The sequence below is a fragment of the Ambystoma mexicanum genome, chromosome 2q, assembly GCF_040938575.1.
Source record: "Ambystoma mexicanum isolate Mex_15411 chromosome 2q, UKY_AmexF1_1, whole genome shotgun sequence".
Classification (NCBI taxonomy): domain Eukaryota; kingdom Metazoa; phylum Chordata; class Amphibia; order Caudata; family Ambystomatidae; genus Ambystoma; species Ambystoma mexicanum.
The window spans coordinates 558472523-558616701 of NC_090924.1; positions in this window are offsets into that span (position 1 = coordinate 558472523).

A 144179-nucleotide genomic window follows, 5' to 3' on the forward strand; every position below is an offset into this window, starting at 1 on the left:
CAGACTGCCGGAAGGGGGCAGTCTGAGCCAAATACTCCAGAACTGCCCGAAGTACATCAATGGCATGCCAAGCCACCTCGTCCAGCGTCTGTTCATCATGGAAAAATGCAGGGAGAACCAGATCCTGAGAGTTGTGAAACCAAGACCACACCTTAGGCAGGAACTTCGTATCACACTGCAAAACCACAGTCCGGTAGAACCCTCAAGAAAGAGGGGTGACACAACAGAGCCACAATCTCCTCCAGTCTACGGGCAGACGTGATAGCGATCAGGAAAGCAGTCTTTAGTGTAAGGTGCTTGGAGTCAATTTCTGACAGGGGCTGAAAGAGAGGCCTCTGAAGGAACCTCAAGACAAGAGGGAGATCCCAAGGGAGAAGGCCCTTATAAGTACAAGGAAGGGAAAAAGAGAGACCCCGCAGCAACTTCCCCACCAAGACCTCCCCATCCAGGTGCCCATCAGAGTCCCATTGGAATTGAATGGAGGCCCATTGGGAGCGAAGCGTGGAGATCGCTAGGCCCTTGTCAAAACCCTCCTGAAGGATCTGGAGAACTCAGGGGGGTACTCAGATCACCCACACCAATCCTGAAAGTGACCCCAGTGTCTGTCATACGCCTTCAGAGTAGAAGGTCTTCAAGCATTAATGATAGACTCGTTCACAGGACCCGGAAAACCCTGGAAGATCAACCGAGACCATGCAATAGCCAAACCGCCCATTGAATCTGTCTGACCCATGACCCGCCTGCAGGGGACAAGGCCACCTCAGAATCAACCAAGGTTCCTGGGACCAAAGCTCCAACAGGGAGAGGAACCAGCTCCGGCTGGGCCAGAACGGAGCAACCAACAGCACAGTCAACCCACCCTCTCTGATGCTCTGAACCACCCATGGAAAAAGGGGGATAGGAGGGAACGCATAAAGGAGACCTCAAGGCCGCTCCACAGCGAGGGCATCCACCCCCCAAACTCCCTTGCCCGGGAACCAGGAGAAGAAGAGAGAAACCTTTGCAGGGGCCAGAGAGGCAAAGAGATCCAGAACCGGGAGCCGGAACTTGACACAGAACTCTGCAAACACCCTGTCCGACAGAACCGGTTCCAAAGAGGAGGGGATCCGGCAGCCGATCCATCCGAACCTTGACCAGCCCCCTGACATGAGAGTCCACCAGGGAAAACAAGTCCCACTCCCCCATGGAACCTATCTGAGCTGACAGAGCATTCAAGGAGCGGTCGGACCCCCCTGGCGCTTGACATATGCCAATGCTGTGGTATTGTCCGTCCAGACCAACACTGCCCAGTCTTCCAGAAACACCCTGAAGTACAACTGGGCCCAGAGAATGGCACACAACTCCCTCCAATTGGACGAATGACTGTCCTCCTACGGTGCCTACAACCCCTGGGCCAATAGGATGCCCAACGTGGCCCCAAACCCCTTCCGCTGGCATCTGTAGCAAGAGTGGTCAAAGGGGGATGGACCAGGGACACCTCTGCCCGGAGATTCGGACCCCGCAACCACCACAGTAAAGCAGCCCTCAGAGCAGGAGACGCTGGGATCAACGTCTTGTAAGCCTGAGAAGCTGGGACCCAGTGGGAGAGTAGATAAGACACCAGAGGATGCAGATGAAGATGAGCCCAAGGAACCAGGGAGACACAAGATGCCATGTGCCCCTGAAGCATGAGCAACAGGCAAGCCATGACACATCGCCACTGAGAACCCACTCCCGGGACAGAAAAACCCTCATCATCCTGGTGCAAATCTGAGCCCATATGAAAACCAGATCCTGAGAGGGCTCCATATGAGACTTCTTCCAGTTCATCAGAAACCCTCAGTCCTGTAATGCCTGGCAAACCAGAAGGAGATGAGCCAGGACCGTCCACCGTCGGGCCGCCTTGACCAACCTGTCATCCAGGTAGGGAAAAATCTGAATGCCCCTCAGGTGAAGATGCGCCACCAGGGGAGCCACCAGCTTGGTGAGCACCCTGGGGGCTGAGTGCAACCCCAAAAAGGAGCAAGCTGAACTGAAAATGCCAAGATCCCACTGCAAAACGGAAGATCATCATCTGGCAGGGGCAGATAGACACGTGGTAATATGCATCCTGGAGATTCAGGGACTCCATCCAGTCACTCATGCGCATCATCGGGAGAATGTTCTGCAAAGTCTCCATCTTTAAGCGTTCCTTCTAGGTGAAGCAGTTCAGTGCCTTGAGGTTCAAGATGAGGCGAGACTTCCCTGAAGGTTTGGGGACCAGAAGCACCCCTGAGTAAAAACCCAGACCCTGCTGCGGAAGGGGAACGGGCATGATAGCCGCCTTCAGTAAGAACCCAAACAGAGCTGTTGACATAGCCAACCTCTTGGGCAGTGAGCGGGGAACAACAGTTTGAGCCATGCAACCCTGGACAGGGTGAGACAGGAATTTCACTTGATAACCCCTCCGGACAGTGTCCAGAGCCCAAGAATCCGAGCACCACCAGTCTCATACCAGAAAAAACAGCCAGAGACATCTGCCCATCGGCCTGCCCAAGCCATCAGGACTTCTGGGCTGGGCCCGTACAAGAAGAGCCCGGAGGACCCCGGCCCCCCCTGGGCCTCCGAAAGGAGTGGGAGGAGGAACCAGGGAATGACCGTCCGGTCCCCGCACCAGACCAAGATTTCTTCACCGTTGAGGTAGACTTCTGCCGTAACTTGTCAGCGTGTTTGTCAGCACGAAACACCTTATGCACTTTATATTCAAGCCAATCACCAAAGAGTTTGGAACCATCAAAAGGAAGATTAAGGGCAGCCGTCTTCTGCCAACCCTCCGTTTTCCAATCCTGCAGATGGACATGCCTCGAGGCTGACACACCAGCTCGCATGGCCATGGCCGAGCCACGAACTCCATCAAATGCCAGATCAGAGAGTTCAACCTGCCACTGCATGTCAGCCAGCAGCGGGGCACAGTCAGAGCCCCCTTCCACGGCCTTCCTCATCTTCCTGAAACCACTCAGCACAGTCTCCGCAGTGTACGAGCTGTGGATATTTGCCCTGAGGGTCAGATGTGCACCAGCATGAATCTTCTTTAGGCTGGAATTCACCCTATAGTCCACCGAGTCCTAGACAGCCGCCTCCTCAGCCGACATAAAGGAGCAACCCACCAGATTAGCGAGGATATCATCAACTTCAACAGAGTCTGAGAGCAACTTCTCACCCCTCTTCAACGGGTAGAGCATGGCCAAAAGTGGGGCATGGCAATCTTCTCTGGATCATGCCACTCACGAAGGATCTTAGCCCGGATGTCAGAGACCAAAGGCAACCCCATCCTTGGGGTATGCTTATACTGTCGAATAGTGGGGTCAGCCCCATCCACCTCCACCAAGGGCTCCAAAAACCCCATGCAGTCCCAAACTTGTGCAAGAACTTCTTCCACCTCTTCCCTGTCCAGATATTTCTCTTCTGCATCAGCTGATGAGGAACAGGAAGCGGCAGAGGAGGACTCCACACCTGAATAATCATGGAATGTTCATGCTATAAGAGATCCACTGCGGGCAGGAGAAACAAACAGTAACTCAACATTAATCCTGGATGAACTGGTTGAAAGAAAGTGAACAACCAGAATGCGAAACTTTAAACATTCTGGATGGTGTGCAATTCAAGTTTTAGCCAGCTCCAGCATGAACTATTGAACCCCAAAAGCAGCTATATCTTTGGAATCTGAAGGACAAAAAATTAAAGCACAAGTTGAGCTTCGCTGTTATTGGGTCAGGATCCTGGGTTGTTCGTATTAATGTGGAATGAAAGCCTATGCAGTAGAAAAAGAATGATAACATTTTAAGTTGAAGGTTGTTTGTATTTCTTTCAAGAAGGGGAAATCATATTTAGAAATCTACTGTAGATGTTGTCTTGTAGTAATACCCGGTGGGGGCGTGGCTTAGGCCTCCCAGCCAACTAGGAGGCTTGAGTGGGGGGCATTAACATTTGGTAATCTACTCAGATCTCCTCAGTGTTGCAGGCCGACCATCGTCCCCACTGGGTAGCCCCCTTTCTCTGCACCCCATCCCCCTTTTTCCACAGCTTGCGCTCCCTCCCACCCCATCCCATGGAAAGTGAGAAGTGACTACCATCGATGCATGGTGGCCATCTTTTTTTGTTTCAATTTGCGCAACTTTAAAAAAAACGATTAATAACCCAGTCCAATAGGCCGGGTACTAATAGCAATAAGCACCTCGCTGGGGGGCATTATTGCTTTGCTTGGGCCTGTAAAAATGGGCCCTGGGGCATTACCTGAAGTGGTAATGCCCCCAAGCCCGGGGCTTCTTGCTTAATTATTATTTACATGATTCATATGTTGAGTGTTACATCTATTTTAAAATCCAAATCGAGACCCCAAGCAAATCTGTTGATTTCATAGGGCAATTATGTTTTTCCTCTGTTCAACAATTGGTTGATTGTGCTTATGAATGACACCCAAGGTTAAATTTCACATAATCAGCCAGTGACTTGTCAGTTTTGCATTAGTGAAGGGCAATTTCACTAGTACGAGGAAGATTTTCAATGCATTTTCACTGAGTGACCTGGGCAACAATGGTATTAACATTGAGTGGTATGTACAAAGATGTCATTTTTCTCCTGTCCTCGCGCCCTGATGCTTGCGAGCTTCGGCGCGTTACAAATAAAAAAAAAATAAATAAATGTACAAAGATGTCATTTTTCTCCTTTCAGTCAATGCAAATGTCAGTGACAAGCTGGCCAACACCGGAGCAAAACTGTTCACCAATGTATGTGATGTTTCCTATGAAATGTCTTCTATTGGTGCTGGCATTTATAGATAAAAGGGCTCCTGCGGGCAGACTTCCCTGGTTTCCCAGACCAGGACGCTCTTTATCATTTTACCATGAGTTGGCTGCGGGGCTTTATTTGGGTGAGGGGCCAGCCTGGGCTGAGCCCTGCCAGTCTCCAAAAAATGGGGCTGAGCCGGGTCCCACCACACCACGGCGGAACATTATCGCACCAGGCCATGGCAGATATTTTTCCCACCATGGCCGCAGCCATGATCAGGACATCAGTGACTGACAGAAGCGCCAGCCACAACATCACACAAACTGCAACTTCCTCTTGCGACCCACGAGAGGAAGTTGCAGTTTGTGTGTCGTTGTGGCTGTCACTTCTGTCAGTCACAGCTTCAGGAAATGTGTCAGCCACACAGTGTCCTCAAACTGTAACTTCCTCTTGCAACCCCTTGCAAGGCTTACAAATCTTGCGAGGGGTCAGGAGAGGAAGTGGTGCAACACCATTGGGCAGATCGGCTGAATCATGCCTGCACCCACTTCCCAGGTCACAGAGGTGTCTTTGACCCTTGGCAAACCTGTGGGCTTGATGATCTAATCTGCTCTGCAGCGCACAGAGCAGATTAGATCACCAAGCTCCCCCCTTCGCTGACGGACAAAGATCCTTGGGCTTGGTGATCTAATCTGCTCTGTGCGAGTGCACATAGAGCAGATTACATTAAAGAGACCACAGCTTCACGTGTAGCCCCCAGCTTTGCCTAGGCACCAAGATAAACCATGCGCAGCTGGGGGCTTGGGGATCAGTGCCTTTTCCTTGAATTGTTCTGGTATTTGTATTCTCTCAAGATGGGGAGTGGGGGATGGCACAGTTTAACATGTCTAGAACGGTAATACACACTTATCATGCTTACTTTATTAGAGATGCCCTGTAAAAATGTCATGCTACAGTACGAAATTGCTATACTGGCTGAACCCAAATGCCCATGTATACAGGTAATAACACTTATCATGCTCACGTTATCATAGATATCATAGATATCCTGTAAAAATGTCATGCCACATTAAGAAATGACTGGACCCTATGTACCAAAATGTGAGTCTAGATACTAATAATACATATCATGCCTGCTTTATCATGGACGCCCATTACGTGATAAGGTGCCCCCCCCCCACCTGCTCCACCCTCCTGACATGACTCCTATCCCTCGAAACCTCCTCCTCCAACTGCTTGGCCCAGCTTTACCTCCACCTCCCTTGTCCCATTACTTACATATGAGGCAAAGTGCTTCATAGGCACTGAAATGAAGAGGAGTAGGACTAGGAGTTATGAAGATTGCAGGTAAGAAATCTAGGTATTGAACACAAGCACACCACTCACATACTCATTTATACTGAACCCATCTACAATTGCTTCACACTCCCAGCACCCATACATCATGCACTAACTCAAACACATTACACAATATGCATATACATGCACATTCACACACCTGTTCATGCACACACGCACACACATTTAAAAAGAACACTTTCTTACCTTTTCCACATCCATTGCTGCTCCGATGAGGAACTCCTCTGTAGGCAGGTCTATCTCCCATGCTCCACGCACGTAAGGAACCAGCTCTGGTTCCTGTCAGGCACAGAGCAGCGGAGACAATGCCTTCCATGTCCGGTGGGGGGTAGTTGGTGAGGGTTCTTTCTTGAAGTCAGCATTACTTCAAAAAGAAACTAAAATCATAACAGAAATACTTTCTTTTTGAAGTCAAACTGACTTTTAAAAAAAAAATCAATGTAAAGAAGGCTCTTGTCTGAGATCCGGCTTTACTTTAGGCTTCTCTCTTGTATTTGTATTTATTTTATTTATATAGCGCACCAGGCCCAGGGGCAACCGGGCGCATCTCTTAGGTACAAGATTATGAAAGCAGACATGGCGGTACTTACGAAGGTTTGCAAGTATAATACACAGTTTACAATCAGTATAACAATCTGACTCTGCAGACTTCATGGATCGCAGAGGCAGATCCAGGGATCACGCAGGAGTTGCCACGGGGTTGCAATTGCGACCCCTGGTTACCCCCAATTACTGTCCTTCTCCTCATATTCCATTTCTCGCTAGAGGTACTCTAATGCAATAGTTTCGGCTTATAAGTGGCACAAGCTCCACTTAAGAACCCAAATTAAAAAGCTGGGGAACCAGAGGAAAGTCGAACAGAGTAGGAGATGGCAAGCCTCAGGAAAAGTGACATTCTGAGCACTTTTATAGACTTGTGCCCACAACTCCTCCATTGTGATTTGCTGAGACATCATCACCTATGTTATAATTAGGCTTTCATGTTCACGTTAGTATGTAACAGAACTTATCTTAGTTCTGTGTCGTCAGCTTCTAGAACTGGAATCCGGCCGAGGGTGTAAGTTGCTGGAACCTGCGGCGACATGGGGTTGTTGTAATAAAGCTTGCTAATGTTCATGGTGTACAGCCCATCATTGCAAACTGTCTCAAAAGTGTGCTTATACGCTCTGCAGTATACTGTGAGTTACACAGAGTCACTGCCCTCTGTTGTGCTTGCTTACTTCTCCTCAATATCGTTCTTTATTTTCCGTTTTACTATGAATGCTTACAATGCTTTTTGGGTCCCGGATGTTTCTATGCACGTTTAGCCATGCACCACTTTGCTCTGACCAATTTGACATTTGCTTGCCTTTATGGTCAGATGGGTCTGCTCAAGAGCCTGTAAAGCATATCCTAAGTGATCAATATGTTCTTTCTAAGTAGGGCTGAACACTGCAATGTCATCCAAGTAAGCCATGCAGAAGTCTTCCATCTCATTCAGAACTTGATTGACCATCCTTTGGAATCCAGCAGGTGCATTCTTTAGTCCAAAAGGCATAACCTTAAATTGGTAGTGGCCTGCTGGGGTTGATAATGCAGTTTTCTCCTTGGCATGGTCTGTCAGGGCTATTTGCCAATAACCTGACATCAGATCAAATGTACTGAGGTACTTGGCTGAACCAAGTCTATCCACCAGTTCATATGTCCTTGGCAAAGGATGGGCATCAGTTTTAGTGACTGCATTTAGCACTCTATAGTCCACACAGAATCTTAACTCCTTGGATCCTGCCTTTGGTACTAGAACAACTGGTCTAGACCATGGACTTGTAGAGGGCTCTATAACCCCGAGACCAAGCATCTTGTTGACCTCTCCTTTGATGTGGGATCTCACATGTTCTGACATTCTGTAACCTCTGCTTTTCACAGGTAGGCAGTCACCAGTGGGAATATCATGCTGGACCCAACGTGTCAGGCCTGGTGAAAGTGAAAACAGGGAGGCAAACTGATTTAAAAGAACTTTGCACTCCTCCTGTTGTTCATATGTCAGTTGAGAAGAGAGATTAAATCCTTCTATTTCCTCATACAAAGGTTGGCATCTGAGGAGGTCAGGTAGAGGTTCACTCTCCTCCTCCTCTTGAGCTGAAGCTAGAAGGAAAGCTTCCACTTCTGGTCTTGAGATATATGCCTTTAAACAGTTGGTGTGAAAGGCTCTGGGAGCCTCCTCAGGTCTGCCCAAGTCCACCAGATAGTTCACCTCTCCAAGTTTGCACACAACCATGATGGGTCCTATCCATTAGTCCTGCAAGGCCCTCTGCCTTGTTGGCACCATAACCAATACAAGCTGATCTTGAGTAAACTAAACCATGCTGGCCTTCTGGTCATACCAATGTTTGACCAGAGCCTGACCTGCTTTTAAGTTTTCACTAGCTTCTGCCATCATGTGTGACATTCTCCTCCGGAGACCTATCGCATAGTCAGTCACTCTGACTGGCTTGGGGGAAGGAACACTCTCCAACCCCTCCTTAATCAGGGCCAATGGGCCTCTGACTGGATGGCCATAAAGAAGTTCAAAGGGACTGTAACCAACTCCCTCCTGAGGGACTTCTCTATAAGCAAAGAGAAGGCATGGCAGTATAAGGTTGCACTTTCTTTTAAGGGGTTCCTCTAAAGCACCTATCATGCTCTTCATAGTACGATTAAACTTCTCTACCAGTCCATTTGTCTGTGTATGGTAGGCTGTAGAGAACTTGTAAGTGACACCACAGTTTTTCCACATGGCTTGCATGTAGTGAGACATAAAGTTGGATCCCCTGTAGGATATCACTTCCTTAGGAAGCCCTACTCTGGTAAAAATACCAAGTAGAGACTTATCCACAGCCTGAGCCGTAACACCCTCATAGGTATTGCTTCTGGGTATCTTGTAGCATGGTCTACTACAATGAGGATAAACCTGTTCCCTGGAAATGTGGGAGGGTCAAGGGGACCAACAATGTCGATGTCCACCCTTTCAAAAGGAACTCCCACCACTGGGAGAGGCACCATGGGTGCCACATTCTTGACTCCACTCTTGTCAGAAGTTTGGCAAGTGTGACAGCTCCTACAGAATTTGTCAACTTCTGAACACATCTTAGGCCAGTAGAAGTATAAGGAGAGCCTTTCCTAGGTCTTTTTGAAACTCAAATGACCAGTCAAAGTATCTCATGGGCTAACTGTTGGAACTGGAGTCTGTTGGCAAGGGGCACTACAATTCGTTTGGAGTCCCCAGGGATAGACTCAGTTGGTTCACTGTAGAAGAGGCCAACTTCCCAGCTTAACCTATGATTTCCATCTTCTTGTCCATCAAGTTGAGAAGCAGCCTGTTGTCGAAGACCTTCGAGAGTAGGACACTCCCTTTGTCCTCTGCTGAAGTCTGCCCTGTTGGGTCCACCTTCTGCCAGTAAAGGCTGCAGCTCAGGATGGTCAACAGGGTCAAGATCTCCAACCAAAACAGTGTCTTCCTCCAGATCTGATTCCTCAGAAACTGGATCAACCACACATGGTGGCACCTCACACTCTGCCTCAGCAGGTGGTGAAGTCACAGGAGTGACCTTGGACAACCTTTGTAAAGTCCTTGTTGGTAGCACAGGGGTGCTGTCTGACTTTTTCCTCGAGGTTTTGGGTTTCCCCTTTGCCTCCTTCTTTCCAAAAATAGCAGTGAACAACTCCTGTGGAGTGGGAGTGATAGTTTCCTCTATCAACTCCTCTGGAGCCATCTTGTTTCCAGGGGCAGGGCCTGGGTATCACAAAATGGATGATACTTAGAGCACCTGTCAAATTCAGCATGGAGCTGCCACGAGCCCATACCCTGCTCTGTGGGCCACACACAGGTCCCCAAAAACATGCACTAGGGGCACAGGGTTGTACCCCCACCCATGGGTGCCATAAGGGTATCCCATGGGTATGTACACCAAACCAAAAATAGGAAGAGCTGCACTGCCAGGAGTCCCACATGGACTCCTGGGCAGAAAACAATACAGAACACAAATGAACAAGGACTGCAGGACAAGGATAGGGAGGCCCTGTCCCTCCAATGCATTTCCAGCATCACACTGGTATTACTGTTGCCGGTAATACCAGCTATTTCTTGCCAGTAGGGTGGCAGAATTAGCTAGAGGTAAGTCTGCCACCCCACCGGCAAATTTGTACTTGGCTGGTATGGAAACATGCTGGTACACGGGGACATCATTTCACCAAAATCCAAGGTTAGCAGAAGTGCCATCAAACAACCCTTGACCTCTGATGACGTTATAGGAAGTGATGTAATTTCACACCGCCCCATGTGACCTCACGGGAAGTGGCATCACATAGCATTGTTGGAGTTCTCTAAGACAAATATGGTAACAATATCACAGTAATATGATATACAATTCATACAAGAATGGATCACAATATCTAGCATTAATATCAATGTGTATAGCGCCAACAACTGTAAGCTAATAAAGTACTATCAACTGGCCGGTGGCAAACTGTTGCTGCTGGAATGGAAAAAAGTGAATGAACAATCAATATAGTGAAAACCATTGAGATCAATATATGCCCTGAACAGAAAAGTTGTAACAAACTTTTTACAGCCTTAAACTCAGCTTCTGCCCAAAGAGAATACAGAAGTTGATTCCAGATTAGGATGCCCAGTTTCACCAGGGTTTACCACCTGCTGACAGCAGACCTGCCTACCAAGTCTCCCGCAGCTTGGGGGAGTCTCCAACAAAAAGAGGCTGTCTCACCCACTGCAGCAATTTTACATAATTCTACAGCAAAAATAGCAGGGATGGAATTTTTGTGTTGTCCCAGCAAAATGCAGTCTTTCTTGGTATAAGTTAAAAGGCTTCCCCAAATAAACACTCATATGTGCTAGAAAAAATCTTCTTGATGACGTTGCCATACACAATGGTGGAGGTGACGGCTACTTTAATCTCCGAAAGGGGCAAGGAGGAAATACGACACAGTCAGAAGGCATAGTCGTCTGTAGAAGGCTTGTCTTGTGTTAGGAATTAACTCAATATATCACAGTGGTGGAAAATTAATGCAACTAATAGTACAATGATAATTGTATTTGTTAATGGGGTTAACTTGGAGTTTGTTAGAAATGTGAAAGAATTTGAATCTAACTCAGTTAATTATGAATGATAACAGATTTCTATTCTCTCAAAAAAGGACATTAGTGAAACATTTAGTAATTGTTTATATTGTTTCCTCTCCTTCTAATCCTGATCATGACCAACCCTAATTTTCTGTCTTCAATATTATCTGTGTGGCGTTAATATTATTATGAATATTTGTACTTTTACTTTTAATTATGCTGTTTAAACTCTGGTTTTTGATGATTTTTTCATTGATTATTATTCTAATTTTAATATGGAATTCATAATAATTATCCTATTAGATATAAAAATTGGAATGTGAACACTGCAACATTAGGATACAACCAAACACAATATCATCTTTTTAGCCATTAAACTGTACCTGTACCTGTTTTCTAGGTTTGTATTGTAGGTTTAAGAAAATTGGCATTATCTCTTTGGGAGTGAAGGTGGTCAGAAAAAGGGCGCACACCAGATTATGGAAGAAGTTATGAAATGGCAATGTAGATATCATTTATATAATTTAGAATGCATTTTGTTACAGAAAAAAGATATTCCACTCTGCATAAAAGTATCAGTGCTCACATAAGCTTATATAATAATTTCTAGTTTTAAACTTGTTTCAATATGATGTGTGCAAAATGAAATGTCATTATGAACTTCTTATGTGTGTAGGTGACCAAACAAAGGACGCAAACAGATTTTATAAGAAGTATGGAAATTATATTTATTAGGTTATTAGTGTAGTTTTACTGACAGCAGTTTTTATTGTCTACCTATGACTATATTTTAAACAGATTAATACTCAAAATAATCTTACACTATTGCATGTCTTCATTTTTTTATTTGGAAAATTGAAGACATTCTTAGGTAGCTTATATGTCTTGGTTTCCTGATGAAGGTTGCATACAGTTATCTGTAAGTTTCTTATCTTATAAAATGAAATGATGTTTGTACAGCATTGTAACATATGCACATTGTACTGAAATGTCTTTATATGTGAACAAACTTTTTAGAATTTGCTGATGCAAAACTAAGTTGGTAGTTACCTAAATGGTTAGTATAGTTGAGGTGATAATACTGGATGTTTCCCCTATACTACACTGTAGCAGCTATTACTTTTTAAAAGTGTTTTTATAAAGGGTGTTATATTGATACTATTTCTATTTGATACTATTTTTGATATTTTTATTTTACATGTTATGTTGGATAGAGTATAATTTGTATTTGTATATAGAATGATTGGTAAATATTTAAAATAACTAAATAGAGTTTTTTTTTCTCTCCAACGAGAAGTTTCTTTCCTCTATAGTACACAACCTGTTAGTGGTTGTGTACGAGTAATATAATCAATATTCACTGATTTATTTTGCTTAAGAGTTCATATAATAGAAGAAAGAAGAGAGCCTGTATACAAGTATTTGGTAAGTTGTTTAATACATTCAATATATGTGTGTGTATTGCACATATACAGAGTTCTATTTTGTTAATGTTATTTTGTATAGCCGAGGCTACAGCATTCATTCAATGAACTGCTGTTTTTTGCTTGCGAGGCTAAGGCTAGCAATTACTGGGTTGCTTTTATTTGCGGCTAAATTGCTTCCCCTGTTAACATTGTAACCACGGCTACAAGCAAACAATTGAGGGGTTTGATTATATGTATTGTAATATATTTTTGTTGTTTGTGTTAATTTCTATCTATTTTTATAACTTAAAAGGGACGTTTTGGGGGATGGAAAGAGGGGTGTGGAATAGGGGAGGAAAACACATAAGGATGAACATATAACAAAAGGGAATTAAAATAAAAAGAAACATATGTTTTGATGTATTTTATTATGGGGGGGATTACCACTTAACAAAAATGAATGATGGCAGGTATTCTGGTGTTTGCCAATTAACTTCTGCCATTTGTTAAATGTGGCACCTTTCTTGACTACCCATTTGCAGCATTTTTTACTCATGGCTTGCATTGTGGTAAGATCAGGTGTCAGTAACAGAGGAGTCTGTGTAGTGGACCACTGCTGATGTAGAGGCTTCCTATCCAGCTGGAATTGTTGATGCACCGGTGGATGGAGGTTCTGAAGGTGCACTGATTGCCTTCTATGCAAGGTATGGCCCATGCATTTTCCTTTCATGATGTTTGTGTGCTTTTCTATACTCATCATACACCTCATACCAATGGACTTGCACTAGATGGTTTATCAATATTGATGTTCCTAGGATTTGATAAGGAATATCAGAAGAACCACAGCGTAGAGTCCTGTTATATAAGATGCAGAGAACCTCCTTTACCTCTTTTCTTGCACAGTGTTCATTCACTTTCAAGAAGCGCTGACTGTATGCTGTTTTTTTCATTCCTGGTTGCTTTTTCCTAGGTGGTCATGGATTGTGGAACCAAATAATGATGCTGAGAGAAGGCAAAAGTAAAACTTTAACAAAGACAACACAAAAAAGACTGTTGAAAATGTTTTTTAAAAAATGAAAAAAGTAAAACAACAAATACACAAATTGAACAAATCATAGGACAAAGGGAAATATGGTTAGGGGAAAAGTGGGTAAAAAGGTTAAGTAATTTAAAAGAGAAAGTGCCAACAGTTGTTGCAGTTACTCAGATCACGTTTCACTAGCTAGTACAGCAAGCAATGATGAATGTAAACTTCTGTTTTATGGGTGTGTTATTATTCATAACTACATTCTTCCGCGCCTGCTGATTGGACAGTGTAGTACACACGGTTATCATTGCCGCGTCAATCCATATGCACAGGTATTTGGCCATTCCGTAGTTGCAGATGAAAATGACGCATAGACCTGAGGGAATAGTGGGTCATATGATTGGTTGGAAAGAGAGGGCGTGGAGATGCGTAGCTGCATGATTGCATTTCATTGTGCTATTGGGTGATTTTGCATGTGCAGGTGATGGCAACAGCATGTTTGTAGTCGCGTTCATGAATCCCGGTGTGCAATTTGTTCATTTGTTGACAAGGCTACTTAAGTGAGCAATGGACGATGCAATTGGTTGGTAAAATGATGTGTGATGGCGCTTAGCTGCATGAACACAATTTTCAAACCAATTGGACCTTTCTTTGACGCGACTACACCACCTTCGCTTTCACTTTTGCTGTAGTTAGTCACAAATGTACATTTGGTAGACGCTGCTATAAATTCCTGTACAAAACAAAATGTATATTCAAGGAAAAAACAGATATTGCAGATATGTTAAATTGAGCAATACATTGTAACAAAACATTTAAAATTCAATGAAAAACATTTTGTTGGAGGGATGTTAAGGTGAGAATTAAACGCAACACAACCCCTACAATTCAGTTAATGCTACCTTAACTTTGCATTCGCTGTTGCGCAGCTTGTGACCGCAATGATGACATCACAGATGACATCACTGATGACATCATTAATTACAGGTTATATGAGAACACTAATGACATTACAAATCATATAACTGATGCCATCACGGATGACAACACTAATTGCATTAAATATAACTAATTACATCAATACGGGAATACATAATACCATCATTTAAAGGTTAACTCATGAAAGGTTTGATTACCTTGATAAGAGTTTAGGACATGTACTTGGCCATACCAAAGGCTAGGGTCACTGGCCAGCACCAATGGCCATAGGCAGTGGTCAGTTAGTATTTAAAAATGCCAATGTGTATGATTGGCCACCTGGGGGCGCACGGATGAGTAACCCTCCTGTGTGAGCTCCGTCCCTGCGGTCCCGATAAGCGGTATGAGCCCCCGCTAATGCACCCCCCCCACGAAAGTTCAAGATTCTGTGACCTGAACGGACCCCCCCCCCGCAGCTGAGAAAAAACCCGACAAAAATCGGGCCGATTTGACCGAGAACTCGGCAGTTCCAGAAGTGCCTATCCGCTGCGCCACGGAAAGCGCAAATCCTGGCATAATGTGGCCCGTGCGATAGGCGTTACCCGCGGTTGACATCTGTGCCCCAGGCTTGTGGTGGTGATCCCTCGCTCGCGTGAGACAGCGAGCCCAAAGACTCCCAAGGATACCGTGCGGCTGCACGGGGTGAGTGAGAGACTTCTACGCGAAACACCCCAGTGCCAGAGCCCGCGCCCGGCGGTGCCGCGTAATACACGTGACCCCCATCCCTGCCGCAGAGCTCATAAGGTGAACCGTACCCCGGGGACTGTGCGATACCCGAACCGGACGGCACATTGACCTCAAGAGGTGTTGCATCCCGCCCCGGGGGTCCGCTGCAGGACTTGCTATCTCCTGCTGCACCGGAGGGGAAGAGGCACCCTCCTACACCGATCCACGTTGGGCCGGCGTGAGACCCCACAGCGTCCTGGGGACCACCACTCTGGCGCTGGCCGTCCCTCCCTGCAGGGGCACTGCACACGACCCCCCTGAATGCTGTGAGGGGAGAAGCACATTTGATACCACGTGGATTAGAGGACACATTGCATAATGTGGTGTTGAGGAAACGCCGACCCCCACACTGGCGTTCCGCTCCCTGCCTACCTAGGCCATACGCTCCCTGCACAACACACTACGTCAGAGGAATAAGATGGTCAGTGCAGCCCCTCTGCCCACGCACACTCCTGAACCACACATAGCCCGCATTGGGGGCCCGTGTTGAGGACAACTATGATCCTCCCGTGGAACTGAACCGAGGAGTTTACCCACATCACACGAAGTGCTGGAGACCAAAGACAATACTGATCACGTAACCCGAGCATCCTCATAGAGGGTAGGGCCCCCTACTCAGGGGCATGTGCCTCCTCTTACCCGGATTTCGTCGCATGGACCTATGCCACAAATTAGCCAGATTTGCCTACGAACCGTACCTCCCGCCTTGCGGATCTACAGGTGCAATGACCACAGACCCATCGGAAGCAGGTGCCGCTGCCACCAAAGGAGACATTGCCACACTATTGAATGAAATAAAAAACATGGGAGCCAACCTCGGCTGCAAAATCGACACAATCACCCAGAGGATGGACAGATTTGAAGAACGATTGGAAAGTGTGGAAATTAACCAGGCTTTGATTGATACCCTTGAAGCTCAGATGGATGTACGGATCCGAAACATCAAAAAAAGAGAAGTCGAGACGAGGCTCAAGATGGATGACTTAGAAAACAGAGAGAGGAGGAATAACCTCCGCTTTTCTGGCATTCCGGAACGCGAAGGTGAAACTGAAAAAGATCTCAAAGACACCATCCACGACATCATCAGAATATTGACCGCCGATGAAGACATCGATGAGCTTAAGACCGAACGCATACATAGAGCTGGTGGGCCACCCGGCGGCCCACGGTCTGTCCTGGCCAAAATCATCGATATCAAGACAAAACCAGAATTCTTGAAAAGGCCAGAGATGGAGGCCCGCTCACAATGGGAGGCACTCAAATCACCATCTTTCAAGACTTATCCTCGCTAACATTAGCCCTGAGACGCCTTTGCAGCCCCCTGATGAAATGGCTTAAGGACCAGGGCATAAGGTACAGATGGGGATACCCTTTCTCGCTTACCTTTGAGCATGGCAGCAGGAAAATAGTCCTACGCTCTGAAGACGAAATCAAAGATTGCATCGTCAATCTCCTCGGTGCGGACCCGCGGGGCAAAGAAGGTGGCGACGACGGACGGCCGGGATCGCAGTGGGAGCTCCAGGGCCCCAGGCGCAAGAGGTTAAAGGGATCGAGAAAATTTAGACGCGCCAAAAACACCCCCGACCATGATTAAGCAAGAGAAGCCGCGTCAGATTCGTGCTGGCTACAGTCATATCTAAAACACGAGGCGCTGTCTCCCGCGGAGGATGCAACATGGCGAAATCAGGCACTTTGGTGCTGCTGCGGGCAGGGCACCCCCCAGAAATGGGAGACGACGTGAACTCCTGCGGAATGACCTGAGAGCCACACGTAACGTTGAAACTTTCACATGTTTGTTGTTATTAGTGTTGAAATTGCATAATGTTTGGGGGAGGGGAGAAAGAGATGGGGGCTCACCCTTAAGTTACAATGGTAAATTTGATCGGGACCGTAGGCCAACGGTCCCTACTGATGGTCCGCCGACGGACTGCATACTCTCATCCAGTCTGTCCCGGACGCCGTCAACAGCTGCCGATGCAGCATCCCCTGTTCGTAATCTCAAGCGAGCACCATCAATTATGGTGGAACATGGGAAAAGGGGAGAGAGGTAACAGACACTTGGGATACGTACAGATAACAATACGTTTGCTCCAAAGTATCACAGTCAAGATGGCACAAGGTATCCACTTGTCTTTCTGGCCGCTGATGGTGAGAGATCCTAGACTGCAAACCACTGATGGCATCACATGAGAAGCCTAAGGGCAAGGGTCTCCTCAGAATTGGGACTATCAATGTGAAGGGATTGAATTCCCCTACTAAGAGATCGCTGGTGCACAGAGAATTCCAAAGATCTGACACTGACATTCTCCTCCTCCAAGAGACGAAATTTGCGAGAAGGGAAGAGCGGACAGTCCTGGGGAATCGGGGAGGTATGGAATTCTGGGGCTCTGGCCCGCTCAGGAAAGGAGGGGTCAGGATCCTCATCAAGAAGGGAGTTGGCTTCGAGCTAGAGAAGACCTGGTCGGATGTGAGTGGACGAGCCCTCCTGCTAGTGGGAAAATCGCAAGAGTTCAGGTCACAATTGCTACAATATACTCACCTAATAGCGGACAAGCTGCATTCCTTCGGAAAACGATTCCCAAAATAGTACTAGAGACTGCAGGCCACCTCATTATAGGAGGCGACTTTAATCAGTGGGTGGACCCTTCTGTAGACTGGAGGCCAGGCAACTCTGACACGCGGGCCCAGCCTTGAGGGGACCGTACTGAATTCGCCGTCATGATGGAGCTTTACGATCTACGAGATGTGTGGAGAATGCAACATCCTGACGAAGGGGGCTTCACCTTTTACTCGAACCCCCATCGCACATTCTCACACATAGACTATATATTCCTCGCACCTGACCTTGCAAGGTCAACAAGTCATACCAATATTGTCCCAACAACATGGACAGACCATGATATGGTGGTAGCAGACGTCAACTGGGCCGACCTACCTGTCGCAGGGGGATCCTGGCGATGCAATGAGTCCCTACTGGACCGACGCAGTGTTCAGAAATGAAATGGAGACCGAGATCGAAGAATACTTCAAGACAAATGACAACGGGGAGGTCTCCAAACAAGTGATTTGGGAAGCGGGGAAGGCCACTTGGAGAGGTATATTAATACGTGAGGGCTCCTCTAAAAAGAGGGAGCGTAAAATTGTAGAAAACAAGCTCTGTAAAGAAATACACCAGCTGGAGGCGGAAATAAGAGACAAAACAATGGTGGACTCCACCAAACTAGACATGGCCCATCGTAAAAGAGAGGAACTACGGCTGTTAGAACACGGCCAGGTAGTGCGGAAATTGCAATTCCTGAAACAGACATATTATGAGAAGGGGGACAAGGCTGATGCACTCTTAGCCGCCAGGCTCAGGGAAAGGAGGGAAGAACGCAAGGTGAAAGAGATAATAGAGCCCACCAATCCTGCGATGCATCCACCCCACTCAATACCCGAGAGCTTCGCCAACTTTTACGAAAACCTATATACCTCCGAGCTGCTTGCGGCTCATTCTGACATATCCTCCTACCTGTCCCCAATTACTATGCCCACAATAACACACACAGAGACCGAACTCCTTGATAGCCCAATAACCGAACACGAGACATGAGAGGCGATCAAACGGCTTACACTGGTGAAGTCTCCGGGCGAAGACGGTTACACGGCCGGCTTCTATAGGACCTTCACCGATCAACTGTCACCCTTTCTCACGGAACTCTTTAATGAGATAATGAGCTCTGGGATCGCACCAGATTCCTTTAAGAAAACCCTCATAACTGTCATCCCTAAAGAGGGTATAGACCCCAAATTATGCGGGTCATACCACCCCAATTCCCTCCTCAATCTCGATGCGAAGATTTACGCTCGAGTATTGGCGGCCAGACTGGAAACTTTAATGCCCAACCTGGTCCACCCTAACCAGGTGGGATTTATCCTTGGAAGGCAGGGTGCCGACACCATGCGTAAAACTCTACATCTTGTCCACGTGGGGCACAGTCTACCAGACGATCCGGCCCTCCTATCGATTGATGAAGAAAAAGCCTTCGACTGGGTGCAGTCCTCCAGAAAGTAGGGATAGGCCCCAAATTCCGTGATGGGATACGAGCAATATACACCTCTCCCAAAGCATCAATATTTGTGAATGGGGAATATTCCAGGTGGTTTGAACTGCAACGGGGGACCAGACAGGGATGTCCACTCTCCGCAATCCTGTTTGCACTTTCCCTCGAGCCCTTAGCCCAAAAAATAAGGAACGACCCCCGAATAGAGGGAATATGGCTGGGAGGGACGGAATACAAGGCAGGGTTGTATGCTGATGATATCCTTCTACACCTAACTAAACCTATGACCTCCATCCCCCATGCTCTAACTCTAATAGAAGAATATGGCCGATTCTCCGGGTTTAAAGTAAACATGTCAAAATCCATACCCTTTCCACTCCAAGGTACCCCAGATGATAATGACACCAAGTTCCTCCCCTTAGAGCTCAAAGTAGAACACACGACATTACGATACCTGGGCATACAGATCACCAAAACCCTAGATTACCTCTACGAGGCTAACTTCCCCTTCTTGCTCCTTCGATGCTTGAGAGAGACCTCGAGAAATGGAGCAAACTGACGATCTCTTGGCTGGGGCGCATCAACGCCGTCAAGATGGTGTGCCTCCCCCGTTTCCTCTACCCCTTTCAGATGTTACCGATCGAGATACCCCAAAAATTCTTTGTGGATGCCCGAAAGATCATGTTGCGGTTCATCTGGCAGGGGAAAAGACCGAGGATCTCTTACGACACACTTATTCTCCCCAAAGACAGGGGAGGAGTAGGTCTTCCTGATCTGGGAAAATACTTTAAAGCCGCCCAGTTGTGTGTCCTAATTCCACACTTCAGGGACCACAAACACCTGCAATGGGTCCAGATGGACAACCACTACATGTCCCCCGCCACGGTGGCAGAGTGGCTGTGGTCACCATACCAACAGGTCCAGAGGAGAATTAAGCACCACCCCATACTGACTACCATATGGGCTATATGGCGCACTGGGAAAGAGATGCGAGAAGTTACCACCTGGCCATCCCCGCTCAGTCACCTGTGGTCTCCTGGCATAAATGACCAAATCCCGAACCTAGAGTGGTTCCAGTCATGGTACGAGGCAGGCCTGGAAAGGGTGGGACAACTCCAGAGAAAGGACTCGTTCATCACATTACCTGATCTGACAACGGCACTGGGGATAGGTACTCTATCGACATTCCACTTTATCCAGCTAAAAGGGGTGTTAACGAGACCTGAATGGAGAGAAAAACTGAGAAGAGACCTTACCGCCTTTGAGAAACTCCTAGACTCCAGACTAGAAATGAAAGGCCTTATATCTGTAATGTATCAAACGCTATTAGGAGCAGGCGGTGGAACTACAGAACCCCTTAGGGCCAGATGGGAAAAAGACCTCGGCGAAGAGATACTCCCCGACCAATGGGACTTAATGTGCAGAGCTGCACCTAAATCCTCCACATCCAACCAATATAAGCTTCATGCAATAAAACTTCTACACAGATGGCAATACGATCCGCTTCGACTCTCCAAAATGTCCCAGTCCATGAGCCCGAAGTGCTGGAGAAACTGCAGAGAAAATGCCAACTACTGGCACATGTGGTGGAGCTGCCCGCACATCAAAGTGTTTTGGACTGAGGTCCTGGGATGGATCAAAGAGGTAGACGACATCCACAGAGAACTTGACCCACACCTTGTTTTGTTTGGCCTTGAAAGAGTCGAGGAGGATTAGTTTCGGGTCAAAGGCCTGGCCCCCACCTATTACTGGCGGCTAGGGCCCTGATAGCGGCCAAATGGAAATCCCCTCTGGTCCCAGGTAAGTGGATTAAACTGGCCACAAGCATTTATGTGATGGAAAAAATCACTGCCTCCCTGCACAATAAATCGGCGAAATGTGAAACTCTATGAATGGACTTCAAGAATACATATATCACACCTGCTCATGACCTCCAACCAGAGGAACCCCCAAAAGCCTGACCGAATGATGCTATACCTAAGGAACACTACAAAGGATGAGAGTCTCATTTCCAGCGACCATGGTACTACCAGATGTGACACTGTGTCAATCATATGATACCAATACTTTTGTCAAACAATTGCACTTGTGATGTACACCAACCCAAGTGGGGGGGGAGGGATGGGAGTGAGTTATGGCGAACAGTCAATGAGACATACCCAGATAATCGGGACTGTCGCACTACTAAGAGATTCCAGTATACTGTTTTATTATGCACCGTTTGTTCGAATAGTACCTCTAGACGATGTATGATTTTGTTTAAATATTGTTTGCAATGGAATATGGAATATACCAAAACAAAAAAGATATGCTTCCAACATAATTACCTCACAGACACTGCTCAGCTAGGAGCAACAGCAGACCTACACAACAGTAAGAATACAACTTACCAGAAACTAGTAAGTAAACGTTATTTTTCTTATATATTTCTAAACTTTTTGAATTAGGTACACTAAAATGAATATATTTTTGTTTTTTACACAGAAATGTCCAGTACTTTGGAATGGCTTGAGGAAAATTCCCTACGTGAGGAAAGGTCTGAAGACAGTAATAGTAATGGTAGACACTTCTCTTTATATGCAAATTAATAATCATTAATTTATGTGCACTTAACATATATATTTTTACAACAAGTTGAAACTGTCGTGAGAACACGCGCGGTGTCCGGGATGTCCGTAATTAAACAAAATGGAGGTGTCCTAAAGACACTGTACCTGTCCGTACAATCTGTAGAACATCTATGCACATGCGCACCACACCCATAAGTCCTGCGAACATCGTGCCTGTCCGTAACTGTCTGTCTCACTTGTGTCGCACTTTTAATTTGTTGAGGACCCGAACACTGTCCTTAGAACACCTGCACACATACGCATGACCGTTCCCCTGCATTTGGTGTCCTGTGGACACCCGTTTCCTTCGCGGACGTGTTCCCGACGTCATCATGTGACTGCACCCACACTAAGCATGTGTCCTGATTTGCGGACAGTGTCCGGTTCCCCAACATTTTAAAAGAACTTTTTCAGACAATCCAAATTATTTTACAGTAATAATTCACCATTGCACATGTTGCAAACAATGACCCTGGCTTTCCACATACTTTTTTGAACTTTTTGGAACCTTTTTGAGTGTGTTCGATCTGTCCGCGAAGCGCACCCCTCCACCCCTATAAAAGGCCACACCCCAGAGCTGATCTTCATTGTGCTTCTGGCTATTGCAGATTGATTGTTGCTGCCTTTGCTGCTCTTGCTGAGATTATCACATCAACCCTGATGGCATCCATGGCTGCTGTTGCTACATCTGCCTCAGCACCACCCCCAAACCGTCCACCACCTCCCCAAGGACCTTCAGAGGGGAACAGGTGTGAGGAGGTAGAGGACGAGGGAGAAGAGGATAAAGAGGATGAGGAAGAGGAATGGCCTACTACCAGCACTCGACGGGAGTCTTGGGTGTGGAGGTTGTTTACAATTCATCGTAACGTACCAAAAGCACGTGCGAACAAGGTCACCTGCAACCAGTGCAAAATGGTGCTGGGTCGTGGGAGACATGGTTCGTACAGCTTTGGTACCACATCCATGAAGCGACACCTGAAGTTGTTCCACGGTGGGGGCGTTCGCAAGGTTTTACCTTGTGATGAACGTAGTAGTTTGAGTTCCTCTACCATATGCTTCGTTTCCGCTCCTCTCACCACAAGAGAAACTCCTGTGGGAGAGAGCACCCCTCCAGCTGCCTCACAGGCCATTCACAATGCTGTTGACCCTTACCTTTCAAGGGTCACAATATTGTGTATGTACTGCAATGCAGTACTCTGCAAGGGGAAAGTGTTCGAAGTGCTTTCGAGACTGCGGTCACGGAGCACCAGAAGACCTGCTACCTAACTAAGACCCACCCTACATCTTCACCTCTCCATATGCCCTTTCTTATCCCTGTGGTTGGTGTCCCTTCATTACTCTCCTTTCCCCTCCTCTCCTAGTGTGTCATGTGTAAAAAAACAAAAAAATATAAAAGAACAAAAATAAAAAAAGTCTCTTTTCAGAGCCGCCTTTCACAGTTTAAAAATAGAAGTGGCAAATAAACAGCGCAGGGCCCTGTGCATTTTTTAGAAGTCTGCGGACAGTTCTGGGACATATAAGGTTTTAGGGTGCTGCCCTAGCAAAACCAATTCACTTTTCTCTGGGAGGAAGTGGGTGGCTCTGAAAAGAGCCTTTTAGTGGTGTTTTTGTGTGTTTGAAAAACTTGAAATCATCACCATCTACTGCAAAATAGAGGACTGTAATTATAAAAAAGTTTGCAATGCATTTTGTACATTTCTCAAAAAAATCTGATTGCCAGTATAAGTAAGATGGACGCCATCTCTGCGAAAAATGTATGTGTTACGAAAAATTATATTTTCCTTGTGAAAAGAGGACATGCCAACATCTCTTAGAAAGGCACAAACAGCCTTATTTACATTACGCCTCGCTTTCTCCATTTGTGGACCAAATGAAGAGGAACACAGCCACATTTGTCTTTGCGCAATACGAGAAAAGATTACTTGGGAATTTGGAAACATGTACATGACCTTCCCAAGTCCTTCTTTCATTGCAAATTGCAAAGAAATTCCATACACATGTCCTAAACTGTTCCCACCACAATGAATTATAATTATGTCTGGATGATGCTCTGCCTCTAAAGTAGCACAGACGTACCAAGTTCAGCCACTTCATTCCACCCACTCCATGCCAGTGCACTTTCACATGAGGGAATCCAAGATCTGCAGCTACTCCACAGCGTTCTGCATGCACCTCCAACCAATGTATCCATGAGTCTGCCAAAATCCAGATAATCTGTTTTCTGAAACACACAGCGATAGCTATCTGTTCTTCTCTCAGACAAAAAAGATGTTCTGACAAACTCTCTCCTTACACAATGCACCCAGTAAACTTTACTGACCAATCCCTAGCTCTGCTCATTCTCATTTGCCTGCCTCTCCACCCCAAAACCCCTGCATGTGATACGCACTGTCCGCGGACTACCGCCATGTCTGCGGACATATCGAAAACCTGAATGTGGTGAATGTAAAATTAAATAATGTGCCCCATTTCCCCTTTGAGGTTGGCTCTGAAAATAGCTGGGTTTATTTTGCAGATGCTTGACAGACACCTGTTATTTTGTATTTTTTTTTCTTCTTGCTTTACTACTAAAATCTACACATAACCTTCTCCAAAGCAACCCTTATATTCCAAAACAGCATAGCATTTCCCAAAAAAGATAAGGAAATTAAATCTTCTTTAAAATAAACAGCATTGCTGGAATCAATATTCTCATTATTACAGAAAAAACATACCAGCTCTTAGCATGAAAGCATACATGCCTCGGTTGATTGCAGACCTTCCAATGTTTTGCTGAGGACAAAAAACAGAACTATTGTCCCATAAAGCCCTAGGTAGTAATCCAGAAAAAAATTACTTTGGAATTTGGAAGGATGTTCATTACTGCTTGAACCAAGTGTTCCAAATCTGCCAACAAAGTAGGGGCACTGACGTAGCCCAAATGGAAAGCACCATAGTGCAAAACTACCAGATGCGGACAGTTCATCATGCCCATATCTTCACAAACTTGTACAATTCCCTGTACATTGCAATCAGGCACAGTGCTCCACACCACCTCCACACCTTTAACATCAAAATTGTTTGCCACATGCCTGCATTGAGCATACTGCTGTAAAGCATGCACAGACATATCTCCAAGCACCTGACTCTTTCCACCTCTGCCATCTTCACTACACACAGACTCTTTCAACACAAATCCACAACCTCAACATCTGATTGGCTGATCCCTACAGTCCCCTTTCCATGTTGGATTTGCTGGAAAACCCCGGATGTGGCACGCCCTACCCGCATACAGCCGCGCTGTCCGCAGAGCACGTAACTCATAGCCAGCCCTCTACCCTTTCCACATCACTCTTGGTGCCATTCCCACATTGGATACAGCTAAGCAGTCACACAATCATCCACCAATCACATCTAAGACCACTACATCTAACTCCATCATCAGAGTTCCGCACTTCAAATGTACTGTTGATCACTCTGAGTACAAGTCTCATATCATTGGAAAGCACCTATTACAAAAACTACTCTACAAATGTCCAAGATTTCTACTTACAGCTGCATGCATATCCACATAAACACATGCATGAATACAAACTACAGGTATGCACATTTTATTCACAATACATGTACAACTCTTATGAATGCATATAAACACAGTATTGCCACTAAACCTGCATAACCTATAAAATTAACTTATTGCAATTTTTCCCATCTACTATAATCAACTGTCACTTACAAACCTGTCTGCTATCTACAACACAGCTTTAAAAAACCAAGTGAATTTCATACACTTAAAATGTTACTCATTTGCAAACCATGTTGAACTAACATATTGTAAATAAAATATAAAGGCTGCACATAGTCAAATGAAATGCATACAGTATGTTCAGCTATCAAACAAGAATACTACTATAAAAACATAAAAATCAACAACTAAATCTACATCAGTGCTATAAACACACACAATTACTAACTTCTTTCTTTTACAATTGCAGTGAAGACCACGCGCCTGAAAATCAGCAGCATCTGAAATACAAACAACATATCCGAAGAAACCTGCTCATTCCACACAAAAAAGTAAGTACAATACTACCTTAATGTTCTTACTGTTACTCAAACACACTGTGTAGTTCATTCATGTAATTTGCGCACCAGAAAAACTGAGATTTCTGAACCATTCTGCCCACAAATCCCCATTTATTAAACAAGGATTAACAGGCAAAGTGGCACACTAATCCCCGTTTTTTGGAACACAAATACCATAACTCAACCCCTAGAATGTTGGTATTATTTAATTGTATACCATTAGATTTACTATTAGTGCTTCTCCTCACCACTAGCTCATTTTCTACTGTCATCTGAACCGCAGTATACTAACACACAAATAGAAGAATAACCTTCCCAACTAATTGTAGCTGCCCAATGCACAATCACACACCACCACATACATCTTTACCATTATACTCAGACACTCATGCACACAGCACACATACATTGAAGAACGGCCCAACCCATACCTTCTTTTTTTTCAACAGACCCCAAAGAAAAGCAAGTCCATAGAAAGCAATGCAGAAATAGAGCAAATGAAAATAAAAGTGTCCAAAATAAGCATCCATCTCTAGCAGAGTTTGTACAAAAAGTTCAAACAAAAAACAAAACAGCGAAACAAAACAAGCTTCCAGTACAGAAACTTTGCCTCTTCTATCAAAATGTAAAACTAAACAGAAAATGATTAACAAGAATTCAGCTACCTTTACTGCTAAAAACTGCTTCTATAAATCTTGATATACTAGCAAGTAACCATACCAAAAAAAGTATTTTAGCAAAAATGTTCCATCAGAGTCCTTCAGAATCTTATAAAAACAGGAGACAAATCATGCACAACCCTTAAAACCTACCATATAAAATTAATCTTAGAAGCTGTGATAGACAGTGCAATCCTTCTCAAAAGAAAGTTATTTATTTTAGTGTTAAACAGAATGAAACCAATAACATAACTAACTACTAAATTACAAAAAAGACTTCTCAATAAACAGTAAGTAAAAAAAAAAACTTCTTAAATATCTGTGGAGGTGAATGGAGTCACACCACGAGCACAGAACCATATTTTAATGAAGAAGCATACAAACAATACCAAACAAACACAATTGCCATACATAGCAGTGGACGAGGTTATGAAAAACGTAATAATACCGTAATGCAACAAGAAATACTGCTTACAAAAATATAACATCCAGTATACAAATCGCCATGCACGTCAATGTGTAACATTCCCAAAACATCTTTCAAATCTTTACGGCACTTCCTCAATTGGTATATGAAAGGCAAGGACAAAATCAAAATGAAACTGCTACAAAATATGGATACCTGTCCAGTGCACAAATACACAGGACTACAAGGAAATTCATTAGCCTTCAGGACCTATTTGCAAAAGCACCTTCCATCGTACCAAAATGATATCAACAGATCATTTAACTATAAGAAATCTAGTCTATAAACTGTACTATGCTAAAAGTCCTGCTTTAGCACTAGCCAATTTAAATAGCAATCTTCTACATGGTACAGCCAAAGACCTACTCGAAGAAATCGACCATATCCAGAAAAAATATTTTGGAGGTGAAAGCCACTTACAAAATGCAATAGCTTTACAAAAGACTAGCAACAATTCTACACATGGCAATTTCTACTACATACATACAAAAAAGAAATACTAAAATTTAAAAGTACATCCACAGAAGTACCAAACCATATGTGTGTGTTGCCGTAGAACTTCTTATAAAAGTAACACGAAAACTATAAACGTAACATACAAAATAGAAGACAATGAAGATTCCAAATGGTTTGAATTAGCTCTCTGCCATATAGCAGAAAACAAATACTAAATAACTGACTGCTTAATAATGTACAGTTACTGCACTACAAAACTTGACAACAACCAAACTCCTTCACGTGCTCTCACAAATAACTTGGAATTATTCCCACTACCAAAACCCCTCCAACAACTCAATTTATATGAGAGCATCATAATTCAAACAGTGCACCCATTTCAAGCAATAATACGCCTTCAACCAAAAAAAGCGAAAATTACCTCCCTCTGAATTGGTGAAAGGCATTTGTGGCAAAGTAGTTTATTTACCATTACATCTAAAAGAAAATGTGCACACTCTGGAAGTGCAACGTCCAATAGAGCAATCTTTAATTGTCTAAGTAAATGGTGTACCTACAAAAGACAAAAGAAAATGGCAACAACTTGTAGACGTACATAAAGTAAGGCAAGCCTTGCAATATCTAAAAGACAATAATGAATACTACAAAGAAATAAATATTGAAGAAAACTTAAGGGAACCAACTGAAATAATTCAAGAGTCACCGGAAACTGGTGAATTTGAACTTCTAGATCCTGCTACAGTAGCCAATATTTTAGACCAATATACAATTCATCCATTAAACTCTAATGACACCATAGATGATGCCCTAGAAACGTACCAAATTCGACAAACCAAAGGATCACCAATCAGCATATGGGAAAAAAGTATAGAAGAATGTGCTTTTCCTCTACTCTTTCCTACTGGCAAAGGAGGAAGGTACAATGATAGACCTATTCAGATAACAGCATCAGAATACCGCTCGTTACGAATGTATTCTGAAGATCCCAGATTTAGACAAAATGTGGAATACATATTCCACCTACTCTTTGAAAGTGAACTAGCAACTCTATGTTACGGAGTTGCACACACATTGAAATCAGGAACCCACTTTCAAAATATGTTAGCTACGCAATTAATACAAAAAGTGCAAGAAAAAGATGAGGTTTTACAATCACGCATTACAAAAACATCCATGGTATGAAAGAGTACTGGTTCCGATGTCACGGCGATATACGTTTTATGATAAGAAATCTTGGCCCACCCACTTGGTTTGTTACATTAAGTTGTGCAGAATATGCATGGGAATATTTACATGATTTCCTACGCATATCAAACAAAAATAAAACAAACATAGATATACTAACACCTGGAGAACTTTGCTCTCCAGATCCTGTTAATGTTTCAAGATATTTCCATCATCGTTTCATTGCTATGCTACACTGTATTTGCATATTGGAAATTGCATGAGATGGTCTGACCCATACTGGGCTGCAGCCTTTTTTGGCTTATGTGTAGTGTCATATCTTTACTGCATCTGTGAGTGGTGGTTGTATAGAATCAACCTCCACCCAGTAAAGATTATGTCAGCAGTAGCTGCATTTTTCAAACACCGGCACCACCAGAACACTCTTTTTGAAGAGTTATTAGAAATGCTAGAGATGTTCAGAGAGGAGGCTTTTCATGAATTGTTTATAGATGTGGTGCTCCTATCTCCAGTAGTACCACTTGAATGAGTGAGAGGCCCTCCTTGCATCTTTTCTTTCTGATGCAATGCATATGTTGGATGTTTTCATCCACTTCATCCCGGGGTACTAAAAGTGTCTTTATTTGTTTGAAGAAACTCAAGCATTTTGCAACTGGAAGATTCAACAACAACAAAAAAAGATGTGGGGTATGAAGCTTGGAAACATCAATTATGACAAATCATTTGGTGCAAGTTTACTGGGATGATGTGGATGATGCATACTGCATGAGACCGTCTCAACCATACTGCGCTGAAGCATGTTTTGGCTTATATATGGTCTTCACTGTATCCATGAGCGGTGGTTGTGCAGAATGAACCTCCAGCCATTAAAGGTGCAGCTAGGAACAGTTAGAGTGTATAAACATCTGGAGCCTTGGAGCACTGTATTTGAAGAGTTATTAGAAATGCTAAAGAGGTTCTGAGATGCGGCTTCATTTTTTGTGACATTGTCCTTTCAGAGAGTTCATTTTTGTTATTTTATATTTGTGTAACCAGTTGAACATTTGAGTATGTCCAACATTGTGCAAAGAAATACTAAGACATGGTTCTTCTAATGTTGGGAGCATCAATTATGGTAAATCATGTGGTGCGAGTGACCTGGGATGATGTGGACGATGTGTATTGGAAATTGAATGACATGGTCTTGGCCATAATGTGCTGCAGCCTTTTGTGGCTTATATGTGGTCTTATAGTTTCACTGTAGCTGTGAACAGTGGCTGTGCAGAATCAACTTGCACCCATTATAGGTGCTGCTAGCAACAGCCAGAGTCTTCAAACACTGGCAGTACTGGAAAACTCTATTTGAAGTGTTATTAGAAATCCTAGAAACATTGAGAGAGAAGACGTATCATTAAATGTCTACAGATGTGCTGCTCATATCTCCACCAGTACCACTTGGATGAGCGAGAGTTCTCACAGGATCATTTCTTTATGATGCAATGCATCTGCCAGAATCTTCATCCATTTCATTCCAGATTATTAATCGATTGAAGACATTCCAGCATTTCACAACTGCAAGAAGAACAAAAAATATATGGGCTATGAAGCTTGGGAATGTCAATTATGATACATTATATGGTGCAAGTCTTCTGGAATGATGTGAAGAATGAGTATTGGAGATTGCATGAGGTGATCTGGTCCATACTAAGCTGCAGCCTTGTTTGGCTTATATGTGGTCTCATACCTTCACTGTAGCTGTGAGAGGTGGTTATGCATAATCAACCTCCAGCCATTAAAGGACCGCTAGCAACAGCCAGAGTATTCAAACACTGGCAGCACTGGAGCATTCTATTTGAAGAGCTATTAGAAATGGTAGAGAGGTTCAGAAAGGTGGCTTCATTTTTTGTAGCATTGTCTAGCTGTGTCTATGGATAGTGCAATGTTTGGATGTATTGACGCAGCCATATCATGACATCCCTGTGTGCAACACCGTCCAATCAGCAGGTACGGAAGTCTGTATGTGTGAATAATCACCACACCCACAAAAAAGAAGTTTACATTTATCAGTACTTTCTGTACTTGCTAATGAAAGGGTTTTTTAGTAACTGCAAACATGTTTGGCACTATACCCCTTAAATTCTTTATTCTTTTTACCCACTTTTCCCCTAATACTATTTTTCTTTGTTTTGTGATATGTTTAGTTTAGCTATTTTTTGTTTAACCTTACTCCTTCCTGGCTGAACATTCTAATATGTCCGACCACGATAGTACCAGCAGTGATGACATTAACATTTATCAGTACTTTCTGTACTTGCTAATGAAAGGGTTTTTTAGTAACTGCAAGCATGTTTGGCACTATACCCCTTAAATTCTTTATTCTTTTTACCAACTTTTCACCTAATACTATTTTTCTTTGTTTTGTGATATGTTTAGTTTGGCTATTTTTTGTTTAACCTTTTTTTACCTTTTCATTTTTTGTGTTGCCATTTTTATTGTTTAACATACTCCTTCCTGGTTGAACATTCTAACATGTCCGACCACGGGAGTACCAGTAGTGATGACACTATCATTTGGGTTCTGAATCCATCGCCACTGAGGAAGAAGGTAAGTGGGATTAAAACCACTGCTGACAGTTGACGCTTCTTTCAAATTAAAGAACGCTGTTCTAGAAAAGAGGCAGAGGAGATACTATGCACATTCTGCAACACAACTCTATGCTTTGGGCCTTTCAATGTTCCATCTCAAAGCCTGGGAACATCTATTGTGAATAATCATGTAGTGTGAGTCCACTGGGATAATGGTGATAATGACTATCCGAAAGCACACAAACATTATGAAAGAAAAATGCATGGGTTCCATTCTTTGCATAGACCGACATCAGCACCACCTGCAGCACTTCCATACACCAGTGCAACAATAATATGAACTGCAAATGAAGCCTCAACTTCAGCAGTGGTGTCAACTGCACAGACTCCTATTTTTTTACCAATCCCGATCTTTCCATGATGCAAGTTATGTTTAGATGATGTCTGAATGGGTAGTCAAGGGAGGTGCTACATTTGAGTAATGGCAGAAGTTAGTCACTGAATACCTGATTATCTGTAATTCTTATTTCTTGTTTTAAGTGGCAATTTTCCCCACTTTTTTCTAAAAATAAAACACAAACATATATATATTACATGGCCACAGTAGTATTTGGGTCACTCTAAGTATTTGGGTCACTCTAAAACTTTTTGCAAAGTTTGGTGAGGATTCGTCCAGGGGGGGCAAAGTTATAGGGGGGGTCCCAAAACTTTTTTTTCCCCATAGACTGAATGGGAAAAACATTTTGCTCGCGCCTACAGCCCAAACCGCTGGACGGATTTCCACCAAATTTGGACCAGGAGCAGCGGCATGGTCCCGAAAGCGTGCTTTTGCAAATTTGGTGAAAATCCATCCAGTAGTTTTTTTTAAAATGACCAAAAAGTAGGTCAAAAAAAATTAGTGATATCTGTGTTCGGTTCGCGGACACACTTCCCTGGTCGCTCCGCAGACAGTGTCCTGATTGGCCAATCGTCTTGCGTGATGTTCACGGACATGCAACGTGTTCGCTGAGTGGACGGCGTGGAGCGTGAAGCGCGTCAGATTTTCCGGTAGTGCCCGCCATCTTGGGTTCGCGGACGTCCGCGGACAGCGCGGTTTAACTTTGTTCAAAATGTGTATTTTGTAGAGTGTGTTGGTGTGTAGGAGTGTTTGGGGAGAGTGGGAGTGTATGAGATAGGATGAAAGTTGTGTTTTTTATGTGTTAGACGTTCTTTTTGTGTTCGATTTGTTTGCGGACATCACGGGTGTTCTGAAATGTTCTAAATAAACTGACTGGGGGGTGTTCTAAGGACTCAATATGTGTCCGTTTTGTTCGCAAGCTAAGTGAAACTGTTCTAAGAACACTCACGGTGTCCGGGGAGTGTTCATAGGGGGTGTCCTGAGGACGCTGTCCCCCCCGTAGGGGGTCAAGTTGAATGTGTTCTAAGAACACCCGCGGTGTCCTGAAATGTTCGCAAATAAACAAAATGGGGGTGTTCTGAAGACGTTTTTGAGAACACTCCCGGTGTCCTGAAATGTTCGTAGGGGGTGTCCTGAGGACGCTGTCCGTATTGTTCTCTGTCAAGTTGAATGTGTTCTAAGAACACCCGCGGTATCCTGAAATGTTCGCAAATAAACAAAATGGGGGTGTTCTGAAGACGCTTCTAAGAACACTCGTGGTGTCCGGGGAGTGTTCGTAGGGGGTGTCCTGAGGACGCTGTCCGTATTGTTCTCTGTCAAGTTGAATGTGTCCTAAGAACACTTGCGGTGTCCTGAAATGTTCACAAATAAACAAGATGGTGGTGTTCTGAAGACGCTTCTAAGAACGCTCCCGGTGTCCTGGAATGTTCGTAGGGGGTGTTCTGAGGACGCTGTCCGTATTGTTCTCTGTCAAGTTGAATGTGTTCTAAGAACACCCGCGGTGTTCTGAAATGTTCGCAAATAAACAAAATGGGGGTGTTCTGAAGACGCTTCTAAGAATACTTGCGGTGTCCAGGGAGTGTTTGTAGGGGGTGTCCTGAGGACGCTGTCCGTATTGTTTTCTGTCAAGTTGAATGTGTCCTAAGAACACTCGCGGTGTCCTGAAATGTTCGCAAATAAAGAACATGGTGGTGTTCTGAAGATGTTTCTAAGAACACTCCCGGTGTCCTGGAATGTTCGTAGGGGTTGTTCTGAGGACGCTGTCCGTATTGTTGTCTGTCAAATTGAATGTGTTCTAAGAACACCCGCGGTGTCCTGAAATGTTCGCAAATAAACAAAATGGGGGTGTTCTGAAGACGCTTCTAAGAACACTTGCGATGTCCGGGGAGTGCTCGTAGGGGGTGTCCTGAGGACGCTGTCCGTATTGCTCTCTGTCAAGTTGAATGTGTCCTAAGAAAACTTGCGGTGTCCTGAAATGTTCGCAAATAAACAAAATGGGGGTGTTCTGAAGACGCTTCTAAGAACACTCGCGGCGTCTGGGGAGTGTTCGTAGGGGGTGTCCTGAGGACGCTGTCCGTATTGTTCGTTGTTAAGTTGAAAGTGTTCTAAGAACTATTGCGTTGTTCTGAAATGTTCGTAGGGGGTGTCCTGAAAACGGTGTCCGTATTGTTCACTGGCAAGTTCAAAGTGTTCTAAGAACACTCACATTGTTCGCGGACATTAAAAGTTTCCCATAGATCATAGTTGAAATGTTTGACTCTATGGATGTGATATGCTGCGGTGGTTGTTGCCAGGGCACATATGCCCTGGCAACAACCACCGCAGCATATCACATTCATATTTGCTTATAACTTTGGGTGAAAAACAAATGTATACGGAAGAAAGATATTAGATACTATGGATGTGATATGCTGCTATGGTTGTCCTTATTATTGTATACTTACTGTTTGGTCTAGTAATGGGAGTCCATGTTTTTCTTCTTCATTTCTGTGATAAAAGAAAATAGCATGTTAGTATTAGTATTTTGTAATGACTTATTACATTGTATAAGCAATATACGTTTATTTTTTTTCGACCCTCATATTTAGTAGAGTACAAATCAGAGTACTGTGCAATTTGCTCAGTTTCTGTATTTGTTGCTAAAATCATTGGGTCTGTGGGAGAAAAAAAAAATCCATGTTGGATTAAAAAAAAAACTTTTTCTGTTATGCTACAGTTTATTTGTTTGTTTGTTTTCAATGTTCACTTTTTGTTTCTGGCTAATGCTTTATACTTTGCTTTGTTGTATTTGTTTTGGAGCAGTAACAGATTCTTCATTTGTTTTGATATTATAAAATTTTGGAGCAGTTAGATACCAATTGGCGTATTCTAACCGTCTATTTTTTAATATATTTTAGTGGTTTTGATTTATCTATTTGGATATTGTTAAATTTTGGGACAGTTAGATACCAATTGGCGTATTCTAAATGTGTATTTTTTGGCCTAATTTAGAGGTATTCATTTATCTGATTAGTTGTTGTAGAATCTTTGAGCTGTTAGATAGCTTTTGGAGTATTCTAACAGTTTATATTATTTTAACACAAATTTATAATTTTGGGACAGTTAGATACCAATTGGCGTATTCTAACTGTGTATTTTTTGGTCTAATTTAGTGGTATTCATTTATCTGATTAGTTGTTGTAGAATCTTTGAGCAGTTAGATAGCTTTTGGAGTATTCTAACAGTTTATATTATTTTAACACAAATTTACTTACAGGTTTAAATACAGTTCATTTATCAAATTTTGGTTTTAAGAACATCAAATAAGCGTTTGTAAGATTTGCTGGTAATCTCTGCTTTAGATTAATGGTACTATCATTACATTCAAACCATCCACATTTCTTTTTTATATATGCAGTGTAGTGCCCTGAATTGGTTGTGGCTCCTCTGTCCTCGGCTACCTTGCCTCTACCCTCCCTCCCTGCCCCCTCTCGTGCTCCTTCTTCACCTCCTTCTTCTACACCTCCGCAGGGCATGCCTCTGATCTGTACCCCCTCCCGGAAGTCCTTCAAGGCTGGCAACCTTCTCCACATTGCCACTCTTAACTCTCGCTCTGCCATCAAGCATTCCTCTGATATCTGTCGCCTTCTTCAGGAACTGGACCTTGACGTCCTCGGTCTCACTGAGACATGGTTCACAGCCAGCTCTGTCACCAGCTTTGACACACTCCTACCTGACGGTTACAAGATCTTCTCCGTGCCCAGGCCCAACCGCGCAGGTGGGGGTGTTGCCCTTATCTTCCCTGAGTGGATTCCTGCCACTGTCACTCCTACGCAGACCTACTCCTCTTTTGAATGTCTTGTCTGCCGACTCTCTCTCTCCTAGCCATTCCCTTACTGTTTAACTCTTTAAAATCTGCAAGGAGCTTGCCAACCCTGCTGCAGTCTCTACCTCTCCTGTCCCCTGCCAGGCCCTCTGCACTGCTCTGGCCTCTCACTTCATCTCAAAAACTCAGGACATCCTGTCCTCACTCTCCTCCTATCACCTCCCTCCCTCTCTTCCCGACTCTTCCTCTGGCCCTTCTGCAGCCACCCCTCCTCCCTCCTTCTCTGCCTTTCCACTTTTTTCTGCTGACGAGGTTTCCAGACAAGTCTGATCTATGAAAGTCTCGTCTAAACAGGTTCACCCCTGTTCCTCCGAAACTATCAAGGACCACATCGACTCCCTGGCTCCTGCCCTGGCTGACTTTTGCAACCACTCCTTCGCCTCTGGAGTCTTCCCATCCCCCCTCAAGCACTCCCTTGTGCACCCTCTTCTTAAGAAACCCTCCTCCGACCCCTCCTGCCCGGCTAACTATCGCCCAATCTCCATCACTCCCTTCCTAGGCAAGCTCCGGGAGAAACTGGCCATCTCCCAGCTTAACCTCCATGCTGAAACTGTTGGTAGTCTCCATGACCATCAATCTGGCTTCAGAGCGGCCAGAAGCACGGAAACTGCTCTCCTGAACATCCGTGAGGACCTGCTCTTGAACCTCGACTCCAACATTCCGTGTGTTCTCATTCTGCTCGATCTCTCTTCTGCCTTTGACACTGTCAACCATGCCGTCCTGCTCAACCGTCTCCGTGATGACCTCGGTATCACTGGTCAGGCTCTGGCGTGGCTGACCTCTTTCCTTTCCAATCGACCCTCCCAGGTCCAACTTGGGTCCTTCCTCTCTGACATCTTTTTCTCCACCTGTGGTGTTCCCCAGGGATCTAATCTCTCTCCCTGGCTGTTCAACCAGTATCTGGCACTCCTTGCCCACCGCATCGCCGCTCTCTGCCCCTACTTTCAGTGCTATGCGGACGACACCCAGCTCATTTTCAGGCTACCCTCGGCCTCCTACTCTCCTTCCCTCATCTCTGACTGTCTGTCTGCCATCCAGGAATGGTGTGCCGCCAATGACCTCTGCCTTAATGCTAGTAAGACTGAGATTCTACTCATCGGCACACCCACTCCCTCCATCCCTGTAGCGTCTGGCCATCCTCGCTTGGCCCTCCTCCTGCTCCTACCTGCAAGGCAAAAAACCTCGGGGTCATCTTCGACTCCACACTCTCCTTCTCTACTCATATATCTGACGTCTCTAAGAAGTCACACTACCAGCTGCACCTCCTCAGAGGTATTCTTCCCTTCCTCTCCTTCCCCCAGAGGCTCACTGTCTCCCGAGCCCTGGTTCTCTCAAAGCTGGATTACTGTAACAGCCTCTATCTTAATCTGCCTGCCTCCACTCTCTGCCCCCTGCAACTCATCCAGAACAGAACTGCAAGACTTGTCCTTGGCCTCAAGCCCAGGGACCGTATCTCTCCAGGACTGAAATCTCTACACTGGCTCCCAGTGGCTGCGAGGATTAAGTTCAAAACCCTCTGCATTGTCCACAAGGCCTTCTGGGGCCTGGGGCCTAAATACCTTCAACTGGCTCTTCCTAAATATCTTCCTTCCAGAGCCCTTCGCTCATTCATCTCCAACTCCCTCAGGGTCAGCCGCTTCTCGAAGCAATGAGTCGGGGGTCGACATCTCGCCGTGGCAGGTGCCTCCCTCTGGAACAACCTTCCTGCCTCCCTGAAACTTGAGGAGAACCATCTCCGGTTCCGGAAGCACCTCAAAACCTTCCTCTTTGCTTCTGCTTTCTCTCTCCCTCTCCCCTGCTAAAGTCTCGACTGAATCTGCACCGAATCTGCAACTGGGCCACTCTCACCGACCTCGGTCCTGGTCCCAGCCACTCTCCTCTTGCACTGCCTCCCTGGCAACCCCTGCACTGAGGGACTGTCTCTGGATCCCTACAGCCCCCCCTTTCCCAGCACTTGTCTGCACTTACCTTGCACTTGCCACCAGCTGGCCCTATTTATTTACTTATTCTACTTACTTGTACTGCACTTCCCCCCTCCACTTCCCCTTGCACTTTTCTCTTCCCCCTACACCTGCACTTGCGCGGTCTGAATGACACCTGGCCTAGTAGGATCGTTGTCTGTCTTCCCCTTGTTCCCCCCTTCCTGCCTCGTCGCGCCTTGAAACACTTGTGTATAGATGCGTTACAAATGTCATATCATATCATATCATATCATATCATATCCTGCGTGGCAGATTATACCTATTGTTGTGAAGGTTTTCTTACCAAGTGATATTTGACCATGTGTGAATCCAGTCAGCTTGCAGTTGTTTTTGGTACCATCTGTATTTAACGTAGAAGCATTAGTATTAGGTATTTACTATGTGTTTGTATTACTAACGTGGAGCGATTATCTGAATTGCAGGTAGAGCATAATCTACCATGTTTTGCATTTTGTACAAGTTGCTGAAATGGAATGGATTCACAATTTGGTATTGATATATATATATGAAGCGTTCATTGGGGATTTCTTCTTGTGTCACATTGTTGCAGAGAGTGCATGTATGTTTCCACATGTATGAAATCTGAAAGATTTCATTTATAGGTATGTTTTTGTTTTCCAGTACTTGTAGTAAGTACATTAGAAATTCTTGTGGATCTTCCTGTGAGTTTATAGTGAATTTCACCATTCCAGCACAGTAGTCCAATTGTCGTCTTATTCCAAAAACACTATGTGTTGTCAGGATTGTTTGCTGCATTTCTGTGAAGTACTAACATTTGCAAACACAATGGGTCTGTACTGTGTAAGTAAATGTTGTCAACAATTGGTGGTAATTGAAATAGAATATTCATTGCTACATTTGCATAGCAACTTACACCAACTATATTTGAGAATTTAAATGGTCCAGGTAGTTCTGTATCTAACTGCTTTTTTTGGAGTTTGTCTTCCTTCTTTAAAGAAGTACCTGGTTTACTTTCTCTAATTGATTCTTTTTTGTTTGTGGTACTTGATGAAGTATTAGTTTCTTTTACTCTCTTTGGAGGATTTGCAGTGACGTCCTGTTGCATTTCTGTTTGATTTAGTTTTCTTTTACAACGTTTTAGTTTTTGTGGAACAGAATATATGTTTAGATGGGGAGTGTATAGTGAGCAAAGTCTATTATATTCTAAAATGCAAGGAATATCAGCGTTTACTTTACTTGCATCAAAGTTGATTAGAAATAGACCGTCAAATGTACGTAAGCGTGATAGTGCTACGTAGCTCATGCCTTCTTTAAAGACTGTGTTACCAATATCTATCATTGCTTTGTCTAGGGTAAGACCTTGTGATTTATGAATCGTGACTGCGTATGCAAGAGTTAGAGAAAATTGTTCTCTGCGTACATACATATCTTTGAAGAGAAGGAATCTAGCTGTTGAGCGTCCTATCCATTTTACTTCTGAAAGTTTGTCAAAGAGTATATTGACAAACTGAATTTTGTTGTCACGTGGGTATGTTTGAAAGCCAACAACTGTACCCAGTGCTCCATTAACTAGTCCTTGGTCCACGTCAAGGTTACGTTTAAGCATTACTCTGCAATTTAAGGATAATTTTAACATCTTTTCTAAGCCTGCTGTGTTTGAGATTGATTTTTCTAAATTATTTAGTCTTGTTGTGGCTTGGTCACACATGGGTAGTGTCATACCATGTACATCTAGTTTGTCTGTGGCTCTAATTTCCATTATTGGTTGCATTTATTTACTTAACATTATTTCATTGAATTTGAGACAGCTTGCAAGAGTTGGCATTAAGGCCATACAATTGACATTTTTGTGGGCTAATTGTTCCATAACATCTGTAGCACATGCATTATCGCCATAAAGTGCATTAATGTGCCGGGTTTTCAATGTTGCTTCTGCTTCTTTAGAAAGTATATCAACTCTCAAACTTTTTAAAATGTTGGCATAAGTTAGATCTGCAGATTGGCGCATGTTTTCTGTTAATTCTCTGTATTGGAAATTTTGCCAAAGGCTGACATTTCCAATGCTGCCAACAGTTTTGCAGCAGAGTTTGTGCCCTAATGTTTTAAAAATAGCTTCACCTTTTACTGGTGTTAATTTAAGCAGATCTCCAAAAACAATAATGTGTTTTCCTGCAAAGAGCTCTTCATAGTCTGTTTTGAGTACTTCTTGTAATCTGAGGTGAATCAAAGCTAACATCAGGTTGGAGACCATGCTCACTTCATCTCTTAGTAGCATTTTCATTTGTTTCAATACTCTGCGTAATTCCATTGCAGCTTCTGCAGAAAGTTTGTAATAGTCTAATTTGTTTTGGTGTTCTACTGGTAATAGTAGTAATCGGTGTAATGTAACACCACCTATGCTGTAGGCAGCTAAACCTGTGAGGGCAGTGACAACAGCTGACAGTTTGTTGTTTGTCAATTGTTGAAGGAACTTACTAAAGATTTTGATTAGGAATGTTTTGCAAGAACCAGCTTCACCACTGACGTACAGTAGTATAGGTTTATAATTATGGCTGGAACATTCTTTATTTTCATGTTTTACACCATGTGCAATTTGTTTTGTTACTTCTTGAAAAATGCTACTTTGCTCATTGTTTAGTTTTGATTGTAGTATAGTTAAGTCTTCCTTATCTTCATACTGACACATGGTGTTTTCTACTTCTATCATAGCTAATTCTGCCTCATTTGTTATTAGTGGTTCTCCCAGTGGTTCTTGGCTTCCTGTTACAGAAGGTTGACTACTGTCAGGAGTATCCTTATCTAGTTGGGCTTGGAGTTCTTCTTCATGTTGCTGTTCATTGTGCAACATTGTTTTGTACTGTGTAAAGTTTACATCAGTTATAGTGCTTTCATTTGCTTTGAAAGCATCCTCATATGAGTCATAGTTATCTAGTAATTGTTCTTCTTTTCTCCATGGTTTGAAGAATTGTAGCAGGGACATGTAATATACTTCTGTATGTTGTGGAGTCTTCAATGACAATTTGATATGATTAATTAAATTTGGTTTAGTGAGTTTAACTAAGCTGCCTTCACAGTCTGTCACACTATATTTACCTTTTTTTTCATCAGGTTTCATATTATTTTTGTATGTGTAGTTTTGGGCTATTTGGTATAGACACATGTTTTCCAAAGTATTACTTTTGTTTGGGTAGTATGTGTACAATAAATTGATTTTTAAAATGTCTTGGCTGTTGGGATCATGTTTGGCTATTGTTTCTATATCTTCATATGATTTTAGAACTCTTTTTCTATATTTAGCTGGACCAAGACTTAGCCATACTATATTTTCAAATTTACCATACAATGAAGTACCAGTTAAACGATCAGCTACTTCATAAGATCCACATTCTCTATGGGTGAGCATTTTTATGCCCAAGCTGTATATTTTCTGAGATACTGTTTTATCTGATGACAGGTCATTCCAGAGGCCTTGGAGCTCTGTCTGTTCTGCTTTAGTTAAGTATGCTGTGACATATCGTGCAACTGCAGTAGAACTGTCTGCAATGTACTGCACATCTATGTTTGCATTCCATAAGTGGGCAATGATTGCATTATAATCATTGATATATTTTTCTTCTTCTTTTCTTTTTATGCAATATGTATTTTTAGGTGACTTACTTAAAGGTAAGTCACCTAAAGATACATATTGTCTACTGAAGACATGAGGTTGTTTACTTGACCTGTATTTGTAACTGGTCTAGGGAAACCAAATCGGCATTTGGTGTAGTATTTGCCTTTGTTTTTGTATTTGCGACGACAATATTTTCCACATTGTGTCTTTGAAATTGTAAAATTTGTGCATGAAGATCACTATTTGTGGCTTCTGATGGAATTTCACAAGTGACATATTTTTCAATAAACTGTAAAACAGTGGCATCACTGTCTTGACCAAATTTAGGAGCATCTGTAATCCATAAAAGCATGTGGATATGTGGTGCTCCTCTGGCTTGGTATTCTTTTCTCCAAAAGAAGTGTTGCACTTCTCCAAGGAGAGGAAAAGTTGTATTACAAATAAAATGTAGCATAGCAATGAAGCGATGGTGAAAATATCTTGAAACATTAACAGGATCCAAAGAACAAAGTTCTCCAGGTGTTAGAATATCTATGTTTGTTTTGTTTTTATTTGATATGCGTAGGAAATCATGTAAATCTGCCCATGCATATTCTGCACAACTTAATGTAACAAACCAAGTGGGTGGGCCAAGGTTTCTGATCATACAACGTACATCTCCATGACGTCGAAACCAGTACTCTTTAGTACTAAGCATATTTGCTAATAGATTTGTAATATTTGATTGTAAAACCTCATCCTTTTGTTGCACTTTCTCTAATAATTGTGTAGCTGTCATATTTTGAAAGTGTGATCCTGATTTTAATATGTGTGCAACTCCGTAACATAAAGTTGCTAGTTCACTTTCAAAGAGTAGGTGGAATATGTATTCCACATTTTGTCTAAATCTGGGATCTTCAGAATACATCCGTAATGAGCGGTATTCTGAAGCTGATATTTGAATAGGTCTATCATCATATCTTCCTCCTTTACCAGTAGAAAAGAGTAGAGGAAAAGCATGTGCTTCTATACTTTTTTCCCATATACTGATTGGCGATCCTTTTGTTTGACGCATTTGGTAAGTTTCCAGTACATCTTGTACGGTGTCATTACAGTGCAAAGGATGAATTGTATAATGGTCTAAAGTATTTGATATTGTAGCAGGATCTAGTAGCTCAAATTGACCAGCTTCTTGTGTTTCTTGAAATATTTCAGTTGTATCTTTCAAGTTTTCTTCAATATTAATTTCTTTGTAATATTCATTATTCTCTTTAAGATATTGGAAGGCTTGTCTAATTTTATATAAATCTACCAGCTGTTGCCATATTTTTTTGTCTTTTGTAGGTACTCCATTTACTAATATCATTAAAGATTGCTGCATTGGACGTTGCACTCGTAGAGTATGCACATTTTCTTTTAGATTTAATGGTAAATAAACTACTTTTCCACGAATGCCTTTTACCAATTCAGACAGAGGTAATTTTGCTGTTTTTGGTTGAAGGCGTATTATTGCTTGAAATGGGTGTACTGTTTGAATTATGATGCTCTCATATAAATTAAGTTGTTGTAGAGGTTTTGGTACTGGGTATAATTCCAAATTATTTGTGATAGAACGTGAAGGAGTTTGGTTGTTGTCAAGTTTTGTAGTGCAATAACTGCAAAGTATTAAGGGCTCAGTTATTTCATATTTGTTTTCTGCTACAAGGTAGAGAGCTAATTCAAACAATTTAGAATCTTCATTGTCTTCTATTTTGTATGATAGGTCCACAGTTTTTGTGTTACTTTTATAAAAAATTCTACAACAACATACACATACATGGTTTGGTACTTCAGCTGATGTACTTTTACATTTTAGTATTTCTTTTTTGTATGTGTTTAGCAAAAGGTTGACAGGTGTAGAATTGTTGCTTAATTGGTTTAAAGCTATTTCATTCTGTAAATGGCTTTCACTTCCAAAATATTTTTTCTGGATATAGTGAATTTCTTCAAGTGGGTCTTTTGCTGTACCATGTAGAAGGATGTTATTTAACTTTGCTAGTGCTAAAGCAGGACTTTTAGCATAGTACAGTTTATAGACTAGATTTCTTATAGTTGAATGATGTGTTGATATCCTTTTGATATCATGGAAAGTGGTTTTACAAGTAGGTCCTGTAATGCAGGCCAATGAATGTCCTTGTAGTCCTGTGTACTTGCGCACTGGACAGGTATCTATATTTTGCAGTAATTTAATCTTGATTTTGTCTTTGCTTTTTACATATTTATTGAGGAATTGGCGTAAAGATTTGAAACATTGTTTGGGAATGTTACACATTGACGTGCATGGCCATTTGTACACTAGACGTTCTGATTCAGTTGAATGGAGGGGTAATTCTAAGTTTTCAGGGCATATTTTTGTAAGGAGTACTTCTTGTTCCATTATGGTATTATTTACTTTTTCATAACCTCGACCGCTGCTATTTATGGCAATTGTATTTGTTTGCTTTTGTTTGTACGCTTCTTCATTAAAATATGGTTCTGTGCTCGTAGTGTGATTCCATTCACCTTGCAGATACTTAAGAAGTTCTTTCTGTTGACATTTCGCTTATTGAGAAGTCTTTTTTGTAATTTAGTTATTAGTTTTGTTAGTGGTTTCATTTTGTTTAACAGTAAAATAAATAAATTTCTTTTGAGAAGAATTGCACTGTCCATCAATGCTTCTAAGAGTAATTTCCTACGATAGGTTTTAAGCTTTGAACCTGATTTCTCTCCTGTTTTTATAAGATTTTGAAGGACTTTGTGACGGTATATTTTGGCTAAAATACTTTTCTTGGTATGCTTACTTTGCACTATATTAAAATTTGAAGAAGTAGTTTTATCTGTACTGATAGCTGATTTTCTGTTAATTGTTTTTTGGTTTGTTTTACATTTTGATAGAGGAAGCAAAGTTGTTGTACTTGAAACTTCTTGTGTTTCACTAAATGATTGTATTAGCTGTTTTGTTTCAACTTTTTTTTACAAATTCTGCTAGAGATGGATGCTTATGTTGGACACCTTTATTTTCATTTGCTCTACTTTTGCGTTGCTTTCTACGGACTTGACTTTTGGTAGGCATTCTTTAGGGTATGTTGAAAAAAATAAAGAAGATATGGGTTGGGGTGTTCTGGAATGTATGTGTGCTGTGTGCATGAGTGTTTGAGTAAGATGATAAAGATGTATGTAATGGTGTGTGATTGTGCATTGGGAACTAAAGCTAGTAGGGATAGGTATTCTTGAATTTATGTGTTACTAAACTCGGGTTCAGATGACAAAAAAAAAGTAAGCTAGTGGTGTGGAAAAGTACAAATAGTAAATCTAATGTATACAATTAAAACAGTTGTTTGTTCTATAATATGAAAATTGTAGTGGTTCAGTTGGCAAATTTTTGTGTCCAAAAATAGAAATTTGTGGGCCATTCTGGCTGTAAATCGCTGTGTAAGACATGGACATTTTTGGACAAAATGGTACAAAATCTCTATTTTTAGAAACCGAAATAGCTCATATTAATGTTATAGTATATTTGATTAATAAAACAAATATTATGGTGATATTTTACTTACTTTTTTTTTAAATTAACAGGTAACTTCTTAGTTTTTCTTTCTTCTTCGAATTCGGCTGCTTCTTTTCAGGAAACTGGTCTTCACTGCAATTGTAAAAGCTTCAAATTAGTAACTTTGTTTGTATATAGCACTGTTTTTAATTTAGATATTAATTTTTTAAATTGAAATCCTCAGTGCCTTCTGTAAAACCGTTAAACTAATTTATTTACATAAGATACATTGCATCAGTTCAGTACATATGATATGTTCTTAATGAACAAATTGTATTGAATGACTAACTTTAGCAAAAAAAAAATATCTTTACTATGTCTTGTGAAATTTATAATATATTAGTGAATACCACTATTTCTGTAAGTAAACTGTTCTAGGTAATAGCGCCTCAATGTCATGTCTAATTTAAAGTAATTAAGTAAATAAATAAATAAAAACAAAAAATATGAAATTGTATAAGTATTTTTATAAAGGTTTAAACATAGATTGTGTTTGCATGCAATTTTGTTTGAATATATGTAGTCTATATATTTCATTTAAAAATGTTAGTTTAACATGATTTGAGTGTGTGTGTATAAAGAAAGTAAATAGTATAAAGGTTTATAAGTGATTTTAGGAAATTGAAAAAAGTACAGTAAATTCATTTTACAGATTTTACAAGGTAAAAGTCTGTTTGAAAATGTGTTCATCTGCGGAAACAGAAAAATTGATATGAAGCCGGGAAGCCCAAAGGAAAAACACCAACACAGGTTACAAAGGACATACAAAGCGCTTTATTCAAAGATACAACAATTACCAAAAGTCAATTGACATATGGATAGCTATTCGGCCCTCAGAGTAACAGACGAACCATCAACGGTAGTTCGCTGTGTTAGTGTGAGAGACAGAATATTGGGATACTCGGTTTTTTTATACTTTTTATCCAGCTCTGGCCAACCCCCTCACAAGTTAACCATTCTCAGAACCAAACCTAGGGTTCGTAGCCAGGTCAATCCCATAATGTATGCATTTTGATCAGTTCCGCTGATACAGTTGTTCATTTACATATAGGTCAGGGATAGGACAAGGTCTCAGTTTGCAACCCTAACAAGTGGCCTGCGGGCATATTATTTATTCATGTGTGCGGAGGTCACAACGGCCAGAATCCTACTCGAAATGTCATTCGGCCTCCATTTTGTTGTTCAGGGTGACTTCCACACTACAAGAGAACCTAAAATGGCGGCTAGAGCCAAGATGGCGATTTACATAATACATTAAGGTCAAGACCTTGCCGCGGAATCTATGTACACGATGTTTTTAGACAACTTGGTATAGGCCAACATACATTCAAACAATGCGATAGGAGGTACAATATTATTTTGATTTCCACAGACCCTCCTTTTGGCCTATGCCAAGTGCTAAACATCATCCCTAATACTTTCGAAAATAACTCCATGTATTATCATCCATAGATTCTGCATCATTGTCTGTAATGTCTATAGCCATAAGGTCGTTCATAAGAACCTCTTGTACCATGAATTCTTTAGATGCTGTACCTGGGGTATATATTTTATGCCCTATCGCGCTCACTGCTTGACCACAACACCCCCCTAACATTCCACACATACTTGGGAGGCATTGAAAACAACAACAAAGAAATAACAGAATCCCTAAAATAACCATAATAGCGGAAAGCACCTTCCAACCCCAAGATCGCAAAGAATCCCAAAACCAAGTACTAAGGCTCCAGTCTCCTACAGGGATATAGACTTCAGAACTGAGAGTATGTAAGTTCTGAATTGCTTTAAAAATTGTTGGCGAGGAATCTGGTACGAAAACACAACAAGCGGACCCTACTTATTTGCATACTCCACCTCGTTCTGCCAAAATGACATCTAATGCCATCCGATTTTGAAGTGCTACGAATCTTATTGCCTTTTGCTCTAAGGTCATATTGTAGAGAATGTCCGTGGTCCGGTTGATCGTTCTCTCCAGTACCCTTGCTAATCCCCTAATGTTCTCTGAGTTTGCTATTTGTCCCCAAAGGGCACAACCGATTTAGCTATGTCCCCCAATACTTGCCCAGGGGTATCTCCGTTGTTGTCTCGCCGTGGGTGAGCCTTAGAAATCTCTAATGTACTTGCTACAAATACCCCGGGTAACAATATTCCTAAATAACAGGTTCCCTGCCAATCCTTGGGCAACCAGGGAAATGCTAAACTACCACAAACAAAATAAACAGGCCCCCCTACATACAGAGGCCTGTTTTCCCCAGTCAAATTTACAATATTTTTACAAGCTTCAAAATATCCCATTGGCCTAATGCCATTTCTCTGTACACAGAAGAGAACCGAGTCAGGACTATGATTTACAAAATAAGAAGGAGGTACAGCGTCCTTATTTCCCATCGGAGCCATTTTAAAGGAAATCAGAGTTTGAAAAGGAAGAGATAGTTTGTCAGACGGCCTAATAGAAGCGAAGTTAGGTTTACTTCTATTTGCGAAAAGCGAGCATCCCAGGGGAGTCAATTCACGTTTCTCAAAATCATTTAAATTAGTTCCATCAAAGTTCCCTGAGATGCTATCATTCCATCGGCCAAAGAATAGTGCTCTAAGAGAGGCATAGCAAGAAGTCGTTAAAGGTAGAGGATGTATAAACCATCCCAGTCCCTTGTTCCCATGTTGCGGTAAATGCGTACACATCCAACAATTACTCTTATTAAAAATGGCATGAGTAGCATTCATTACTATCATCAGAGTGTTATTATAATACTTTTGTCTATGTTGGGAGTCTCTAGGGGACAGAGTGTGAAGGTGTACAGAGGGAGTCAAAACAGTTGGTACGATCTCAGTCGGTAATAAAGGTTTCAAAGGATAGATTTCTTCGAAATAGCAAAGCCCTACAGCAGCAGTTGCAAAAATAACAATAATCATTATCAAAACACAACAGTACGTTTTTGGGGCCCAGGCACATTGTTCATTGTTCGATTTGGTCACCCCCCTATCTAAAAGTTCAGTGCGGGGAGCAGCGGTGAAGGTGGCAGGCATCGTGGTTTCTCGATCGACGGCCCCAATGTTCGTTGCTGGCGACACTACGGTTGCGTGATTTCTTAGTCCTTCCCAACCCTAGACAGCAGAATCCCTTTTTGTTCAACAAAACAAAACAATTTTCCGATCACTTCCTTTTCCAGATGCACGACACTCGTGCCGTAGTTCTATTTCCGTGGTCGAAGGTTGTACCTGATGGTACTCAAAATTGTGGGTCCGGAAGCAAAGTATCGTCACTTCCTGAGGGAAGCGACGTGTCGGTGGCGACGGAAGTCGCAGAGCTCGAAACAGTGTTTTCCAGAAGTGATTTTTCAAGAGAGTGCGAGGACAAAATGGACTGTTCCCCAAGCTCCTCAGGCTCAGAGAACTCCTCCGAAGCACTCACAGCGCTGTCTGCTACTCCAGGATCAAAGACTGTAGCATCAGCGAGGGGTTCTGCTTCTTCTGTAGCGTGTGGCGTCGGGTGAGGAAGTTTCTTGACGTGCGTCGCATGAATCCAGTTCTTCTTTCCAGCCACCCGCACTGCTGTCCTGGTGACCAATAATACCTGATGGGGTCCCCGCCAGCGAGGCGCGAGACACGAAGACCTCTCGTAGGCCTTCACTATCACCCAACTTCCAGGCTGTATATCGTGTCCTGGGCCTGTGAACCGTACAGGTAAAGCAGCATGCACCTGGTGGTAGATGAAATACAGGCAATACGTTTTCCACCTCCCTCATGGCTTTAGGTTTTGGGAGACCCCAAATGTTAGCAGGTCTCCCCATTACTACTTCAAATGGAGAAAGCCCAGTTCTAGTCTGAGGTGTGGTACGCATAGCTAATAACACAATAGGGAAAGCATCTGGCCATTTTAGTTTGGTATCAGCACATGTTTTTGCAAGTTTATTCTTTAAAATACCGTTGTGTCTTTCTACCAACCCAGCACTTTGAGGATGCCTAGCTGAATGGAATCGTTTCTCAATACCTAGGGCTGCACATATTTGCAAAATTAATGCTGCGATAAAGTGAGGACCATTGTCCGACCAGATTATCCTCGGGAGCCCAAATTGAGGAAAGAATTATTTTACCATAATCTTTGCAGTGGTCATGGCGGTAGCATCTTTGACGGGGAAAGCCTCGAACCATTTACTGAAGGCACAAATAATTACAAGAACATATTTTAGATTATTACATCGCTCCATTTAAATAAAATCAAAATGTATAACCTCAAAGGCGACAGAAGTGGGCCCAAAACTTCCCCTGGGAGCCACTGTCCCCTTACCCACATTGTGCTGTAGGCAGATCATACAGTTCTGGACATGTCTCTTTGCAGTGTCCGAATTTTGTCATTCACCCAGACCTGTTCTAACATTCTCGTGATCTGCTGGGCACACACATGCGTAGGACCGTGTGCCATCGTAACCATCGCCAATACAAAAGAATCAGGAAGCAACCATTTCCCTTCGGATGTATCCACCCAACACCCTTCGTCATCCAATTTCCCCATTCCTTCAGCCCACTTTCTAGATTCTTCCATCGTGGCATCAGTCGGAATATCTCGCACAGACCCAATACCTTCATCCATTATGCAAACATCTCTCATTTCCCTCGAGGTATACATGTCCGTGCTAAGGTCTGTGGCCGTTTGTCTGGCTAGCAAATCCGCAAAAGCGTTCCCTTTGCCCACATCATCTATGACCTTGCGATGTGCTGCACATTTCATGATTGCTAACCGTTTAGGGAGTGAGAGCGCCGAAAGTAATTGCACTATCAAAGGGCCATGCTGAATCTTGGTCCCATGTGAGGTCAGGAACCCTCTTTCCGACCAAAGTTTTCCAAAGTTGTGAGCCACCCCAAATGCGTACTGGCTATCAGTATATATATTTACTCTTCACCCTTGGGAAAGTTCACAAGCTCGGCGGCCTGCACGGAGTTATGCGAAATTCTCTTAGCTTCGACAATTTTGTTCAATGTAGTAACTGCATAAGCAGCTGTAGATGTACCATTCGAAAGTTTGAAGCAGGAGCCATCGCAAACCCCTTCCGCATTATCCAAAGGAGTATCTATGAGATCTATCCTGCCCTTCGTTTCTTGTTCGGTGGTATACAGGCAGTCATGTGATTCTTCGTCACCGCAAACATTGTTTTGCGGGAAAGGTAAGAGTTCAGCCAGATTGAGAATACAACAACACCTCTTAATTTGAATATGAGGGGCAAACAGAATTAGTTCATACCTTGTTAACCGTGCAGAGGTGAGGTGTTGCGTTTGGGTTTTGTTCAATAGGATATCAACAGAGTGAGGTACCATCAAAATCAAATCATGGCCTAGGACCATTCCCTCACTCTGTTTTACAGACGCGGCAGCAGCAGCAACAGCGCGCAAACATCTTGGCAAAGCGCATGCGACAGGATCAAGGGCGGAGGAGTAGTAGCCGCACGGCCTATTCTTCCTTCCGTGTTCCTGTGTTAACACAGCCAAAGCACATCCATCACATTCATGCACAAACAACACAAAGGCCTTGTCATAATTTGGAGTACCCAGAACCGGTGCCGAACATAGCGCGGTTTTGAGAAGCTCAAATGATCGTTGATGTTCCGATTCCCATGGCAGTGGCAGAGAAATGCCCTTCTTTGTCAAAGCCTTCATCGGTTTTACCACTAGTGCAAAATTCGGGATCCACAACCTACAGTAGGAAGCCATACCTATCAGGGCTCTGACTTCCTTCTGCGTATTTGGAACAGACATGCCAGAAATCTGTTTTATTCTTTCAGGTGTCAATCTTCTCCTCTCCTTTGACAGGAGGTAGCCTAGATAGGCAACCTCCTGACAACAATATTGACATTTTTTAAGCGAAGCTTTGTGACCATTTTTAGCTAGATGAACAAGCAACAGTATAGTGCCTTCTTTACAGGCATTCTCAGAAACTGCAGACAAAAGCAAATCGTCAACATATTGAAGCAGCGTGCAAGTAGGTGGCAATTCAAGGGTGTCGTGCTGCTCTTTCAAGGCTCTACTATAAATACTAGGACTTTCAGTATACCCTTGAGGTGCCCTTGTAAATGTAAATGAACGTCCCCCCAAGGTGAATGCAAACAGATATCTGCTTTCTTTATGTATGGGGATACTAAAGAAGGCGTTTTTCAGATCCACAACACTAAAGTGCGTAGCCGTAGCAGGGATCATTGTTAATATCGTCGTCACATCAGGCACAATTGGAAATTGTGGGGCGACCACTCGGTTAATAGCACGAAGATCAATTATAAACCGGTATGGAATTGCATTGTCGCCTTTCTTATATACGGGTAAGATCGGACTGTTACACAAACTACCTGTAATCTCTTCGATCACCCCACAATGTACAAAATCGGAGACAATGCATTTCAAAGCACGTTCGCCTTCAGCTGATATTTTATACTGCGGAATGTGTGGCAGTTTCACCCCATGTTTCAGGACTATTTTAACGGGCTCAATATGTAACACTCCGACATCATTGTCGTCCACCGCCCACAAACATTCCGGAACAATGCTAAACTCGGGAGGTAAAGGTCGAATCAAGAACTGAGAATTAGGAAGTTGCTGTGGTGAAACCGTTAGCCGTACTCCATCCGAAGAACAATGAATAACTGCATTCAATTTCTTTAACAAATTCAACCCCAGCAAATTCTCTCCACAGTTCGAATTGAGAAGAAAGGGGCAATGATCCGTAAAGGGACCCAAAGAAACGGATACCGGCGCAGAAACCGGACAGACAGTTGGTACACCAGAAAACCCTACGGAAACATTTGTTTGCCCTGACAGTGGGATGTTTGGAACCCGAGAATGATCAATGGAGCACTTCTGTGCTCCAGTGTCAATCAAAAACTGGTGTTTCCTATTCCCTACTAATAATTCAACGTAGGGGCCTTTTTGATTAACAGGAATAGGCAAAGGTTGCAAACCCTGCTTCAGGCAATCCTAATAATACGGAGCATCGTCAGAGGGAAGCTCTTCAGAAAGGTAAGCAGCAGAAGGGTGATCAAATATGTTTCTCGAGTCCATACTCGAGGACTGATTTTCCTGTGAAAAAGGTTGCTGAGAATCTTGTGAAAGCTGACCTCTGTCGGGGCTCCCTGCTCCAGGGCGGCCCCTAGGTCATCTACCCATACCTCCAAACGCACTGTTTGACCTCTGGCGAAGGACAGGGCACTGTGCTCGCCAATGACCTTCATGGCGGCAATGAGCACATTGATTAACATTCACAGTACTCAGAGGAGCATTTCCTTTTGGAACGTACTGACCTCTAGTCTGTGTCGTACCTCCTCTGGGGTTTCTAACAATTTTCTGCAATAATACTTTGGTTTTCAAATCACCCTTTCTCTTTTAGATTTTCTCCTTTTCATTATTAACACGGTTCTCATAATACTGAGCCATGTGCAAAACCTCAGATTGAGATTTTGCCTGCCAAGCGCTCTCTGAGGACATAATTTGTGACTGGATGTCAGGTAACAATCCACGTACAAATTTGTCCACAAACAACCTTTTTCCCGACTCTGTACCTAAATCCTGTCCACTGAAGTCAGAAAATACCTGCTCGAATCTATTAAAAAATTCAGTGGCGCCTTCAGTTTTCCCTTGGACACAGGCCGTAATCTTGTCCCAAATAATCCTTTTCTCTGGAATTATAGTTTTTAGTTTAGCGACAATCCTATCAGGTAAAGTAAGTATTACCTGTGGCGGTTTCTCACCAGCTGGTCTTTCTCCATCAATTCTAATCATGTTTGCCCACGTATCTCCCAACCCCGGCACATCATCTATTGTCCGAACCTGCTTCCATAGATCTACGGGTAGGAGTACAGGAAATAACAAGTCAAGGTCAAGGTGAACACAGAGGACTGTAGAACAGACTCTATTTCTTTGTAAAACCCTGTCGGGTTTTTCCTAATATCGGGAACTGATTGTCTAATTGTGTTCACTTCCTGTCGTGAAAACGGGACGTGAACAAATTGCGATACATAATGTGCAGGGATATCCACCGCAGGGGCACCAGTCCCAGCGTTGGCGGGGATCTCAACTTTTGGGACAAAGGTCGGAGGAACCTCTCTCATAGGCAACTGAGATATAGGTACCTCCGGCTGCTTACTAAGCAATAGAGCCAGGTCGAGCGCTAAGGCAGCTGTAGAAGTGTCGGGCGAAAAAGCCCTTTTACAAATCCCCAATAATTCTATGGGGCAACTAACCCTCTTCCTTACACATTCCTCTTGCATGTGCTGTACCATCACCTGAATTACTTTTCTTTGCATTTCTACTGTATACTGACTATACGTGTCATACACTTCATCTGGCGGTATCGATGAATCAGAGATCCATCGAACCGCATCTTTGGTACAAATTCGTACTTCCTCAGGTGCTGTTCTTCGGCGCGGAAGGAACCGTTTCTGTACATATATTCTATCGTCCTCATCATCCTCATCTCGTGATTTTTCAAAGTCTTCCCTAAACTCAAACAAACTTTCAACATGCCCATATACTTTCTGCTCTGTGTCCCTCGAAAGTGCCAAAGTATTCAGATCTCTCACCCCTTGGGGAAGATCCGAATTTTGTAACCTACCCCACATCACACACAAATGAGTCCCCAAACCTTCAATAAAGACATTTTTCTCGGGAAAACTATTCAAATTAGATAATGTAGAAAAAACATTAGCTTGATCACCTTTCTCCATGCAATGCTTAGCGCATGCAAACAATTCCTGTTTCCTATCTGCAGAAACAGTACTACGAGTCACAACCTATGACCCTGCACCTGGATTAACTTCAATCAATACGGGGCCACTTGGGAGCGAAGGTATAGGTAAATTTAACAAAGGTGCAACTATCGGTGCAGGGGGAAGGGGCGGTGCGATAGGTGGAGGAACAATAACCAAAGGACTAGGAACAATAGGCTGTACAGGGGGAACAGGAATAACAACAGGCGCGACAACAGGAATTGGCAGAGCACCCAAAATAGGAGCATACGGAGGGGGCGCTGAGGCATCGGGCCTGCGTTCATTTAATAATTTCTCAATAAATTCCTCAGAAACATGGAAATCTTTAGAGGGGTAAATTTTTTGGACTCCGAGTGAAAAGGCTCTATCCATATTTTTAACTAATTCTGACCGCTTTTCTTCATCATATAATAATGCTTTTTCAGCGTTTGTTTTATAACGGCGTGCATGTTTATCCCTACTCTTAAGCTGCTGCAATGCTTCTTTCTTCCAATTTTGTAACACAACAAAGGCTGCTGGTCTAGCCTTTTTCTTTAACAAGATCGATTCTAAGTATTCAATACGGGGGATCTCAAAACTACCATTGATTGGCCACTGAAATTCGGAGGCATGTCTGGTCTGTCTGTGCCAAATATCATTAAATACGATACTTCCAATGCCATACTTACAGTACACAGTACACGCCGGCGACCCCTCCTGTGGTGCCGGGCGGCTAAATTCCAACGATTGTCGATCGCTGCGGAACAGAGCCCTAAAACAGCTAGACAATTTCCCAGGCATTTCTCAAAAAATTGGTGTTACCTGGTCCAATAATTGTGTCTGCAGATACAATACGCCAAATTCAAAGTGTCAGGGTTAAATTAAGAGCCCGGGTCATGACTGCACCTGACCAAACCTAAGGAGGACCATACGGTTTACCAAAGAACTTACCTAACAAATTTTACCTTGTGTTTGGTGGTTTCGGCAAATCTGCCTGCCTCAAAATTGGACCCTCGTCAAGATGCCGTGTCAGACCACACGACTATCGTCCAAGGATCGGATCGTGCAGCGCTGCCGAGGTATCGCGTCTCGATTGGTTGGGGCCGCAGAATTACACCGTCCGATCCCGGTTCGATAGTCTGCGTCAACCTTCAATGATCCGGCATCAATCTTGAGGGTCCCTCAGAGTAACAGGACGAACCATCAACGGTAGTTCGCCGTGTTAGTGTGAGAGACCGAATATTGGGATACTCGTGTTTTTTATACTTTTTATCCAGCTCTGGCCAACCCCCTCGCAAGGTAACCATTCTCAGAACCAAACCTAGGGTTCATAGCCAGGTCAATCCCATAATGTATGCATTTTGATCAGTTCCGCTGATACAGTTGTTCATTTACACATAGGTCAGGGATAGGACAAGGTCTCAGTTCGCGACCCTAACAAGTGGCCTGCGGGCATATTATTTATTCATGTGTGCGGAGGTCACAACGGCCAGAATCCTACTCGAAATGTCATTTTGTTGTTCAGGGTGACTTCCACACTACAAGAGAACCTAAAATGGCGCCTTGCCGCGGAATCTATGTACACAATGTTTTAGACAACTTGCTATAGGCCAACATACATTCAAACAATGCGATAGGAGGTACAATATTATTTCGATTTCCACACATCTACTATACAGAAAATATGCATACCTGAAGTTTGTGTTCATGCATATGGATATGCATGGAGCTGCAATTAGAAATCTTGAATACTTGTACAGTATTTCTGGTAGATGCTGCTTGCAAATGATATGACACTTGTACTCAGAGAGATTCAGAGTACATTTGCAGTGCTGATCTATGATGATGCAGTTAGATGTAGTGGTCTTGAATGTGATTGGTACATGGTCATGTGATTTTTGAGGTACATCCAATGAGGGAATGGCAGAGAGAGTGTAGTGGAAATGGTAGAAGGGCTGTTCATGTTACGATATGTCCGCAGACATGGCGGTTGTTCGCGGACATCGGGAGTTACATCCGGGGATTTTTGGGTTCAGAAGTCATGCAAATGAGAATAAGCACTGAAAGAGATTGGTCAGGAAAGTTTGGTGGGTGTGTTGTGCCAGGACTGATTTTCTCAGATACTCTTTTTGCTGAGAGAACAAAAGATAGCTATGGCTGTGTGTTTCAGAAAACAGATTGTTTGGATTTTAGCAGATTTGTGGATACATTGGTTGAAGTTGCATGCAGAAAGCTGTGGAGTAGCTGTGGATCTTGGATTCCCACATGTGGAAGTACACTGGCATGGAGTACGTGGAATGAAGTGGTTGGACTTGCTACCTCTCTGTGCTACTTTGGAGACAGAGCAACATCCAGACATAATTGTAATTCATTGTGGAGGGAACAGTTTAGGACATGTGACTGGAATTTTTTTTGCAATTTGCTATGAAAGAAGGACTTTGGAAGGTTATTGACATGTTTCCTAATTCTCAAGTGATATTTTCACGGATTGCGCAGAGACAAATGTGGCTTCATTCTTCTTCATTTGGTCCACAAATGGAAAAAGCAAGGCGCAATGTTAATAAGGCTGTTTGTGCCTTTCTAAGAGATTTTGGCATGTCTTCTTTTCACAATGAAAATATTATGTTTTGTAGTACATACATTTTTCGCAGAGATGGAGTCCATCTTACTTATGCTGGCAATCAGATTTTTCTGAGAAATGTATAAAATGCATTGCGACCTTTTTTGGAATTACAACAACGATTTTGAAGTAGATGTTAAGCATTTACAATTTTTGACTTACAAACACCACCCAAAGGCTCTTTTCAGAGCCATCACTTCTTTCCAGAGAAAATTACAATGTTTGTGATGGAGTAGCAACCCAATTTTTTTAATGTTCGCGAACTGTCCGCGGACTTCTAAAAAATACAAAGAGCCCTGCTTCATTTATTTTCACTTCTATTTTTAACTGGGAAAGGCGGCTCTGAAAAGAGCCTTATTTTTTTTTTATTTTTGTAATTTTGTATTTTTTTTTATTTTTCAGACACGACACACTAGGAGAGGAGGGTAAAGGAGGGTAAAGGGGGGACACCAACCACAGGGATAAGAAAGGGCGAGCGAGGAAGATGTAGAGTGGGTTTTATTTGGGTAGTGAGCAGGTCTTCTTGTGCTCTGAGACTATAGTCTCAAAAGCACTCTGAAGTCGCTCCCCCCTGCAGAGTACTGTGTCACAGTACATACATACAACTGTGACCCTCGAAAGGTAAGGGTCATCAGCAATCTGTACGGCCTGTGAGGCAGCTTGAGGAAGACACTGTCCCACAGAGGTGGTCCTTGTGGTAACAGGATCAGAAACAGAGGATGAAGTAGAGGAAATCAAACTGCTACGTTTTTCGCAAGGTACAACCCTGCGAATAGCCCCAGAGTGAAATGACCTCAGGTGTCGCTTCATAGTAGTGGTCCCAAAGCTGTACTTACCGTGCTTCCCACGACTGAGTATCATTTTGCACTCATTGCAGGTAACACGGTTCGCACAAGCCTTAGGAACATTACCATGAATGGTAAATAACCGCCACACCCAAGACTCACGGCTAGTGCGGGTAGTAGGGTTTTCCTCTACCTCATTCTCATCATCCTCTTCTTCCTCCTCCACATCCTCACTCCTGTTCCCCTCTTCAGGCCCTTGGGGAGGTGGTGGTGGTGGAGGGGGTGGGGTGGTGCTGAAGCAGGTGCAGCACCAAGTGGCAGTTCAGCAGCCAAGGATGCCATCTCGATGATGGTGTAGTCTGCAGGTGGCAGCAAAAATCACTGTGTTCTGAAGAATAGCCAGAAACATAATGGGAATAAGCTCTTGGGCGTGGTCTTTTATAGGGGTGCTTGTGCGCGGTTAGCGAACATGCGCACTGTCCGCAGACAGATCGAACACAAAAAAAGGATCGGAAAGTTTCAAAAGGTATATAGAAACTCAAGATTGCTATGTGGGACTTGTGCCATGGTGAGATTTTATCGAAAAATATTATGGATTAACTGAAAATGTACTTTTAAATTGTTTGGGGACATGAACAGTGTCCGCATTTCAGGACACACTGAGCGTGGGCGCGGTCATATGATCCATTCGCGAACTAGTCCGCGAAGGAAGCGCCTGTCCGCAGGACACGAAGTGCACGGAGATTGGTTAGCGCATGCGCATTGATGTCCTACGGACACTGTTCGGGTTCTGAAGTAATTAAAAGTGCGTCACACATGAAACGAACATTTCAGGACACCACGTGTGTTCTTAGAACAGTTTAAACTTTGTAGCGAACAGTAAGGACAGATATAGTGTTCTTCAGGACACGTGTAATTTAGTTTATTTACGAACATTTCAGGACACCAATTGTGCTCTTAGAACAGTTTCAATTGGGTAGCGAACACTACGAACAGGTATAGTGTTCTTCAGGACACCTCCATTTTCGTCTACGTACGAACATTTCAGGACACCAATAGCGTTCTTAGAATAGTTTGAACTTGCTAGCAAACAGTACAGGACAGGTATAGTGTTCTTTAGGACACTTTAATTTTTGTTTGTTTACGAACAATTCAGGACACCTTGTGTGTTCTTAGTACAGTTTCATGTTGCTAGCGAACACTACGAACAGTTGTACTGTTGTTCACGACACATCATTTTCGTTTATTTACGAACATTTCAGGACACCAATTGTGTTCTTAGGACAGTTTTAAGTTGATAGCGAACATTACAGACAGATATAGTGTTCTTTAGAACACTTTAATTTTTGTTTCTTTACGAACATTTCAGGACACCACGTGTGTTCTTAGAACAGTTTCAACTTGCTACCGAACAGTACGAACAGGTGTGGTGTTCTTCAGGACACCTCCATTTTCGTTTATGTACAAACATTTCAGAACACTCGCACTGCCCGCGGACACTTTTATTGTTTTTTTTAAAAAAAAACAGAAACTATTCACAATACAATATAAAAATTAAACATTATTTAACATATATTAATAATTTATGACAGAGAAGGTGAGGCAGAAACAGAAAAAAAAAACAGGATAATTTGGGGTTTCAACATGATTGGTATTAGGTGAAGAAGGGATGGAAAGCTCATCAAAACGTTTTGGATTATGGAGAGGGTTTGGGGATAATTGACTGGGATATGGTGAGGAGGGACAAGTACATGTGGGGCAATGGTACGAGGTTTTTGGTTTGAAATGATTTTCTACAAAAGTTTTTAAATTATTAAAATTAGCCAACAATACATCCATTTTTTCTACTATATTGTGAAGACTGTTATCCATAACGGGGTTTTCTGGAGTTTTTTCTATTTTGGTATGCTCTGTACAAAAAATAATATATATGTTAAATGTATATAAAAAAATAATAAATAAATGGTTTATATTATAAAGTGTTTACCATTAGTTTCACTATCTTGTGACATTTCTTCATGTGGGAAATTGTCCTCTAGCCATTCTAGAGTACTAGACATTTCTGTGAGAAAAAAAAAAGATATATTTTTTAATCTAATACAGAAAGTTTATAAATATATGAGTAAAATGAAGTACACTTACTATTTCTGGTAAGATACGTCCTATGTATTCAGTGGGTCTGGTCTTGTTCTCAGTTCTGTTGTGTCTGTGAGGTAATTATGTTGGAAGCCAATTTATCTTCTTGTGGTATATTCCATTTCAGAACATATTGTATTTAAATGAATGGTTAGTGTGTTACATATATGGGTTACATTTCTTATATATTACTATATATAATGTGTTTGTGTGCTGCTTTTTGAATTTGTTAAATGTTCCTATATTATGATATAACAATCAAACATACCCCACCACCCCCCACAATTTTTAGGTAGTGGTACTGTTCTCCGAACATGTCCGCAAACATTAAATAAGTTTGCGGACATCAAGTTCATAAGAAGAGATCTAGTCAGTTCCATATGTCATGTATATAAAGTCAAAGACATTATTGTTAAGTTGTGTTACTAAAAAACTATGAAATTCAGTGAAAACACTTTGTTAAAGGGACGTTATGGTTAAGTTGCGCTACTAAAAACCTTTGAAATTCAGTGAAAAAAACTTTGTTAAAGGGACGTTATGGTTAACTTGTGCTACTAAAAACCTATGAAATTCAGTGAAAAATTAATAATTTATGCCCTGGCAACAACCACCGCAGCATATCACATTCATATTTGCTTATAACTTTGGGTGAAAAAACAAATGTATAAGGAACAAAGATATTAGATACTATGGATGTGATATGCTGCTATGGTTGTCCTTATTATTGTATACTTACTTTTTGGTCTAGTAATGGGAGTACATGTTTTTTTTCTTCATTTCTGTGATAAAAGAACATAGCATGTTAGTATTAGTATTTTGTAATGACTTATTACATTGTATAAGCAATATACTTTTATTTTTTTTCGACCCTCATATTTAGTAGAGTACAAATCAGAGTATTGTGCAATTTGCTCAGTTTCTGTATTTGTTGCTAAAATCATTGGGTCTGTGGGAGAAAAAAAAATCCATGTTGGATTAAAAAAAAAACATTTGTCTGTTATGCTACAGTTTATTTGTTTGTTTGTTTTCAATGTTCACTTTTTGTTTCTGGCTAATGCTTTATACTTTGCTTTGTTTTTTGGAGCAGTAACAGATTATTCATTTGTTTTGATATTATAAAATTTTGGAGCAGTTAGATACCAATTGGCGTATTCTAACTGTCTATTTTTTTAATATATTTTAGTGGTTTTGATTTATCTATTTGGATATTGTTAAATTTTGGGACAGTTAGATACCAATTGGCGTATTCTAACTGTGTATTTATATTTTTTAGCCTAATTTAGTGGTATTCATTTATCTGATTAGTTGTTGTAGAATCTTTGAGCAGTTAGATAGCTTTTGGAGTATTCTAACAGTTTATATTTTTTTAACACAAATTTACTTATAGGTTTAAATACAGTTTATTTATCAAATTTTGGTTTTAAGAACATCAAATAAGCGTTTGTAAGATTTGCTGGTAATCTCTGCTTTAGAGTAATGGTACTATCATTACATTCAAACCATCCACATTTCTTTTTTATATATGACGTGTACTGCCCTGAATTGTTTGTGGCTCCTGCGTGGTAGATTATACCTATTGTTGTGAAGGTTTTCTTACCAAGTGATATTTGACTATGTGTGAATCCAGTCAGCTTGCAGTTGTTTTTGGTACTATCTGCATTGGAACGTAGAAGCATTAGTATTACGTATTTACTATGTGTTTGTATTACTAATGTGGAGCGATTATCTGAATTGCAGGTAGAGCATAATCTACCATGGTTTGCATTTTGTACAAGTTGCTGAAATGGAATGGATTCACAATTTGGTATTGATATATATATGAAGCGTTCATTGGGAATTTCATCTTGTGTCACATTGTTGCACAGAGTGCATGTATATTTCCACATGTATGAAATCTGCAAGATTTCATTTATAGGTATGTTTTTGTTTTCCAGTACTAATAGTCAGTACATTAGACATTCTTGTGGATCTTCCTGTGAGTTTATAGTGAATTTCACCATTCCAGCACAGTAGTCCAATTGTCGTCTTATTCCAAAAACACTATACGTGTTGTCAGGATTGTTTGCTGCATTTCTGTGAAGTACTAACATTTGCAAACACAAATGGTCTGTACTGTGTAAGTAAATGTTGTCAACAATTGGTGGTAATTGAAATAGAATATTCATTGCTACATTTGCATAGCAACTTACACCAACTATATTTGAGAATTTAAATGGTCCAGGTAGTTCTGTATCTAACTGCTTTTTTTGGAGTTTGTCTTCCTCCTTTAAAGAAGTACCTGGTTTACTTTGTCTAATTGATTCTTTTTTGTTTGTGGTACTTGATGAAGTATTAGTTTCTTTTACTCTCTTTGGAGGATTTGCAGTGACGTCCTGTTGCATTTCTGTTTGATTTAGTTTTCTTTTACAACGTTTTAGTTTTTGTGGAACAGAATATGTGTTTAGATGGGGAGTGTATAGTGAGCGAAGTCTATTATATTCTAAAATGCAAGGAATATCAGCGTTTACTTTACTTGCATCAAAGTTGATTAGAAATAGACCGTCAAGTGTACGTAAGCGTGATAGTGCTACGTAGCTCATGCCTTCTTTAAAGACTGTGTTACCAATATCTATCATTGCTTTGTCTAGGGTAAGACCTTGTGATTTATGAATCGTGACTGCGTATGCAAGAGCTGTTGAGTGTCCTATCCGTTTTACTTCTGAAAGTTTGTCAAAGAGTATATTGACAAACTGAATTTTGTTGTCACGTGGGTATGTTTGAAAGTCAACAACTGTACCCAGTGCTCCATTAACTAGTCCTTGGTCCACGTCAAGGTTACGTTTAAGCATTACTCTGCAATTTAAGGATAATTTTAACATATTTTCTAAGCCTGCTGTGTTTGAGATTGATTTTTCTAAATTATTTAGTCTTGTTGTGGCTTGGTCACACATGGGTAGTGTCATACCATGTACATCTAGTTTGTCTGTGGCGCTAATTTCCATTATTGGTTGCATTTCTTTACTTAACATTATTTCATTGAATTTGAGACAGCTTGCAAGAGTTGGGATTAAGGCCATACAATTGACATTTGTGTGGGCTAATTGTTCCATAACTTCTGTAGCACATGCATTATCGCCATAAAGTGCATTAATGTGCCGGGTTTTCAATGTTGCTTCTGCTTATTTAGAAAGTATACCAACTCCCAAACTTTTTAAAATGTTGGCATAAGTTAGATCTGCAGATTGGCACATGTTTTCTGTTAATTCTCTGTTTTGGAAATGTTGCCAAAGGCTGACATTTCCAATGCTCCCAACAGTTTTACAGCAGAGTTTGTGCCCTAATGTTTTAAAAATAGGTTCACCTTTTACTGGTGTTAATTTAAGCAGATCTCCAAAAACAATAATGTGTTTTCCTGCAAAGAGCTCTTCATAGTCTGTTTTGAGTACTTCTTGTAATCTGAGGTGAATCAAAGCTAACATCAGGTTGAAGACCATGCTCACTTCATCTATTAGTAGCATTTTCATTTGTTTCAATACTCTGCGTAATTCCATTGCAGCTTCTGCAGAAAGTTTGTAATAGTCTAATTTGTTCTGGTGTTCTACTGGTAATAGTAGTAATCGGTGTAATGTAACACCACCTATGTTGTAGGCAGCTAAACCTGTGGGGGCAGTGACAACAGCTGACAGTTTGTTGTTTGTCAATTGTTGAAGGAACTTACTAATGATTTTGATTAGGAATGTTTTGCCAGAACCAGCTTCACCACTGACGTACAGTAGTATAGGTTTATAATTATGGCAGGAACATTCTTTATTTTCATGTTTTACACCATGTGCAATTTGTTTTTTTACTTCTTGAAAAATTCTACTTTGCTCATTGTTTAGTTTTGATTGTAGTATAGTTAAGTCTTCCTTATCTTCATACTGACACATGGTGTTTTCTACTTCTACCATAGCTGGTTCTGCCTCATTTGTTCTTAGTGGTTCTCCCAGTGGTTCTTGGCTTCCTGTTACAGAAGGTTGACTACTGTCAGGAGTATCCTTATCTAGTTGGGCTTGGAGTTCTTCTTCATGTTGCTGTTCATTGTGCAACATTGTTTTGTACTGTGTAAAGTTTACATCAGTTATAGTGCTTTCAATTGCTTTGAAAGCATCCTCATATGAGTCATAGTTATCTAGTAATTGTTCTTCTTTTCTCCATGGTTTGAAGAGTTGTAGCAGGGACATGTAATATACTTCTTTATGTTGAGGAGTCTTCAATGACAATTTGATATGATTAATTAAATTTGGTTTAGTGAGTTTAACTAAGCTGCCTTCACAGTCTGTCACTCTATATTTACCTTTTTTTTCATCAGGTTTCATATTATTTTTGTATGTGTAGTTTTGGGCTATTTGGTATAGACACATGTTTTCCAAAGTATTATTTCTGTTTGGGTAGTATGTGTCCAATAAATTGTTTTTTAAAATGTCTTGGCTGTTGGGATCATGTTTGGCTATTGTTTCTATATCTTCATATGATTTTAGAACTCTTTTTCTAGATTTAGCTGGACCAAGACTTAGCCATACTATATTTTCAGATTTACCATACAATGAAGTACCAGTTAAACGATCAGCTGCTTCATAAGATCCACATTCTCTATGGGTGAGAATTTTTATGCCAAAGCTGTATAATTTCTGAGATACTGTTTTATCTGATGACAGGTCATTCCAGAGGTCTTGGAGCTCTGTCTTTTCTGCTTTAGTTAAGTATGCTGTGGCATATCGTGCAACTGCAGTAGAATTGTCTGCAATGTACTGCACATCTATGTTTGCATTCCATAAGTGGCAATGATTGCATTATAATAATTGATATGTTTTTCTTCTTCTTTTCTTTTTATGTTATATGTATTTTAGGTGACTTACCTTTAACACTATGTCTAACTGAAGACATGAGGCTGTTTACTTGACCTGTATTTGTAACTGGTTGAGGGAAACCAAATCGGCATTTGGTGTAGTATTTGCTTTTGTCTTTGTATTTGCGACGACAATATTTTCCACATTTGTGTCTTTAAAATTGTAAAATTTGTGCATGAAGATCACTATTTGCAGCATCTGATGGAATTTCACAAGTGACATATTTTTCAATAAACTGTAAAACAGTGGCATCACTGTCTTGACCAAATTTAGGAGCATCTTTAATCCATAAAAACATGTGGATATGTGGTGCTCCTCTGGCTTGATATTCTTTTCTCCAAAAGAAGTGTTGCACTACTCCAAGGGGAGGAACAGTTTTATTACAAATAAAATGTAGCATAGCAATGAAGCGATGGTGAAAATATCTTGAAACATTAACAGGATCCAAAGAACAAAGTTCTCCAGGTGTTAGAATATCTATGTTTGTTTTGTTTTTATTTGATATGCGTAGGAAATCATATAAATCTTCCCATGCATATTCTGCACAACTTAATGTAACAAACCAAGTGGGTGGGCCAAGGTTTCTGATCATACAACGTACATCTCCATGACGTCGAAACCAGTACTCTTTAGTACCACGCATATTTGCTAATAGATTTGTAATATTTGATTGTAAAACCTCATCCTTTTGTTGCACTTTCTCTAATAATTGTGTAGCTGTCATATTTTGAAAGTGTGATCCTGATTTTAATATGTGTGCAACTCCGTAACATAAAGTTGCTAGTTCACTTTCAAAGAGTAGGTGGAATATGTATTCCACATTTTGTCTAAGTCTGGGATCTTCAGAATACATCCGTAATGAGCGGTATTCTGAAGCTGATATTTGAATAGGTCTATCATCATACCTTCCTCCTTTGCCAGTAGGAAAGAGTAGAGGAAAAGCACGTGCTTCTATACTTTTTTCCCATATACTGATTGGCGATCCTTTTGTTTGACACATTTGGTAAGTTTCCAGTACATCTTGTACGGTGCCATTACAGTGCAAAGGATGAATTGTATAATGGTCTAAAGTATTTGATATTGTAGAAGGATCTAGTAGCTCAAATTGACCAGCTTCTTGTGTTTCTTGAATTATTTCAGTTGTATCTTTCAAGTTTTCTTCAATATTAATTTCTTTTTAATATTCATTATTCTCTTTAAGATATTGGAAGGCTTGTCTAACTTTATATAAATCTACCAGCTGTTGCCATATTTATTTGTCTTTTGTAATTACTCCATTTACTAATATAATTAAAGATTGCTGCATTGGACGTTGCACTCCTAGAGTATGCACATTTTCTTTTAGATTTAATGGTAAATAAACTATTTTTCCACGAATGCCATTTACCAATTCAGAGGGAGGTAATTTTGCTGTTTTTGGTTGAAGGCGTATTATTGCTTGAAATGGGTGTACTGTTTGAATTATGATGCTCTCATATAAATTAAGTTGTTGTAGAGGTTTTGGTACTGGGTATAATTCCAAATTATTTGTGATAGAACGTGAAGGAGTTTGGTTGTTGTCAAGTTTTGTAGTGCAATAACTGCAAAGTATTAAGGGCTCAGTTATTTCATATTTGTTTTCTGCTACAAGGTAGAGAGCTAATTGAAACCATTTAGAATCTTCATTGTCTTCTATTTTGTATGATAGGTCCACAGTTTTTGTGTTACTTTTATAAAAAAATTCTACAGCAACATACACATACATGGTTTGGTACTTCAGCTGATGTACTTTTAAATTTTAGTATTTCTTTTTTGTATGTGTTTAGCAAAAGGTTGCCATGTGTTGAATTGTTGCTTAATTGGTTTAAAGCTATTTCATTCTGTAAATGGCTTTCACTTCCAAAATATTCTTTCTGGATATAGTGAATTTCTTTAAGTGGGTCTTTTGCTGTACCATGTAGAAGGATGTTATTTAACTTTGCTAGTGCTAAAGCAGGACTTTTAGCATAGTACAGTTTATAGACTAGATTTCTTATAGTTGAATGATGTGTTGATATCCTTTTGATATCATGGAAAGTGGTTTTACAAGTAGGTCCTGTAATGCAGGCCAATGAATGTCCTTGTAGTCCTGTGTACTTGCGCACTGGACAGGTATCTATATTTTGCAGTAATTTAATCTTGATTTTGTCTTTGCTTTTTACATATTTATTGAGGAATTGGCGTAAAGATTTGAAACATTGTTTGGGAATGTTACACATTGACGTGAATGGCCATTTGTACACTAGACGTTCTGATTCAGTTGAATGGAGGGGTAATTCTAAGTTTTCAGGGCATATTTTTGTAAGGAGTACTTCTTGTTCCATTATGGTATTATTCACTTTTTCATAACCTCGACCACTGCTATTTATGGCAATTGTATTTGTTTGCTTTTGTTTGTACGCTTCTTCATTAAAATATGGTTCTGTGCTCGTAGTGTGATTCCCTTCACCTCCGCAGATACTTAAGAAGTTCTTTCTGTTGACATTTCGCTTATTGGGAAGTCTTTATTGTAATTTAGTTATTAGTTCTGTTAGTGGTTTCATTTTGTTTAACAGTAAAATAAATAAATTTCTTTTGAGAAGAATTGCACTGTCCATCAATGCTTCTAAGATTACTTTCCTACGATAGGTTTTAAGCTTCTAACCTGATTTCTGTCCTGTTTTTATACAATTTTGAAGGACTTTGTGACGGTATATTTTGGCTAAAATACTTTTCTTGGTATGCTTACTTTGCACTATATTAAAATTTGAAGAAGTAGTTTTATCTGTACTGATAGCTGATTTTCTGTTAATTGTTTTTTGGTGTGTTTTACATTTTGATAGAGGAAGCAAAGTTGTTGTACTTGAAACTTCTTGTGTTTCACTAAATGATTGTATTAGCTGTTTTGTTTCAACTTTTTTTTACAAATTCTGCTAGAGATGGATGCTTATGTTGGACACCTTTATTTTCATTTGCTCTACTTTTGCGTTGCTTTCTACGGATTTGACTTTTGGTAGGCATTCTTTAGGGTCTGTTGAAAAAAAAAAGAAGATATGGGTTGGGGTGTTCTGGAATGTATGTGTGCTGTGTGCATGAGTGTTTGAGTAAGATGATAAAGATTATGTAATGGTGTGTGATTGTGCATTGGGAACTAAAACTAGTAGGGATAGGTATTCTTGAATTTATGTGTTACTAAACGGGGGTTCAGATGACAAAAAAAAGTAAGCTAGTGGTGTGGAAAAGTACAAATAGTAAATCTAATGTATACAATTAAAACAGTTGTTTGTTCTATAATATGAAAATTGTAGTGGTTCAGTTGGGCAATTTGTGTGTCCAAAAATAGAAATGTGTGGGCCATTCTGGCTGTAAATCGCTATTTAAGACATGGAAATTTTTGGACAAAATGGTACAAAATCTCTATTTTTAGAAACCAAAATAGCTCGTATTAATGTTATAGTATATTTGATTAATAATACAAATATTATGGTGATATTTTACTTACTTTTAAGCTTCAAATTAGTAACTTTGTTTGTACATAGCACTGTTTTTAATTTAGATATTGATCTTTTTAATTGAAATCCTCAGTGCCTTCTGTAAAACCATTAAACTATTTTATTTACATAAGATACATTGCATCAGTTCAGTACATATGATATGTTCTTAATGAACAAATTGTATTGAATGACTAACTGTAGCAAAAAAATATCTTTACTATGTCTTGTGAAATTTATAATATATTAGTGAATACCACTATTTCTGTAAGTAAACTGTTCTAGGTAATAGCGCCTCAATGCCATGTCTAATTTAAAATAATTAAGTAAATAAAAACAATAAATATGAAATTGTATAAGTATTTTTATAAAGGTTTAAACATAGATTGTGTTTGCATGCAATTTTGTTTGAATATATGTAGTCTATATATTTCATTTAGAAAATGTTAGTTTAACATGATTTGAGTGTGTGTGTATAAAGAAAGTAAATAGTATAAAGGTTTAAGTGATAGTTGATTTTAGGAAATTGAAAAAAGTACAGTAAATTCATTTTACAGATTTTACAAGGTAAAAGTCTGTTTGAAAATGTGTTCATCTACTATACAGAAAATATGCATACCTGAAGTTTGTGTTCATGGATATGCATGGAGCTGCAAGTAGAAATCTTAGATGGTGCTTGCCAATGATATGACACTTGTACTCAGAGAGATTCAGAGTACATTTGCAGTGCTGATCTATGATGATGCAGTTAGATGTAGAGGTCTTGAATGTGATTGGTGCATGGACATGTGATTTTTGAGGTACATCCAATGAGGGAATGGCAGAGAGAGTGTAGTGGAAATGGTAGAAGGGCTGTTCATGTTACGATATTTCCGCGCACATGGCGGTAGTTCGCGGACATCGGGAGTTACATCCGGGGATTTTTGGGTTCAGAAGTCATGCAAATGAGAATAAGCACTGAAAGGGATTGGTCAGGAAAGTTTGGTGGGTGTGTTGTGCCAGGAGAGATTTTCTCAGATACTCTTTTTGCTGAGAGAACAAAAGATAGCTATGGCTGTGTGTTTCAGAAAACAGATTGTTTGGATTTTAGGAGATTCGTGGATACATTGGTTGAAGTTGCATGCAGAAAGCTGTGGAGTAGCTGTAGATCTTGGATTCCCACATGTGTAAGTACACTGGCATGGAGTACGTGGAATGAAGTGGTTGGACTTGCTACCTCTCTGTGCTACTTTGGAGACAGAGCAACATCCAGACATGATTGTAATTCATTGTGGAGGGAACAGTTTAGGACATGTGACTGGAATTTTTTTGCAATTTGCTATGAAAGGAGGACTTAGGAAGGTTATCGACATGCTTCCTAATTCTCAAGTGATATTTTCACGGATTGCGCAGAGACAAATGTGGCTTTGTTCTTCTTCATTTGGTCCACAAATGGAAAAAGCAAGGCGCAATGTTAATAAGGCTGTTTGTGCCTTTCTAAGAGATTTTGGCATGTCTTCTTTTCACAATGAAAATATTATGTTTTGTAGTACATACATTTTTCGCAGAGATGGAGTCCATCTTACTTATGGTGGCAATCAGATTTTTCTGAGAAATGTACAAAATGCATTGCGACCTTTTTTGGAATTACAACAACGATTTTGAAGTAGATGTTAAGCATTTACAATGTTTAACTTACAAACACCACCCAAAGGCTCTTTTCAGAGCCACCACTTCTTTCCAGAGAAAATTACAATGTTTGTGATGGAGTAGCAACCCAATTTTTTTAATGTTCGCGAACTGTCCGCAGACTTCTAAAAAATACAAAGAGCCTTGCTTCATGTATTTTCACTTCTATTTTGTAACTAGGAAAGGCTCTGAAAAGAGCCTTATTTTTTTTGATTTTTGTAATTTTGTATTTCTTTTGGTTTTTCAGACATGACACACTAGGAGAGGAGGGTAAAGGAGGGTAAAGGGGGGACACCAACCACAGGGATAAGAAAGGGCGAGCTGAGAGAGGTAGATGTAGAGTGGGTTTTATTTGGGTAGTGAGCAGGTCTTCTCGTGCTCTGAGACGATAGTCTCAAAAGCACTCCGAAGTCGCTCCCCCCTGCAGAGTACTGTGTCACAGTACATAAATACAACTGTGACCCTCGAAAGGTAAGGGTCATCAGCATTCTGTATGGCCTGTGAGGCAGCCTGAGGAAGACGCTGTCACAGAGGTGCTCCTTGTGGTGACATGATCAGAAACAGAGGATGAAGTAGAGGAAATCAACCTGCTACGTTCTTCGCAAGGTACAACCCTGCAAATAGCCCCAGAGTGAAATGACCTCAGGTGTCGCTTCATAGTAGTGGTCCCAAAGCTGTACTTACCGTGCTTCCCGCGACTGAGTAACATTTTGCACTCATTGCAGGTAACACGGTTTGCATGAGCCTTAGGAACATTACCATGAATGGTAAATAACCGCCACACCCAAGACTCATGCCTAGTGCGGGTAGTAGGGTTTTCTTCTACCTCATTCTAATCATCCTCTTCTTCCTCCTCCGCATCCTCACTCCTGTTCCCCTCTTCAGGCCCTTGGGGAGGTGGTGGTGGTGGAGGGGTGGGGGTGGTGCTGAAGCAGGTGCAGCACCAAGTGGCAGTTCAGCAGCCAAGGATGCCATCTCGATGATGGTGTAGTCTGCAGGTGGCAGCAAAAATCACTGTGTTCTGAAGAATAGCCAGAAACACAATGGGAATAAGCTCTTGGGCGTGGTCTTTTATTGGGGTGCTTGTGCGCCGTTCGTGGACATGCGCACTGTCCGCGGACAGATCGAACACAAAAAAAGGATCGGAAAGTTTCAAAAGGTATATAGAAACTCAAGATCGCTATGTGGGACTTGTGCCATGGTGAGATTTTATTGAAAAATATTATGGATTAACTGAAAATGTTCTTTTAAATTGTTCGCATTTCAGGACACACGATGAGTGTGGGCGCGGTCATATGATCCATTCGCGAACTAGTCCGCAAAGGAAGCGCCTGTCCGCAGGACACCAAGTGCACGGAGATTGGTTAGCGCATGCGCATTGATGTCCTACGGACACTGTTCGGGTTCTGAAGTAATTAAAAGTGCGTCACACATGAAACGAACATTTCAGGACACTGCGTGTGTTCTTAGAACAGTTTAAACTTGGTAGCGAACAGTAAGGACAGATATAATGTTCTTCAGGACACGTGTAATTTAGTTTATGTACGAACATTTCACGACACCAATTGTGTTCTTAGAACAGTTTCAATTGGGTAGCGAACACTACGAACGGGTATAGTGTTCTTCAGGACACCTCCATTTTCATTTACGTACGAACATTTCAGGACACCAATAGCGTTCTTAGAACAGTTTGAACTTGCTAGCGAACAGTACCGGACAGGTATAGTGTTCTTTAGGACACTTTAATTTTTGTTTGTTTACGAACAATTCAGGACACCTCGTGTGTTCTTAGTACAGTTTCATGTTGCTAGCGAACACTACGAACAGTTGTACTGTTGTTCAGGACACATCATTTTCATTTATTTACGAACATTTCAGGACACCAATTGTGTTCTTAGGACAGTTTTAAGTTGATAGCGAACATTACGGACAGATATAGTGTTCTTTAGAACACTTTAATTTTTGTTTCTTTACGAACATTTCAGGACACCACGTGTGTTCTTAGAACAGTTTCAACTTGCTAGCGAACAGTACGAACAGGTGTGGTGTTCTTCGGGACACCTCCATTTTCATTTATGTACGGACATTTCAGAACACTCGCACTGTCCGCGGACACTTTTATTGTTTTTTTAAAAAAAAAACAGAAACTATTCACAATACAATATAAAAATTAAACTTTATTTAACATATATTAATAATTTATGACACAGAAGGTGAGGCAGAAACAGAAACAAAAACAGGAGAATTTGGGGTTTCAACATGATTGGTATTAGGTGAAGAAGGGATGGAAATCTCATCAAAACGTGTTGGATTATGGAGAGGGTTTGGGGATAATTGACTGGGATATGGTGAGGAGGGACAAGTACATGTGGGGCAATGATACAAGGTTTTTGGTTTGAAATGATTTTCTACAAAAGTTTTTAAATTATTAAAATTAGCCAACAATACATCCATTTTTTCTTCCAAATTGTGAAGACTGTTATCCTTAACAGGGTTTTCTGAAGTTTTTTCTATTTTGGTATGCTCTGTACAAAAAAACAATATATATGTTAAATGTATATAAAACAAATAATAAATAAATGGTTTATATTATAAAGTGTTTACCATTAGTTTCACTATCTTGTGACATTTCTTCATGTGGGAAATTGTCCTCTAGCCATTCCAGAGTACTAGACATTTCTGTGAGAAAAAAAAAAGATAATATATTTTTTAATCTAATACAGAAAGTTTATCAATATATGAGTAAAATGAAGTACACTTACTATTTCTGGTAAGATAAGTCCTATGTATTCAGTGGGTCTGGTCTTGTTCTCAGTTCTGTTGTGTCTGTGAGGTAATTATGTTGGAAGCCGATTTATCTTCTTGTGGTATATTACATTTCAGAACATATTGTATTTAAATGAATGGTTAGTGTGTAACATATATGGGTTACATTTCTTATGTATTACTATATATAATGTGTTTGTGTGCTGATTTTTGAATTTGTTAAATGTTCCTATATTATGATATAACAATCAAACATACCCCACCACCCCGCCCCACAGTTTTTAGGTAGTGGTACTGTTCTCCAAACATGTCCGCGAACATTAAATAAGTTCGCGGACATCAAGTTCATAAGAAGAGATCTTCTCAGTTCCATATGACATGTATATAAAGTCAAAGTCATTATTGTTAAGTTGTGCTACTAAAAAACTATGAAATTCAGTGAAAAACCTTGTTAAAGGGACGTTATGGTTAAGTTGCGCTACTAAAAACCTATGAAATTCAGTGAAAAAAACTTTGTTAAAGGGACGTTATGGTTCCAAGTAAAACCAAAAAACCCTTGAAATTCGCCAGTTATGGTAAGCTAAGCAACCATAACTCGCGCCACCACCGTGCACTGCTAAGACTAACACCCACGACATCAAAGATGACATCACAAATGTCATTGATGACATCACTGATGACATCACATGTGTATGTACTTCTCATGAAATATGTGTAGAAGGGATTCTTATTATGTTGCGAACAAAGTGTCAAGAATCATTGCAAGAAATATACCCTAATAACTGCATTGAACGATGCATTGATATAAATAGCATCCTATTATGGGGTTCTATCTAGTATACTAAGCTACTCATACAGAAACATAACTTTTTATTTTTTTTTATTTTAATTGTAACAATTAGTTTACAAATAAACTTCAATTACAATAAACAATGAGCAAACAATCTTGCTTTCACATACATAAACATAGATCCGGAGTAGGGCAAGAGAAACAAGAGAACAAAGACAACACAAGGAAATTACAGTCTTTCAGTGATAATCATTCGATGCAGAAAGGAGAGGGAATCTTTCTGATTAACACTGGTCCTCATTCAAAATATGTTCCACTAAATCACAAACTGCACATGTCAGTGGCACATTTGATCCAGATAGTATGTAGTACCACCATTTGTCCATGTCCTCGTCAATTGGAGCAAAAGCACCCAAATAGCGGGTTCGATGTTCCTTTATTTTTGGGCATTCGATAACTAGGTGTTTTACAGATTCAACTGTGGGTTCACAAAACCTACACAGATTATTCACAATTTTGGATGCATTTCGTCTCCATAGAATTTCCTTTGTTGTGTGTGCATTTAGCCGTAGTCTCAAAAATTGATTGCGGTGTTTCCTTGAAGGGAATTTTTGTAGGTATCTTGGTAGGTGGTCCAGACAATTTGTTAGAGAGCCTAGGTCGATCGACGTAGATAGGAGATTTCTTTGTTCTAAGTTCTCTATCCAATTCCATTTCCTTAGTTTTTGTTTCGCAATTTAGGGAGTGTCTATCAAGGTTTCCCACGTTACATCAGCAGTAACCAAAATCTGTTTTAGGCCATTAGTCCAATTTTGTGTAATGCTACAGTGTTGTTGATGGATCATATTTGCAAAAATTTTGTAAGCCGGAGCCTGGTCCTTTAGTGACATCTTTCGGAGCATGGCTAGAGTTTTCCAGACAACTATGTTATGCATTTATTCAAGTCCGAGTTCGTGTCTGATAGAAATCATAGAGACACCTTTTGGTAGTTTGAGAATGCGTCTCTAGAAGAGACCTTCAAGGGTTGGCCATATCTGATAATCTAAGTTCCATCTAGCCTCAGCTCCAAATGTGATTGAGGGAATGGCCTTTTGTGTGTAGAAGGTTAGTACAGGTTTGAGGGTAAATTTCCCATATTCAGCATGTAACTTCGATCCTTGTAATGCAAATGTCAAAATACATTGTTTCAGGTCGCAGATCCACCCATGCTCTCTTATTGAGATGTTATGGACGATGCCTAGATATCTAATAGATGATACAGGTTGGATCTGAAGTACATCAAGGTTCCAACTAAAGTTCTTTGTTAATCTTTTGGATGTAGTTCCGATCGACATGACCTTTTGTTTTTTCTACATTGATTTGCAGCAAATTGTCTGATAGATAGCTTTCCAATGCATATAACAGTCTCTGGAGTCCAATTGGTGTTGCATCTAATAGGACAATATCATCTGCATATATTATCCAGCTAATGCTGTAGTTGTCTTTTCTCGGGGGGAAACAGCGTGTCTGTGTAAATGCTTCAGATATATCGGATATGAAGAGTTTGAATAGCAGGGCAGCTAAGGGGCATCCCTGTTTGACTCCTTTATTCATTCTTATTTTATCAGTCAGCTCACCTGCTTAGTTGATTCGCACTCTAACTGAGGTATCTTTATGGAGAGCCATTATCGGCTGAAGCAATTCAGGAGGACACGACCAGTTTGTCAGTTTTTTCCACAATTTTGTTCGATCTCAGGAGTCAAAAGCCTGTTTCATATCAATAAAGGCAAGAAAGAGATTATTTCCTTGTTGTAGAGCATTTAATTTCAGCAGGTTTATTATAGTTAAGTTCACTTCTGTTCCTACGCCTTTGGTGAAACCTGTCTGACGTAAGTCAAAGTGACCAGAACACATTGCCCACTTTGACAGCTTCTGTTGTAGGAAGGATTCAAATATCTTCCCCAGGATATCTAATAGAGCAATTGGTCGATAGTTGGCCGGAACGTCGCGGCATCCTTTCTTGAAAATGGGAACCATGATGGCTGAGTTCCAAGATTTAGGTATCATTTTTGTTGCTGCAATTGTTAGGAATAAATGGAAAATGAAGGTTGTCCACAGCTCGTTGTTTGCTTTCAGTGTGACATTGGAAAGGCCATCGGGTCCAGTGGCTCGCAAATTTTTTAGATGTCGAATTGCTATTGATATATCTTCTTTTGATTTGATTAAATTCCAAGACTGGACTTCATCAAGTCTTTCATCGTCCAGCTGAGGTTCGTTGCTCCCAAAAACTTTGGCAAAGTGCTGTTCCCAAGTGGCCTTGGAGATACCATGATGTGTCTTTGCCTGCTGGAATATTGTTTTATTATTTATGATGTTCCATAAGTCCTTTGTTTGGTGGCAGATAATGAGCTTCAGAATTCGTTCACCTCTTTCCAGATCTCTCATCATTTTGAAGCATTTCAACCAGTTTCGATACTGTGTCTTTAGATGTTTCCTTTGCAGCAATTTATTCGGATCTGGCTCTTTATTTAATTTCCTGAGATCACAGTGTAATTGTTTTTTTAAGAGACACCATTGTACTAAATTCATATTTCTTTTGGTAAGAACAGCAATTCGGATGTTTGAACTTGATTTGAAAGTCTAGTATCAGCGCAGGATAGTTTAGTTTGTCGCATACAGCGGTCTCCTCTGAGATTATCATTTCGTTTAATTTCCGCAATTGCTTGCTATTTATTTTAAGTCTGTTGCCTCTTTGGTTCACTTCAATTGGTTGGTTGAAGATCTCTGCATTTCTGGGGGAATATGCCTTTAGAGTTAGTTCAAGTGGATTATGGTCACTGCTTGATGATTTCAAGACCTTCAGCTGCAGAATTTCGTTTAGCATTGTATTTGATGCCCAAATGTAGTCAATGATTTTTTTTGAGCCATCACGCTGCCAAGTAATATTCGAAGGACGATCGCCTTTGGTTTGACCGTTGAGCATATGGCAGTTCCTAGCAATCATGGCTGAATGAAATTGATAACCTCTGCATGTCGAGTAAGCTTCGTGCTTGAATTTTTTCATTATCAAATTCTCATCAAACCACGAGAAATTCAGGTCTCCGCATAATATGACTTGTAGGTCAGACCATAATTCCATGTTATCATCAATCAATTTTGTAATTGATTGAATGAAATGAGATGAGGATAACATGGCTGAGTTCCAATAGGTGTTGGGAATTAGTAGATGATGGAATGGTACATTTGATCTCTGGCTGTCTTGAAGGATTAATCCTTGTACAAACAAGTTTGGAGAAAATGATTTTAAGATCTCCCAGCCTGACGCGTTATTTATCATAGTCAGAAGACCAGAGAACGGACGACCGAATTGATGTTTCCCAGCCGGGTTTCAATATGATTGAATATCCTTCTCTGGACGGCGCCTCCCGCAGCCATGTTTCCTGGAGACAAACTGCGAAGTTGGTTTTCATCGAGATGTCGCAGTTCTGGAACAAATGCCGGAAACCTCTAGTGTTCCATGATATAAGGCCAATTCTATCCTCCTTAGTTTGCAATAGCTAAGTTCTATTCGAACGAGTTTGAGGTTGGGAAGAGATTTTTTGGTTACTGGCTGTACTTTCTTGGATGTTAAATTGTTTCCTTAATGCCTCACGACGTTGTTCATGGGTTTGCTCGCCAGCAGCTGACACTGCTTTTCTGAAGCCATCTCTTCGATGTTTTGTTTCCACTGTCAGATCGAATCCGTAAGACAACAGCTCGTCTTTTGCAGCAAGCAAGGTATTTTCTACTGCTTGGGAAGCGATATGTAGATAGACCATATCTAGGGAGTCCTCGTTGATATATTCCACAATGGCTATGCCGTTTGACGTTATTGTTCTCAGTGACTGAAAGTTGTGTAGCAATTGCATTACATTTCTGCGATTCAAATTAACTTCATTTGCATCTGTGAAAATGTTCTCAAGCCTAAGTCTCCATAGTTTTTGTTCTAGTCTAGATTTCGCAGACACAGTTGCTTTAGGATTCAGTTGTTTTTGCTTTTCCCATTGGGCTGCTGTCATCTTAGGATTTAATTTTACGGAGGTCAGTTTTTTTCCTTGAGCTTCAGCATTGTCGTCTTTTCTACTGTAGATTTGTGAATTCTCGTTTGGGCAATTTTGATTTGCATTTACGCAAGTTTTCTTTCTTTCTCCTTCGTCAGGTATTTCCATTTGGTGGATTTTTCTCCGGCCTTGAGGAAGATTCATGGCCGAGCGGTGGAATTCTTCTTCTTGTGTTGACTGTTGTAATTCGTCAGATTCAGCTGAGTATGTGGACAGATCACATAAATCAGTAACACTTACAACAGATTTCTTTGAGCTAGTGTTAGAATCCACTCTTCATCTTTTATTTGGATTAGGAAGATCTAACACGCTTATTTTAGTTATTTCTTTCAGCATGGACTTGCAAACAGGTATACTCTCATTATCATCCTGTTTATCGTTTGGTGTATTGCGGGAGAACAGACCCAACTTGTGAGGAGTAGAAAGATTTCTCACAAACTGCTTTGTTTTATTTCTGACATTGTTCATTTTATTTTGCTGCTTATTTGTTGAATGTTTTTTGGCTGGAGCTTTTATAGATTTTTCACCTTGTTTAGATGTAATCGAAGGAACAAACAGTTTTGCTGTTCCAGTAAAAATGTCAAATGAAGTAACGGGACCTCTGGAACTTGGTGCAGCTGTGTGGTTTGGGAGTTGAACTTCCACCGCTATTGCTTAAAGTGGCTTGATTTTAGATTGGTCTGATCTGGACTCTTCGTGTGGTTTATTTACGAGAGTACTATTTGACTCTTTTTCAGCTGTAGGAGTCAAATGTGGGACAGCAATCACAGTGTTTTCTCTGTTCGCTTTATCCAGTACAGGTATCTCTAAGTTCTTTCCTGGGACAGTTGTATGCTTAGATCTGTCAGACGAACTGCATTGGTCTATCTTTTCCCTAGTTTTCGCATTTAGTTTATCTGTGCGATATAGGGGTCTCTCATTAGGAGGATGTTCCATGTCTGTCTTATTTCTGGAAAATGAGTGGCGACACCACTTCATGATTTCTAAAATCGCCTCCATTTGCTCATTTTTGTCTGTGTGGTCCTTCATAGCAATGTCACCAAGGCGGTTCTGTCATTGAAATGAGATTTCTGCTTCTCGTTCAACTCTTGACATTAAATGAGCGTTGTTTTGTTCCAAAGACGAGATTTTATTTGTCAAATTATGTAGCAAGGCATTTTGATCTTTCACAGTCTCATTTACTTGTTCCATGAGATTGATAAAAGGAATCAAAGCCAATGATGTTACCGCCAGGACATTGTTATGAATTTGAATTCCAGCTGCAACTGATAAATTCTCTTTTGAGTGATGAACAGATTCAGATTCAAGGTTTGACTGTTCATCGTGTCTACTAGTGCAACATTAATTTCCTGTCACTTGCTGTGCTTGCTGGAATACTTTGGGACTGCAGTGAAATCGTAGGTTTTCAGTCGGTTCCTTTGAGGAGCTTGATTGTGATTTTCTTTTAAAAGTAGCACCAGTATTTTGGATATTCTGAGACTCTTTTCGATGGGGTGTACTTGTCCAAGATTTAAGCCTGCCATTAGGATCTTGCACGAACTTCACTCCTTTTTCGCTATTTGCCAACAGCATTTTTGTTGGAAGCGAAACATTTTGTGGGACTGTAGAGAAGCTGTGTATTAATTTGTTTTTAACTGCTTGATAGTCCGCAGTCAGCCTCTCCGTTAGCCGCGCTTCGCGTCCTGCTAAGTCTATCCCAAGACTTTTTTTGTGATTTTTTGTAGAAGGGCCCGACAGAAGGAAAGGCAACGAAGGCGCTGGTGGAAGGGAGTCGAGCTGGCATGAAACATCTCTTCCACAATCGTCTGCCTCAATTCGAGCCATCGTAGTCTCAGCAACAACTCTGCTGTCTGTAGGGCTATGTGTATCATCGTTGTTTAAAGGCGGGACAAAGGAAAAGTTTGTTTGGTTCCCTGAACCATTTGGTAGTTTTAAGCCAAGAGTTCAGTATCTGTAACATCAAACAGAGATAGAAAGGAGGCAGTATCGATTTCGATCATCGCCAATGGCGCAGGTGGCACAGGTAGATGATGATCTTTTATCACAGATACCGCTATATTTCGGTCAAGATCGAGTGGGGCTGTATTTAAGGACATCTCATCCACAGTCTCACTGCGCACACCACCCCGCATATTTGATTGTGAACCTTCAGGTGAAGAGTCGGGCAGCATGGTCTGTGTTGCTCGATCGATTTCATCTATATATGCCTGGGACGGCAGCTGATTTAAGGTTTTGTTCACATCCGATCTTAGGAGATTTTCCGCTTGGTTGGTCATTATGTCAGCAGTGACATGTCTGACTGTTTCAGACAGGAGTACATAGGATTTAACATTCAAGGACTGCAATGTCAATGCTTTAGTCGGAACATCGACCGACACCATTTCATCAAGATTCGCAACAGCTGGGGCAGCATTCAAGTCGACGTTCGAGTCGGCCTTATTTATGCTCATTACAGAAACTCGCGAAAGACAGCGAGGCGGACTTGCGGTGGTAAGTTGTACTGGATTAGGCAGGGAAGAAAGGGAGGAAAGGGGGGAAGGGGAGGAGGGGGAGGAAAGACGAGGTGTGTCTGCCAAGGCAGACAAGCAGGACAGTGGGGTCAATTGAACAAGTGTGGGATGCGCGGGTCGGGAAGATGGAGCAACAGTATTCGCGCAAGCTGATGAAGTGGGAGCATCGGCCGCAAACGACAGCTCGGACCTTTTTCGAGCGTTCAAAGTTGTTTGCCGCATTTGCGGCCGTACATCAATAACCATGCTTTCCTCTTACCGGTAATCAGGCAATTTTATGCCTTACGTTGGCAGTGTCCTCGTCGCTGATGTAGGCGGACTGGAGGCTGATTGGACTCAGCTCCGGACTCCGCGCCGCGCTCCGCGCTCTGGAGGGCATTTTAAACTGAATGTCAATAAAGAGAGAAAGAGGACTGAGCACGTAGTGCAGCTCCTCGCAGCGACTGCTCACTCTCAAAAAACAGCAAGGACTGGAGGCTGACTGGACTCAGCTCCGGACTCCGCGATATTTGTAATGTTAATATGTTGAATAATGAAATGATAATTGTTTTCTTAATAGATTTTTGTGTACTGTGAAATATGTAATAAGTAGCTAATAAAACCCATGTATTACATAATTGCATTACTATATACAAAACACAAAGACACAAGAACACATACAAATATGAGTATATACAGGGAAAGTGAAGTTAGCAAAAAAGCACAAGTAGTAGCAGAAACAATTCATAACTTAACTGATTAGTTTTATGCAAATAAATGATTGCTCTGTTTCAAAGCTGCTATTTACCCTATGTATATGTATCACTTGATGTGATTGGACCCTAAGGAAAGTAGTGTGAGTACAATGTATACAAATATGACCATATGCAGGGAAAGTACCGCCATAAAAAAACAACAGAACTATCAGAAAGTGCTCATAAGTCTAGTGATTATCTTTATGCACAAAAAGGATTGCTGGCTTTCAAGCTTGTGTTTTCCCATATGTATATGTTTCATATGATGTGACTGTACTCTAAGGGAATTACTGTAAGAACCTACTAGAAGAATATGTCTACAAATAAAATAAAATTCTTAGTTTCTGACTGTTACTGAAGAAAACCATGTGGCCTAGATATGTCAGCAAAAGAAAAAATAGTGAGCCAGACATGTGATGTCATCAGCGATGTCATAAATGACATTTGTGATGTCATCTTTGATGTTCTGGGTGTTAGTCTTAGCAGTGCACGGTGGTGGTGCGAGTTATGGTTGCTTAGCTTACCATAACTGGCGAATTTCAAGGGTTTTTCGGTTTTACTTGGAACCATAACGTCCCTTTAACAAAGTTTTTTCACTGAATTTCATAGGTTTTTAGTAGCGCAACTTAACCATAACGTCCCTTTAACAAAGTTTTTTTCACTGAATTTCATAGGTTTTTAGTAGCGCAACTTAACAATAACGTCCCTTTAACAAAGTTTTTTCACTGATATATATAAATATATATATATAGATATATATGTTGCTTTTTATTTTAATTCCCTTTGTTAGATGTTTCATCCTTATCTGTTTTCCTCCCCTATTCCATCACCCTCTTTCCATCCCCCGAAATGGCCCTTTTAAGGGTCACCTTTTAAGTAAAAAAAATAGATACATTTGAACACAGACGGGAAAAAATATATTGCAATATCTATTGTAATTAATTTTATGCAGTTTCAGCAGTTGAAATCTCCCAATAGTTTATTTGTTTCTGTGGTTACACTGTTAACAGGGGCAGTAGTTTAGCTGCAAATAAAAACACTCCAGTTGTTGCTCCTGTTAGCTTTGCACGTAAAAACCTGCAATTCATTGGCTGATGCTGCAACAAAATCACTGAAATTCAGCTAATGCCACCTTAACTTCACACCCCCTGTTGTACAGCCTATGAACACAATGATGACATCACTAATTACATTACAACAGTAACTGGCATTAAGCATGGCCTTCAGCCATGGACAGTGTGCATGGCCAAATATATTTTAACACATGAATGGGTACTGGTCATGACTTTCAGTTATGGACAGTGGGTACAACCTTCACCCATGTTCAATGGATATTGGAAAACACTAACAGGCTACCAACCACAGATGTTGGCCTTTACCAGTAGATACAGCTTTCATCTGTGTAAATGGGCCACTAGCCATGGCTTTTGACCTTGAGAATTTTGTATAGCTTTTGGTCATGTCCATTGTATATTTTAAAATAATAAAATGCAAAAAGTGATGGGCTTCGGCCATGCCCACTGTGTATTATATAACACTATCCAGCCACTAGCTATGGCCTTCGGCTGTGCCCACTGTTTATTATTTACACTAATCAGCCACTAGCCATGGTCTTCAACAGAGTACTGTCCAGGGCCACAGCCCTTAGCTGTGCCGACTGTATATTCTAACATATTTATGGGCACCAGCTATAGCCTTTAGCCATGGCCACTGACTACAGCTTTCAATGTTACCCACTGTATATTTTAAAACCATGATGGGCTACTAGGCATGGCTTTTAACTATGCATATTGGTATTTTCTAACACTGACCACTAGCTATGGCCTTTGGTGATCCCAGTGACCCCAGCCTTTGTCATGGCCAAGTCCATGGCCTGAATTGTTATTAAGGTAATCAAACTATTCATGAACTAAATTATAAATAATGTTATGTCTAATTCCATTATTGATGTAATCAGTTACATTCAATGTAAATAATGTTGTCATCAGTGATGCCATCAGTGATGTGATCTGTGATGTCATCATTGTGGTCATAGGCTGTGCAACAGGGGGTGCAGATTTAATGTTGCTTTAGCTGAATTTCAGGGGTTTTGTTGTATTAGGTTCTCACCTTAACGTCCCTGCAATGTTTTTTCCTTGAATACATATATATATTGCTTTCAAGCATGTTCACTGTATTTTCTATACACTGATCCGGCACTAGCCATTGGCCACACTCTTTGGGTCTGCCCACTCTATATTCCAACAGATAAATGTGCCACTGACCTTGAGCAGTTTGTACATCTTTTGCCCATGTCCACTGTATATTTTAAAATAATAAAATGCAATAAGTGATGGCCCTCGGCCGTGCCGACTGTGTATTATATAACACTAACCAGCCACTAGCTATGGCCTTCGGTCTTGCCCACTGTGTATTATATATATATATATATATATATACTGTCCTGGTAGGATAGCTCAGAGGCAGTGTGCTTGCCTTGGAAACAAGATCACACTAAGCAACACAGGTTCAATCCACAGGTCTGTGCTTAGAAACCTCTGGGTATTAACCGAGTTATAAATACACATTAAGACATATTCCTGTAACAGCGCCTTGATGCCCCTAGGCTGTGTGAGCGCTTTAAAAATGCAAGTACATAAATAAATATACCAATTTGTATATTTCACTTTAAGATATAAGTTCAAGTACTGTGCATATATTTGCTTTGCCCTTTAGCCATGGTCACTGACTTCAGCTTTCAACATTGCCCACTGTACATTTTAAAACAGTGATGGGCTTTTAACCATGCATATTGGTATTTTTTAACACTAGCCGACCACTAGCTATGGCCTTTCGTGCTGGCCAGTGACCCCAGCCTTTGTCATGGCCAAGTCCATTGCCTAAATTATTATTAAGGTTCTCAAAGTTTTCATGAGTTAACTTATAAATTATGTTATATCTAATTCCATTATTGATGAAATCAGTTGTATACAATGTAATGAGTGTTGTTACCAGTGATGGCATCAGTGATGTGATTTGTAATGTCATCAGTGTTCTCATAATACATGTAGTGATGTCATCAGTGATGCGATCTGTAATGTCAACATTGTGATCATAGGCTGCACAACAGGCAGTGCAAAGTTAAGGTGACTTTAGATGAGTTTCAGGAGTTTTCTTTGGTAAGTTCTCTCCTTAACATCCATGCAACTAAAGTTTTTTCCTTGATTTTCAAAGGTTTTCTTACAATGTATTGCTCACCTTAACATCCCTACAACTAAAGGTTTTTCCTTGAATTTCAAGGGTTTAGTTGTCCATACATGTTTAGAACACTTTTGGGAGCCATGAATATATGTACAGTAAGTGAACATATATCTTAAAATGAAATATATAAATGTTGTTCACTAAACATACTTCATAGAGAAAAGTGTGCAAGACAAAATTACATTGGACTTTTTAAAAAAGTAATGAACACCAGAAAAATGACCTCAGAGAGGAAATGTTCCAATAAATATGCTGGCAAACTATAAAATCTGCTCAGCTTTTAAACCCAGGAAATCTTTGGTGAAATATTCCCTGGTAAACTAAATCCCAATATGAAACAAGTGCGTGTGGTCTTGTGAGTAATCACTTGCACTGGGAACATGACAACCTGAGTAAAATCCTGGTGGCTGTAAAATTGACAGAGCTTGCCAACCTAAAAAAAAAACCAAGGGGTTGTGTCCGCCTTCTGAAAAAAAGGTATGCTGTCCATCCACATGTGTCATTTACTGGTGCCCCGAAAAGCACCCACAATTAGGGGAAAATAACTGCATCAGTTTCGAGGATAATAAACTCTCTTGCCACATCGTGGACAAACACTCATGAATTACTTGCCCTCTCATCATTTCCCCTCCTGGCCCCCATATATGGCTTTCAAAAATACTCATACCATAGTGTCACTCAAATATATAAATCCTTATAGAACTATGTTAGGCAAAAAAGTGTAAAATTGTGGCATTATTGCCCCATCTTGACTGGGAGACTTCAAATATCAGAATGCAAATGAGCAAAAGGCAAAAAAAATGTCTTTGAGTGCAAAGCTTTCAAGGACTGACAGTAGCACGGTTTAAAAAAATGTAGGTATGAAGTGTGTTATGAGATATTTAAAACTCGGAAAACACACACATTCTGGTCTCCCATCTATGCAGTAACAAAGCCCCGATCCTGCTTGGCTTCAAAGTGAGGAAGGATCCAGCCCTGTTCAGACCATGCTGCTCTAAGTGACCTTGTAAGGTCGGTTCTTTTATTAGGCAGCATGTCCTAACGGTGCTGGCCCCCTTCCTCACTTTCATTATTTCCCCATCTTGTTTGTGAGACTATAAATACCAGAATGCAATTCAGCAAAAAACAAAAAAGTCGTCTCTGAGTGCAAACCTTTCAAGGACTGACAGTATCACGCTTTAAAGGAATAATAATTTGGATGCCCATTAACCTGGACAGACCCTGCTTAGCTTCAAAGCGGGATCGACACTGCTTAGCTTCAAAGCAAGGAAAGGGCCATCCCGTTTCTGTATGTAGTATTCTAACTTTGACTCATTTATCGGGCAACATAGCTTGAGGTGGCTGGTCCCTTCCTCACTTTGAAACTAAGCAGGATCTGTCCTAATTACTGCATGGACAGGAGACCTGGATGGCAATTGTGTCACTGTGGCCATTGCTTTTTCACTCCCAATGTCACTATAGCTGTCAAAATATCCTTAGTAAAAAAACCTGTAACCGCTGGCATGGAACTACTAGTCTGTGTAGCTCCAAATATAGCTGTGAATAGAGAAACGGCTGAAAAATGATTTCCCAGCTCTCACCATGTGCCACCCTTATCTGTGCCAGTTCCCCCACACTCCCAAGATGGCCTTCTCATCTCCCCTGTCCTCTTCCTTTCCGCCCACAGCAGGTGCTGTTTCTGTGATGCATTTTGCTTGGAGATGTCGGCTATTTTTGGCTACAGACAGCATTGGGTTGCAAACTCGGTCCCTAGACCCCCTTAAAATCTCAAATTTCACTTGTATCCTCTAACCACCCACCTGCCCCCACCTGTAGCCTGATGGTATTTGCCTGTTTTTGACCTGCTAATGTGTTTTTTCCTGTGTTCCATTTTCCCATATCCTCGGCTATAGCCACGGTTATCTCTCTCATTGAGAGAAAAATAAGATGGCGGCTGTTTTATTTTTTAAAACAATGGGTTTACCCGGTAGTCCTTTACAGACTTGAGGCAACAGAGTTGTCTGAATTGACCTGGCTAAACGTACTTGAAGGGTATGTTTGGCAATGTGTGTTGCGCTTGTCACCATCTACGTCTATAGAATACATCCAATTAGAATTAGGACTACTGTCACTGAGAACACTGGAGCTTAAACAAAGAGGGGAGCTATTTATCCCCAACATGCCCCCTCATGAGAAAGTTAGGAGCTAACTATTGTTTAATGCATGGCATCAGAAATGAGTGTGGGTTCATCAGGTAAATAATCTGTTCCATAGTCTGGATTGGGTCCCTAATTTCCCACGCTGCTCTAATTTTAAAATGTTAAAAGATGCTTTTTCTCGTTGGTTGAGCAAGTGGGATTGGGTTACGAATTATGAGCATTTACAGAAGTTGCAGAAATATGGTCAAGCCGCCTTTATAAGCCATCAGTACATGAAGCCAAAGCATTATCTTCTTCAATACCCAGACCCTGATGGGCGACGATTCAGACTATTACTACACACTAATCAACTCCCAGTGAGATCTATAAGAGCCGGTCAATGGAGGATTCAAAGAGATTTTAGATATTGTGGAATTTCCAAGATACCGAAGTGCATGGAAACGGCTAGGCACGAGTTAACTGAATGCATGAAACTGGGCCACACATACATGACCATCCTGGGTAATCTTACGCATGACAACAATTCTATAAAAAACAGAGTTCTGGACCTATTGCCTGAACACAGAATGTGAAGCAATTCATATTGCTTTATTTAAAGTCTGGTGTATAGTAAAGAATCAATTGGGTGATACTCAGTGAAGGTCCTGTAGGCCATGCAGGTACGATAGTGCATTCAGGTAGTAAATGGTCCCACTCTTAACTTTGTCATGGTATGTATGATGTTAGACTGCATCTAAACACTAATTCATGATTATGTGATGTTATTTTTTAATTTATTTAAATATATATAGCGTGCAAACATCCCTTGGGCATAGAGGTGCTGTTACAAGTGAAGAGCTTAGTTGCATGAGGCATCAAGTTGGCCATCGGAGTGAATACAGATTAGAGGCATACAATATACAATACAGACAGGTAGCAGTAGGTGTGTTGTGTACATGTGGCATCTGTTAGTTTTATAAATATTCACTAGTGTACTAACTTTCATGTGTTATTTTGACATTTTAGCATGACATTTTAATAATGTTGTAATTTTGTATATTTTAGGATTTTACTGTGATGGTTTTATGTTGATTGTATGTTGAACAGTTTTTTTTCACAAAATTCTGTATTTATTGATTTCGTGAGTCAGCCGACCTGGCCCAAATCCATGCAGCAGTTTGGGCTGTGAACGTTGGCAAGAATGTACCTTGTTTGTCTATGAGAAAATGAATGGGAAATGGGCTGCACGTTTGGGAAAAAAAATGTTTTTTTCTTCTTAATAACTTTTATTTTTTAATGAATCTTTATGAAACATTGCAGTCTGTGGGGGGGGTGCTTAATCACTTTCTAAATTTCTGTCAAATCTGCTACTCGAGTCAAAGGGTATTAATGATAGAATGTTGAGGGGTCATATGGGAGTCTGACTCACCTTAACTATAATATAAATATATATTTTAAAAAATGACTGTTGGTTTCTGTAAAATGGGGCATTTCACCATAAGTACCATTCATATTTAGTGTAATGCTGCCACCAAAAGCCAGCAATACACAGTGAAACAGTTTTTGTGATTTACTTTACCCATATTTTGTGTGCATTAAATGTCAAATACCAGTTTCAAACATCCCAATACTCGCCAGCAAGGTCAAGCATGCAAATGATAGTTGCCCTTCATAAAATGTCCTTACAAATGCAAGTGGGCCTTTCGATTTTGTGTGCCCTGATTTTACGGTACGGGGTAATATTCCTTGTACTTTTTTAAAGGTGTGCACTCTTTAATTTGGACATTATTTAAATACAATTTGTGTGAGGTTGTGCATTCTAAAAAGAACACAATGGGCCTCATTACAGGTCGGGCGGTCCGGAAATGACAGTAGCGGTAAACCCGCCGCCAGTGTTAATTCCGGACCGCCCGATCCCGACTCCTGCAGGCGGGAGGTGATGTTCCCGCCAGGTCTGACCTGGCGGGTTTAACACTGCCCGCCTACAGGCGGACATGGAAACACCAGCACCATCACGAGATGGTGCCGGTGTTTCCACTTCCCCTTTCCCATTGAGTCCAATAGGACTCAATGGGAATGGGGATTTACCGAATTCCGCCTCCGGAATTCCCGGGACACCAGGGTTGTAATGCCCTGGTATTTCCAGGCGTCACAGAGGCAGAATGGTAATACGAGTCCGGCGGTAACCAGGCGGTTTTACCGCCTCAGTTACGGCCGGACTCGTAATGAGGCCCAATGCATTATTTTCAGGATGTGCACCATTTGTATAACAGGGTTGGAAAAGGTACATTATACAGCAATATAGCCAACTTGCCTTGTTAAGTAAACATGTGTCCATTTACATTAATTAGATTTGACACGTGTGTGGGTACATTTCAAAGAAGATTAGTTAAAACGTTCAATAACATGCGTAGGAATATTGCCTGTGCCTTGCCATGCAGTACGCCAACTGCATATTGGAAGGTGCCCGTGGATGAAAAAGCGAGGATGCACAGAACCTTCAACAGAAAGGTTATGGCATTATGTATGGTGATTTGCCTTTCAAGGTGACCATTTATGGGCTAGTGTGTAGATGATGGCTAGCATGCCTAAGTGATGCAATCTGAATATGTGCGTGTCCTTTAGGACCCACAGGGACAGTTTGGCATTGGGTATGGGTACCGTCTGCTTGTCCTCCCTACTTAAAGGGTCCTCCGTTGAATGTTTTCTTTATGCCTCATGTCTTAAATACAGCGGGTACAGCTCCCCAACGTCCAGTGGCAGGGCTCCGCCAGGCTGCATGGTGGTCTGTGTGCAGTGTGAACCTTTCCTATACTTTGGGGAGTGAATTATCTGCACCTGTGTGTCATCCGGGCTTACCAGGGATTTATTGTTTCCTTTTTGAAGAAAGTAATTATTTCAAATGTTTTATGTGTTGTTTTTGCAGTATTGGACTCAGAATCATGCAGCATTTACGGCATCTGTTTTTCTAGCTTCTCCACATCCAGTATTTCATACATGTGTACGCCACTGTTACCATGGGTGTTAAGATGGGACAATCCATGTCTGGGATTTTCACGGGTTTAGCGGGGCTCTGAATTGTGTGGTTTAGTGAAACATCGACATGGGCAATGTTGAGGTTTTACCACCGCCATCAAGATCGTAAAGAGGCCCTTAGATTTATTTTACACCTTAATCTGCAAAGAACATGTCAATGGTGTCCTTTGTATTTCCTGAAGGTAATGAAACCAATTGCAAGCATTGCCATCCCATTTTATTGATAAGATGGTAAATAAATAGATTGTATTCTTTATTTTTGGAAAAAGAGGTGTTCATTATACCTGACATATATCTCTGGTAATGTTGTTCCGCATTCTAGGTTATGAGGTTCATATTGGATGTTTTGAATAAACCTTTTTAGAAAACCTTTGTGACATTGAAAGGCAATGATTGCTCAAATGCAAGGTTCTGGCAACTATGGTGGATGGAAGCATATCTGTTCTAGAAGGTGCTCCTCCCTGGAACAGATGTCTTTGCATTTTTAGATGCAGGTAGTTCGCTGGAACAGGAAATGTATGCAGCCTTGTGTTGAACCACACAGATTCTGCACTCTCTGCAGTCCCTTCACAGAATTAATTTGCATACTAAGAAAAAAGCTACTGGGGAAATCCAACCTGCTTGATGCCATTGCTGTCAGTGCAAAAGTGATGTAAGACATGGAAAAAAAGTATCACACTATCTTTAATCACTTACAATTAGAAAGGAATTGTGTCTTAACCATTGCCCTTTCATTAACCACCAAGGAGAGGGCAGAAACAAGCAATAAGCCCACACTGCAGACTTGATCAATTATTAGCACCCTGTGGGTGGGAGCCGGCTAATCAGGAGGCTTGAAACGCGGGCTTATACTACAGATCTAGCCGCCTTATCGCCAGCTCCCCATCCCGCCATCTACCCCCACCGGCGGTGTAGTCATTTTGCCCTCCAGTCCCCATTTACCCATTTTATGCAGCGACGGTTGCTGCTGCAGCTGTTGCGGCTTCTCCCCTTGCACTGTTTGGGAAGGGAGGAAAAGGCATTGCGAGTCCTGTTCTTTAAATGAAAATACTTTTTTTTTAAGCACCCTCGGTTAATGCTTTGGTATCCCAGGGTGCTAATGGTGTTATTAACCCATTAAACGCAATTTTTAACTCAGACTGTTGCGCCGTAACCCCTGTATAAACCGTGGAACAGGTTAATAAGGCCATCGTAATAGTCCATTTTTGAAGCATATGGAGAGACTGAAAAGAGCACTGGCTTGTTATTTACCGTTAATATATTTTTCTATCTGATGCACTGCCAGGTTATTTTGGCAATATAAGCACTTTCCTTAGGGTGTCCATTCTCTAATCTTCATAAAAACTAATCAACTTCATCAAGTCTCTCTCCAAACCACCATCCACACATTCCATTATAGATCAGCAATGCCTTTACAGGGAGGGGACTTGCCCTTCAGTGTCTTGGCATATTTCCATATCTTCAGAACCCTTCAATGTTACTATCCAGTGAGGGCTAATTCGTATGTTCCCTCCTAGCTGTGAATTCTCCTTCTTTTTCTGACAGGATCCTTAACACAGTATTTATTGAGCACTCTTGTGCACAGATTTGAACATAGCTTGTTTTGCCTGTAGCATTCAATTTCCACCCCCATCCACCCTTTATCTTCTGGTATTGGTCCATTACGCCTGCAGTAGCTTGCCGACCGCAGCAATCATCTATTTTTCAATTGATCACATGTTTCCTGATCTACAACCTCTTTCCTTCTAAATTTGGTTTCTGCTGTAAATTGCAAGCACTGGTGACAGTTTCTATGGTAACAATACATTCCATTGAATAATTCAATAAAGTCATGGAATGAGATTCCCATAATCTAGCGAAAATACACATCCCTGTTTGCTTTATTAGGTGACATATTGCAGGCCGAGGTGTCACATTCTAATGCACTCGTTTTTTGGGATGAAATGCCTCCCGTTTGTCAGTATTGTTACGCATTCACAAAATAAAGCATTCATTGTTGTATTAGCAAGAGCTTTCAAATGTAACAATGTAAAACATTTAAAATAATCAATGGCACTCTTCACCACCCGCCCTTCCTATCAGCTTTCTTCCCATCAGGAATACAGCATGGGCTAACTCTTGCTACTGCTTGTGGTAAACTGAGTGGTCTGCTTAAGTTATGGGTTGAAACCATTCAGTGACTATGGGGGTCATTACGAGTCGGGCGGTAGGGGATACCGGGCACCGTTAAGGAGACCGGTGCCGGTAAGGAGACCGGTGCCGGTAATCCCCTACCACCCGATTCTGAGGTCCCCTAACGGGAACCGCAAGGGACGTGTGGTCGGACCACACGTCCCTTACGGGTCCCGTTAGGGGACCAGGCCGCTAATTACAGGCCTGCCATTAGCAGACCTGTAAATAGCACCTTCCCAATTCCCATTGAGCCCTATGGGAGCTCAAATGGGAATGGGGAATGGTTGGTGCAATGGGGATTTACCGGTCCCGCCAGGGTCGGACTAGACCGGTAAGTCCCCATTGCACCACACCGGACTCGGTCCCGTTATTGGAGGCAGTCATGGCGCAAATAGCACCATGACTACCTCCAATCTCGTAATGACCCCCACTGTATTTGTTTGTCAATATACTACTGTGGCAGGGTAAGCAGTATTTTCGGAACTTCCACAGTGACATGTCTATATTTCTGTGGCACTCTGGGACCATTAGGAAAAAGTGGTAAGACACGTGGCGTTCTTATAACAAAGGGGGGTTTACAAACACACATGGAAGTGTGTTGTTTGGAGGCTCAATCGTAGCTTGTAAGTTATTGGTAGGGAGCGGAGGTGCTCCCACCACATGTTAAATTAGAGAGGACAGCAGCAGGGAAGGTGGACATGACATCATTGATATTAGATGTCAGCTACAAAAATGACAGCCCATTTGATCCTGTGCAAGCAACGATATTTACTTGGAGAGCCATCTTTGCCAGAATTACAGGGAGCGGAGTGTACTATCCTTGGCTCTACGTGGGATGTTTCACTGAGATTGCCCTGGATTGAATTAGGGTATTCCGGAGGGTAGATTTCAGATGCCCCACACTTGGCAGGAGGGGCATAAGGGCATGCCTACAGAGCTGATACAGTTTAATAGGTTGAGGCCAGCCATGCAAAAAGGATGGTTATGCTTTCTGCTTGAACCTACCAAAAATGCACTAGTTGTCTATATATCCAACTCTTATGGTTGTCGCAGGTAACTGGCCACGCTATATAAGTGTATTCTAGATGGGGCCCCAGAGATGGTAGATAGGGCCCGGGGGAGGTGGGGCTCAGATTTGGGGATGGCAGTGACTGGGGGACATTGGAGGTCCATGTGCATGCTTGCCAAGACAGTATCAATGAATATGAGATTGAAACTAATTCAATACAAAATCCTACACATGTTGCATTACACATCCCGCAAGCTGTGGAAACTTGACCCTGAGCATGACGATGGCTGCCCGAGGTGCAGCGTGAAGGATCAGGATACATGCATATGCTATGGTCTTGCCCGGAGCTTGAGCGGTTCTGGGACAGGGCCTATAATATTTTGTCCCTTATATTTGGGCGTCGGCTGAAGAAGTTGCCTATGAGTGTGCTATTTGTGGTCTGGGGGGTCCCCAAGTCCCCAAGGTGCGACTGAGATCCTTTCTGAATATTGGCTGCATGGTAGCTAAGCGCTGTATTTTATGGAAATGGAAAGATTCACACACGCCTGGTGTCAGGGACTGGCTAAAGGAATTAACTTGGATCAGTGACTGTGAAGATGCCTACATAACAATGCATCCGATCTCTGGCCCGGCCGAACGACATATGGGACATTCCTCACTAAAGATTGCAAGAGTAACTCTGTGACCGAACCATTTGGTTGATGATGCAATGATTGTAATTGTGCACAATGTTATAGTGGTGCTGTGCCTGCTGTGCTTGCCAAACTTAAATCGTTTTGTTTTTTAATACACAGAATGTTCTCTTCAAGATGTGAACAAGACACCTTTTAATATATTTGACAGCCAAGTTTAATTCATAATGTGCCCTTGATTCTGATGTAAAAATCAACATTTATTACAATAAGTCCATAGAAATGTATAATATTATAAGCATTGACAAAGCCAATAGTTTTATTCAATAGAAGACACTCAAATATTTTAAATACATTTTCCATATATTCGAAGAAAAGGGAATATCAATTAGTCATTACAAATTGCGGTTGAAGGAATTTAATTGTTAATCAGGCAGACAAAAATCGGCCAGTGCATTTCAGACCATCCAGATCCTTCATCAGTGTGAGTACTGTCCTGAAGAGTAGCCAAGAGAACCACATGTAGCAGAAACAGTCTGCACAATGTGTTTTTTCTTGAAGAACAGTCAAGGAAACCACATATACAATACATATATACACAATGTGGTCTTATTTAGTTCTTTGTCATCATGCGCACCTAGGTGCACACACAAAACAGGCCACAGTATAATAAAGATGTCTAGCTTTCCACTCGTGGGACAAGCTGTAAAAACAACCATCATGGGATTCTACTGTGGCCCCTGTTTTGTATGGACACTTAGACGTCCAGGACCACACAGTGCTACATAGGACCAACATTTGTATATTTGTATTTTATATGTGGTCTGCTTAGCTAAAACATTCTAGAATTCAATTTGAGAAATAAATCATTATTTTTAAAGATAAGGCTACCAAATAAAAGTCAAGCCTGCAAATGAAGGAATCATCTACATTAAAGTTGCAAATATTACTAATCAAAGTAACAAAAACAGCAAACATAACATACGAACTACATTAAAACTATAATTTTTGGAACTTTAACTCACTCCCAAAAATTACTAGAAAATTAACAAATAGATACCAAACATATCATACTTTTGAAAAACACACCACATGAACTTGTAACTAAAGGCACATAATATGCACTGTACACCAAATGACCACAAAACATAAACATACAAGCACAAGTTACATCAAAGGACCCAAACATCCACAAACAAAGACAATGGGAGTCATTACGACCCTAGCGTAAAGTAGGGACCCGCAAAGGGACTTCTGAGGTAATTACGATACCGCAATTTGTGGTACCGTAATTACCGCCTTCCCCAGTCCCATTGAGCCCTATGGGGCAAAAATGGGAATGGGGAAGGGCAATGGCAAATGAGGAATTACCACCCCGCCAACCTTGGAATGGGGCCGTATTTCCCCATTTACCATTGGCGGAATCGTTACAATTCCGGCAGCAACCATGGTGCTAATAGCGACATTGGTTTCCGCCGGTGTTGTAATGAGGGCCAATTTCTTTTAAAGTACTTACATCCAAAATTCCTAAAACCACTACCTCGCAACAAAACATAGGGCCTGATTCACATAGTGTTTTCCAATAGGATTTTGCTATTATAAAATGCTTCTGTGAATCAGGCTCATGATCTTACTACCACCGCCATACCACTTTTCATACCAAACTTCAAATGGCATTTGCAATCTAAAGACAAGCAAGCACGCATACAAAAACAATACACAAGCGAAACACACAACACTATTAAATCATAAACACATTCACACCAATAGCAAAATAGAGGGTAAGTTTAAGGCTCCAAAAATGTTGGACCTTAACATTTGTATTTCCATCGTATGGAGACGTTAATTTTTAGTTAGATAGTAACCTTTCTTGTTTTAAAAAAAAGTATTTTGTCATTTTTTCGTGGCTCGTGAATTGGGGTCACTTTTATTTATGGTACCAGGGCCTTTTTTATTGCAGCTTCGACTGTGACAAGTACAGTGTTGATGATGTCATGGATGGTCTTTCTGTGCCTCTAGTGGACAGACATCTAGAGGCAGACATTGGTGGAAGATTATTGCCCTGATTCACAGAACATTTTCCTATGGGATTGCGCCATTATAAAACACTGCCATGAATCAGGCCTATGTATTAACAGACACGTTTCTATTGTTCCTAGGACAGCTGGCAAAGTCGGAAATCTGTTCCCCTGCGAAGTATCTTTTACACATTGAGATAATTGACTCAAACGCCTGCAATCTTTTATAAGGTTATACTGTCCAGTCATTCCAGTGGTGTCTGTTAATTCCATTGTGGATACATATATTTCTCTTATTCAGTACGAGTCGGGAAGAGTGCTCGTTTTTTGGTTCTCTTCTTTTGCAGGATGCATACTTCATGCAAGTAGATATAGTATTATCATGGTATACCAGCAGAGGACTGAGGGAAGTGAAGCTAAAGGAAGTAAAGGCAAGCAGCACAGAATGATCAGACTACAGATAACAAAAAAAATAATGGGGCTAACAAGTAAGTCAGGCATGGTTATGGATGTATCAAAGGACATTGTACTGTGCACAGACTTGATGAATGCACACGTTTTGTGTGTCTGTTCTTCGGACATCTAACCAAAGACACTCTTTGCATCTGTTTATCTATCAGATCACATATTGACCCAACAGTTTATAAGCTAATTAAGTGGTACATGAAGAAGGGTGAAAGCGGTAGAGGTTGCCAAAATGAATCAGTGTATATGTACATAATTTTAAAGGGAATCTCTCGATAAATCTGCAGTAGGGCAATGGGCAAACCAAAGGAAGCTTTGCATTATTCAGTTTGATGGTAAAAAGTAATAACAGACAGTGGCCCTCTTTTCGAGTTGGGCGGAAGGGGATACCGGGCACCGGTAAGGAGACCGGTGCCGGTAATCCCCTACCGCTCGATTCCGAGGTCCACTAGCGGGGCCCGTAAGGCACGTTTGGTCAGGCCAAACGTCCCTTACGGGTCACGTTAGGGGAGCAGGGCGGCAATAACGTGCTGCCATTCGCGAGTTCGTTATTTGTGCCCTCCCCATTCCCATTGAGCCCCAGGGGGGCTCAAATGGGAATGGGGAATGGTTTGGTCAATGGGTTCTTACCGGTCCCTCCAGGGTCGGAATGGACCGGTAAGTGCCCCATTGAACCAAACCGGAGTCGGTACCGGTATGGGAGGCAGCCATGGAGCTAATTGCTCCATGGCTACCACCATACTCGGAATGACCCCCAGTATCTTGGGTTCCAGCACCATTTTAATCCGAGCAAACCGGCAATCCAACATCGGCACTTTTGATCAAAGATCGTTTTTCGCAAGGGCATACTCTGCGTGAACAGTGAAGATATTGGCCATCGGCGTGCCTTTATCTCTGGAGCCTATGATGCATAGGTATTTAGATCTACCCAGCAACCATTGTACAGGGAATGTCCCTCTGGGTTGTAGTGTGCTGTTGGTCAGGGGCAGTGGCAGCTGGTGAATGTTTTCAGTCGTGGGGTGTACATTTTCCCCATAATTAGTGCGAGGGACCGAGAATAGCATGGGCGTCTGAAGCAACCAATAATGGGTTGAAATGATGATTTTTACAGAACAACTTATTAAAATATTGGATAAAATGTCATACAATATATAATTGATTCTGTTGGGGAACACATGAAACAATTCAATAGACGTTGGGTAGCCAAAACTAATTTTTCTGATCCCTCATCCCACAATATGACTGCACTGCCACTTTATAGCACATGTTCACGATACTTCTCCCCACAATATATAAGGCTGCATTGCCACTGTAATGCACTGTCAGGCCTTTGCTTACAACACATGCCAGCACTGTCCTGTAAAACACAGGTTCATGATGCTGGTGTCCAAATATATGTCTGCATTGACAATCCAATACACTGTCATGATGCTGGTAACCTACATATGTCATCATTGCCACTACAGAATAGTGTAAAGATGCCTCTGCCCACAATACAGGCCTTTACCGCCACTAATAACAGTAAGTCAGTCTTGCCCCAGGCATGCCCAAGCGTGTGCATGCACGCACACACACACCATGCACATACACATGCACATGCAGACCTCTTCAGCTTACACACATACACACACCATTTTATTTTACTTAGTTACCATCCCAAATAGCATCTGACTAGCATCTGTCAAACTGCACTGAACACACATTGCCCACCAGGAAGAAACCAAGAAACACTGGAGGATAAAGTTTGTGATCCATAGTCATCTAGGCACTGCACATATATACGGTGCTATGAAATTAGATTAAAGAGATGGTACAATACAATAAAATAGCTGTGCCTCCTATTTACATTCCAACAACGGTCCCAATGCTCCATTTGATTAACAGGTTTGGACCCTCGTGTGAAGTCCTGCTTTCTTCGTGTTCTGCTTTTCTGCCATGCTGTATTCCTGCACTTTTGGCTCACAGTAATTCCAATACAAGGAGGTGTGTGGGGTTCTGAGCGGGAGGGCAGGGGGGCAGCTTGCCCTTCCAGTGGCCCTTTCACTAGCCAGACTGGGACATTTAGGATTGGGACACTGTTGGAAGCAGGTAGACAACAAGTGAGTTATAAATGAGGATAATTTAATAAGTAATAAGGCGCAGACAAGGGGCACTGCACCCAGTAAACACAAATAGTAATAGGGGTTCCAGAACTAGAGTGGGTTCTAGAACCCTGACCAAAAGAAAGCAAAGAACATCACCATACAAGACTAACTTAACACATCTTCCTCCTTATACATATCACAATAATGTTTGAGTAAATTACTCACAACAGAAATCCTTAAAACGAACAGGCATGTTTTTGATTCTGCCTTTTGGCATGTCCACCACCGTGAACTGATCATTCACACCATTTTTGCCATAATGAATCTCATCCTTTTCCACCTCAGCATTCACCTCCACCCTCTCCAACACCGCTTCAACACTTCACACTGCCAAACTTTTGACCAACCTCCCTTTTGACCAACATTCATCTCCTTCCAAAATTACCACACTGTCTCTAACTGCTGCAATTCTCTTTGGACCTATAAACTTGCTCTCTAGGAAGTTTGACCCGAATTTGGGATTCTTCATTAGTACTAAATCTCCCACGGACCATTCCAATGTCTTGACACTTGAAGCCGAAACAAACTTTTGTTTGTATTCAACTTGGGCCTCCGAAATCAATCTCATGACTTCCTGCCAGTCAACATTCACACACCTTGATAACTCCAGCCAGCCAGGACACAGCTTGGTGGCTGGCTGACGGCCCTTCAATGATACAAATGTGGAAACATTGGTGATGGAATGGGGTGTGATACAGTAATTCCACACCATTTACTTCAACACTTCCGTCCACAACAATCTCAAACTAAAAGCCAACTTTATTGCTCATTTGAGAAATCTATTGGCCCGTTCCACTAATCTGTTGGCTCTAAGGTGATACAATGCTGTATGGAAATGTCTGATTCCAAATCGTGTAAGGAATTCCTTCATTCTCTCCGAACAAAACTGAACCCCATTGTCTGTGATTATCTCAGTTGGGAAGCCCTCTCTGAAGAAAATATCCTCAAAAACTACTATCATTTCATTTGCAGTGGCTTCCCTAAAAGCTCTCCACTCTAACCATTTAGAAAGGTAATCGACCATCACAACAACAAACTTGAATCCATCCGCTAACCCTTGTATGGGACCCATCAGATCCACTGCAATCTTCCTCCAGGATTCACTCGGAACCTGTACAGGTGAAAGCGGAATTTCCCTTACAACTTTTCCTTTTTCACTCCCTGCATGAGCGAACCTTCCTTTCCACCTCACTATCCATACCAGGCCACCAAAACGATTGCCTCAATAATCTCTTTGTGCCCCCCATGCCTAGGTGACCCTGATGGGCTAAATTCACCAACCGACCTCTGACTCCCGAAGGAGGAACAACTTTGGAACCTCTCCTTAACTTGTTGCCATCTTCAGAGAGTCTTAATTCCTGTTTAACTTCATAAAATCAGTCGAAACTCCTATCCAAAACCTCTTTACCAGGCCATCCTCCTACGGTCCATTCCTTCACCTTAGACACTATCACATCCTCTCCATCTGCTTCAAGCCACTCTGCTCTACTCACAGCACTGCTCCCAACATTTTGAATTATCATGTCTTCCTGTCGGATCATTCCTACATTATCCCCCTCCACCTCAACAGGAAGCCGAGACAGACAATCAGCTAGAACATTCTCTCTCCCTGGTACATAGCACATCCTGAAATTGTACCCTTGGAAATTCTGGGTGAGCCCTTTGCCCAACCACTGTTACTCATCAACTGCACTAGGGGTTTGTGATCTGTCTTGACTTGATATTCCAAATCCCCACAAGAAAAACTTAAAATCTGACTTCTCTCAGATAGTGGCACCTGATGATAGGCTGCTGAAAGGTCAATTACAGAAAACCAATTAGGTTCTCCAAGTGTGGACAGTGTTTCTGCAATAATCGGCAAAGGATGTCTCTATCAATTCCCTGAGGTCTACACACAACCTCAAATTTCCATTGCTCTTGGTTATCAAAACCACGGGAGATAGCCACTCAGTTCCTTCTATGCGTTCAATAACTCCTTTCTGAACCAGATTGGCCAACTCCTTGTGAAGCTGTTTTCTCATCTTCAGTGGAACCGGCCCTACTCTCTGTACCACTGGTTGAGATTCAGGTTTCAATTTTATATCGTATTCAAAGTCTCTCAGCATTCCTAGATTCTCAGTGAAGACTTCTGGGAATTGCTTAGACCACTTGTCATCCACCTCTGCAATGGTGACAAGCGTCACCAAACGTGCCTCGATTCTCAGCCCTAATTTCCTTTGTTCTTCCCACCCTAAAAGTGAGGGACCCTTCTTGGCAACCAAAATGTCAGCTGTGCATTCCCTTCCTTTGTAGGATGCATGGACCTGGAATTCCCCAATTAACACAATGGTTGACTCTCCATAACCACAGGGCTGCACCTTAGCTGGAACTAGATCCTGCACCTCTTTGCATAACGTGTGCTTGAGTGTCTCCTCTGTTACTATGGTACATGGAGACGCAGAGTCAACTTTCATCTTTAACTTGCACCCATCTACTACGAAATCATCTACAGGACCGCTTGTTTCACCTGATACAGTAGAAATCTCGAAAATGTGTCATGGTACACCTTCTTGAATGGGTGGAGCCACATTGGATACTCTTGTGGGTGTTTGATTTGATGAATCGCCATTGTTTTCTCTCTGATCCACCATATTTATAGAAGACTCCTTGTCAGGGCAGGTTAAACTGTTAGCGGCATGTCTCATGCTGCCACACTTGGCACACTTTTGATTCCACCATTCTTTTCTTGGACCTGGGTTAGTGGACTTTTTCTTTGGGCCAACTGCACAGACACTTTGCGCCACTTGCTTATCAACTAACATTTCTCTCATGTACTGTGACGTCTGTTCAATACTGCATGTGAGCTCCACTACCTGTTCTAACGTTATATCCTTGATAAGCAATTTTTCTTGAACTCTTAAACTGTTGGTACACCTTACCAACTGGTCCCTGATTAACGCATCAGTTAGGTCTCCAAACTCGCATGTGTGGCTTGATGTTCTCAAAGAAGCCACATAGGATTCAACAGATTATGCACTGTCCTGATCACGCTGAAAACATTTGTGTCTCTCAAATGTGACTTTTTTTAGGTTCAAAATGCTCCTCAATTTGTTTGATGGCTAGAATATATTGATCAGCATCACCTGCGCCTTCCTCTTGACGAGCTACTAGTCCGTCAAACACACATCGTCCTTCAGGACCTAGATTGTGCAGTAGTGTGCCTTCCTTCTGGCTGCACTAAACCTATCACCTCCTATGGCTACTAAATAGTTTTCAAACATTCGTTTCCATCTCTCCCATCTGACTGGAGGTCTTCCATGTTCTGCTAAAGAAGGGAGAAGGTGGTGTAATGCTTGCTAGTAAAAACATCTCTAAGATGTGGGCGGCTTTGAAACAATCCCTTGGACAGCATCAGGTCTGTATTCAGTCCTCTGCAGTTGATACACACACATGGGTTTCGCATTTTAGTGAACTCTATGCGGCACCAATTAATAGTTCCCCCTCGCACACATCTGGCATCTTAGCACCCTTCAACCTTTCGTTCGATGAGTCGGAGATACTGCAACTCATAACTACTGCCAGTAAGTCCAAGGCAGTTGGCCCGGATGGTTTGTCCAATTTTGCCATGCAAAGGCACCCTAAATTATGGGCTTCCATTCTTTTCCACATCTTTACAGCTGTGAATTATCATAAAAAATTACCACCTACATGGACTCAAGCAATAACGGTGCCAGTTTATAAAAAGGGCGACCGACTGTCTCCGGATAGTTATCGCCCGATCTCATTATTGGACGCCCCAGGAAAAATCTTCTGTAGAATCTTACTGAGAGAACTGAATGAGTGGGTTGAAATGAAATCATTGCGAGATCCGTTCCAGTCAGGTTTTGTGAGAGGTTTGGGGACTATCCCAAATATTTTCCCTCTTACTATGGTGCAAGCCCAACAACTAGTTCAAAGACAACCGTTATATCTGGGATTTATTGATTTTAGAGCCGCTTTTGACTGAATTGATCGTGAGCGGCTCTTTCTTAAACTCAGAGAACATGATTGTCCTCACACCCTGTTATCCTTAATTATACTGCTCCACTCAAACACATCCATGCAAGTGCGCATAACCCTTGATGGGATACTATCACCAAAGATAGTTACTCAAAGGGGTTTAAAGCAGGGATGTGCCATGGTTTCCTTCCTGTTTAATTTCTATATAGTAGAAATCAGTGAATTTTTGACCAATTGTGTGGGAGATCCACCTAAGATAGGTACGCAAAAAGTCCCGTATTTGTTATATGCGGACGACTTAGTTCTACTATCACAGACCCCATGGGGATTGCAAAACATGCTAGAACAACTTGGCAGTTATGCTCAGGCCAACAACCTTAACATCAATACACAAAAAACTCAAATAGTTATCTGTAACCCAAAGAGAAATTTTAAGGCAAGCAATCATAAATGGCAATTGCAGCAGTGCAAAATTCATATTGTTGACCAGTATCGATATCTAGGTGTAATTATACAACATAAAAAGACACTATCACAATACAAGTGCGAAGTAAGAAATAAGCTACAGTCATTGGTATCTCAATCGCGAATACTTCTTCGCAAGTTTGGGAAGTTTTCAATGAAACACATCATTATGTTCTATAAGATGAAGGTAACACCCATCTTATTATATGGTGTTGAAGCTTGCCTCCCGAAAGATCGTATTCTGGGATGGCATAGAGTTCTCCTATTGGAAGCAAGTAATACAACTCCCGACATGTACACCCATAGCGTTGATTCACTTTGAGCTGGGTCTCACATCTCTTTATTCACAGGTGTTGTGGAAACAATGCGCTTTCCTTCGAAAAGCGCTTACTGGTCTAGAGATTCCAACTATTCTGAAGGTTGTAGCTCACAATTTACTTACGTCAAACAACCTCTTTCCATGGAAATGGCGTAATCATGTTTTAGATGCTCTTAGTGATGCAGCCATATCCATTGATTTACTCATATCGAATCCCAATCGAGCAAAAGTAAAAATATTTCAGTATGACTGGGTAGAAAACATAACAAAATGTACAACATATAAAGACTTCAATGTTCTCCTGTTTGTAGTGAAGAAGCATGGGATAATGGCAACTTATCTTGGAAAATTTCCGTGCCCTCAACTCAGGAGGAAGTACATAAAATTTTGGTTGAATTTATACATCACTCGTGACATATTATATAGGAGGAAAATTATTACAAATGAGCAAAACTATTGCCGGTATTGTGAGAACACAAATCAGATGGAAACTGTGCAACATTTGCTGACAGATTGCGAAGCAGTAAGTGAGGCAAGAAGCAGATGCTTCAAGGATAAATTGATGTTTCAGAATCATCTAACCCAATTTCAAAAATGGCAAACACTTTTCTCCAACCCAAGAACTTCAATACAAATAGCAATTGTCTAATTTTTAGACCTGGTATTGCCGGATACCCTTCTAAGTAAGGATGAAAATCCTGTTTTGTAAATCATAAAACAATGACAAATGTGATTCAATTTTATTCCAGGGATAAGGGAGTAAACTGTAATGCTGGTGATGCAGTATTTCATTCTTTTTGCTTTTTTATTCTATGACCTTCTTTTTAATTTAGTTGATTTATCAGGAAGTGTCATTACTATCAGTAACTGTTATTATATTGTTCTAATTGGTGATTATGTGATATTTCATTTTATGTTCTTTCTCTATCATAGATGATGTTGATAGAAAATGACTTGTATTATGAACTGAAGATGAATGTTGGTATACATTGTGTAAATAATTTGAAAAGTTGTTTTACGACTAAACAAATACAACAAAAAAAAAAAAGAAGGTGGTGTAATTGCAGCAGCCATAGTCTCTGTTTAACAAATTGACACTGTGTCCTGATATTACATGCCACTGAAATTTAGCTTCCATGGCTGTGGGATTGATGTGATTTAACTGTGGTCCTGGTTTTATAAATTGCAATACTTTGTGCCAGTACTATGTAGTGGAAGAATCAGTATTATGAAATGGACTGTCACTATTCATTAACCACAGAATTCGGATATTTTTGCAGCTGAACAAATGCCTTCTGCATAATTCTGCTGTGGACTGAGCAGAAACTCCTTTATCTGTTGTCACAATGCTGCCCCAAGCTTCCAATTGCTCCTAAAAGCAGCTTGCCGGGATTGCGGTGTTACTTGGCAACCTCCGTCACAATGATTGATGCTTTGCAGCGTGCGATTGGCTCTCTCCGACGCTGTGTTTTGGTGGGTCACACCCCTTGTCAGCTGGGGATGCGGCGGGCAGACGTAACACTGTCTTTTAAGGTGCTCCGAAGCTCTGTGCCTAACGATTGTGTGAGCCAAAAACCCCAAACTGGGCCGTTGCTCCCCGCCCCACACCACCAGTGCACGCCTGCTAACCTGGGCGCCGGTCGGGGGCCGCGGTGCCTGTTGCCTGGTTTGCGCTGCCTCCTCCTCTCTCCGCTCCTGGCAGGACGAGCGATGCCCCTCCCTCTCAAAGGCTGTGGGCTGGGTCTGATGCGCAGAGACACGCCATCGATGCTCTACGTGTGCCTCAAAGATCCTCGTTGCCAGTGTTGGAGCAGGTAGACAGCAAGTGAGTTCTAATACGTAATACAGAGCAGGCAACAGGCACTGCACCCAGTAAACACAAAAGGTTAATAGTGGTTCCAGAACTAGAGTGGGTTCTGGAACCCTGACAAAAAAAAAAAAAGCAAATAACGTCATCATACAAAACTAACTTAACAGACACCTCTCCTGTTCGGCTCCCACATTAACATTTAGAAGTGGAAAAACCTCTGTTCGGGCACCCTCATTAGCAATGAGGGTGCAGAGTGCGAAAGGGGTTCCGCTGGCAGGACACTATTCCCGTTCGACACCTTCATTGTCAATGAGTGTATCAAACGGGAGAGATGTCCATCTGCCAGTCTTCTCTGCGGATCTCAGGGTAGCAGAGTGGCTCTCTCGAGGTCGTGATACGTTGCTCTGTGTCAACAGAGCATCACAATGGGAGCCTTTGGGCACTGATTGGACGGAGGGGGGCCTATTAGTAGGGACGTGTGTTCCTTAAGGAATGTGAATGGGGTGATCAAAAGTGAGAAGTGTGCATTCATTATAGCATTAATGGGAACCTAACAAATCCCTCCTGGGTTTTAAAAACATAGTCATTATTTCATAACGCATGCAGCATTATGCAGCATGGTGCTGCATGCTTTATGAAACAATGACTATAGCTTTAAAACGCAAGGGGGAATGTGTTTGGCTCACATTCATTTTATTGTGACTTTGCATGCAGGGTGGGGAAAATTAAACCAAAGCCATACTCTTGTTGCTCAATATATTTCTATAACGTTGTATATAGTGTAAAGTTAGTTTATTATGAAAGGATAGTTTGTTGTGAAATGTGGTTTGCTTCCAAGGCATTGCAATAAAGTATTATTTAAGCACATGAAATGCAAAGCATAACCTTACTACATATCTATATCAACTAAACCTACCCAGATATGTTCAGTTGCCTAAAGTTTCCACATTCTGGTCACCATATAACCAAACTGTGGGATCCTGGGCAATTCAGTTAATCACACTGGGCCTCATTCTGACTGTGGCGGCCACGGTATGAACAGGCCGCCACATTACGAGTTCTGCAGCGGGTCCCGCTCTGTACGCCTGGCCAGACCAGACGTGCAGAGCGGGTCAAGCTATCAGTACAGGATGCTAACAATGGGCCTGTCATTAACTGGCCCGTTGTTAGCATCCTCCCCATTCCCATTGAGCCCTAAATGGGAATGGGGACGTAATTGGTCCGGGTACCGCAAAAGGGAATTACCGGGCCTTCCAAGGTCGGAATGGCCCAGTAAGTCCCCTTTTGCGGGACCCGGACCCGAGTTTGGGGTAGCCATGCCACTAAAAACGGCATGGCTGCCTCCAAACTCGTAATGAGTCCCAGTACCGTGTTTTATGTGCAGCTCTGGAAGTTATTCACTTCGTAGCTTATGTTAATATTTCATGCTATCATTCAAAATAAGCCTAATGACTCTCCATATATAATAATAGTGCAATTTAGTTATTTTGCACCACAAAGTTATTTGCCACTTGGTTTACTTATGTCAACGTGTTCTAAAGTCACTTCCATGGTGCCTCTACGTAACAAAGTCTGATGTTTCTCCTCGCAATGTCCTTTTCTGTGAAGTCACTTCTTATGCAAATTAGGAGATTTACATTTATTTGACCCCACACCGCTCGCTCTAATAGATGAGTGTCCTGCACCTTTAATGATCTGCAGTGTTTTGTGTTTTTTTTTTAATGTGTATGTGTTAAAATGCCATCTACCACTTATGTTACAAAAAATTATGATTGGACAGATGCAAAAGATACCTGCGCACTGCATTTGGGGGGGGGGGTGGTGGGCGGGAGACTTTTTTCGTGGCTCTCCCAACCCCCATCACTCTTGCAATGGTGGATACTCCCCTGAGGGGGGTGCAGTGTTTGGTAAGATAAATTGCCTGAGGCTCGGGTCTGCGCACAGTGCAGCGCAAAGCCGAGGCTGTCCCGCTCTTAAGTGCTGCGCTTTTTTACACTGTGGTGTCCTGTTTACGAGTTTCCCCGCATGGGACCGAGGCTGCACACTCTATTACCCTCCAAAGTGCAGGCACTTTTTTACACTGTGGGGTCTTGTTCACGTGTTTCCCACACATGGGACCTGGGTTGCACACTGTATTACCCCCCAAAGTGCATGCACTTTTTTACACTGTGGGGTCTTGTTCACGAGTTTCCCACGCATGCGACCTGGGCTGCACACTGTATTACCCTCCAAAGTGCATGCTCTTTTTTACACTGGTGGATATTATTCACAAGTTTCCACGCAGGGGACCCGGGCTGCACACTGTATTACCCTCCAAAGTGCATGCGCCTTTTTACACTGTGGGGTCTTGTTCACGAGTTTCCCACGCATGGGACCGAGGTTGCACACTGTAGGACCCGCCTTCCTTTCAATGGAGCGGACAGCAGCCTCTGATAGGTTTGAAGATTCCTTCCGGAAGGTGGGAGTGGGAGAACTCGAGTTGGCTGATGTGGTTTGAGAGGGCTCTAGTTGGTTGCTGCGTTTTGTTTTCCACCTGTCCACTCCACGGGTACCCCAGCACTCCCACTCCTGGCTTCTGGGGAGTGGGAGTAAGAAAATCCATGTTCTTTATGGAGTAAGCCTTTCTGATGCGCTCGGACCTTTCTACGAGGAGGGTGTCCTGTTGTTCTGTGGATTTTACACTACGAAGGCTCTGATCATGGGTCCAGCCATGGGGCCATGGGCATCATTCACCTTACTCTGTGCAGTGGCCACTGCTAAAGCAAACCGCTTCTTTCCACAACTTTCACAGGCGTTTTATGTCTCTCTCTTTTGTTGTCCGGAGCGTTTCTGTCACGTTAGTGTTCGTCTGAATGGATATGAATGTTAATAACCGCATTGCTGTTACCCCAATTTACCGGCACACAGTCTTTGAGCTCTACAGGATGAACATGCTGGGTTTGCTTTGCACGGGCGTTCTGGATGTGCTGCGCGTTTTGGAAATGCACTGCAGATAACTCTTAACGCACTGAGCTATCTGATGGGATCCAATGAATGCAGTTACCAAGCGATCCGCCAAGGCAAACAATCTACTCTGAGGGTCTGTTGGCAGGTGCCAACCCAGTCCATAGCAAGTATGGGCAAAAGTGAGTCCAAGAAAAGAGACATGCCTAGAGGGCTATGATCCTTTATATACGGTGATATACAGAGCCTGTCAGAACCCAAAGGTGTTGAAAAAGGCAATTAGGGACACACATTTAAATAGTGCAGCCGAAATCTGAAGAGCCTGAAGTAACAAAATATTGTTGCCAATAAAAGCAGATCCACACACACACACACACACACACACACACCGCACCCCCCACGCCCTCTGCCCTAATATGCCATCTGCGCCTGGTCAGGGGGAACACCTCAGATTTACCATAGTTTTCAGTCAATCCAGAATATGGTCCTATGTGTGTAATGTCTTCCATGAAAAGCTCCAGATTATTGTGAGGGTCCCTGATATCTAGTAACACATCATCTGCATTCCTGCATAAAGCGAGATGATCTCCGTCCCGCAATTCGAATTCCTCGATGTCCATGGCGTTGCTAAATTATGTCAGCCGTAGGCTCAATCGCCAAGGCAAAAAGTATGAGCGATAGTGGGCAGACTTGTCGTGTGACTCTACCAAGAGAACATGATTTAGACGCACCATGTTAAACCATATAGTGGCAGCCAGACACGTGTAGAGGAGTTTAATGTAGTGAATGATTACATTTGCACAACACCACAAACAGAAAGGACAAGGGCACCATATGAAATGCCATTTGCGCATCCAAGGCTACCGCCACCGCTTGTGTGGTGGGCGAAATGCGGGACATGATATCAAACGGGCACCTGAGGTTTAACGATTTGGACCTGCCTGGTATAAACCCATCCTGATCCTGATGTAACAACACATGCATCAGAGGCAGCAATCTATTATGTAGAATTTATAAGAGTAGCAGTCTATGCAAGCCGCATTCCTCCCGGCGTTTACTGGTTTTTAACAATTGTAATTGTTTTTTTATCAAGCGCTCGTACACAAGTGAAGTGCCCCAAAGCGCTTCAAGATGGGAACGGAACAGGGGAATACAGTTGTCATTCTTAGGCCTTGAAGTTTCTGAATGATCTAACAAAAAATAACTAGCATACTAGGCCTGAGGCTTTTCAACTAGTGCAAGTGCGTGACAGGGAGGAATGAGAGAGGGAGGTGGGGGAGAAGGAAAAGAGCATACAATCAAACAACCATACTATGCATAATGACATGTCCGATAGTGTAAGTGAATGACAAAAAGTGGGGAGAGAAGGGGGAAAGGACATACAGGCAATAACTACTGTACTAGGTCTTGCGACATTTCAGAGAGGGGAGACAGAGGGAGGACGGGGCACAAAATCTTGATAGGCATAGTACATTCAAGGTAGTGCAAGTGCGCAGACAGGAAGTACTAATGAGGGGGGGGACAAGTGCACCAGTCCAGCAGGGGCCTTGGTAAAGGTCAGGGAGGTTTCCCCTCTCATGGAACGTATTTCAGAGTGCATTAGTGCCAAGCAGTGTGCAAAGGCACGGAGGCAAGTGCACGACTGGTGTGGGATCCTGGGACCTGTGAAGCTCTGGAAGTGCACCAGGTGACCTGTAAGCGAAACTGAGCAAGTTGGGGACGGGAAAGGAGGAGGGAAGCAGGAAAGAAGAGAAAGGAGGTTATCAAGGGAGGGGGAGAGAGAAATAGGAATAGAAGAGGAAGGTCTTGAGGAGTTCCCGGAATTTAAGGTGGTCTGGCTCAAGATGGAGATAGGCAGGGAGGATACCAAAACTATAATCGTACCTTCCCGGAGCATCTCTGGGAGCTGCCCTGTCTGCACCCACACCATCAGTAGGTAGGGGCCAAGAAAAGCCCCATATTCGATTTAGAACTCTGCAATTAGTCCGTCATGGCCTGGAGATGTATTTCTTAGCAGGACACTAATTACTTGTAGTATTCCTCTACTGTGAAAGGAGTGTTCAGCTGCCCTCCAAGAGGGCCGCTAGGCCTGCTTTTTCTTGCTTGTCCCGAGCTGATATAGTGTTTTATAAAATTGTAGCAGGACATCACTGATGGCCTGGTCAGAGTGCTGCATCACATGGGACTCATCTTGAACCCAAATTGTGTAATGCTGGCCTCTTTCCATTCAGATCATGGTAGACAGGGCCCTACCAGGCCTCTCCCCTTCCCCATATCGCTGAGCTAAAGTGGGCTTTGCACAGTACTTCACCTGTGGGTTGGCATCTAGTTTAAACGTCTCCAGTTGGGTTTTGATTTCAGCCAGTATAGTGTGGGCGGGTGCAAATGCATATTGACTTTTCAAGACCTGAAGGGTAGTCTCACTAAATGACTATATCCCTACATATGGCTTTAAGCATGATGAGTTCCCTTGACATGGCCATCCCCCTTATGAACACCTTGAATATTTGACAAGGCATGCTTTTCATTACTACAGTATTATCAGTAGTATGGAAAAGGACACGGATATGCTCCTGTTTGATCGACCTAAACACCAGGCCCTGCAATGCGAATGACTTGAAATGGCACGAAGCCCAGTCCGAATGAGTGACTGTGAGTCGTGCCCCATTGCAGGTAGAATTGCATTGGCGAGTGATCGGAGTATGTACGGTAGAGAATATTGGTCAATACTGTCTGACCTACCATGTGGAGGACATGTCATGCACAGAGGAATAGTAGGAAAAACCCTGTTTCACCAGGTATAAAGTCTGTCATATGTCACATAGGCTGAGGTTAGTCATTCGGCGCAAAAAACAGTGTATTGCCTTTGATAGTGATCAGAGTGCTTTGCCAGTGCGGTCTAGGTCAAGATCTAAAATGGTATCCATATCGCCCCTCCCCATATGATTGTGTCAATGGGTAGGTCATAAGGATGTCTGCCATGCCTGTATAGAACATCGGGTCATCAAGATTAGGCCCATATGAATTCACTGACAACACCTTGGAATGCACTACCACATAGAGGCCATCTGTGCCAACATGCAAATTTAACAGTTTGAATTTAACCCGTTTATGGATTAGGGCAAGGACCCCGCTGGATTGTGTCGAGTAATTAGTATAAAACCTATTGGCCCCCCACCCTTTGGCAAAAGTGCCATTATCACTTCCACAAGTATGGGTTTCCTGCAGAAACAAAATATGAATATTACGACAATTCACATGCAACACTATCTTCTTGACCTTGGAATAGTTACTGAGTCCTCACACATTATATTTATATAAATTTTAACACCAATGAACTGCACTCCTCACCCGCCAAACACTTTTTGAGAAATATTACCCCAACATTCTCCCTGTTTACCCCACCCTCTTTGCCCTCCCAATCAGGGCCATGATCACTCCCCCATAACCCCCTCCCTAACCCCAACCAGATCACCAAAACCAATCCAGCAAAAATGCTTAGGGGAACACACCTGCAGCTTCTGTCAACCTCCGATGCTATCCCGCCCTGCCGTACCAAGGATAGATACAAAAAAAAAGCATAAGCCTGTTTGCCCGCCCTACTTTACAGTGCAATATATAACACCCAGTTCTGCCCACCCAGCAAGAAATAATCAGTGAACGGAGAAAGAGCCAAGCCACCTCCATCATTGACCGATCCAGTAGTTGTCTCAGGAGCAGTCTCATCATTCCGATCTAACCATAAGTGGAAGAGGTTGCCATCTCCGACTCTTCGGTGGAACCTGACATGGTGGGAATCAGAAATTTGGACTCAATAAAGGCAACTGCCTCTTCAGAAATTGTAAAACAAACAGGGCGTTGCCTCTATGTTGAATGTGCAGCAACTCCGGGAAGAGCATTGCATAGGGGACTGGCCTTTCTTTAAGCAGATTTTTGGCTCCTAGGAAAGATCTGTGCTTCAATTGCACAGCAGTAGACAAATCCATGTAGACATGGAACGTGGTGTCATTGTAACGCAAAGGGCCTTTTACTCTCGCTAGATGCAATATACAGGGTAATTCATAGAATTTCGCAGAAAAGTGTCGCAAGCGGCTGGCGCAGAGTGTCCGCGTGCGATTGACTGCGCCAGGCACGTGCGCTAAAACCGATTTCCGCGCACAGCGTATTCATGGATTTCAGGCTCCCAAACCAGCCGTGGCGCAGAGTATCGCAGCGACCCTGCAGCAGCGCCAGTAACGCCCCCAAGAACGCCCTCGCGCAAGGAAAAGCCATCAAAATCGCTAAATCATCGCAAAGGGCAGCGCTAACCCTGGACCAGTCCACAGGGCTGCCAAACAAGGAACGCAAAGCGGGTAACGTGCATATCAGGGGTACGCGTGAAGTTTTACACGCGATTAGCCAGGGCACGTGTATCACAGGGGTACGCAGGAATTATCACACGCGATTTGGCTGGGTACGTATATTACAGGGGTGCGCGGGAATTATCACACGCGATTTGGCTGGGTACGTGTATTCCAGGGGTGCGCGGGAATTATCACACGCGATTTGGCTGGGTACGTGTATTCCAGGGGTGCGCGGGAATTATCACACGCGATTTGGCTGGGTAGGTGTATTACAGGGGTACACGGGAAGTTCTACACGCGATTCGGCTGGGTACGTGTATTACAGGGGTGCGCGGGAATTCTCACATGCGATTTGGCCAGGTACGTGTATTACAGGGGTGCGTGGGAATTATCACACGCGATTTGGCTTGGTACGTGTATTACAGGGGTGCGTGGGAAGTTGTACACGCGATTGGCCAGGGTACGTGTATTACAGGGGTATGTGGGAATTATCACACGCGATTTGGCTGGGTACGTGTATTACAGGGGTACACGGGAAGTTCTACACGCGATTCGGCTGGGTACGTGTATTACAGGGGTGCGCGGGAATTCTCACATGCGATTTGGCCAGGTACGTGTATTACAGGGGTGCGTGGGAATTATCACACGCGATTTGGCTTGGTACGTGTATTACAGGGGTGCGTGGGAAGTTCTACACGCGATTGGCCAGGGTACGTGTATTACAGGGGTATGTGGGAATGATCACACGCGATTTGGCTGGGTACGTGTATTACAGGGGTACACGGGAAGTTCTACACGCGATTCGGCTGGGTACGTGTATTACAGGGGTGCGCGGGAATTCTCACATGCGATTTGGCCAGGTACGTGTATTACAGGGGTGTGCGGGAATTATCACACGCAATTAGGCTGGGTGGGTCCTCACAGGTGTTCCCTGTACACCCTCCACAGCCCCTGCAGGCAGCCCACAAAACAGGGGACTACCCTGCACACCTGCTCATGTCCCCCTGCACCCCCACCCCCCAGCCACCAGGGTCACCCTCCACCAGGCCCCCACTCATGTCACCCACCACCCCCACCCCCCAGCCACCAGGGTCACCCTCCACCAGGCCCCCACTCATGTCTCCCACCACCCCCACCCCCCAGCAGTGCAGGGGCAGCCTCCACCAGGCCCCCACTCATGTCACCCACCACCCCCACCCCCCAGCCACCAGGGTCACCCTCCACCAGGCCCCCACTCATGTCACCCACCACCCCCACCCCCCAGCCACCAGGGGCAGCCTCCACCAGGCCCCCACACATGTCTCCCACCACCCCCACCCCCCAGCAGTGCAGGGGCACCCTCCACCAGGCCCCCACTCATGTCTACCACCACCCCCACCCCCCCGCCACCAGGGGCACCCTCCACCAGGCCCCCACTCATGTCTCCCACCACCCCCACCCCCCAGCCACCAGGGTCACCCTCCACCAGGCCCCCACTCATGTCTCCCACCACCCCCACACCCCAGCAGTGCAGGGTCACCCTCCACCAGGCCCCCACTCATGTCTCCCACCACCCCCACCCCCCAGCAGTGCAGGGGCAGCCTCCACCAGGCCCCCACTCATGTCACCCACCACCCCCACCCCCCAGCCACCAGGGTCACCCTCCACCAGGCCCCCACTCATGTCTCCCACCACCCCCACCCCCCAGCAGTGCAGGGGCAGCCTCCACCAGGCCCCCACTCATGTCTCCCACCACCCCCACCCCCCAGCCACCAGGGTCACCCTCCACCAGGCCCCCACTCATGTCACCCACCACCCCCACCCCCCAGCCACCAGGGTCACCCTCCACCAGGCCCCCACTCATGTCTCCCACCACCCCCACCCCCCAGCAGTGCAGGGGCAGCCTCCACCAGGCCCCCACTCATGTCACCCACCACCCCCACCCCCCAGCCACCAGGGTCACCCTCCACCAGGCCCCCACTCATGTCACCCACCACCCCCACCCCCCAGCCACCAGGGTCACCCTCCACCAGGCCCCCACTCATGTCTCCCACCACCCCCACCCCCCAGCAGTGCAGGGTCACCCTCCACCAGGCCCCCACTCATGTCACCCACCACCCCCACCCCCCAGCCACCAGGGTCACCCTCCACCAGGCCCCCACTCATGTCACCCACCACCCCCACCCCCCAGCCACCAGGGTCACCCTCCACCAGGCCCCCACTCATGTCTCCCACCACCCCCACCCCCCAGCCACCAGGGTCACCCTCCACCAGGCCCCCACTCATGTCTCCCACCACCCCCACCCCCCAGCCACCAGGGTCACCCTCCACCAGGCCCCCACTCATGTCAACCACCACCCCCACCCCCCAGCAGTGCAGGGGCAGCCTCCACCAGGCCCCCACTCATGTCCCCTATCACCCCCACCCCCCCGCCACCAGGGGCACCCTCCACCAGGCCCCCACTCATGTCTCCCACCACCCCCACCCCCCAGCAGTGCAGGGGCAGCCTCCACCAGGCCCCCACTCATGTCCCCTATCACCCCCACCCCCCCGCCACCAGGGGCACCCTCCACCAGGCCCCCACTCATGTCTCCCACCACCCCCACCCCCCAGCCACCAGGGTCACCCTCCACCAGGCCCCCGCTCAGGTCACCCACCACCCCCACCCCCCAGCCACCAGGGTCACCCTCCACCAGGCCCCCACTCATGTCTCCCACCACCCCCACCCCCCAGCCACCAGGGTCACCCTCCACCAGGCCCCCACTCATGTCTCCCACCACCCCCACCCCCCAGCCACCAGGCTCACCCTCCACCAGGCCCCCACTCATGTCTCCCACCACCCCCACCCCCCAGCAGTGCAGGGGCAGCCTCCACCAGGCCCCCACTCATGTCCCCTATCACCCCCACCCCCCCGCCACCAGGGGCACCCTCCACCAGGCCCCCACTCATGTCTCCCACCACCCCCACCCCCCAGCCACCAGGGGCACCCTCCACCAGGCCCCCACTCATGTCTCCCACCACCCCCACCCCCCTGCCACCATGTGCAGCCCCCACCAGGTCCTCACAATGTGCGTAATGGTCAGCCTCCACAGCCAAAAAGCCCTACCAAGTAACCCATTCACCCACATGGAAATGGAAATCACATGTTACACCCCCAATGTTCATGAAGCAAATGAACCCATGTCCGTCACACACATATTTTCCAATTGAATGGGAAAACACACAACATGACATGCATGAAACCAATGAGATGAAACCACACAGTGAACAATGTAAAAAAAAATGTATTAGAAAAAAATACGAATGCTAAAGAAAGAAAACTAACTACAATGTAAATGTGAAAAAAGAAGCTGCATGTCCGCATAAAAACACAAAACTAGAAAATCTAATCCAAAAAATGTTGTCCAAAGTCAAATGTCAAAACTCTCCGTGCAACAAAGAACTATGTACAAAAATAACAAGGGTCCATCATCACAACAGAACTAAGGAAACCTCCTAAAAAAGCTACCTAAATATCAACTATATACAAAAAGTGGAGCAGTGTCCGTCGACTCCAAATCATAAGAAAAAACAAAGGAAACCTAAAACTAAAGAACTATATACAAAGGCGGCGGGCAAGTCCAGCGGCTCACTCTGTGGTGTTCCGGGCCAGGGCATCATCGAACTCCTGTTCGATGTCCCGGAGGCGGTCCAGTTCCATGGCCCCGAGGGTCCGCAGGGACGACGCCGTGTCCTCCTCCAACCCCCTGCGGATAGCCTCGAGGCACTCGGCCCGCCTCAGGGCCCTCCGCATGGAGTTCTCCGCCCTGACCATTGTGAGCCGCGCCTCTTCCGCCCGCCGCCGCTCCGCACCTATGGCGTGGCCCAACCGCTGCCACACGGAAGACACTCTCTGTCCTGGGTCCTCCTGCCCTCCGGCCGATGCCTGCCCCTCCGATGTCGAAGGCCCCGAGCCTTCATGGCTCCCACCATCTTGCTGCTGCTGCTGCTCTGCCTCTGCCCGTGCACTGCCTCCTGCTGCCTGCACATCCTCCGCCGGCTGGGGTGCACCTGTTGATGTGGCCACCCCTGCTGGACGTCCGACTCCCGACTGTGGCAGGGATGCCTCCTCCACCAGCCTGGCCGCACTGTCAGAGGCAGCTCCACAGGGCACCCAGGTGACTGATGGGTGGGAAGATGGCACAGAGGACGACTGGCGCGTAGGGGGTCCAGTTGAGGAGGGGGTCGGAACAAGCCCCATCAGACGGAGGAATCCGGTCTGGGTGACCTGTCCCAGCAGGCTGACGTGGTCAACGAGCCATTCGAGATGACGTGCAGTCTCTCCATGAAAAGACTGCAGGTCACCTCGCATGGCCCGTTGACGCAACGCCACACCAGCCAGGACAGGCTCAACCCGGACCTGGATAGCCACGTCCGCAGGCAGAGGAAGGCCAGTTGACGTCAGCTCATCCCCTGCCTGAAAACGGGTCTGGACGTAGGCATCCCTGCTGGTGCAAGATGATGCAGGGACAGGATCGGGGACAGGATTGCACACAGGCACCTCCGCGGCCGCCTGTGCTGCCTCCTGTCCCTGGTCCTGGACTGCACCACTAGCACCAGTGGGATCCCCACCTCCAGACCCCGTCTCTGGTGCTTGCACGGCCTCCTCCTCCACCAGACCCCCCACCAACCTGGATGACTCCGTGCCATCTTCCCCTGTTGGGCCCTGTGGGGTCCCAGCTGCCCCTTCTGCTGCCGAGGAGTCCAACTGCAACCTCCGCCTCTTGGACCTCCCCCCGGCAGCTGCGGCCTGGGACGCGGCACCGGACTCCTCACTCCCCGACGAGATGACAACACGGGAGGGGAGCCGGGCCTTGCGTCTCCGGCTGGCGGTCGGATCCCCGCCGCTGTGCTCCACAGCACCTTCTCCACCCTCTTCATCAGTTGACGCTGCAGACAGGGAGAAACAAAACACAGGCATCAGGGCACTGTACAATGGACACATACACGCACGACAGTTGCACATGAGTGGCATTGGCAAACCTCAGACATGTCATCACAATCCCCAACACACATGTCATTGCAACTGGCACACATGAGCCATACCACAGCCATATCGCAACTGCCACCACCATCCCTACACATACAACAGCATCAGCAGCCAAAGGGGAGCCATACATCACATGCAACACAGGAAGTGCACCACACATGTACACACACCACCACACTTGCATGCATGTCTACACCTCTGCCAAGTGTCGCACTGTTCAGACGGGCATCCATGTCACATCTGCCAATCAGGCTTCCACATACCGCTGTCACATGCATCCATGTAGCATCACTGTTGCACCTTTGACAAATACACACACATGCACATGTACACAGTGCTCATACATGCAGCCGAAAACAACATACATGCCTGACATCACGGACATGTCTACTTACATACACATTCATCCAAACATGTGTGCACGCACAACTGCATTTGCCATGCAAGCCCACACACACAAGCACCATCCATGTCTCACACATTACAGCCCTCGCATGTGTCAGCCCCACGGCCCTGTACACCCCCACCCATACTCCACCCCATACAAACAGATGTGCAACCGGCACAATGGGGAATGATCACCACACGCCCTGCTCACAACCAGGATGCATGTACACTCACCGCTCGACTCCAGACGGCTCTGCTTCTCTAGGACCTGGACGTGGAGCGCTGGGGATATGCGTTCCAGGACCCCCATCTGTTCTTCCGACAAGTGGCCCCGGCGCCCCTTGGCATCCGCTGCCTTCAAGAGGCGCCGGGCCTTGTTCAGGGTCCTGGACCTGAAGTCCTCCCAGCGCTTCCTGACATGTTGTAAGTCCCGGACTACCACCCCCTCCGCGTTGATGGCAGTCACGATGTCAGTCCAGATCCGAGTCCGTCCTTCCTTGTCGGCGCGGGAACTTCCAAAGAGGGCATCATACTGCCCCAGGACTTGCTCCACCAGGACACCAACTTCGGTGGCACTGAAGCTGGTGCCCCTCTGCCTCTCTGGCCGGGGGTTGTCAGTGGTCGCAGATGGTGTTAGCCCCGACATGACAACCCCAGAGGCAGGAGTGGGTGGGCAACTGGGTCCTGGGGCTGGGCTGTGGAGCGATGGAATTCCAGTCGGGAGTCTTCTGTTCCAGCAGGGGTGGTCACAGCAACAGCACCCCTGGCTGATGTGCAGGCAGCAAATGGCAGTGCACGTGGGCAGCAGGCAGTCAGGCAGCAGCAGATAGCAGGTGGGAGCGTGCTCGGGGCTCTGGGGGGCAGTAATTCGGCCTTCTGGGCAGGAGCGTGGTCTCCCGTGTGCTCACGCGTGGCCAGCTTGGTACGGAGTGAATTGGCACGTGAAAATCCTGCACGTCAGCGTGAAAACCGAGGAAAGGCCCTTAGCGCGTAAGCGCGTCAGCACGCATACGCGATTCCATTGGACCAAAGGCCCTCAGCGCGTAGGCGCGTCTGTGACGTGACCCGCACGGGTGTTTCCCACACAGCACGTGATGACAGCACACGTGGAAAGACTGCACGTCAGAGTCTCATTGCGTGTGATTGGTGGAAATGGCCGTACACCGGGATACAGGTGCGCTGACGTACTTGCGTGTGTAAGTGTCCGCGCACACCTCATATACACGTACATAGGCCAATCGCGTGTACACGCACTTTTGTCCAATTACACGCGATGAGACTCTGACGTGCAGTCTTTCCACGTGTGCTCTGTCATCACGTGCTGTGTGGGAAACACCCGTGCGGGTCACGTCACAGACGCGCCTACGCGCTGAGGGCCTTTGGTCCAATGGAATCGCGTATGCGTGCTGACGCGCTTACGCGCTAAGGGCCTTTCCTCGGTTTTCACGCTGACGTGCAGGATTTTCACGTGCCAATTCACTCCGTACCAAGCTGGCCACGCGTGAGCACACGGGAGACCACGCTCCTGCCCAGAAGGCCGAATTACTGCCCCCCAGAGCCCCGAGCACGCTCCCACCTGCTATCTGCTGCTGCCTGACTGCCTGCTGCCCACGTGCACTGCCATTTGCTGCCTGCACATCAGCCAGGGGTGCTGTTGCTGTGACCACCCCTGCTGGAACAGAAGACTCCCGACTGGAATTCCATCGCTCCACAGCCCAGCCCCAGGACCCAGTTGCCCACCCACTCCTGCCTCTGGGGTTGTCATGTCGGGGCTAACACCATCTGTGACCACTGACAACCCCCGGCCAGAGAGGCAGAGGGGCACCAGCTTCAGTGCCACCGAAGTTGGTGTCCTGGTGGAGCAAGTCCTGGGGCAGTATGATGCCCTCTTTGGAAGTTCCCGCGCCGACAAGGAAGGACGGACTCGGATCTGGACTGACATCGTGACTGCCATCAACGCGGAGGGGGTGGCAGTCCGGGACTTACAACATGTCAGGAAGCGCTGGGAGGACTTCAGGTCCAGGACCCTGAACAAGGCCCGGCGCCTCTTGAAGGCAGCGGATGCCAAGGGGCGCCGGGGCCACTTGTCGGAAGAACAGATGGGGGTCCTGGAATGCATATCCCCAGCGCTCCACGTCCAGGTCCTAGAGAAGCAGAGCCGTCTGGAGTCGAGCGGTGAGTGTACATGCATCCTGGTTGTGAGCAGGGCGTGTGGTGATCATTCCCCATTGTGCCGGTTGCACATCTGTTTGTATGGGGTGGAGTATGGGTGGGGGTGTACAGGGCCGTGGGGCTGACACATGCGAGGGCTGTAATGTGTGAGACATGGATGGTGCTTGTGTGTGTGGGCTTGCATGGCAAATGCAGTTGTGCGTGCACACATGTTTGGATGAATGTGTATGTAAGTAGACATGTCCGTGATGTCAGGCATGTATGTTGTTTTCGGCTGCATGTATGAGCACTGTGTACATGTGCATGTGTGTGTATTTGTCAAAGGTGCAACAGTGATGCTACATGGATGCATGTGACAGCGGTATGTGGAAGCCTGATTGGCAGATGTGACATGGATGCCCGTCTGAACAGTGCGACACTTGGCAGAGGTGTAGACATGCATGCAAGTGTGGTGGTGTGTGTACATGTGTGGTGCACTTCCTGTGTTGCATGTGATGTATGGCTCCCCTTTGGCTGCTGATGCTGTTGTATGTGTAGGGATGGTGGTGGCAGTTGCGATATGGCTGTGGTATGGCTCATGTGTGCCAGTTGCAATGACATGTGTGTTGGGGATTGTGATGACATGTCTGAGGTTTGCCAATGCCACTCATGTGCAACTGTCGTGCGTGTATGTGTCCATTGTACAGTGCCCTGATGCCTGTGTTTTGTTTCTCCCTGTCTGCAGCGTCAACTGATGAAGAGGGCGGAGAAGGTGCTGTGGAGCACAGCGGCGGGGATCCGACCGCCAGCCGGAGACGCAAGGCCCGGCTCCCCTCCCGTGTTGTCATCTCGTCGGGGAGTGAGGAGTCCGGTGCCGCGTCCCAGGCCGCAGCTGCCGGGGGGAGGTCCAAGAGGCGGAGGTTGCAGTTGGACTCCTCGGCAGCAGAAGGGGCAGCTGGGACCCCACAGGGCCCAACAGGGGAAGATGGCACGGAGTCATCCAGGTTGGTGGGGGGTTTGGTGGAGGAGGGGGCCGCGCAAGCACCAGAGACAGGGTCTGGAGGTGGGGATCCCACTGGTGCTAGTGGTGCAGTGCAGGACCAGGGACAGGAGGCAGCACAGGCGGCCGCGGAGGTGCCTGTGTGCAATCCTGTCCCCGATCCTGTCCCTGCATCATCTTGCACCAGCAGGGATGCCTACGTCCAGACCCGTTTTCAGGCAGGGGATGAGCTGACGTCAACTGGCCTTCCTCTGCCTGCGGACGTGGCTATCCAGGTCCGGGTTGAGCCTGTCCTGGCTGGTGTGGCGTTGCGTCAACGGGCCATGCGAGGTGACCTGCAGTCTTTTCATGGAGAGACTGCACGTCATCTCGAATGGCTCGTTGACCACGTCAGCCTGCTGGGACAGGTCACCCAGGCCGGATTCCGCTGTCTGATGGGGCTTGCTCCGACCCCCTCCTCAACTGGACCCCCTACGCGCCAGTCGTCCTCTGTGCCATCTTCCCACCCATCAGTCACCTGGGTGCCCTGTGGAGCTGCCTCTGACAGTGCGGCCAGGCTGGTGGAGGAGGCATCCCTGCCACAGTCGGGAGTCGGACGTCCAGCAGGGGTGGCCACATCAACAGGTGCACCCCAGCCGGCGGAGGATGTGCAGGCAGCAGGAGGCAGTGCACGGGCAGAGGCAGAGCAGCAGCAGCAGCAAGATGGTGGGAGCCATGAAGGCTCGGGGCCTTCGACATCGGAGGGGCAGGCATCGGCCGGAGGGCAGGAGGACCCAGGACAGAGAGTGTCTTCCGTGTGGCAGCGGTTGGGCCACGCCATAGGTGCGGAGCGGCGGCGGGCGGAAGAGGCGCGGCTCACAATGGTCAGGGCGGAGAACTCCATGCGGAGGGCCCTGAGGCGGGCCGAGTGCCTCGAGGCAATCCGCAGGGGGTTGGAGGAGGACACGGCGTCGTCCCTGCGGACCCTCGGGGCCATGGAACTGGACCGCCTCCGGGACATCGAACAGGAGTTCGATGATGCCCTGGCCGGGAACACCACAGAGTGAGCCGCTGGACTTGCCCGCCGCCTTTGTATATAGTTCTTTAGTTTTAGGTTTCCTTTCGTTCTTATTATTATTTGGAGTCGACGGACACTGCTCCACTTTTTGTATATAGTTGATATTTAGGTAGGTTTTTTAGGAGGTTTCCTTAGTTCAGTTGTGATGATGGACCCTTGTTATTTTTGTACATAGTTCTTTGTTGCATGGAGAGTTTTTACATTTCACTTTGGACATAATTTTTTTGATTTGATTTTCTAGTTTTGTGTTATTATGCGGACATGCAGCTTATTTTTTCACATTTACATTGTAGTTAGTTTTCTTTCTTTGGCATTTGTATTTTTTTCTATACATTTTTTTTTCCATTGTTCACTGTGTGGTTTCATCTCATTGGTTTCATGCATGTCATGTTGTGTGTTTTCCCATTCAATTTGAAAATATGTGTGTGACGGACATGGGTTCATTTGCTTCATGTACATTGGGGGTGTAACATGTGATTTCCATTTCCATGTGGGTGAATGGGTTACTTGGTAGGGCTTTTTGGCTGTGGAGGCTGACCATTACGCACATAATTGGGGATTGTGAGGACCTGGTGGGGGCTGCACATGGTGGCAGGGGGGTGGGGGTGCAGGGGGACATGAGTGGGGGCCTGGTGGAGGGTGACCCTGCACTGCTGCGGTGTGGGGGTGATGGGAGACATGAGTGGGGGCCTGGTGGAGGGTGACCCTGGTGGCTGGGGGTGATAGGGGACATGAGTGGGGGCCTGGTGGAGGGTGACCCTGGTGGCTGGGGGGTGGGGGTGGTGGTAGACATGAGTGGGGGCCTGGTGGAGGGTGACCCTGCACTGCTGGGGTGTGGGGGTTGTGGGAGACATGAGTGGGGCCCTGGTGGAGGGTGACCCTGCACTGCTGGGGGATGGGGGTGGTGGTAGACATGAGTGGGGGCCTGCTGGAGGGTGACCCTGCACTGCTGGGGTGTGGGGGTGGTGGGTGACATGAGTTGGACATGGGTGGGGGCCTGCTGGCAGGTGCCCCACAGTGCTGGGGGGTGGGGGTGGTGGGAGACATGAGTGGGGCCCTGGTGGAGGGTGACCCTGCACTGCTGGGGTGTGGGGGTGGTGGGTGACATGAGTTGGACATGGGTGGGGGCCTGCTGGCAGGTGCCCCACAGTGCTGGGTGGTGGGGGTGGTGGGAGACATGAGTTGGACATGGGTGGGGGCCTACTGGCAGGTGCCCCACAGTGCTGGGGGGTGGGGGTGGTGGGGGACATGAGTTGGACATGGGTGGGGGCCTACTGGCAGGTGCCCCACAGTGCTGGGGGGTGGGGGACATGAGTTGGACATGGGTGGGGGACTGCTGGCAGGTGCCCCACAGTGCTGGGGGGTGGGGGTGGTGGGAGACATGAGTTGGACATGGGTGGGGGCCTGCTGGCAGGTGCCCCACAGTGCTGGGGGGTGGGGGTGGTGGGAGACATGAGTGGGGCCCTGGTGGAGGGTGACCCTGGTGGCTGGGGGGTGGGGGTGGTGGGAGACATGAGTTGGACATGGGTGGGGGCCTACTGGCAGGAGCCCCACAGTGCTGGGGGGTGGGGGTGGTGGGAGACATGAGTTGGACATGGGTGGGGGCCTGCTGGCAGGTGCCCCACAGTGCTGGGGGGTGGGGGTGGTGGGAGACATGAGTGGGGCCCTGGTGGAGGGTGACCCTGGTGGCTGGGGGGTGGGGGTGGTGGGAGACATGAGTTGGACATGGGTGGGGGCCTACTGGCAGGTGCCCCACAGTGCTGGGGGGTGGGGGTGGTGGGGGACATGAGTTGGACATGGGTGGGGGACTGCTGGCATGTGCCCCACAGTGCTGGGGGGTGGGGGTGCAAGGGGACATGTGTTGGTGTTCATTAGTTCAAGGAGACATGTGCCTTTGCTGGGGGGCATGCCCATGTTGGGTGGGCTGCCTGCGGGACATGACCAGGGATGCAGGGTAGTCCCCTGTGGTGTGGGCTGCCTGCAGGGGCCGTGGAGGGTGTACAGGGTACACCTGGGAGGACCCACACTGTCAAATCACATGTGGGACTCCCCGGCACCCCTGAAATACACGTACCGTGCAGAAATCGCGTGTAAAACTTCCCGCGCACCCCTGAAATACACGCGCCCAGGCTATTCGCGTGTAAAACTTCCTGAGCACCCCTGAAATACACGCGCCCAGGCTATTCGCGTGTAAAACTTCCCGCGCACCCCTGAAATACACGCGCCCAGGCTATTCGCGTGTGGAACTTCCCGCGCACCCCTGAAATGCACGGGCCCAGGCTATTCGCGTGTGGAACTCCCCGCGCACCCCTGAAATACACGCGCCCAGGCTATTCGCGTGTGGAACTTCCCGCGCACCCCTGAAATACACGCGCCCAGGCTATTCGCGTGTGGAACTTCCCGCGCACCCCTGAAATACACGCGCCCAGGCTATTCGCGTGTGGAACTTCCCGCGCACCCCTCAAATTCACGCGCCCAGGCTATTCGCGTGTGGAACTTCCCGCGAACCCCTGAAATACACGCGCCCAGGCTATTCGCGTGTGGAACTTCCCGCGCACCCCTGAAATACACGCGCCCAGGCTATTCGCGTGTGGAACTTCCCGCGCACCCCTCAAATTCACGCGCCCAGGCTATTCGCGTGTGGAACTTCCCGCGAACCCCTGAAATACACGCGCCCAGGCTATTCGAGTGTGGAACTTCCCGCGCACCCCTGAAATACACGCGCCCAGGCTATTCGCGTGTGGAACTTCCCGCGCACCCCTGAAATACACGCGCCCAGGCTATTCGCGTGTGGAACTTCCCGCGAACCCCTGAAATACATGCGCCCAGGCTATTCGCGTGTGGAACTTCCCGCGAACCCCTGTAATACACGTAGCCCGCTCCCCCAGGCCCGATCGCGTGAGGAACTTCCCGCGCACCCCTCAAATTCACGCGCCCAGGCTATTCGCGTGTGAAACTTCACGTGAACCCCTGAAATACACGTAGCACGCTCCCCCAGGCCCGATCACGTGAGGAACTTCACGCGAACCCCTGTAATACACGTAGCCCGCTCCCCCAGGCCCGATCGCGTGTGGAACTTCCCGCGCACCCCTCAAATTCACGCGCCCAGGCTATTCGCGTGTGAAACTTCACGCGAACCCCTGAAATACACGTAGCACGCTCCCCCAGGCCCGATCGCGTGAGGAACTTCACGCGAACCCCTGTAATACACGTAGCCCGCTCCCCCAGGCCTGATCGCGTGTGGAACTTCACGCGAACCCCTGAAATACACGTAGCCCGCTCCCCCAGGCCCGATCGCGTGAGGAACTTCACGCGAACCCCTGTAATACACGTAGCCCGCTCCCCCAGGCCCGATCGCGTGTGGAACTTCCCGCGCACCCCTCAAATTCACGTCCCCAGGCTATTCGCGTGTGAAACTTCACGCGAACCCCTGAAATACACGTAGCACGCTCCCCCAGGCCCGATCGCGTGAGGAACTTCACGCGAACCCCTGAAATACACGTAGCCCGCTCCCCCAGGCCCGATCGCGTGAGGAACTTCACGCGAACCCCTGTAATACACGTAGCCCGCTCCCCCAGGCCCGATCGCGTGAGGAAGTTCACGCGAACCCCTGTAATACACGTAGCCCGCTCCCCCAGGCCCGATCGCGTGAGGAACTTCACGCGAACCCCTGTAATACACGTAGCCCGCTCCCCCAGGCCCGATCGCGTGAGGAACTTCACGCGAACCCCTGTAATACACGTAGCCCGCTCCCCCAGGCCCGATCGCGTGAATAACTTCACGCGAACCCCTGTGATGCACGTACCCTGCAAATCGCGTGTGACACTTCCCGCGCACCCCGGTATACATGCACACGTATTTTTTGTCAGCGGGTGTCCGTGTTTGTGGGTACCCCTTTGCACGTCATTTTTCCTGGAGGGCCACAGTATGGGACATTCATCATGGCAGTATATAGGTGCTATTTGTTGGAGCACCTTTTGGCGCACATTTCTTACAGCCGCAGAGACGCTACCGCCTCCTTTCTTGTGGCGGTCGTGTTTGTGCCTGTGCGCTGGTTTGAGCGTGCGCTTTTTTCCCCTATTCTATTCCATGAATACGTGTTGTAGGCGAGCGTGTGGGCGTTCCGCGCACTTGTGCCCTGTACTTCCCCCGTGACGCCCACGTTTTGGCAAGTTGTTCCCCATTCCGAGTGTTACGCCCGTGTTCCGCCTACTTTTATTGCGTGCGCTGCGCTATGTGCGAATTTCGCTGTGGCCTGTGCGATTTTCGCTGTGACCTGGCGCACGCTGTTAGATGGCCTGTGCGCCAACGTGCGCCAACGTGCGCCGCGCACTTTTTTATCGCACATCCGCTGGTTTTCTCGCGCACGGCCTTCCATGAATCGACGTGCGCTGCTTTTCGTGCGATTTTCGCACTTGCACTGCGATTTTCGCTATTCCACTGCGATTCGCACGTTTTTGCCCACTTGCGCCGCGCTAATTATTCCATGAATCGGCCTCATAGTGTATTGGTCTCAATAGTTCAAGAGCATCACAATAATGGGCCATGGTAGGACCCCCGATTTTGGCTTCATTGACGGTGTTCTATGCGCTCTTTCAATCACAAATGCTGAGGAAAAGGCGTGGCTCCCAAGCAATTCTTTAAGGAGAGCCTCCATCAGCTCCTCCATGGGATCACAGCCAAAGCCATCTGGGATCCCTACTATGCAGATGTTATTCCTCCTAGATCTGTACTCCAAGTTATCACATTTGAGCAGGGCCCTCTTCAAATTCTTGGCCATACCCTTCACCTGTGTCTTCAGTGCATCAATGTCATCCTCTGACAGCCCAATGCTCGACTCTGCTTCGTTCACTCTGGAGCACACTCACTCCATTTTGTCATTAAGGGAGCTGATGTTGGCGGTTATGCCATCCAACTTGTCTGTCATTGAGGCAAATCCAGCCTGGATACTCCCCATCAATTGTTTAAAATTTGGGGTGTCATGGTCCCCATGCCCTGTCTGCTCATTGAAATCTGGAGCAGGTCGACTAAGGGCCTGCCGGACTGGTGCACATACACCTTCAGACTTGTCTGCTTCTTCTGACCACCTCTTCCCTTCACCATCACTGCAGCAGGGTACACACAGGTAGTATAAGAACGCTGGAAGCTGCACACAATTCAAACCAGCTGTATAGCTTTCAGAGCTGCCCCATGTTGACCTCAGGAAGGAGCCCCACTTTAAAAAAAAAAAATATTTGCTTATTCCATGCATGTCACAACCCACAAGCATCTGCACGCACACAAAAAAACACAAGGACAAATACATATACAATGGGACAAGGCCGCAGAGACCTTCCAGAGTTCAAGGCCAGAGGGTATGGCAAAAAGAGAGGATCTTAGAGAAACTAGTGAAATGTATCAGGCTAAGTGAACAGTCTATTGTTTCAGGCTGTATGGAAACTCCTAGCATTTTGGTCCACTTGTAGGGTACTTGGTAGTGTGTTCCAGACCTGTGCTGCCAGTACTGGGAAAATCGTTCCTAAACCCTTGGTCCTTTTGAACTTGAAGGAGTTAATCAGTCCCAGATTGGTGGAGTGAAGAGCGCGGTTGGGTTCCCACAATGAGATACACGTTTTCAAGTACACCAGTGTTTTGACATACAAGCATTTTTGTACGAGGATGGCTGTCTTGAATTTAATCCAGGCAGAGATAGGAAGTCAATGTAATGTTTGTCTGCTGGAAGAAATGTGTTTGCATCTAGGTATGTTTTTAATGACATGCAGCGGTTATTCTGAAGGATCTGTAATTGATTCATGCATTTATTGCTGGCCCCCACCAATAGGGCATTTTGCAGTAATCAAAGAGTGATAGGATGACAGTGCGAGCAATAGAAGAACAATTAGCTTCAGAGATAAAAAGTTGAATATTTCTCAGGAGCTTCAGAAAATAATGGCAGTACTTTGAGGCATAGTTTGTCTGACTCTCGGCCCTCAGGGATGAATCAAAGAAAACCACCAGGGTCTTAACTTTATCCACTTCAAGGATAGGGCAATCCTTGATCTTAAAGCACAAGTACTCATTCATTAGTTTGGATCTTGCCGAGGGACTGAAGAAAAGCAGATCTGTTTTTGCTCCATTTAAGCAAAGCCAGTTCTCTGTCATACAGTGCTCAATAAACCTTGACTATTCCACTCAAAATCAACACCTTTCCTCAGAACTTTTCTTATCTCTTGCACTATGTCAGCGTAATTTACCACAAATTTTTGATACAATTCCGTCATTCCGAGAAAAGACCTCAATTCACTCTTATTACAAGGTCTCTCCACTCTCCTTATGGCATCTACCATCTCCTCTTTGGGTCTAATCCCGTCCCCCGATACTTCATGTCCCAAATAGTCCACATTTGTCACGTCAAATTTCCACTTCTCTTCTCTCAGCGTGATACCCCTATCCTTAAATATCTTTAACACTTGGTACAGACTCCCATCATGCTCCTCCAAAATCGCTCCACTTACCAATATATCATCTTGAAAACAGAATACCCCCTTCACTCCTCTCAGAAGGCGATCCATTATTTTCTGAAATACAGAGGAGGCAGATGCCAACCCAAAGGGCATCCTCCTAAACTGGAACACTCCCTCATGCGTCACAAACGCTGTGACCTTTCTGCATGTCTCCTCTAACTCCACCTGATGATAGGCCGACGTCATATCTAATTTGGAAAAATACTTCCCCCCACGACCATGGTCAGCAACTCACCCATGTTGGGTAGCGGGTGCCTGTCCACTAACACGCACGTATTCAACTCACGCATATCCACACACAATCTTATGTCCCCTGAACTTTTCTTCACTACTACGACTGGGGAAACCCACTCAACACCCCCAGCTCTCTCGATCACTCCTGTCTTTAACAATTTTTGCAATTCTTGTTTAACACTATCCCGCAAGGCAAAGGGCACCGGTCTGAGTTTGGCTACGGTGGGCACACTCCCGCTTTTTAGCAATATTTGATGTTGAAAACCCTTTATTCTTCCCAAGGTTTCGTCAAACACTTTACCAAACTCTCTCGCGTATTTGCAGGACATCGTGGATGCCTCTGACACTTGCAAAACTTGCTCGGGGTGGTTGGGATCTAGTCTGATTCCTAAATTCTTCTGCTCTCTCCATCCCAATAAGGATTGTCCTTTTTTTGTTACATACACTTTCCCATCACAACTGCGACCTTTAAATTCAAATCTACTCCACACATATCCTAGTAAATCAATCTTATCTTGGTTGTAGCCTCCCGGATTTATGTCAGGTTCAGACAACGCTGACACCTTCCCCTTCAACTCGTCTTCAAAAACACTCCTGGACACTAACGTAACTTTTGATCCTGAATCTGCCATCATTGACACCTTACACCCATTCACTGCCACCACGGCATAGGGCCGCTCACAATCATCCGTGTTTCCACCACTGGCTACAACATTAACTGTGTTCACAATAACATTTGTCAATGCCAACGCAGTGTCTTCTTCCGACGATTCCCCATCATCCTCATCCTCCACAAACAGGATCTTCCTTTGCCCCGCCTGGCCAAATTGATAGTTCTTGCAACACGTGGAAATATGTCCTCTCCTTTTGCATTTAATGCATACCGCCCTTCGCCCTGGGCACACTACAGAGGATGCAAAATGCGTCGCACTGGCACATCGATAACACAATCTCTCGCCCCTTTTTTCCTCTCTCTTTTCGCTTCTCTGTGCCGACACTTGGTTTCTCTTCTCTTCTGCGTTGTTCCTCTCCTTCTGCTTGTTTCTTCCTTTCCTTTTGTTCTTTCCTTCACCCACACTCAGCACCTCCTGCCTGTTTTCCTTTGACTCACTTCCTTCAGTCTTGGAGAGCTTGGCAACACATGCCAGTGAGTGCTCCACACGCTTGGCCAAGACCAACACCTCATCCAGATTTGGCTCGTCCTTCAGCCAAAGTTCCTCACGTATTTTGTTCGAGTGGCAATGCGTCATGAATTGATCGCGGATATGCTCATCGAAACTTTCTTGAAATTTGCACGTCAGTGCAAGGTGACAGAGAGCGGTGACATAGTCTTCGACAGATTCCCCGTGAGCCTGAATCCGCATGCGGAAGTTATACCGCTCCAAGATTGTACTTCTTTTGGGGTTGAAATGCTTATCTAATTTGAGCAGTGCCGATTCAAATTCATTCAAGTCATCTCCGCTTCCATCACCTACCAACTGAGGAAGTGTCTCGAAAATCCTCTGTCCCTCATAACCTAGGAAGTGTAATAGCAATGCCACTTTTCTTTCACTAGAATATGCTGTTCCGCCAGCTGCCCTCATATAGTGCATAAAACCTTTTCGCCACTGGGGCCAAGCAATCTTCACCGCACCTGGAGTGGCCATGAAAATGGGCGGGCCAGATATGCCAGGTAACGCTGCCATGCTTCTGTATGAAAATGTACTTCTCCTAGCTCGATCCTTGCAAGAATTGTTGCACCAGTTCAACAAGGCGTGTATCCGCCGTGACAGTTCACCTTTGGAACTCAATGCAGTAAGAGATCTTTTTTCTCCTTGTCATCCGCTAGGGACATACGGTAGCAAAGTCTGGCGTCTTCCCTACGCTGGCGAGTGTGAGTGTGGGCCGGGATCAGCAGGAGCACTAAACGGAGTTGAAGGCACTTACTTGCACAAATGTTGCAGGGACACGGTGGTCGCTCGACGCTTCGAAAGCGGTGCGACCTTCCCTGAGGCCGTGATCACTCGACAGCTGCTCGGCGCGCTGCTAGGAAGCAGTGCAGTCCTCCTTGAACTTCTCCCTCGGCAGCTTCGGGGATGCCGGAATGGGGCCACAGCATCCGTCGTTGTGTGTGGCGGGCCGCTCAACGCAAAGAAGAGGCGGAGCAGCCCACTGCCAGTCGATTACTTCTCTGGCGGCGCCGACACTTCTCCCCGCAGCGGCTTCTATCTCACGGAGCACTTCCAAACTCCGCCCTCCAGGCTGCTCAGAGGGAGCACGGGCGGAGCAGACGTCGGGGCGATGCGATCGCCTGCTGCGGGCCGCGTCTCGACGTTGGCAGATGCTGGGGGTCTCCTTTGACCTGTCTGCGGGACCTCAATCATCCCATCCTCGTCGCCATTGTTATGAAGAGGGTGGCGCAGTCAGGTAAGACATGTAACAGTATTTATTTAGGTTACATATAAGGGAAGAAGACCCCCAACGATCAGACGCTCCTCTCCTTCAGCACTTTCCTCCAACTGACCCACTTAGAAACTTATCTGTAAGATGCAACCAGAACATTCGATGACATCACACAGGGTTAAGACATCATCATATAGGGAGAGCAGGGAGCTTTCAGTGCTTCCCTTAAGACATCACAACAATTACCACTGTGCATTCAGGATTATCCCGATGGAAGAGGAGAGGGATTTTCAGCCTGCAGGAATTGTTGAGTTTTTGTAGCTAACTGTACTACACGTCATCTGTATTTATTTTTATTTTATTTTGTTATTTGTTATACGCCCAGACCCGGATGTATCACAGAGAAGGTTACAGAATGCTTACTTATCTGGTTAAAGTGCAAAATCAATACATTAGTTACATGATGCTTACCTATCTGGTTACAGGACACTATCTATGCATGAGTTACAAATATACATATGATTCTGGTTACAACTCACAATGATTATTATGGTTCAGTCATACAAGTTAAAAACAACAGAACACCAAAGGAGAGGTAAGAGGATTAAGAGCCTTCTTCTTGGCACAACCTCTAATTTTTTAGGAAAAACCTAAAACCATAAACAAAACAGTGCCAAGGGGCTTAAACTGTTCCCCGTTCAATTTGTATCCCAATACCTGCAGGGTAAGTCACCCATTAAAAAATGGATTCCAGACAAGTTTATGGAAAAAAATATATATATCTCATTTATTTATTATCATTATGCTTAAAAACTTTGAATTGCTTCAAAACAGCAATAACCAGAAAACTGGCATGAAGTGCAAATGCTAGTATCATATACCTCTTCACAACGTGGAGGTAAAACAGCAGATAAGATAGAAAAAATATGTATATACATTAATCACCAAAGATACCAAAAATTAATACTAGTAAACGGAGTGAAAACCAGGAGTGACTGAAGGGTGGGGTCACTCCGGGGTACTGCTGTGTAAATATCACTCAACTCAACCTAATCACTCACTACATTCATTCTAATTCAAATTCAGACATTCTCATTCATACATTTATCATTTTCCTAACATGTTTCTTTCTGAACGTGTGTGTAAACAAAAAATAAACAGAAATTCATCAGGGGTAGTCTGCCGTCTACCAGAACCACAAACACCAATTACTAGTGTTGGTAAGAGTACATAACATGAGTTAATCATTAAATACGGAACAATACGGATACCAGCATGTTAAAAACCACAATAACTCATGCAATAATTAGATGCATATGTACAAATACCATGGTAATCCAAGAGAACTCTTCTTGTCCAATAAATGATCCAAAGAGGAGTTTGAAACTCAACAACAGGAAAGGGACTCCATATCTGAAAAGGGAACAGATCAGGGTAAAGGGTAAGTGATGCCCTGTATATTGATTCTCTATTTATTTAAAGGAAATGAACATTTTAAGTTAGACCCTATTGTTACATAGTGGTCAACCAGTGATAGATTGTCTAAAATGGCAATGTTATCACAAAACATGGTCTAAAGAGAAACAGGAAAGACGGCAACGCTGGATAGGTATCAACACATACAGTCTAACAATGTTGCAAAGGATGGAGGAAACACACTATTCAAAGTGTTACCTAAAACAAGGTTAAATCAATGGAAAACTCTTTACTTAAGACTCATTAAGCAGTGTGGTATTTCAACTGCTATAATAATATAAAGGCAACTCCCCAAAACAGGAGTAGGTGAATAGACACAATTATTAGCAATGTCGTTTAGCTTTATAATGTTGAAATTTCGTGTCGAAGTTATCACTTACATTAGGCAATCGAGTTTCACAACGAAGTGTAAAACAGGTCATCTGAGTTGAAGGTTATTGGGCTCAGTATAACAACAGTCGCGAGATATGAGGAGCATTCTTAGTTATTCTGCAATAGGGGGGCAAAAGAAGGACAGGATGAATATCTGTCGGTTAAATCTACGGCCGTGAGAAATATCAGTAACCATAGCGGAATAATCTGCTTACCGCTCTTGTTCTTGCAAACATAGTCGCGCGGAGAACAGAGTCATCTCCTATCGATTCCCGTCAAGTTGAGAGCGTTGGGGCTGACATCGAGCGAACCCAGGACAGCTGATCAGTGGCGTATCCTTTGTTCGCAAATTTCCAAAAGTGCTGCCAATGCCGTTCGTTAGTCTGTAAATGGCATCAACACACAGTGCATTCAATGCCCGCAAGAAATGGAAAGAAAGGAAAAGAAAGCCACCATCCCAAAGCATCTTTGCTGCAAGAGACTTTAACGTAGCTTCAGCTACCGTAAGCCGGAGTTTAAGACCTGAGGCATTCAGGACGCATGCAAGGGGAACAGACAATGGCAGCTACTCGTTAACTCCAGCGTTCCGTCAAGTTAAATAAGTATCCGTTCAGAGCTAGCTTAGGGATTACATGCTTTGTATCGAGCTAACTCCTATAGCCAAGCTCTAGATCTTACCGCTTGGTATGCTGCCCTCGGTAAACCTCCGTCTGTGCTTACGGTACCGTTGCCGAAATGCATACTGAATCACTTGATATATATTCCATGGATTACGTATCATTAAACGTCTCTCATGTCACGTGATTAGAGCGGCAGCATGATGCATATGGTGACGTGTCGCGCTAGTACCAATAGTCAAACGGGTCAGAAAAGCTCCTCCTTTCACGCGGCAAACTACGCTAGCCCGTGCCGTCTGCGCATTTATCGGGCACTCCCCATTGAAAACTAGAAATCCATCAGCCAATCGCACACTAGCAATCGGTCACGGTATAGTGTAGAATCTAGTGATTTCTTTTCGTGTCTGGTGCAGTCGATTACAGATTCCAATCAGTTTTCTCATTGAGCCCAGTTCTTGAACTATTGGTTAAAAAAATAAGTTTCTGTTCTTTTTTTAACAGGATAGTTTTATCCCTGGTGGAGTCCATACTGGGGGTCAATTTGTAGAGCACTGTCCATTTCACATCGTCTACTGTGTGTTGGTGTTCTATCCAGTGTTCGACCATGGGGGCATTTCTGGTACGATTTTTTAGGCAGCTTTTGTGTTCGCCGATGCGGAGCTTTACCTTCCGGTCCGTTTTCCCCACATAGATTTTATCACATGGGCACCAAATGGCATATACCACCAAACTGGAATTGCAATTGGTATGCGCTTTCTGTTGCCATTTCGTTTTCAACCCTATATCTACTTCTGTACTTTTCGTGGTGTGTTTACAATACACACACTGCCCACATGGATAATGGCCTACTATTTTCGGAAGGCCCCATAACTGGGACAAACTCGTTGTAGATTTGGGTCTTGGTGGTACATCATTCCTCGTCACCTGTTCTTTCAAATTTTTACTGCGTTTAAATGCAACAACAGGTCTCGGTACCGGTGTCTCTCCTTTTTCTAAAATTGCCAATTTTTCAAAATTATCTTCTTGATATCATTTGACAAATTGCTGAAGGTGTTAACAAAGATTATAAACCTTAACAAAGCCAGGTTTTTAACATTTTCTTGAATATCTGGTGGGAAGGTTCGGTTCTGATGTTGGATGGAAGGGTATTCCATAATTTGGGGGCCAGGACCACAAAGCTGTTACCCCCTGCCTTTGATCTTTGGTAGTGGGGGATGAAGAGCGATGAATTGTTTCTAGATCTAAGGACTCTGGTAGTCTTTATGTGGATGATAGCCTTGTTCAGGTACGTAGGAGCAGTGTTATTAAGGCACTTGCGAGTGACACAGGGCCTCCTTACGACTCAGGCGGTAAGGGGTTTACGGCAGCGTAAACAGCGCCGACCCTTACCGCCTGATTCCGAGGTCCCTTAGCGCCATGGCGGATTTAACACCTGCTTTTAGCAGGTGTTAAAATCCATGGCGCTAAGGGACCATGTTGTTAATTACGCCACCGTAATTTACGGTGGCGTAATTAACGCCTTCCCCACTCCCATTATGCCCTATGGGGCAAAAATGGGAATGGGGAAGGGTAAATGGGGATTGGGGACTTACCGCCCCGCCGACCTCGGAATGGGGCGGTAAGTCCGCCAACCACCATGGCGTAAACGTAGTTTATGCCATGGTGGTAAAGGTACGACCCAGGCGGTAACTTACCGCCTGGGTCGTAATGAGGCTTTTGAAGGAGATTCTGGCTTTAATAGGGATCCAATGGACCTCCCTTCTGATTTTTGAGATATGGTCAGATATTGTTATGCCTAAAGCTGCTCGTAGTGCTTTGTTTTGTAGGAGTTGGAGTTTGGCAATGTTGGATTTGGAGGCGCCTAGCATTAAAATGTTGCAGTAATCTAACTGAGACAAAATAAGAGCCCTGGCTAGAGTAATAGAGTTTTGGAGGGTCAAATATTTCCGACTGAGTGCATTGAGATTTGAGGTGTAGGAAGTGGCTGAGGAAAGTGCATTGACATGTTTGGTCAGTGTTAGGTTGGTGTCCAGGTGAACCACTAGTGTTTTGGCTTGGTGGAGAATGGGGATAGGTGTGCCATCAATAGTTATGTAGTTGTAGTCTCTGTTGAGAGCTTTGAATTTTGCTGGTGACCCCACAATGAGGATCTCTTTCTTTTTGCCATTTGGGCAGAGACTGTTATTTGCCATCCAGTTTTGGATAAGAGCATAGATTTTGTTGACTGTGATCGTGTCTTGCTCATGGTGACCTGTAATTGGAATGAGAATCTGTGTGTCTTCAAGCAAAGTTCGTGTAGATCACTCCCATGTCATCTAGTGCTGAGAAGAGTAACTTGGTATACACATTATAGAGAGATGGTGATAGGTAAGAGCCTTGTGGCACTCCTATCGGGACTCGGATGGGATCGACTGCTTCCTTTCCTATGGTTATTCTAGAGGTGCGATCAGATAGAAATGCTGTAACCCATAGTGTGGCTTCTTGGGAGAAGTTGAAATTGGTTCGCAGGGCATTACAAAGATTGTCATGGTCGACCAGATCGAATGCGGCAGATAAGTCTAACAGTAGTAGAATGCTGAGGTTTCCAGTGTCCCTAATAATATCCATTTGGATTTTTAAGTCTAAGAGTGCCATTTTGGTGCTATGGTTAGGCCGAAAACCTGAATGTATAGCACCCAGGAGGTGGTTCTCTTCCAAGTAGTTTTGAATTTGGGAGTAGGCTATTTTATCAATTATTTTGAGCAGAAACAGGACTGTGGTTTTTGGGCGAAAATGTGGGGGTATCGCCGGGTCAAGAGAGGGATTTTTAAGCAAAGGGGTGACCTAAGCTTCTTTGATGCTGGCAGGGACTCCCATAGAGGTGAATGTAGCATTGACAAATTTGGTGATGATGGGTGCTAGAGGAGAAGCACATCATTTGACAAGTTTGTCTAGGAAGCAGTCTCCTGTGGAATTAGAGGCCTTAAGTTTAGAAATGGAATCAAGGACTTGCTTTTGACTGACCTGAGAGAATTCAAATGCTATTGTTGGGTTCATGTGTTCTAAGTCCAGCGATATGGAAAGGTTTTTTTTTGCTGACCAATTAAGTTTTATTTTGTAGCTTATCCATTTTAGATGCCAAAGCATTTTGTACAGTGGTACACCATGCTTTACTTGTATTTATGGGGGAGGTTATAGGTAGGGGACTTTCCAGTTCTTTCAATATGGCAAAGAGCTCTTTGGAGTTTGACGCTGAATTAATGATATGTAAATTGAGAGCATTAGCTTTTTGTTCTATTAAGGTGGATTTGTAGAATTGGTTATCTTTGGCGAATGCCTTTGCAGAATCTGTAGTTCTGGTTTTAAATGGATGTGTTCCAACACCCTTTTGTTGCGCCTTAATGCTACTATCTTGACGTTAAACCAGAAATTGGAGCGCTTAGCTGGCTGTGGAACCTTATTTTTGATTGGTGCTAGTGCGTTGATTGTGGTAGTGAGGCAAGTATGATAGGAGTCTGCTAGGCAGCTAGGGTCTGTATCTATACTGGTTTGTGCAGCGAGTGCCTCTAGCAGGACAGGGGTGATCGTTTCAGCTGAGAGGTTTTTCATATTTCCTATTTCAATGGGGCTGAGGTGTGTCATGTCCCTGGTTACTCTTCCTTGTGAGAGAATTTAGAAGCAGATAAGGTGGTGGTCGACTAGTTGATGTATGAGATAGAGTCGATGGATAAACTTACGTTGAGGGTAAGTATCCAATCTAACGTTCTACCTTTGACATGAGAAGGTGCGATCACGAGTTGTGTGAAGTTCATGTCAGATAAAGATGAATGAAGGGTGATTGCTTTGTGGTCTGAGGCATTGTTGAAGCCAAGATTCAAGTCACTGAGTAATATAAATTTGGTATTCGGCTTGATGTAGGGCGTGATAAGAAGTGGAATGTCAGATTCAGGATGGTTGAGGTGGTTAGGGGCTCTATATGTAATAAGGAGGTTGATAGTGGTATTGGGGGTGGTAGTGAGTTTGACAAGGAAAAGTTCATAACCTTCCAGGTTGTCACAGGGGCAGGATCTGAATTGAAAATGCATTTTGGCTATGAGGGCAACCCGTCATCCTACTGAATTGATGCGGTCTGATCTGAATATGGTAAAGTCTGGTGGAATGGCCAATGTGAGTGCTGGGCCAGACGGTTGATGCAGCCAGGATTCAGTGATGTCTAGGAAGTCAAGGTGGTGATTTAAGATGAGATCATGTATAAGCGCTCCTTTAAGAGGGGGTGGAAGCACTGGAGTGGGGGTCGGGGTGTGGCGAGTATGAGCCCGAGTGCTGAGAGTGTTACTTCTGTTGCTTATAGGGGTAGAAGTGGCTGTGGTTTGCATTGCATCTGTGCGAGATGTGACAGGGTATTACTCTTTAGTTTCCTGTTCAGGCAGCTGGGCGTTTCTTATGATGAGGGGCAGATTATGACAAGTGTGTGGTGATAGTCTAGAGTGCCTGATGTATCCTGTTCTTGTGCAAGGGTAGGTAGATGCTGGATGCGGCGGGGGCAGTCTGGCTTTGAGGCGACGTGTTGTAATGATGTGGTCTGATGGAAGGGGCAGTTTTAGGAAGGAAGGGGGTAGGGTACGGGATGGGGTAGTGACAGGGACAGCCTAGCTTAAGTAGATAATTGCCTACCGGGATGAAGGGTCCTCCTGAGCAAGGAGGTGAGTCCATGTTAAATAGGAGCGAGCCCAAGGCGAGATTGGTTGGTAGAGGTTGTGTGATATGTTGTTTGGAGGTGATGGCCTGGCTCGATCTTACACACATTAGGTAGGTAATAAGGGTGGGCAGAAGTCGTGCCCAACTAAGCTCAGAGAGAAGGTGAGTACGTGTCATACTGTAGTACCAGGAGCTGGGATAGTCTGCACTAGGTAAGAGCAGACGCCGTAGCAGCTCCAGACCAAACTATGAGTGGTGGCAAGGCATGCGAGGTGGGCAGTGAGATGCAATAGAATTGCTAAGGCAGGTATTTTCAGATGTACAGAGGCAACAAACAGTGGGGATCGCAGTTTGGTCCTCAAATGGGTACAACCACAGTGCTCACGGTGTAAGGACGCACCGTTTAGCATGGTAGGACTACAGTAGCAATTGGGCACAATTTTAGAGAATTAGGTGGTCTACCATATAGTGCAATACAGTTACCCTGGGATGCAAAGTATACCGTAGCATAGTACTGTAGCGATTGGGCACAATTTGAGCAATCAAGGCACACAGTTTAGTACAGTAAAACATACAATAGTGGTTGGGTACAATTTTAAGGAATAGGTAGTCTAGCATATAGTGCAATACACTTACTATAGCATACAAAATATACTGTGGCCTATCCATAGTGTGCAAGCATATACATTACCGCAGTGTATATAATATTGGGTGAAGCACTCAACATAAAAATGCAACAAATTTAGTTTTTTATGGCCATGGCATACACAGTAGGTCACGGGCACTGAATTGAGTTAGAGACAGGTTTTACCTTTCCTTAGAGCTGAGGAGCATTTGTGTCTGTCAGTACGGCAATGGCAATCTATATATCTGCTAATAGACATCATGTACCACACCAGTGTTCGGTGGGGCTATGTTTGAATTGGACTGTGGGTCTGCGCTGCCTACTGGCATGGGAAGGCTGATTTGCATTGAGTTTGTTGGTGCCAGGTATAGTGATTACCTGGGATGTTGAGTGGGAATGTTGCGGTAGGAGCGGTGAGGTACAGGTCGAGGGACAGTTACCTTTGTTCGTTTGTCGTCCCTGCTGTCATCTCTCCCAGCTCCAATAGGCTCGGGACAGGAAAGAGCCTTTGTGAGTGTGGCTTTGTGAGGGTGGCCGGTTTACGCTTGCCAGAATCACTATGGTGCAAATAAGGAGAAGCACAACCAATCTGGGGTCGGGCTGCAAGTCCCACGCAGAGTTAGGATGTGGGTGCCACTTCGATGAACAGAGCGGCCATCTTTCCCTGTTTTTAGCCTCGTGGTGCACAATAGAGGCTCAGTGCACTCAATAAAAAAAGTGGATTTCTCTGGTAAGAATTATCGAGGGCATCCAGCCCAATGCTATGTGGTCCGATGAAATGTAAATACATTCTGCCGTGCTGATAATAAAAGTAACAGCTGATTTCAGCTGTAGATGAGGTGAAGCCACTGGGCTTACCTCGCAACGGGATGATACTCTGGACTGGTGGGCAATGTTCCTGCACTGTTTGGGGAGCTCCTGCTCCTCCGGGGGTTCACAGACTATAATACAGGGCAAATGTTGAGGACACTGAGTAGCACATTACTCTGTGACGGGGGGTCATGGACTATAATACAGGGCAAATATTTGAGGACACTGAGTGGCACATTACCCTGCTGCAGTGGACCATTCTGTGAGCTCCATATAGATTTCACTGATATGGCGGAAAATTATACACCTACTGTAATTTTCACCCTATTGTCATTGTGTGCCTGTTCTTCTGTTGGTTTGACTCAGGGACATGTCAATGACGTTAGCATAGAACTAGAAACAAACACAAGACTATAGGTATATTTATCAGGATCAGCCATTGACTCTACATCATGTTATATTTGCTATTCTAACAACATGCATACTTGAATAGTAGAGAAAGATGATATTAAATTAGATCAAAATAAATGTTTCAGAACTTTTATATTTTTAATGTTCTCGTTCTTATGTCTGTAAAACCTGTTTAAAAGTTGTCTGTAACATTCCTCAAAGTTTCTTGTACTCTCAAGGAGAATGTTTGACTAGTCCATCATAGAAACCAACACCTTTGTGACCAAAACCAGACTCATAGTGTGGGTTATATATGCCTGTCACTGACACACACACTCACACACACACAAACACACGCATACACACACACCACCATAACAAAGTAAAGAGGCACAGCTGTGCCAAAAACAGTGGAATTTTTATGCAAACACAGAGAGCGTAGCACAACCAGCAGCTCTACATGGATCCTTCACTCATGGACATTGATAAGCTGGTGCAGCATAGAATGCAAGAATGCACATTTCCCTTGAAAAGAGAAAACAAACATGTCAGCACATTCTTTGTTCACAATGAAACAGGTACATACACAGTATGGGCAGGGCAAATGCAACACTCATTAACAAATTAAATAGGAACCCGATGGATAGCATTAGTGCAAGCTTTTATCATAAATCCAAAAGATGCAGTATATGAGAGGCTAGTGGAAACTTTCCTCACAAACAAGTACAGAATTATAGGGGCAATTTAAGCTTACCTTCTCACAAACAGGTTTAACATATGCAGAGCTACTGTAAGCTCCCTCAACACACAGGTATACATACTCTTGAACTGAACTGGGCATGTGTCCCTCATAAATGGCACAGCCCAAAGTTCCTCAGAGAAAAATGAAGTGCAAGCAGAGTCTATGCCCCCAAACTTCACAAATGGGAAATGGAAAGCATGAGTAGGACCAATGATATGATATGATATGGCATTTGTAACAGGCCTATAGACAAGTGTTTCGAGACGCGATGAGGCAAGGGAGAGGAAAACAAAGGGAGAACAGACAACGATCCTACTAGGCCAGGTGTCGTTCAGATCGTGCAAGTGCATGGGAAGGGGGAAAGGGGAGGGGAAAGTGCAGTATATGGGATAGTAGAATAAATAAGATAATAGAACGGCTGAATGGTGGCAAGTGCAGGTAAGAGCAGACATAAGTGGTGGTAGGGGGGACTCTAGGGATACAGAACAACAGTCCCCAGGTGCGGGGGTTGCCAAGGAGGTAGTGCAGGTCTGCAATTGGCAGGGCCAGCGCCCGAGATCAGAAGGGGGCCCGAGATCAGAAGTGTGGCCAGGTAGCCAGTGCAATTACAGACAGAAATTCAGATTTATGAAATCTTATCTCATAAATGCGTGTCTGCACAGCATGAACAGGACCAGTGCAGGCTTCTGTAAGCACTGGCAAAGGTATGCAATTGGCACTGTCAATACATGTTTAACTCACGAACTGGCACAGGTACATTATGTAATGTAATGCATTGTTATTTATCATGATCATATTTTGCGTTATCTCGCTTATGCAAGTGGGGGTTCGAGTTAGGGTAGCCCTAGGTGTTGCTTTGCACTGTTGTGTACTAACTAATTTTTACCTGAAAGCATGGGTATGCCCAGGTGCTATGAATTGGTGGGTGATTTGCAAGGTGAAGAGTGATAAGTATGTGAATCAGCACTATTTGATCAGAACAACTATGTTTAAGTATTCTTTAACTCATACACATAAGCAATCCCATTACGTGATTATTCAATTACTAGCCTTTCCCGGCATAATATACGCTGTTCTAGCAGATTTTAAAGGACAATATCGGTTGGTAAATCATGGGGTCACTTCTGTACCCCTTTTGAAATATCAGAATTACCACTGATCTCTTGCAGGAAGGTCCCTGTGACTAATTAATGTTCATTGAAAAGGGTATACATACAGGTAGTTATCTTCTTTTGTATTTGAAAAGCATATTTGTATCAGATGGAATGAGAGGTATGCATGGTATAAGAACAGTATCTAAGTTCCACTGATTACACAGGCCTCTATGATGTATATTTTTAGATGCATAATTGTTAACCTTGTTCCCCTGCAGAGTCCCTGTGATGGCATAAGATTATGTATTAGCATGATTACAACACTTACTTTCAGTTTTAGCTCATGAGCAGGCATTCATCCTACAGCATTTTGCTCTTTAGTGACTGCAACACTGAGCCGGTAATTAACTGTTAATTGACACTGGAACGACGTTATGTGATTCCGATTGTTTGCGATAGTGGAAGGTGAAGGTGACCGCATAGAACCGTGCTCATTCTGTTTGGTAAAATGATAGCTATAGGAGGGCACACAGACATGCACTTTGCCATTTGGACTGCAGAGGACACCCTAACACTGATGATTTGCATCAGCTGAGTACAGAAACATAACCAAGCATTTTAAACATAAAGCTTGTACTCTTAGAATCTGTTAGCTTTAAAAAACAAATGTGGAGCTGCAGTTCACCAGGATTCCATTTCTCCATACATTATCTGAACTGGCAGGGTGGTGGATATTGATTGCATGGTATAGTTCCTATGGTTAATGAACAGTGTTTCATCTGGCCAAAAAGTGGGTGTCATGTTGGGAGAGTTCTGGGATACAGAAGGGCTCAGAGGGAAACAGAGTCATCAGCCAAGTAATCAGTTATTGACATGCTGTCTGGGCCCACCTATATCCAGCAAAGAGATATTCAAACTAGTACTTATTCCATGAGGGTCATTACAAGTTTGCCGGTCTGGAAATAAGGTGCCGGTAACAATGTGTACTGGCAACTTTCTGGACTGGTGAACCACAAGTCTACCAGTAGGGGCTGTGATCTACCGGCAGGCCTGACCTGCTGGTAGATTAGGCCCCTAGCGGCAGACAATTGCCGCAATCACAGGCACTGATATCACTGGTGCCTGTTATTGTGGCCGTCCTATTGGACACCAAGGGAATTGGGATTTACCAGTGTCTCCAGCACCCCGTATTATCCAGGTAATATGCTGAAAATACTGGTGGAATACCAGGGGATTTGGTAATGTCTAAATGTTTAAGGATTCAATTTAGCCATGCTAAAGCATGCAGAATCATTGCATTGTAGCTATGATTCTGATTTGCAACTGTTTCATTTTGTTTCATTTTAATTTGTGTGCTGTGGCATAGCTCTCCCGTGGGCTGTGCAGGATCTGTTATGGGGCTGTCAAACACACAAAAATGTAAATTCAAAGCATATATTACTGCTAAATGACAGCAGTTCATACGCTAATCACATATCTTCATATGTGACAGCCTCCCACACATCCTATATCACAGCTACCCCTACATCTTTGTGACAGCTTTACTGACAGCTATTACCGCAGCTTATTGACGACCTTCAACACATCCTAAATCACAGCTGGCCCTGCATTTGTAGGACAGCTCTACTTACAGCCTCTATAACAGTGACGGCTTAATCCATAGAGTAGGCTCTTTTCCGAATTGTTGCAATGTGAACAAGGGTCTGAAGATGAAAACATAAAATTCTGCACAAACAATTCTCTAGGTGGCATAAAAATCAGCATCCTGAGGAGCCAGACTATACCCCCACTTAGCACCCTGTCTTTAAATGTATGGGGTGCACTGATAACATTTTTCATTGAAGAAAGGATTTTGAAAGTGTATACTTACTTTAGATGACAGCATTTAAAATTGACATTAAAGAAATCTAGCATTTGCATTTGCAAAGTGTATCTATTAACATGGAAATACATTGTCCTCCTCAGTGTTACAATTAAAGTAAGGAACTACTTTGGTGACTCATCACAGCAAAGGTCTCTGGGAAATATTTTAAGATGCTGGACACCAGTCATGCAAATACTGCATATCTGAACAAAAAGTTATCTTAAAGGCAGCATTTTTGCAGTATTTTATTGCTGCAATATGAAGCTTTGATTCACAAAGCAGCAATAAGAGACTTCAGTTAGAGTTAGTTGTAGTGCCCTTTAAAGAGATGCATACGCCATTTCTCAAAATGCTGTAGGAGATCAAGTAAATATATCTAGCAAGAGCAAGGCATGAACATTACAACCAAAGTGGGTCTTATACTTTACTCTGGGACAGATTCACAGATAAAGAATGCTTGTAAACAAACACTTGTGAAAGCCATATCAGATATTCTGGGGTAAAGGACATCTCAGCTACAATTTTTACCTTCCAAATTCATTCTGACTGTATGTTTTTGCCGGGGTTGCAGCATATGTTTTGGGTTAGCAAACTCATATATCTGGTGCAGCATCCTTAGTTGAAAAGGCACTCTAGCTGTATAAGGAATAGAGGTATACCTGGACTCAAATTGTAAAACCTGCCATCTATATGATTCCTGGCTGAAACCCATCATTGCCACGTCCTTCTCCCCACAAGCTGCCTCGCAGCATATATCTCAAATGTATCAACCAATTCTTGATTGGCCCATCAAGGGGCTAAATCTTAACTCAGGAGCAATGGGGGGTCAGTCCCATAGAGACATCTCAAAAGATGCAAGAGAAAGCATCTACCAGTACATCACCTTTGTCCCACCAGCCTACGTTTAACAAAATATCAAAGTGTGCAGGTTGACGACTATGCAGCCACCGAAGGATGCTACAGGAAACATAATATGTTGATGAGTCCAACCTAAGTGATAGATTTAATCATTTTAACATCTTCCTGGTAATGGTAGGGAAAAGTGTCATTGGCGAAAGGGCTTGGCGACATTGGAAAAGAAATCGCACACAGCCTATGAACTTGAAAGGAACCTCCATAATCATGTACACCATGGTGGCAGTGTCAATCTCCAAAGGAGTGCTCTCACAAGCCCAAAAACTGGTGGTGGTAAATACGTATAATCCTCCCCAAACGAAGTGTGCAATGAAGTGCATCAACACAGGCACAGAGAAGTTTTTATGTCCAGAGGGTATGCTAGTTGTTGGGGGAGACAACACTATACTGATTGGCGACTTCAATGCAAAACTGTGAAGGACTATGTGTAATTCTGTAGACCAAATGTGGATGGAAGAATCCTGCTGAGTACCAAAGAGAAGCCTTATTGGAGGTCAAAGCGCAACGGGCCATCTAATGGACTATTTTATGCCCAAATACTTCTTTGTAGAACTTTATAGAAGCTGCTGGCAGATTGTCCCGCCAAATCCCACTAATGAGGCAGGTACGAGAAAAACTATTATAGATTATTGTCTAGTCAGCTGTTCTTCCTTTCAAGTCAAATTCTTCAAGGTAGAGGATTGAATGGAGAGCAACCATAACCTTTTTGTGCTGTAGTGGTACGTGAGCGCAAACACGGCTAAATGGCTAACCCCTCTCTTCAAACAAGGAAGAACTCAAGGCAGTCCTCCCAATAATAAGGGTTGTCCGAGATTAGGTCTAAGCATGCTGCAAGATGGGGAAACTCTGAGATTACATGCAAAGCTTTCAGGATTTTACAACCCACACAACACTGTGCATTAGTTTGAACTCCCCAAGCTCAAATCTATAGAAATGCACCTCTCGTCATGGAGGCAACAGGGAACAAGAACATTGCATTAAAAGGTAATGCTCCATGGTTCAATACCAAATGCAGGCACGCAAAGAAGACACAGATCACATCAAGATCCTTGACCTGTTGAATATTATGCGTACAAAGTCATAATAAATCACTTCCAGAAAATGGTTCTAAAACAATATATGTATTTGTGTATAATTATTATTCAAACTGTATCAAAAACCTGGTTTATATCCATAAACCAAACTGATCGCTAGCAGTCAAGGTATCCATTTGCCTGTAGCTAATTCCAACCACTCCCCATTGTTCGACTTCAAAGTCATGAGTGAAA